The 143138-nt window shown below is 33.3% G+C and overlaps 14 protein-coding genes, 2 long non-coding RNA genes and 1 other non-coding gene across 21 annotated transcripts; 5 read left to right on the top strand and 12 right to left on the bottom strand.

Annotated features, from left to right (window-relative positions):
- The first annotated feature begins 227 nt into the window (after window positions 1-227).
- Window positions 228-10486, top strand: LOC25485683 (helicase-like transcription factor CHR28). 2 transcript variants are annotated; one of them, XM_024772711.2, is made up of 12 exons: window positions 228-333; window positions 2522-2727; window positions 2815-2983; window positions 3066-3604; window positions 4833-4904; window positions 5007-5084; window positions 5201-6107; window positions 6895-7025; window positions 7239-7460; window positions 8224-8811; window positions 9082-9291; window positions 9989-10093. In XM_024772711.2, exons 2-12 carry the CDS (start codon window positions 2626-2628, stop codon window positions 10091-10093), a joined length of 3123 nt encoding a protein of 1040 aa, XP_024628479.1. In that variant the 5' UTR covers window positions 228-333; window positions 2522-2625. The 2 variants fall into 2 exon arrangements, with proteins under 2 accessions (XP_024628479.1, XP_013470409.1); XM_013614955.3 differs by having other exon boundaries at window positions 268-541; window positions 9989-10486.
- A 1235-nt stretch (window positions 10487-11721) lies between these two features.
- On the bottom strand, window positions 11722-13607 carry LOC25485682 (protein ASPARTIC PROTEASE IN GUARD CELL 2). Its single transcript, XM_013614954.3, has one exon. It carries the CDS (start codon window positions 13411-13413, stop codon window positions 11953-11955), a length of 1461 nt encoding a protein of 486 aa, XP_013470408.1. The 5' UTR covers window positions 13414-13607; the 3' UTR covers window positions 11722-11952.
- Window positions 13608-27489: 13882 nt separating this feature from the next.
- On the bottom strand, window positions 27490-28556 carry LOC25485680 (probable glutathione S-transferase). Its single transcript, XM_013614952.3, has 2 exons — window positions 28222-28556; window positions 27490-28092 (listed from the first exon to the last, which is right to left on the bottom strand). Exons 1-2 carry the CDS (start codon window positions 28528-28530, stop codon window positions 27736-27738), a joined length of 666 nt encoding a protein of 221 aa, XP_013470406.1. The 5' UTR covers window positions 28531-28556; the 3' UTR covers window positions 27490-27735.
- A 1130-nt stretch (window positions 28557-29686) lies between these two features.
- Window positions 29687-32884, bottom strand: LOC25485679 (aluminum-activated malate transporter 12). Its single transcript, XM_013614951.3, has 6 exons — window positions 32467-32884; window positions 32241-32381; window positions 31830-32102; window positions 31590-31711; window positions 31358-31501; window positions 29687-30808 (listed from the first exon to the last, which is right to left on the bottom strand). The coding sequence occupies exons 1-6, from the start codon at window positions 32741-32743 to the stop codon at window positions 30152-30154; spliced, it is 1614 nt and encodes a 537-aa protein (XP_013470405.1). The 5' UTR covers window positions 32744-32884; the 3' UTR covers window positions 29687-30151.
- A 1458-nt stretch (window positions 32885-34342) lies between these two features.
- Window positions 34343-35512, bottom strand: LOC25485678 (F-box/kelch-repeat protein At3g23880). The gene has a single exon (XM_013614950.2). It carries the CDS (start codon window positions 35510-35512, stop codon window positions 34343-34345), a length of 1170 nt encoding a protein of 389 aa, XP_013470404.2.
- Window positions 35513-40184: 4672 nt separating this feature from the next.
- Window positions 40185-43352, bottom strand: LOC25485676 (aluminum-activated malate transporter 12). Its single transcript, XM_013614948.3, has 6 exons — window positions 42912-43352; window positions 42675-42815; window positions 41980-42252; window positions 41724-41842; window positions 41456-41599; window positions 40185-40997 (listed from the first exon to the last, which is right to left on the bottom strand). The coding sequence occupies exons 1-6, from the start codon at window positions 43183-43185 to the stop codon at window positions 40350-40352; spliced, it is 1599 nt and encodes a 532-aa protein (XP_013470402.1). The 5' UTR covers window positions 43186-43352; the 3' UTR covers window positions 40185-40349.
- A 3643-nt stretch (window positions 43353-46995) lies between these two features.
- On the bottom strand, window positions 46996-47642 carry LOC25485675 (uncharacterized). Its single transcript, XM_013614947.3, has one exon. The coding sequence runs from the start codon at window positions 47543-47545 to the stop codon at window positions 47099-47101; it is 447 nt and encodes a 148-aa protein (XP_013470401.1). The 5' UTR covers window positions 47546-47642; the 3' UTR covers window positions 46996-47098.
- A 219-nt stretch (window positions 47643-47861) lies between these two features.
- Window positions 47862-51053, top strand: LOC120577952 (uncharacterized). 2 transcript variants are annotated; one of them, XR_005643916.1, is made up of 3 exons: window positions 47862-48324; window positions 49313-49404; window positions 50205-51053. It is a non-coding gene; the product is annotated as an uncharacterized lncRNA (long non-coding RNA). The 2 variants fall into 2 exon arrangements; XR_005643915.1 differs by having other exon boundaries at window positions 49313-51053.
- A 16621-nt stretch (window positions 51054-67674) lies between these two features.
- Window positions 67675-69778, top strand: LOC25485670 (flotillin-like protein 1). Its single transcript, XM_024776666.2, has 3 exons — window positions 67675-68598; window positions 68955-69023; window positions 69269-69778. The coding sequence occupies exons 1-3, from the start codon at window positions 67738-67740 to the stop codon at window positions 69767-69769; spliced, it is 1431 nt and encodes a 476-aa protein (XP_024632434.1). The 5' UTR covers window positions 67675-67737; the 3' UTR covers window positions 69770-69778.
- Window positions 69779-70087: 309 nt separating this feature from the next.
- On the bottom strand, window positions 70088-73768 carry LOC25485669 (aluminum-activated malate transporter 14). The gene is made up of 6 exons (XM_013614941.3): window positions 72528-73768; window positions 72275-72415; window positions 71853-72125; window positions 71547-71668; window positions 71281-71424; window positions 70088-70975 (listed from the first exon to the last, which is right to left on the bottom strand). The coding sequence occupies exons 1-6, from the start codon at window positions 72811-72813 to the stop codon at window positions 70331-70333; spliced, it is 1611 nt and encodes a 536-aa protein (XP_013470395.1). The 5' UTR covers window positions 72814-73768; the 3' UTR covers window positions 70088-70330.
- A 187-nt stretch (window positions 73769-73955) lies between these two features.
- LOC25485668 (calumenin) lies at window positions 73956-81722 on the bottom strand. Its single transcript, XM_013614940.3, has 7 exons — window positions 81067-81722; window positions 80291-80393; window positions 80113-80178; window positions 78223-78396; window positions 78021-78117; window positions 74450-74586; window positions 73956-74355 (listed from the first exon to the last, which is right to left on the bottom strand). The coding sequence occupies exons 1-6, from the start codon at window positions 81608-81610 to the stop codon at window positions 74461-74463; spliced, it is 1110 nt and encodes a 369-aa protein (XP_013470394.1). The 5' UTR covers window positions 81611-81722; the 3' UTR covers window positions 73956-74355; window positions 74450-74460.
- Window positions 81723-84319: 2597 nt separating this feature from the next.
- Window positions 84320-113617, bottom strand: LOC11445782 (putative GEM-like protein 8). Of its 3 annotated transcripts, none has more exons than XM_039830066.1 (4): window positions 113435-113617; window positions 85593-85664; window positions 85159-85433; window positions 84320-85077 (listed from the first exon to the last, which is right to left on the bottom strand). In XM_039830066.1, exons 1-4 carry the CDS (start codon window positions 113538-113540, stop codon window positions 84868-84870), a joined length of 663 nt encoding a protein of 220 aa, XP_039686000.1. In that variant the 5' UTR covers window positions 113541-113617; the 3' UTR covers window positions 84320-84867. The 3 variants fall into 3 exon arrangements, 2 of the variants coding, with proteins under 2 accessions (XP_039686000.1, XP_024628447.1); XM_024772679.2 differs by lacking the exon at window positions 113435-113617 and adding an exon at window positions 85759-86014; XR_003007855.2 differs by lacking the exons at window positions 84320-85077; window positions 85159-85433; window positions 85593-85664 and adding exons at window positions 112291-112768; window positions 112851-113337 and having other exon boundaries at window positions 113435-113576.
- Window positions 88486-89965, bottom strand: LOC25485667 (putative GEM-like protein 8). Its single transcript, XM_013614938.3, has 4 exons — window positions 89640-89965; window positions 89479-89550; window positions 89112-89386; window positions 88486-89026 (listed from the first exon to the last, which is right to left on the bottom strand). The coding sequence occupies exons 1-4, from the start codon at window positions 89782-89784 to the stop codon at window positions 88841-88843; spliced, it is 678 nt and encodes a 225-aa protein (XP_013470392.1). The 5' UTR covers window positions 89785-89965; the 3' UTR covers window positions 88486-88840.
- On the bottom strand, window positions 98146-98262 carry LOC112418851 (U5 spliceosomal RNA). Its single transcript, XR_003008926.1, has one exon. It is a non-coding gene; the product is annotated as a U5 spliceosomal RNA (small nuclear RNA).
- A 6276-nt stretch (window positions 113618-119893) lies between the features above and the next one.
- Window positions 119894-121782, bottom strand: LOC25485664 (putative GEM-like protein 8). The gene is made up of 4 exons (XM_013614934.3): window positions 121306-121782; window positions 121145-121216; window positions 120705-120979; window positions 119894-120602 (listed from the first exon to the last, which is right to left on the bottom strand). Exons 1-4 carry the CDS (start codon window positions 121439-121441, stop codon window positions 120429-120431), a joined length of 657 nt encoding a protein of 218 aa, XP_013470388.1. The 5' UTR covers window positions 121442-121782; the 3' UTR covers window positions 119894-120428.
- A 1949-nt stretch (window positions 121783-123731) lies between these two features.
- Window positions 123732-127293, top strand: LOC120577951 (uncharacterized). The gene is made up of 2 exons (XR_005643914.1): window positions 123732-126534; window positions 126643-127293. It is a non-coding gene; the product is annotated as an uncharacterized lncRNA (long non-coding RNA).
- Window positions 127294-137750: 10457 nt separating this feature from the next.
- Window positions 137751-139127, top strand: LOC25485661 (putative GEM-like protein 8). Its single transcript, XM_013614929.3, has 4 exons — window positions 137751-138055; window positions 138151-138231; window positions 138421-138695; window positions 138811-139127. Exons 1-4 carry the CDS (start codon window positions 137920-137922, stop codon window positions 138988-138990), a joined length of 672 nt encoding a protein of 223 aa, XP_013470383.1. The 5' UTR covers window positions 137751-137919; the 3' UTR covers window positions 138991-139127.
- Window positions 139128-143138: the final 4011 nt, after the last annotated feature.

Below are 143138 nucleotides of genomic sequence, written 5' to 3'. Positions count from 1 at the left end.
ACCAATAAATACCAAAATTGTTTATTTTTTATGGACATCTAATCTAATATAAATCGAGAATTGGACTGTTATTTTTGACGAACCGTTACAATATTTGATATTTACTCAAATGGAAATATCAAATAATGGATTTTTATTGGAAGAAAGAGTTAGTACATATCCATAAATTCAAAATATAATATAATATTAAGAAAATAGAAATATTAATAAAAAAGTAATAAAAATAGAAGAAAAAGAAAAGTGGGCTGACTCAGTAGTAGTAAGTACGAGTCGTGCAACCTTAATTTTCTCTCATTTAATTTCGTGTTCTTCACAGCACAACACAGTTTTTAGGTATGTGAATTTCAAACAAACCTATCTGTGTCGTTTTGATTCTCTTTTACTCTTCCGTTACTGCGTTTTGAAGTAGAACCCTAGTCTCTCTCTCTTTCTCACCCTTCAATTTCCTCTCCAAAGATCAAACCTTTTTCACACATTTCGCCAATTCAAACCCTATTCACTCCGATTTCCTTGATTCCCGCCTCAATTTTTATGCTTTCAGGTTCAATTTCACTCTGATCTGCTTTGTTTGGTTTTTTGTTTGCAATTCTCATTTTCATTGTAATATCAATTTTCTTTAACATGCATTTTTAAACTGTTTAATGGGTCATGCAATTTTGCGCGGATTGATTGATTATGGTGGTATTGGGTTTGTATCTATGAGGTTTTTTTTTGGCTGCATTATTAGGTACCCTGATTTTAATATTGTTCAAGTTACTCTTTTTATGTGTGTTCTTCTCTTTACTTGGGGAAAGTTTACTAGGGTTTTCAATAGTTGTTTAAATATGTGGATTAAAAATGTAGTTGGTTGGATAAGGTTTTTGAGTAGATTGGGTTGTAAAGCTGCAGGTAGCATACACATTAGGAAAAGGGGAATGGGTGGCTCAAGCCTATCAGTCTACGACAAGTATGAATTTTTTTTATTTTTTTTGGCGTTAACCCTCTCCTTCCTTGGGGAAGGGGCTCCCTCGTAATTTGGAGTTTAGTAGAGTGGTTTGTAAAACCTGACCACTAATTTTTCCACCTAGGAATCGACTTCGGTTCTCCCGAACGATTCGTGCTTTGGTGGAGCTCATTAACCGCTTGAGCACAACAAGTATGATTTTAATAATGTTAGATAAGCTGTCATAGCAAAGGATTTGACTGTCTTTATTAATGCTTCATATACTGTGTTTGCAATGGACTGTTAATGATTTCTTTGGTGGATTTGTTTTGTACTAATATTCCATGAATCCGGGTTCTCCTGAACGATTCGTGCTTGGGTGTAGTTTTCTCATAATGTATTGTTAATTATTTTGCAATATAGTTTTTTTATGTAGAGAAGATTTAATCGTAGAAAAGATGGTAGATTCTTGTCATAAATGACTTGATTATGTGTGGAGAAGATCTGTAAAAACACCACAGATTTTTGTCAGATTCATGCAGATGACCCGACCTTGTTAAAAAAAGTCTTGGTTGTTGTTGTTCTCTTTTGGTCAGCAAAATCATCATTCTTTCCACATGGAAAAGAATTTCATAAGAGGAAATGTCTGACCCAGCACTTGACTAATTCTGAGGGTAGCAGTAAGGTAGTAAAAAAAATCGCGATTTACCTTGCAAAATTGGAGACTTTATGATTTATTTTTCCCTGAGCTATCCAATTCCAAACAAAATTGTTTCCCATGTTGAATTGGTAAAATTGCCGGGGTAAATCAAAATATTGGTGAAATCTTCAATTCGTTGGCATTTCAGTGTCTCAGATTTGCAACCAGTTTGCTGGCTAGGTTGCACGACAAACCCTATTCAGAATCTCTTCTTCTCTCTTTTGCTACCCTTGTGAGCAAGTTCTGTCTATTTAAGGTCTACCTTTTCTTCTCCCGTGTCGTGCAGAAGTCTGTGTGTGTGTGTGTGAGCGAGCGTGCATGCTCGTTTGTTTGTGATGGTGAAAAGGAGAGCAAAGGTGCTCATTTTTTGAGACGGTGAGCAGACGGGAGAAAGGGGAAGAGAGAGCGGGGTGACTAGGGTTTTAGAGAAATGAAAATCGGTCTGTTTGGGCCCAATTCAATTCAATGCTGCTTTTACTTCTTTTTAGCCGGTGGAGGCATTGGGCTGTATGGCCCAAACTCCTTGTACACAAATTAAAGAAATCTAGAAAGTATTGTTCCATGGGTAGGATTTATAATATTGCAATTCATGTTAGGATTTATATTCCATCCCCAATTCTGAGTAAAATTTCAATTATAATCACCTTAGGTTGCAACAACATTTTATTGGTATTTGTGTGCGTTATACTTCTTCCCTTCTATGTCCCTTTAACTTTATATTGGTTGTATTTCTATGGAAAAGGAATAATGAGATTGTTGACCAGATTTTTTAATGTCTAATGAATCCTTTTGGTGTATGTATTTGAGAATTGTGGCTTGGAGTGCTACAAGATAAAGGCCGCTTTCTTTTGATGCGCTTCAGGTTATACTCATGATTTTGATGTTTTTAATTTTTGCAGTGTAAATTTTCACCTTCAAAAAGGGGGAAAACAAAAGCATTTCCTCCATTTAGTAAATAGGTTGTTTGTTAAGGAAACTGGAATGCGGCTCAGCTTTCAAGCCAATGCTTGATAATGTGGACAACATTATCGACTCAACTTGGAGACTATGTGCTCTTGTAGGTGGTTGGGTTTCTGGTTTAATTTCAAAACCTTACACAAAAGTGGTGAGTGACACCATTTTCATTTAGTGAAGGTTTTTTTTTTTTTATTGTCATATGTAACAAGATGTTCATGATACTTTTTGACTACAGGTTGGCTCTGCATTTGATGGTTCTATTTCTAGGTTGGCCAACGAAAGGGAAAATCGTTATTTAGATTACATGGATCAGTGTATATATATTAGTTCGTCGGATGATGAGTTGGAGGAAATTGTAGATCCTAGGAGGATTCCCCCAATATGGGCATCTGAAAGGAATTCAGGTCGAAGATTTTTATCCAAGATATCCTGTAATGAAATTTCTTTATAAATCAGTAATCATCATATATGTTATGTTATGCGCAGATTCAAGAAGGGCAAAAAGTTCAAACGCGAGCTCGTCTAACGTTTTTAATCATTCACAAGTTAAGCCCAATAATCAACCTGGTCCGAGCAATGGAAGCACAAGTCAGCATCAGACAGTAAATTCCCGAATTTCTAATTCCAATGGTGCCGGTTATGAGAAAATGTCATCTCAACAAGCTTTCAACAGGACCCTTCCACCATCTTTTCAATCATCTGCCTCAAGGGCTCTTCCACCTTCGTCATTTGCACCCAATAACAGATTAAGTAACTCAAGCAGCAGTCAGCTGCATGATGCATACAAGAGTCGTCACCATGGAGTAGGACCTAGCTCATCCGGTGAGAAGGGCTTTTTTCGAGGCAATGATGGAGATCGTTTCATGAATCAGAATGGTGGGACCAGGGCTCTTCCTCCATCTTTGATGCTTGGAAAGGCTATAACTCCACCATTTGCTAGTTCTAGTGAGATGTACCGCTCTGGAGCAGGTGATGAAAGGGCTCCTGAAACTGATGAGAGACTAATTTATGAAGCAGCATTACAGGTATTTCATTATGTTTGTCATCGTATTTACAGGCTTAATTTCTTAGATTCTCAAAGTTGTATGAAAGAATATTCTGTTTGTTAGGTTTTAGTGGCAATCATTTAGTTGAAAGGATAACTTCATACCTCTTTTTTTGAGAGGAGGATAATTTAATCTCTTAATGAAAAACATTTCCTTAATTGTGAATCATATATGCAAAGCTTCTTTTGTTATATGTGAAATATTATTAAAGTTGACTCCTTTAGAAACCTGTGATAGTTGTTGGGTAGTTTTAAGATGTAGTGCATGTGGATATTTGGGTGAATTCATTCGCTTTTTGTTTCTTAGTTTTTGGTGTTCAATGTCTTTTTTCTTTCTTAGAAGGTTTTGAACTCCTTTTTTTTATTTTTTTTATTTTTATGATAAGCTTGATCTCCTTTACATGCTAGACATGGTACTCCTACACATGCCCATCAGTTATTAAAATTGTTTTTATCTGAGGGTGTTGAAACTATTTTTCAATCTCCGTCGCCATGTCAGAAAATATTATTTGTTTTAGCAGGGCTATCTAGCTTGTTCAGTACCTTCTAGCTGCTGCCAGTAGGTTCTCTATTAGTTACTTCAGTTAGTCGATTCTATTATAGTTAGTTCTAACTAACTGATTGTAATGTTGTTAGCTTGCTTACTTTATACATTTGTCCTCTATAAAGAGCACTGCCTCTATAAAGAGCACTGCCGTATCTTTTTATTATTATTATTATTATTATTAATATATTTTTTATTTATTTATATTGCATTAATGTCTGTGATACAGGACAGTAGAAACATATGACATTAATGTTTGTGAACATGTGATTTAGGGGAATTCTTGTTAATACTGAAACCATAAGGGAAACTTGGACATACTTCAAAAAGTACAAAAGCAACACAAATGGCACATAAATACCTCTAGGATTGAAAATACAAAACTAAATAATCATAACACCCATTTAAAATAGCAACCGTAGATGACAGTAATCTGCCAAGTGTATGGGATGATAATACAGCGAGTTAGCACCACAAAAAAACTTAATAAATGATTTTGAGATGATTTGATGTTTAATCTTATGCTTTATTGTTGTTTCTTCGACATCAATATGATTTGTGGAAGACGCTTCAAACATTAAATTCTCAGTTTATCATATGTTAATCTTTATTATCATGGAGAGTCATTGGGACACAATGTCAGTGGTGAATTTGGTTGTTGCAGGATATCAGTCAACCATTAAAAGAAGCTGATTTACCTGCTGGTATAATGTCTGTACCTCTAATGAGACATCAGGTATTGCGGCCTGTCTATCATAACTGCTCTTGTTATTTGTTGTTGTTATTATTATTATTATTATTATTATTTTGGATATTTTATTTGTTATCACCTTTCCAGAAAATTGCACTGGCTTGGATGCTTCAGAGGGAAAACAGGAGTTTGCATTGCTTGGGGGGGATTTTGGCTGATGATCAGGTTATTTTTGAATCATCATTTTTTTTTGGTCAAGTGAATCATCATTTTTTAATGACAAGCACTTGATATTTAACTGTGAGCATTTTTATCTCAACTTTATAACCTTGTTCAAACAGGGTCTTGGAAAGACAATTTCAACGATTGCTCTCATCCTAATGCAAAGGCAATCACAGATAAAATGGAAAACAGATGATCCACGCAACCATAAAGCTGAAGCCTTGAATTTGGATGATGATGATGAGAATGGTAGTATTGATGTGGAAAAGGAAAAGCTTAAAAATGATGAAGAATCCAATGATGCAAAACCTATTACTGAACCGAGTAGTTCAACACAGGCCCCAGGTAGGAAAAGGCCAGCTGCCGGTACACTGGTTGTCTGCCCTGCAAGTGTTCTTCGGCAGTGGGCCAGAGAGCTTGATGAGAAAGTTGGAGATGAAAAGCTTTCTGTTTTGATTTTTCATGGGGGCAGTAGGACAAAGGATCCTGTTGAACTTGCAAAATATGACGTGGTTCTCACAACATACTCTCTTGTGACTAACGAAGTTCCCAAACAACCTTTAGTCGAGGAGGATGATATTGATGAAAAAGACGGGGAAAAGTTTGGCTTATCCTCCGATTTTTCTGTCAATAAAAAGAGGAAAAAGCTATATAATGGAAGTAAGAAGGGTAAAAAAGGTAGGAAGGGATTAGACGGCTCTTCTTTCGATTGCGGTGGCGCTCTTGCAAAAGTAGGTTGGTTTAGGGTTATTCTAGATGAAGCTCAAACGATAAAGAATCATAGGACTCAGATGGCTAGAGCTTGCTCCAGCCTTAGGGCAAAAAGAAGGTGGTGCTTGTCTGGCACGCCTATTCAGAATACCATTGATGATTTATATAGTTACTTTAGGTTCCTGAAGTATGATCCTTATGCTGTGTATAAATCATTCTACAATACAATAAAAGTCCCAATATCCAGAAATTCTATTCAAGGTTACAAAAAACTTCAAGCAGTTTTGAGGGCCATAATGCTACGTCGTACAAAAGGTGATTTTTTTCTTCATAATCTGGCTGCTAAGTCTTGATTGGATAGATTCTATGAATTTATCATTTTCCTGGCTTGATTTAGGTTTTAAGTGTCATAGCAATATTTTTGCTGATCTCCTCTTTAGTTTAAGTTCATGACTTAGATAATTTTTCAGTGATTCTTTTTCTCATTTTCTTCTCTACCTTTGGTACCATCACAGTAGTACACGTTCATTCTTGTACAGGACAACCTCGTCCAGTTGTAATGATGTCAAGTCTTAAGTGAGTATGAAAAGCGAGTCATTGATGGTCCTGGAAAGAATTCTTGCCATGCAAGCCACCTTCCATTAGTTTGATAAGTTTAGCCGAGGGTTTTGTAGTGGTGTCGACACCAAGTATTATATTTGGTGTTAATTTCATGTCCTTTGTTCTTCCCTCCATGAAATTCCCATCAGAATGCTAGACATATTTATTTATTTTGTTACATTGTCGATTTATTAAATTTTCTGTTTTGACTAAATTTTCTTGTTTTTAAATGATGGAATTATTTCTTCTATTCAGTGAACTCATCCTTGATTTCTTTTTTAACGAGTCTGTGGCCATCATGTATAATGTAATCAATTTGGGATTGTTTTACCATAAAGAAATATAATATTGTTTCGTTAAGGGAGTGGACCGAACATTTTACTCATCAAGGTTTCTGGTTAGAGTGATCACAATTTTCTTTGAAGTTGGTGTCATATTTACTGTATGAGGGTGATTATTGGTCTATTCTGTTTTTTCATATCAATTTATTTTATTTGTCTAGGAACTTTGCTTGATGGCAAGCCTATAATCACTTTACCTCCTAAAACAATTAATCTGGAGAAGGTGGATTTCTCCTATGAGGAGCGGGCCTTCTACAAGAAGTTGGAAGCTGATTCACGTTCTCAATTTAAGGTTTATTTCCTGTTATATTGCTCATATTAACTTGGTTGGACATAATGTATTGATACTGTTTGTTTTTCCCTGTCAAAATTGGTGTCTAGAAATTCGTTTTGATATTGGGTCAAGGCAATCGCAAATTATATGACATCGTTGTTCAGCTGATATTTCTATGCTGATGGATATTACAAATATGTAGTTCTGAAATGAAATGCTTGTACTTTGCAGGCATATGCAGCTGCTGGCACAGTAAATCAAAACTACGCAAATATTCTTTTAATGCTTTTACGTCTCCGTCAGGCTTGTGATCACCCGCTTCTTGTTAAAGAATATAATTCTGATCCTGTTGGGAAAGATTCTGTTGAAATGGCAAAAAAGCTTCCAAAGGAGATGCTGATCAATCTGTTTAATAGTCTGGAAACAACTTCCGCTATATGCTGTGTCTGCAATGTGAGTTAATTTTGATATGATAATTTCGTTATTGGTTTCCTTTGTTGCAATTGTGCCTCCTAAAAACATCCGGTATAGATCCTTTTGATTGCATCTTACAAGTCTTACTCTTCCTATGGTACATGTTATGTTATTTGTCTAATGAATAATATTAGGAGGTACACTTCTCGACGGTTTGATATATGATTAAGTCTGTTAACAGATGTTTCTAAGCATATGTTTACTCTGATCATGTTTTAGGAGCGTCACACTATTAGTCTTTTTGGAACACTATAAATACACTTTGTTCACAAAATCAGACAAAGTTTAACACTTAAAACCTTCAGTGTAAGAAAATCATGTATTATGATGGAAACAAGTCAAAGTTAAGGAGTTCTAGTTGGTATGTTTTGGCAAAATAAAACCCATATCATCACAAAGTAGTTATAGAATATATTTTAGGGGGGATGCATTCCAAGGGTATTTTATGTAGCACAATCCAAAACTACCAGGTAGCAGGTGATGTGATTTAATAATTGTTGTTTGAAAAAGTAAGTTTATTCAAATGAAGATAAAGGATTTTCAAGGGGGGCTGATCATCTTAATTGAGACCCTGTTTTATCAATTTGTTGATTGATTACTGAACTTGTGTTTTTATTATAATTTTCTACTTGAATGTCTGGAATTTTATTTCTCTGCTAACCTGTTATTGCCAAGTGGTAAACAGTAGTAGCTATGCATTGTCATTAAGGGCTCTGGCTGATTTATACTATGGTTTCAACAGGATCCACCTGATGACTCTGTTATTTCGATGTGTGGCCATGTTTTCTGTTATCAATGCGTGTCAGAACATTTGACAAGTGATGATAATATGTGCCCTGCAGTTCATTGTAAAGAACAACTTGGGGAAGATCTTGTTTTCTCCAAAGCAACTTTGAGGAGTTGCCTCTGTGACGATCTTGGTGGTAGTAGTTCTAGCAACTCGAGTCTTGTTGATTATTCCCTAGTACAGAACAGTGAGTACAGCTCATCTAAAATCAAAGCTGTCCTTGAGGTTCTGCAGTCAAGTTGTAAATTGAAGACTCCTGGCTTACTGAATACCCCCGAAGGCAATAGAGATTCACTGCCTTCTGATGATTCCGATATTGAAGATTTTGATTCAGATGTCAAGGTTACAAAACACACAAGTAAATATTCAGAGTGCACATCTGGAGGACCACTAAAGGCTATAATTTTTTCTCAGTGGACTAGCATGTTGGACTTGGTCGAGACATCAATGGAGCAATCTGGCGTCAAATACAGGAGACTTGATGGTAGGATGACTCTTACTGCGAGGGACAGAGCTGTTAAGGATTTCAATACTGATCCTGAGGTTTGGCCATCCCCAATATTGTTAAAGCTGTAACTTCTTTTTGTTCAAATCTATAAATGACACCAAGAAATGTGATGTAAGAACCTGTTTGTTAGTAGCTGAAGTACACCGAGAAGTTAAATATGCTTATTTCATTACGTCAATAACCCTGAGTGCACTGCTAATCAGTATAATTAAACTAATACCAGAAATTGGATTATCTACTGTGATTCAAATGTGTAAACCTAGATTTTCTTTGTTGGCTGACTCACTTGATTTTTTTCTTTTCAGATTACTGTTATGCTGATGTCACTAAAAGCAGGAAACCTTGGTTTAAATATGGTTGCCGCATGTCATGTTATTCTTTTGGACCTTTGGTGGAATCCAACTACTGAAGATCAAGCTATCGATCGAGCTCATAGAATTGGACAGACTCGTCCTGTTACTGTGACACGGATCACCATAAAAGATACAGTTGAAGATAGAATATTGGCTCTACAGGTTTAATATCTATCAGTTTAGTTTTATTTCATGTGGCAATATGAGGTTATACTTTGTTGAAAAATTGAATTTAAAGTCCCCAGTAATTCGGCTTAGAAGCGAGTGGGGGGAATTGAGGTGATTTGTGAGTTTGGAATTGTTCTTTAGTTCATCTTTTATTTTTCCCTTTCTTTTTCTATCATTGCTGACGGGCCGGGGGGGAATCTTGGCGCAATGGGTTAGAGTTGTCGCCATGTGACTAGGATGGTCATGGGTTCAAGTCGTGGGATTGTTTGCCTACAGTAGATTGACAATACCATGTAACTTTCCGAGCTCTGTCATGAGGGGATTCTTTTCTTTTCCTTTTCTCATTATTGCTTTCCTTTTATATTTATAAACCAAAACTATATAAGTTGAAAGATGACTTTTTTTTGGCATTCTTTTCAAGGGTTTAGGAGATCAAGTCATGTTCTTCCATGGTCCAATGGGCATTGATCTCATAAAAATCCTTAGCCACTTTAATTGGCAGGGGTGCTTCCTCCAAACGATACAGGAAGAGTTGGCATATAAAGTGTTTTTTCTTGCTTTTATGGGTTTAGTGAGCTTTGCGATCTCTGGGAAACTTCTCATTTCAATGGATAGTAATAGTATACACTTATGTATGTGTTGAGTACTGATTGATTCTGATGTTATTTTTGTGTTGGCTTGTATCCGGCAGGAAGAAAAGAGAAAAATGGTGGCATCTGCATTTGGCGAAGACCATGCTGGCGGTTCTGGAACTCGGCTTACTGTTGATGATCTGAAATATCTTTTCATGGTTTAGATCCTTGTTACTATTGTATTTCAGATCAACATTGGTATGGATGATGGTAGCACTTCACATTTAGCTTTCGATGGCTCTGGAGTTATGAAGGTGTATGGCTATTTTTTGGTTGGCTGGTGAGGGTTGATTGATCCATGTAGTAATTTCTTTGTTTTGAAGCCCACAAGGACATTTTTGTCTTCCCAACTGCTAGGTAGCTTAAAGCTGTAAATATGCTAATCGAATTATATGGTTTAGGATGATATTACCTTGGTTTATGTACTTTCTTCTTTTACAGTGTACAAATTTTCTTTATTATATTCTCTGCATGGAAAGCAATGAGCCAATGATAGATTGTTAAGGTGTACCGTTTCAAATTATTGATCATAATGTGGAGCTGGTGAAATTTGGCGACTTCAATGAGTTCATATTTTAGAACAACAAACCCATAGGTTTCTATAAAACATTCTTCTATATGTGATTTAAATTGATTAATGGTTTTTAGTTTTTCTTGACTGAATGTAAATTTGAGATAAAATCCCTTCATTGTTGCAGACTGTGAACTAGAATTATATAAAACTCGGATATTAAACATTTGGTCTACGAAACAAGTGTTATAGGTTTATTTAGAAAACAACTTTGTCCACCCCCACATATCTTAAAAATTGCCACAAGTGTATTTTTGGATAGGACAAGAACCCTAATTTTGTTTGAAAGTTTACGTCTGGATGACATTTTTACTTTTTTTTTAAAAAAAAAACTTTTTGAATGCGTACTTTCAAAATGATTTTGGGGTGGAAAAAGTAGGTTCCTATGTTGACGATTTTCAAGCGCACATGCATGTTTTTGTTAAAGGTTAGTTTGTGTGCTACTATAATTTTGACAAAAACTACACTTTGCCAATCTAAATTTTTGTTAAAAAAAAATGCAAAGTATATCCTACATGACATTGTTTCTGATGAAAGCGTACCCACAAATGCATGATTTCTATCCTTACACCATTTTTCACCAACAAAAGTGTTCCTTTTTGGTGGGCCTATATAAAGTGCTTACAAAGCCATGGCAATAAAAAACAAAGTATCATTTTAACTGCTCAAATTACCACCATATATACTGAAATGCACATCAGCACATACATGTGAATGTGAACAGTGATTTTTCTTAATCTCACATCTCTCAAAAAGATGAAAAGCAAATGGTTGCACTCCAACGTGAGGTCCCAACCAACAAAGGCAGAGCATTGCCCCAAACAAAACAATGGTCTCACATGTTCATAATAGTGGTGGCTCCCTCCCTTTGCCTAATGATTCAATTTCTGCAGCAGCTTTCACACACGAGTAGAAAGTGAAGAGTGAAGGGAAGGGAGTGGAATCTGTTTATGTGAAAGAAAGAAAAAAGTAACAAAGAAAAGAAAAGGTTGAGGGCAATGTCCAGTCATCAGTACATAGAGAGACCAAATCATTTCTTTCTACCCTTCTTCATATTGAGTAAAAGGATCCTCCTCATCACTCTTTACAACATATAAAGATTACCCTTGTGCCCAACAGATCAAATAACCTTTTCCATGATTCTTTTGACCATGTTCAGTTGAGTGTCATCATTATATAAATATTTTCCTTTAGCTTAAGTACACACTTAGAATGCACCACTTTTGCACAAAAACTCAATAAAACTACTAGTTTCACATGATTTACTTTACATGTTCTTTTAGCAGCTAATCAAAAGAGGGATTATACTATTAATATTTCATGACCACATATGTGACTTGATTATTATTCCATTTATCCTATATAGTACGATTATTATGTTACATTACTAACACTGACAAAACTTAGAAGGTTGATAATATACACACGCTTACAGTAACTCACACACATAACTTAACATATATTGGGTCCAAATCCTATATATCCATTAGCTCCATCCACTGAAATTTCAATCCCTTCTTGCTGGATGTTTCCTATGATGGAAAGTCCTGAAGAAGAAGGAGCAAATGCAAAGCAAAAAGTTCCCACACTATCCACTGGAATTAAGAAGTTCCTAGCTGGAAGGGTCAATATAGGCCCACCCAAGAAATAAAATGATATGGTTGGAACCCGAACCGTCACAAACCCGTTTAAATCATAACATGTGTCAAATATGGATACTCCTGACGTTTTGGGTAAGTTTGTCGTCTGAGCAACAAATGCATCTCGAAATGCATTGTAAGCCGCTGCAGGCAACCTCGTCACGGCAGTGCCGGTGTCCATGACCACCCCTCCCTCACCCAATTCATTTAACCGGAAAATATCCTCTGATATAGGTACCCTCAACCCCCCAACTCCAAGACCCGAAAGCCCGATATAATAAAAACTCGGAGCCCGTGGATTATGAATCAGGGAAACCCATGAAGCACCCACTGGCACCGATTCACGTCCAAATTCTAGCGACCCAGACGATTCAGTGCCCCGACTCACTAAACAATAACTAAATGTACCACCCGTCTGACCACCCAATTGGCCCACAAAAGACATGGGCCCACTCCCAAGACCCAACAACCCAGCTGCTCCAACAAACATACCCTGATTCCTATGCCCACACCCGATAGCCACGTTTCGGATCACAGTTCCTCCCAATGTAATAGTCTCAAGGGCAAGTGTCCCTTTAGTATAAGACCCATCCCCATAAGAAACCTCATAACGGCACCTCCCTTCATGACACCCAGCATTCTCCACACGGCTACATACGGTGGAACCGCAAGACACACCAGCATAAGATGAAGAATCCTCCGGGTTAAAAACCGGGTCGGATTGGTGATAACATTGGGTACATGGTTGACACTGGACCCAAATAATGTCACTACCCGAATCAACAACCACGTATTGGTTTTTTGGTGGACTTCCAACTCCTATTCTTACGAAATACTCTCCACTTCCTTGCTCCATACCAGAAACCACACCCGACCCGAACTCCTCTGTTTCGTACCCGACGCCACCGGCGATTTGCCGCACAACGGCGGTGACCCTTTTGGAATCTCTCTCCATTCGTGCATTGAAACGGCTGAGATGATCACCGGAAATGTTAAAGGCAGAAATTTTATCTCTGTGAAGTAGCTTCAGTTTGTGTTTTCCTGATACTGCGTCTGATTTTTCACTCATGGACTCAGCGTTGGATTTTTTGTTTTCTTGGGGTTGTTTGGTTGTATGAAAAGGCTTCAAATTTAGCTTTGTTTCTGCAATGGTTTGTTTCACGTTGATGCGTTGGAAATGAGGGTATGAATGGTTATGTGAATGTGATGAGGTTGGAATGGAAGTTGAGGTAGTGAGAAAGAGCAATGATAGAAGAAACAAAACAAATACCATGGTTGGTTGTATTGGTGCAAAATTTAAGGATAGGAGACAAGTATAGGATATTGGTGTTTAAATGTTGTGCTTGAGAAGTATAGGTTTTATGTTGGGAACGTGTGTGTTGTGGAGGGTTTTATTTGGTTTGGTTTTGGGACTGTGTAGGGAGAAAAAGGTTCATACTGTGGAAACTGGAAATAATTGAATGTGGGGGAGTTTTTGTAGTTTGTAGTTTAGTATTTGGAATTGATTTTTATCCAAGTAGTATACGAGAGAGTGAGTGGAAAAGGGCGGTTTTAGCATGGGTAATGAAAAAATTTCTCCATCTTAGATTAATTTTGTCTTATCTATTATATTATTTGTACAACCAATTTTGCTATATTCCAATTCATACCCTGATTTAAAAACATGATCCATATTGTTTTTCTTATTCCTTTATGATTAATATTTTTTGTTACCCTCTCGTGTTTTTCTTATTGCCATTACAATCAAATTTTAATGTTACTAATAAGGGCCGACCTAAATGTTAAGAGGCCTAAAGCAAATTTTATAATTAGGTCTTTTGAAATTAAAAAAAAATGCTTATTAAAAGCATAATAAATCAAGTTCTTTTGAATTCAATATTTGAACTTAAGACCAAAAGGATTTGAGGTGTTAAAATTGACCAGGTAAGCTAGATAAATATTGATTATTAGTATGTCATATTATATATTTATAGCTAAATTGACTTATTTTCAAAACTTTTTTTAACCTAAAATTTTGAGGCCTAAAGCCCTTGCTTGGGTGGCTTGGCCCTTAGGCCGGCCTTGTTACTAATTAAAACTGAACTACAATTTTGTTAACGTAAATATATTTATTTTTTATAAATAAATTAAATAACAATAATTATTAGATACTAATCAACAAAAGTAAAGAGTCAGAGTTTGAACGCATTACAACAATTGATTTAACAATTTCAAAAAAGTTACTAGTGAATTATAAATTATAGACAACATGTGGGTATATAATAAACAAGTCGAGTTTTTTTTTTTTTTTTTATGAAAGTAAAAAAATAATATTTAAATTTGCTTTTGGAAAACAAATAACATAGTTTTTTTTTTAGAAATATAAATTGCATAGATTTTTATTCGTTCCAAATATATGAACATATAAAAGATAGGTGACTTGGTACAATTTAAAAAGAAATTACATTAATACTTTATTAGTAATATTCATCCAAATTTCAGGTAAAGTTTTAGAACTATCCTATCCATTGGTATTTGTTAATATTAAATCAAAAGCTCATATTAAATTGACCAAAGATGGGGAAAGATCACAATCTCCCCATGCTAAACGTCACAGTGGAAAAGCCCATGCATCTTTTTTGTGTGGAGTTATACCTGATAAGGGGTGGTGATTTCCAGCAAGATGGAAAGATAGTTGGTGGTGCATAAAATTTTGTTAAGAGATTTGATGAGGTAAATAAATCATGCTCTTAACTTTTGATTTTGTGTAGTGATAATTGTGTTGTGCTTATTTTGTCTTTTTCTACTTTCTATTTTTTTTACCTGTTGGCTACTTATAGATATAGAGTGTACAATTGAATTGCTCAATAGCCAAATTACTCATAATGTAATCAACTTATGACATGGTTTTACTTTTACAGTTTAAGAGAATTGGTGTCCTATAAATGGAGGGACCCGTTTGTGACTTTTATGGTCATGCCAATTTGATCTGGTTAATGGGAAGGAAGAGAAAGGAGGATTAGTGATACAGTTTTGTAGGGAATTGAAGATAATGGAGTATGACATTTGGTATTCCATTGTATTTGATTGTATACGGTATTATTAAAGTTGCAAGGAGTTTCCTAGTGTGATCAGAAAAGAAGAAACAATATGTAGAGTGGAATATACGCATTCACCAAATTAGAAAAACATTTAGACTAATGACCATTCTTTAATAAGTTTCTTTTCTTCCTATATGATCTCTGGGCATATTTCAAGAAATCAACTTGAATACGGACTGCATGTTTATATTGACCAAACTTACTATATAAAGTTCTTAAGGATTACAATTAGAAAACTCGTTAGCATTTCCATATATAAAATTGTATATCGTACAAAATTAGATCTTGTAAAAGATAATGTTATTCAATATATTGGTCGAGGAAAAACAGGTAAATTATAATCACATAACATTTAACAAATTATGAGTGTTGTGAAAAGACTCAAATATAAATGTTTTAAAATTTTGAACAAATTTGTTGGGTGAAACTTAGTTGTTTATTGCTCTTAGCCTATATGTATGTATGATATCACGATGAGTATGCCAGAATCACGGTGATCCACTATTATTTTGAAGAAGCTACAAATTGTAGCTTTTGAATAATCATGGTTGGCTGTCGTAATTCAAAGATAACTACCGTGATACCAAACATACGGTACACGTGATAATTCCATGATGTTTTAGGTTTCCTTTACGACCCAACAAGAGGAAAGGATGATTATTAGTTGTGGAAGCTGGCTTAACTTTTCCAATCAATGATTTTCATAAAGTAGGGAAATTAAAAAAATGATAATTCCATTTGAATGGATTGATTCATTTGTTGAGTACATATGAATTAATGCATGTATGAATTTTATATGGTTTCATGCAATACATACATACAAATCAGTGTTCTTCTTTTGATTTTAATAAAGAGGGAATTGGAAGGAACTTGATTATTTATTTATTGAGTAGGATATGCGCCAGCTTTGCAGGTTTTGGCTTCTGCCTAAAATAAAAGACTAAAGATGAATGAAATCTCCATCTTTCTCATCCTTTTTCACTATCACAAATCTCTTTCAGTGTATAATCCAATAGGGTACCTTGAATAGCGTGAAGCTTCAAAAGTGAAAAGACTTAGGAGTTTTTAATGAGAATATTATGGAATATTGTTATTATAATAATGTTAGCCTTTTTAATAGGAATCTTTAAATGGTGAAGGAGTCACCCACCAAATTGAGGTATTAAAAAGGTGATCTTCTTTAAATCAGTGTTTATTTATTTAGAAAATGCTACCTTCTCTCATCTAGCTACTACCTAATAATGCAATGTTTCTAAAATACCCCATTCTAAAATGGCTATCGTAATCTCTCTGTAGTAACAACAAATGATTGTGGCAAATATATATTTGGTGTGGTTAAAGCACGCACGCGTGATGTGTAGGGCAGTTGGGTAAAGGACAATATATTTACGTATGAGACACAAACAAAAGTATGGAAGGGTGCATAATGCATACACAAACATGTTTCTTTCTTCCACAATCATATTTCATATATAATATTATGCGCATGTTCATGTATTACATAAAAATTAGACTCTCGCAACATGACAAATCAAATCAAAGTTTGACTCTCGATCGAGAAAAATTGTAATTTCAATAATTGTTCAACAAAATGTACTGATTATCTTCAAGAAAAATATAGTATGTAGTGTGAGGCTTAGATGCACAAGAAAAATCATGGCCCGTACAATCCATGAGAGTTCAACATTGGAAGAATTAAAGTGTTTTTCAGTAGAATTATGGCCCGGACAGAATGATAAAAACGACAACACCATACTTCATAGCTTAATTTTTGTACTACAAACTTCTTGCTCATTCAACTTTTTTCTTATTCTCTAAAAAAAGAGGGAGTAGTTTTGATTTTTTACCAGAAAGAGAGGGAGTAGTTGATTCTGTATTTTTGAATTGATTTATCAAAGTCTAAACACATATTACACTTAATTTTAAGAAAATTCTTAGGTGGCTTGAGTTTTGATGGATAGCGGTTCTCATGTAGGAAAAAATTAATTCAAGAATTAAATTAACTTTAAAATAATTAAATCTAGAAAAGTGAAATGATATTAAATAATTGAATGTTGTATTCCATACAAAATGAAACTCTAGGTATTGAGGTATTCATCTAATTTTAATTTGACAGTTCAAATCAAGAGGATGATTCCTAACTATTGGTGATATGGATATGAATTGGTTCTCCAAATAATCCATAATTTGAGTGATTATTGTTATAAGAGGACATTAAGAATCTATTTATAACGCGGAAGCTGTTACATTTGCGTGTTTCTATTTATTTAAAGTACACCAAAATTCAATGATGTGCAAGTGCAATCAAAGCTCGTCTCTTCCTCATAGGGCATCGGAGATGGAGAAGAAATATGCGACTACCACAAATGAAAAGATACACGATGATATTGTCTTCTCGATTCTATCAAAACTACCTCTTCAATCTTTAAAGCGATTTGGATGTGTATGTAAATCATGGTCACTCTTATTCGAAAATCCTCGTTTCATGAACATGGTCGTGACTATTTTCTATCTAACAACAGTTCTTGTTATCACAATGCATCTCTCTTTTTCCGGCGAGAGATTTGAAAATAAAGCCAAATTAAATTTACCAAATCCATTCCAAGAAGAAACTGAAACTCGCTATCGTTTGCACCATTTCAATATTTTAAATTTAGGCGGTATTAATGACTTTATTTGTGTCAATTGTTAAAATTGATATAAGAGTTGCATTATGGAATCCAACTACAGATGAATTCAAGGTCATTCCTCACAGCTCCGCTAAGTTTCAACCGTTTGCTGCAAATGTTAGCGGTGATGTGATTAATTTTGACTCATTTGGTCATGATGGATTTGGATATGATCCGATTACATATGACTATAAGATGATTAGTCATGTCTTATCTACACCTCCACAGTTGTTTCCACACAGCGGTTATGTGCCATTAGGAGATACATCTTTGGAACCCTTTTGGGAGATATATAGCTTAAGAAGTAATTCTTGGAGAAAATTTGACATCGTTATGTCTACATCTTATGGGGTGACCGATAAAGCCAAAGTTTACATGAATGGAATGTGTCATTGGTGGTGTATTATATATCATTTGAACTCTAAAAATGAATCAAATTGGTGTCGTTTGACTTGAGCAATGAGGTATTCTTTACCACACCCATATCCTCAGACATAATTGATAGCTCTGATAAAGGATGCTTATACTTGGTGGTGTTAAATGAATCCATTGCCTTGATCTCATATCACGTACAAATGACTACTTTTAATATTTCAATTTTGGGTGAACTAAGTGTGAAGGAATCATGGATCAAACTTTTCCTTGTTGGGCCATTATCTTGCGTTGAACGTCCTTTTAGAATGGAAAATGGCAAAATATTCTTCACAAAAAAAGACGAAGAACTAGTTTGATTTGACTTAAGAACTCAAATGATCGAGAAGCTTGATATTGAAAGAAAAGTTCTTATTGTGAGATAGTAGTTTAGAAGGAAAACTTTCTTCCAATTGGCGGAATAAATAAGTAATTCCTTTTATTGTTTTTACCTAGAGTGAGTGATGAAGGTTACTAAGATATGACATTGCATACAAACTGATATGGTTTCAATATCAACTAGAATAATCTTTTGCCTTTACCAAAAAAAAATAAAGAACCTGTTTATATTCCTCTTAAAAAAAAAAATAAAAAATCCGTTTTTATTGATTCATTTGTTGTTGTCTATTGACATAAGCATTTGACATCTATATAAGCTATCTTCAACTTATTACCATAAACTCTCCAAAATAATCTATGGAAAAAACATATAATTATACGAAAAAAACTAATAAGCTCTCCAAACACACATGCAAATAACCTACTTATCTTTGTTTTTTTTCGAGGAAAAATAACCTACTTATCTTAATAGGATCTAAAAGAAATATATTATGATTTCGAGAATAAATCATCTTTCTCACTTATGTTTTTCATGTGTTTCAAATCGCACCCTTAAACTATTTTTTCATTCATTTTTCATAACATCAACTATTCGCACAAATTCAAGGGTTTATATTTCTCTGTTATTTAATATCAATAGTTTTCCTTAACAAAAAAATATCAATAGTTTCTTTCTCTCTATTGGCAGGGGATAAAATGAAATCTATATTTTTATATGTATCCTTGGACATCTATGGATTTATCAATTGTTAAAATAAATGAGCATTATTAACTTGGTGGAGGTGGGTATTTGTGGTATCCATATTCACATATCATCATCTGCTATGTTTATTAAAACACTATGTCTTGTATATCGTCAATCGGAAGACCCTATTTCATCTCTAAATAAATAGGGATATGGATAATTTTCTAGGCTATATTTTGTTTGGCAAATTCTATGGTACATCCAACATTTTGAGTGTACCGGTACATAAAACATTAAATTAATAATTAAATTGATTATTTTTTGAAGAAAAAATAATTATTTTCTATCATTGACAATTATAATAATAATTAAATCTTATTTACCAAAAGCGTCAATGAAATAAAATTTATTTTTTTGAATTTTTATTGCTCATAATGAAGAATATTGATTATTTTTTATGAGAAAATGTTAAAAATTTAATATAATTCATATAAACAATGAAATGATGTTTTTTCTCATGAGATGATGTTTTCTAAAATATAAATAATGACAAATAACAACTTATCTCATAAAATGATCATTAATTTATAAATTTATGAAGCAGAGTATCTGTACACCTCAATTTGTGAGGTGTACCGTAGAAACTCCCATTTTGTTTTATGATTCCTCTGATAGAGTTTGAGACCACAAAATTTTGAGTTAAAAAATTTAAAAAATTCAATTTAGTTATTTATAGTTATAAATGTTTCCATTTTAGCTAAGATGATAGTCTCATTTTCTCCTTGATCTAGTTTTAAACCTTAGAATCATGATAGTCTCTTTTCTTTTTTGGGAGCTAAACTTTTTGAAATACTTTGGTTGAAATTAAAACAAAAAGTTCATGATATTGAATGCAAAACAGGAAATGCATTGGCATATGACACGCCAAAGAATAAACGACGGAACCATTAGTCTTTAATGTAATCTGATAAAAGTCGTACAAATAAATTTCTAAAAGAATGTTTCCACTTAACTCAATCAATTAAAATGTTACGTATATAAATTTGGTGTTTTATGAGTAAAGAATGAATTATGAAGCACAATGAGTGTTAAAGTAGCATGATACGAAGGATAATCATACATTTCAATGCTTACTAATACGACAAGACTAACCATGAAATATATTAATGATATGAGTTTTGGAATTGAGCCATTATTACCACCTAAAAGTTGCACTAAGATTTTTAAGACAAATTAAACAAGAATAATTCCTCTCTTTTTGTGCCACCTTGGCAGTTGGCATACTTTATTTCTGAATGTAAGTGTGCGCATAACAATTGCCGTGGTCCGAAAATAATTTGAAACAGAGGTATTCTAATTGATATCATGAAGGTGAAAATTTGAAATTCAAAGAATTTTACTGTGTTGTGAAACAAAATTACAGAAAATTCAAAGCACAATATAATGATCAAATTAAGAGTCCATAACAATATTGATATTGAAAATGAGACGAGCATAATAATTAAGGAGAACCTCTACTTAAATCCTTCAAGCATCTTTTCTCCCACTTAAACACTAAATTAAAGTATATAAAAATCATAAATAGTTGCTAACATTTTATAAGTACTCTCTAAAAAGTATGAAAATTCGAAAGTCTATGTTGTGTACAGACAAGTCGCTAAGGTGCTTTCAAGTCACTAAATTGAAGGTTTAGTATTTACTACTGTGTGACACTAGTTTTTTTTTTTTGAATGGCAAATATATATTTTTTTTGACAAAAATAGAATGATATTCATTCATTCAAATTGAGAGATTACATCCTTCAACACCGCTAAAAACGTAAAGGATGAATCTGCGAACAAACTCACAGCATCCAAGTTAATAGCATATAACGACATAATGCCTACAAAAATATATGATAAAATTAAAGTCACCGGAATATCCATGGCCTCCGGATCTGCAACGTTGACGTTCAAATATTTGATTGAATAATCGATCTTTCAATAAGAATAAAATGAACACCGCAAGAAGACGGAAAAGCAAACAACGTCGCACAAGACGACGAACAACAAACCACCACACTTAGATGATGAAATCACAAAGAAAAAAGCTAGATCTATGTGAAAGTCACTTATTTAGATTGAAATAGAGAGAAAAAGATGAAGAGGGGTGATTTTAGGTCAAGAATTGACCCAAAACCACCCCCAATGAAGAAACGAGAAGAGAAAACCTAGAGAGAGAAAATTAGGGCCGACTTGTTGGAGAGGGAGAGGAAGAGTATACATGAATGGCAAATATATATATATAAAATAAAAGAAAACGTTTACACCAATATACAGAAAAGGAGGCACCAAGCGGCACCCCACAAAACACCACCAAAATATACACCTCCGGGCCCACATACGGAGCCAAAAACACACCGGAAAACCCCAAAAGGAGGCAACACCAAAAGAAACAGAATAACAGAGCACCAAAAGCCAAGAGCTAAGCACAACAACAAGATCATCGACACATGCAAGAAACAAAGAACAACAAGAAAACCCCGGAAGCCACACTAGGAAGGAAGGGGAGATACAACCCCACCCAACCCCGCAAGCAGCCCCAGGAACACCCACCATCACAAAACCCTACCGATTCAAACACAGGACGGGCTGCACCTCCCACTCATAGAGAGAACAGGAACTAGCAGGGCACTTAGTCAGGAACCACTTCCAAGCTAAGAGTTTAATTCTATCCACCACTGGCTCCTCACGGAGAACACCAACAACAAAGATAAGGTCATTTCGGGTCGTCCAAATGGTCCAGATAACAGCATGCCAAACAAGAAGCAAACCTAACCTAACTCTCGTCCCCCCACCTAAACCCGTAAAGGCCTGAAACTGCTGGACTAGCCCAAGAGGCATCACAAACTCCCAACCCAAACAGCGAGACACCTGATACCACACCGGGAAAAAAGAAGGGCAAGAAAGGAACAAATGCACCGAAGACTCAGACGGCCCATAACAGAAGATGCACCCCCTTCCCTCGATAGGAAGATGGACACTGCGCCTAATGAGGTTGCAACGCGACGGGATCCTATCAAGAAGAAGCTGCCAAGAGAAAACAATCACTTTAGACGGGGCCCAAGACTTCCAAACAGCAGAGACCGCCTGCAAAACCACCCCCTCTGGACTGCCCGCAGCTGGAAGAGCCTTTATAAGATGAGAGTAGGCCGACTTTACAGAATACCGACCATCGAGACTGATATTCCAAGACCACTCGTCGTCCTTCACAATCCTCGAACGCCTAGTCGCGACCACGAGGAGATCGGCAAGGAGATCCAATTCTCAGAAGAAGAGGGGTCTCCTCCAGGACAAGTCCCAAACCCATACCTCCCCCTCCCAGTGACCTAAATCCCCAACTTTACCATCCACCTAGAGAGAAAGATGATACAACCGACTAAACCTAACATTAAGAGTAGTCGGCCCACACCATGGATCATCCCAAGTGCTATATAAAGAGAATAGACTTTCAATATAAAATTGATAAAGCAAAAATATTCATAATTAACAAATGCTTTCTTATTTTTTTCACACACTTTATAATATTTAAGATATAAATCATTCATAAACCACTTTTTATTATACAATCCTAATGAACACAACCATAAATTTCAAAGGTGACAACAATACTAAAACCCAATTAATGATTTATTCCTCCAGCCTTTCTTTTTTTAAAATGCAACATAGTAATAAAATGGTCCTTTACCACAAAGTTCTTCAGTCTTTTGGGTACTTAAATCAAAATACACTAGTTGACCATCTATTTTTTGGAACAATATATCACAGTTCTTTCCTGCTCCAATAAGACGATCAATGTAGGAAAATGACCCAACAATAAAGAGTTTAGTCTATAATTCCTTCACGCCGAGTTCACCTAAAATTGATATGTGATAAGTAGTTTTATCTGATAAATACCATGATATCGTAACAATTGATCCATTAAACACCACCAAGTGTCTATTCACAAAACTATAAATAAAATTGGGATACATATCTGAAGGCATGTCTAAGGGTATGATTGTTGTTAAAAACAACTCATTGCTCAAGTTAAATGACACCAAGAAATGTTCATCATAATTTTCACTTTCAGACTATCAATGGCAAATTCCATCCATATATAATCGTTGATTTGAACTATCAATCAAACACACAGGCATATTAACATCAAGTATTCTCCAAGAGTTATATTTTTGGCTATAAATCTCCCATAAAGGTTCATAGGATATTTCATTACGTGACACATCTTTCCGTTGCACACCAAGATGCCGAAGAACATAACCATCTATTTGAGAAAAAAATGCACGCCTAATAATTTTAATATCCTCTCTAACATGGTCAAAACCAAACCCATGATAATAAAAACCAGTCTGACGATAAGGTGACATAGACTCAATGGGACTTTGAGGAATGACATTGAATTCATGGGTAGTTGGGTTCCACAATACAAGTCTTTTTCCTCGTTTAAGACAAATAACACCGTTAATAACATTTCAAGAGGAAAGTTTTTCCTATTGAAATGGATTTGGAACATCTAATTTGACTCCATTCTCATACCTCTCACCACATAGTGAATACAAAGAAAAGTCATCACGAGACCTCCACCTCGGTCTTTGATACAAGAGGAGAGATGCATCATTGGAGTATGAGTGAGGAATAGATATGAAATTAGTGCAGAAGTTGTTCATGAAATGAGGGTCTTCAAATAAGAGAGACCATGGTTTGTATGCACATCCAAATCGTTTCAAAGATTTTAACGGAAGTTTTGACAAAACAGAGAATGCAAGATGATTGGGTATGTGATTCCTAACCTTTTAACTTTCAGATATGCCCATCTTCAAACTATGAATCAAATGTCGTTCAAAATTAATCTGAGATAGTTGTGCGAAACAGACTGTTTTTAAACTATTTACATAATGTTAGGTTGAAACAAAATCAATTAAAATTTTTCTTAAACTATTGTGATTCAATTGACAGAAATTCATTTCATAACTTAGAACAGAGCCGACCCTAATTTTCTCTCTTTAGGTTTTCTCTTCCCGTTTCTTCATTGGGGGGTGGTTTTGGGTTAATTCTTGACCTGAAATCACCCCTCTTCATCTTTTTCTCTCTATTTCAATCTAAATAAGTGACTTTCACATAGATCTAGGTTTTTTTCTTTGTGATTTCATCATCTAAGTGTGGTGGTTTGTTGTTCGTCGTCTTGTGCGGCGTTGTTTGCTTTCTCGTCTTCTTGCGGTGTTCATTTTATTCTTATTGAAAGATCGATTATTCAATCAAAGATTTGGACGTCAACGTTGCAGATCTGGAGACCATGAATATTCCGATGACTTTAATTTTATCATATATTTTTGTAGGCATTATGCCGTTATATGTTATTAACTTGGATGCTGTGAGTTTGTTCGCAAATTCATCCTTTACGTTTTTAGCGGTGTTGAATGATGTAATCTCTCGATTTGAATGAATGAATATCATTTTATTTTTGTCAAAATAAAATAAAATTGTGAAGTATTGTATTTTTTGTAATCGAAAAAACTAGTAGTCCTCTTGTTTCTTTATTTTTTTGGTAAGCAAATAAGATAGTTCTTAAAAATTAGTACTTAACTAAGAAATGTTTGATTTTTTGTAATTGTAAAAACAAATTGAATAAAAGTAGTTTTTTTTTTGGTAAGCAATTAAGACAGTCCTTTTTTTTTTTTTGTTTTTTTTGTGAAGGAAAGTAACAATTAAGACAGTCCTTAAAAATCATACTTAATTGAGAAATATTATTATATATGTGCAGTATATTCAGATTTGATTGAGATAGTCTTTAAAAAATTACTTGAGAAGTAATTGTATTTTTTTTACAAAGAAATGCAAAAACAAATTTATAATATCTAAATTGTATAAAGAAAAAAAAGATTGTCAACCAAATTTGTATAAATAAATTTAAATTATAAAATTTTATTTAGATGACTTCTAGGGTGAGACTCAATCAAGTCCCTCTCACCGTTGTAGCATAAAAAAATTTATCTAAACTTTTCCAACCACAATCCTACTCCTATCTTTCCCAGCCGCATCCTGTCAAACTCAGTAAAAAATCTACGTAAGTTAAGACAATGTGATAAAAAATTGTTTGCAAACCCTTATTTATTTTAAGCCCCGATACCCAATAAATACGAAAGTATATATGTTCGATACGTATCCGACACCAATAAGTCTCGGGTACATATCAGAGAAGTATCTAATAATTAAATTTTTAAAAAAGTTCATCGATGCATTTGTGTAGGGATGGTAAAGCAAGTAGCCCGCCCGTTTAGACCCGCCCCGCTTAAGCCCGTCAAAAAAATGGATAAGATGGGCCGAATCAATTTAGATAGCCGAGTTCAAAATCCAACCCTACACCAGTGGTAGGTTGACGAACCGACCATCAAAAAAAAAAAAATCATTTTTAATAATTTTTTTGACAATTTTGTTGTTATAAAAAAAACTTATGACACAAATAAAAAATTGGCAGCAAATAAATTTGTGGTGTAAACAAACTTATGACACAAATTTTAGTTACGCTAGGCTGCTTCACCTTAAATTTACTCTCAACCATTGTAAACGTGTTCAATCCAATTACATATTTGTTACATAAAAAAAATAAAAAATAATTAAAAACATGAAAAAGAGGACCACAATACAATACAACACAATGTAACCCCCAATTCAAGAAGATATAAACTCCTATTTTGCTTGACTTTGATGTCACTACCCAACCAGTAGACAGTGGATATGACTTTCTTCTTGTGTTACGTTTAGTACAAACAACTTGCTAATTTGTATGTATCATGGGGAAAGAACCAAAGAAGGTTGAAAAGGGTAAGTACGAAGCCCAAAATAAATCAAATGATCCTCGATCAATTCATACCCATTCTCACAAATTTCCTGCATGTTTTGCTTTTATCTTCAAAGCGTTAAAATCTTAGCCCTACACTGCATAGAGAAAATAAAGAAATAGTTATGAGATAAGGCTAGTTTGAGGCGTAGTTTGAATATGGAGGTTCACACTACAGTTATCCAATCTTTGGTATGAAAGAGTGGACATTCATTTCAATGTCTTTTGGTCATATTTACCCTATACATAGATAGGAATAATCTTTCACAGATTAGAGGACTGAAAAAAAAAAAAAAAAAAAAACTGGAATCTGAAACAAAAAAATAGAGAGAAAAAGTTTGAAATTAATAAAAGATTGAGTGAATAATCAAAAGAGATAAGGAGATGTTAGTTTTAACTTTTAATTCAAGTTTGATAAGTTTTAATTCAAGTTTGTTTGGATCAAAACATGTTTAGTAGTTTGTTACAAGTTAGTTAGATGATCTAGCTAAGTTTGTTTAGATTACTTACTAAACAAGCAAAGTGAATAAGTCCTATATAAGGCATGTTGTAACTATTTTCACAATCTAATGAAAAAGACATAGTTTACAACAATTATTCTCTTCATTCTTCTCTCAATTCTCTCAAAATTTCATAAGAAACTCATAGCTTGCATTGCAAGCAATCTGGGATGTGCTATAAAAAAAATAGGAGAAATGATATTTGTACAACCATTGTGTGACAACTCTTCCATAACTCTCTTTCATACTCACATTATGTTTTTGTTCTCTCTCTTCCTTTTTCTCTCTCCATTGTTTTTGATCAATAGAAGTTGTCATGATAGTTGTAAAAAATGGTTGTTCAAATATCACTACCAAAAAAATAGTGAAATCAATATATAAAAGGTGATTTTTTTGTCGATATGATACTAAATACATTTTTTGTTCAATAATAAAAAGTCACGCTTTTGTCAATAAGAGACTTAAGATCCTAGCTCAACTAACAATACTGATTTTGTTAACCGAAATCTCCCCTTTATACAAAAAAATCACTAGAAAAAACATGGTATTAAAATAAATTCATGTTAAGTTATTACTAAGTAAAGCTAATTTGAGCGGAATCTAATTTATGTAGGAATATGTTCGAACTTAAGCCCATGAGGAGACCCAACCTGAAAGACTAGTCTAATAGGTGGGAGAACTTCATGACTTAAGTACCACATCAAACACTATGTTCTACTCTATGTGGGACTCCTAACAGAATACATTTTTTTTTAAGGAACGTAGGAATACATATTTCAAAACACGGTATTAACAATATAAACATAAACTTTTTTTTTTTTTTTTTTATAGATTCTCTCAATTTGAGATCCCAATCAAAACATTGTAGGAATCAAATCTCATACTCAACACGATGACATATTAAAAGCAACTTTGTAGCACACATCTTCCCAAATTAATCTATGTTTATGTAGAAACAAGACTTTTAATTATTTTTATTTTGAGAGGAACGTTTTTTTCTTAATCTCCCACACAACTTTTCTCACATTGATGAAATTATATAATATATTCTTGCTTGCGCCATTGAAGATGGAGCAACAGTTTCCCATAATCAGGAAGATTTTGTTTAATCAAAGGAACTTGTTTAAAATTTAGAATCCATGCATGCAACCTAGGAAATTTGTCTGCCTCGATCAATTTCATCCCAACAATTTCCTCCAACCCTTCTAACCAATGACTAAGGCATCCATATGTAATGTCCACCATTCCAATATTATTGCCTCCAAAAAACTTCTTCTCTCCTAGCCCTTGCTTGTCCATTATTTCGAGTGTTTCTTGTGCCTTTTCTATTGCACTAGCTCTTTCTTTTTCGTCTTTTGAAGGTCGGAGAAACAAATCAGTTATAGAAGCAATCTACAAAATAAATCAAACATTATCAATCAACTATAATCGTCAAATCATTAAAATAATTTGTATCGTCAAAACAACTATAATCTATGAAATAAACCTAAAAAGGCATAATAAAAGGGTAGATGAAATTACCGAATCTTCTCCAAATTTAATCCAAAATCGAGCTAAAGCTCTCTCATAGTTATCTTTTGGGAGCAATGGATTGTCTGGCCAAGTTTCTTCAATGTACTCAAGAATAACAAGAGACTCAGCTATGGCTTTGTCATGGTGAATGAGAACAGGAACTTTCTTGTAAACAGGATTGGATTGAAGGAGTAGTTGACTTTTAGTATGCCTATCTTGTTCAATATAATCATAGGTTATGCCTTTGAATTTTAGAGCCCATATAACTCTATGAACAAAAGGACTAGACCAAAATCCAAGTAGTTTCACATCTGCCATAGCTTGCTATATTTGTAATGAGAAGAAGTGCAAAATTGAACTTTATTTATAATGTCCAACGGTGATTCCTAAGCTATCCAAATTTCAATTCAATGTATTAAAATTGTACTACCTTGTTTTCTTTTATTTTTAAAAGTCTTGGAACTTTTGTTTTTGACCTCTTATACTTAGCCGCCTAGAATTTGATAAAAGATATGTTAGATGCCAAATTCCTTTTTTCTTTCTCATTGTCTTTAAATCAAGGTGGTTGGCACGATCGAATCAACCTCTGATTCATCTGAATGAAGCAATTTGATTGGATTCTCAATTTTACAAATTTGATTATGAGTTTAATAGAAAGTAGAAACATTACATCCAATTTTAATTCTCAAAATTCAGATTTTAAGAAGATAACTTGAGTCCACGAAGACTACAAAAATTCAATTTATGTAAACCACAGTCTACTTAAATTCAGTTTTTGCATGCGATATAAATTCAGTTTACGTAGAAAGAATATGTAAACTCTTACCTGAGTTTGGATACAATTGAAAATTTGTCATTTTTAGGGTATTTTGTTAATTTCGGAGTGTGACCTATTTTTTTAGGGTGTGAATAGAAATTGTCATAAATTTAGCGTAGTTCTTTTTTAGAGAGAACATATTTTATGAACTTATAAATATGATGTTCACACACATATATTGATAAGATCTTCTTTAACATCCTTAAAAAAAAGATCTTCTCTAACATAAACCAATAAACCAGCATTAGCTAGACAAAAATTAATTTAAACAATTCCTTCAATAATTTTTATTTTTTAAAAACTCCCTTGAAACCAATCTCTGATCTAGATTCTGTTTGTTGTAGTTTTTCAAATAAAAAAATCATTTTTGTTGAACAGACAATAAAGAAACAATAAATCAGAATACTTAAACAATCAAAATATTTTGAGTCTATTTGTTTTAGTTTTCTAACTGATATATGATATGAAGGGTTGGATCTATTTGATGATGGCTCATAGGCAGAGGAATAACATGCAATGATGGCTCTTTCTATTTTTTTTGGAAAAAATCATCAAGTATGTCATTGATCTAATGTTGTTGGAAGTGGAGGGAGTAAAGATAAGGCAGAGATGGCAGTTTTGCAGCTTCTGAAGAAATCAAACTTTTTTAAAAAATAATTGAGGAAGAGGAGATTTATTATTAATTAAAGCGACACTAACGGCCATTCTACAATCGTCTCCGAGGGGGGTATCAACTTTGTCCATTGAGGTTATGAGGTCAGATTCTTAGCCCTGAGCTGACACCTCACGGACCGAGCCACCGAGGAAATGAAACTTCAAGGCAATAAGCAAAATATTACATACCAGATAGTGAAGTAGTGTAGGCCTTACTCTTCCTTATACAAAAGGCTCAAAATAAGTAATGTGTGCACACCATTCAACTAAATCAATGCAAGCAAACTATATATATACATAACAAACCAAGGAACCTCACTTTGCAATTCAGGGATAATGAAGTATATTTGGTTTGTTAAATGCCTTAACATATACATATGAATGTGAGTATGCATGCTTACAAGTATAATCTGCTCGCGTGATGATGATAGACATCAAAGCCGAGGAAAAAAAGTTTTGCAGTAACATCTACTCTGCTCCTCCATAAGAAGGCAAGTCATTCACAGCTGTATTGATTTTTGGTTTTTCACAAGTAAGAACAATCTCATCATTATCATCATCTCTAAACTCTCTAAAGTGAGACATTTTTCCCAATTCTTCAACTTTATCCATAACATGATCTAGTTTTGCCACCATTTCCACAAGCAAAGAAGTGAAAGCAGCAAAAGGTAGTGCTTCTGAGAACTCAAGGCTAGTGATCATATTCATAGTCATAGTCTTGCTCAGTTGTGGCCTCAAAACCTTTTTCTGTCCTTGCCCTTCTTTTGTTAGTTCCCGGGAGTGCTCTTTGGATTTGGTTCCGACCGGGGAATAATAATCACTTTTAATACTTGACAATGAGATTCTCGTGTCTTCATCAATCTTGAAAAAGTTGGGCGTTCTGGGAGTTTTGGGGGTTATGGGGATTCGACTTTGATTATTTCTCGAGCCTAGTAAAAGCTGCGGTTGCGATTTTAATACATTGTCAAGGTCTTGTAAAGCTTCACTGAGATTGTTCGAGAGTGTTTCAAGGGAAAATTGACGCTTGTTTCTTATGCTGTTGGCCAAAACCCTAAGTACTTTTGATACTTCTTGTGCAAGTTTGATGCAAGAATCTTTGTATAGATCACGGATTGACCTTGGTGTCTTTATGAGCCATATGTTAAATACATAAATCAAAGCATCAGAAAGAGAGTTATATTTTATACTAGAGCTTACTCAAATAATTGAGAAGATAATAGCCAATTCAATAATGTAAAGTGTAAACTATTACATTTCATGTTTAGTTTGTACACAAAATGACATTGAACTTTATGATCCAGATCCTAGCTAAATCATAATCAATGATTACTATTTTAGATGCTAGTGATCCATGTGATATCAATAACATAACAGATTGACAGCTAATCTTGGAGCTCAATGATGAGATGAACCTTATAGATAGGTACAGAAGCATGTTAAAGCAATTGATTTTGTGAAAAAAACTAGTTAGTATAATAACCATATATAGTGGTAAGTTAATTTAATTTGTAAAAAAGGATCACTGATATAAGTTTGCATCATGAAACTCAATCTAAGATATGCTATTCTGTTACATCTAGTCCCTTTTCTAGTTACAGAACAGTTTCTTTTGGGCATCATATAAACACTACTCTTTTTTTAGTTAAATTATTTCCAAAATAGATGATTTAGTACCTGAATTTCAGACTGAAGACATCCATGTAGTGCGACAACAGTGTAACTAAAATGACGAAGAGAAGTTCCGACTTTTGCATATTGTTGCCATGGGATCCTATGGCAGCTTCTTGAGTATCTTGGCTCCCAATTAGCTTGCATTGCCTGTTCAATTCTATATGATAAGATCTTCTGTCACAGCACCAATTTCATGATATTCTTTTCTTCAACAAAAGGGAACTAACTAGCTTACAAGTGTTTCATCCTTAGCTTTAGAGTCTAAAACAGCTTCGTAGCACTTGTAAATAGGATCCTCGGATGAATCATCTTCATTTGCTTGTTTTTCAGAATCATAAAAATAGTCCACAACAGTAACTGCATCATTATTTTCACCATCAGTTATATAGATTGATACAATAGAACCATAAAAGCTTTTTTTTTATTTTTTTATCATTAATTATTAGTAATTTTCTTCATCAGTTCTGTATTTTACCTTCTATAGAGTTGGCTAAGCCTTCAAGCTTTGATATGGTGGATTTATGAAGGTCTTCACCTGACCAGTTTGGAAATACAAATAGGGTCATCACAAGACAAATAGCAACGCCGATGCATATGGTAGAGACGCGATCTTTTGCCAAGCTCAAGATATTATCTACGCGGTAACTTGATACAATCATCAAATTAAAGGTCAAGAGAAATATCATAACACCATAGTCATAATTCTTCTTTATATAAGGAATGAACCTTACATAAGTAGCAGAAGCTCCTACAAAACCAAAGGTGAAACAATGGTTAAGCAAAACACTAGGGAAGCTCCAGCCACAAGACAGAAAACTCAAAACTTGTTCGGAAAATGTCAACAAACAGATACTCCTCTTTTATGATTTAATAAATAAATGCTTACCTAAAACAAAAACTGCAGCACCAATGAATACTGCTCGAAAAATACGACCAGGTGCATCTGCAAGATACTCAATTAAAAATGCCAACAATCCCGCTGACAGCGTCCCTAATCCTCTATTAAGTCCTTTGCATAAGGTTCCTCCTGCAATCATAACCTATGAGGCTGTAATCTTAACACTTAATAATAATAATAATGTTAATGTTAATGAGAAATGAAAATTTCCTACCTACTGTAAACTCCATGACCACAACCACAGTCATGACAGCAACAACAGCATTTTTTCCTATCCCTTTGTACAATGGTTCCATTAGATACAACAATGAAACAAGTGTCAAAGCTAAACCAACTTTCAATGAATGAACCACTTTTCTTGGATCATCTTTGCCAACTTTCCAAATTGTCCTTTTCACTAAACCTGGAAATCTTTTCACTTTATCAGCAAAACTGTAAAATGATTTCCAATAGCTTGAGCTTTTCTTAGTATTGTTGGTTTCATGATCCATTGAAACTTTTATGCCTAAATCAAATTTTGAATGAGATAGTCATTAAAAGTTTCAGTTATGATAAAGGGTCTGTTACTTATATAGCTTAAATGCTTTGGACAAGAGAAGAGAATATTGAATTTTTTTCCCTTTGATGGTGATACTGCATTGGACAATATATTTATGAAGAGAAAGACAGGGTGGTAGCTTTCAGAAATGCTTAGAGTCAATGTTAAGTGGACAAAACCAACCTTATAAAATCTAGTTGTCATCATATTGGTGACCTGAACCTTATATTATAATATTATTAAAGTCTATAAAGTCAGTGACATTGTGCACCTTCTTATAGGTGATCCCATAATATATGTTGCACTCATTTTATTTCTTTATATTACTTAATTAAATTAAGTACACTAAAGTGGACTTTTTTTGTTATATACATCAGCGGTGATAAGATCTCAATCATGAATTTTCTAAATTATGTTAGCTTACAGTAACGTGGACGGTTACTAGCAGAGCAGCAGAAACATTGCTGAATTTATTATTTTTTTGGAATTACTACCACACACATGTCCACATGTTTATCCAATGAATTATTCTTTTTTTCAACGTGGAGGTTGACAGAAATTGATACTATCAAGCCAAAACAGATGATTGGCATGCCAAGTGATCGGATCATATATTAAATTAAAGTAAATCTCAAATTTAAATTCATGAACAAATAAGAATCTTATGATATTTGAGCTACTGAGATACCATTTTTAGGATTCTAACTGGTTTATTTTTTATTTTCTTAACACTGTTATTTAGAACTATGCCCTTCAAATCCATCTATTCCATTGTTAATGCCAAACCCAGTGCATGCTTGTTACAAAAAAAAAACCACTTTATGCCTTTTCTGAGACACTACTGTAATGTAATCAATTGGAGATTTTGTAGGCTCATATATTGATAGCTCTATCTAATTACAAGATGTACCAAACTATAACAGAAAGATACAATGGTCCTGCAATAGCAGGTATTGATACTAAAAAACAAGTTGTCATGGAAACGAAAACCGACATGAAATGAGTAGCAGACCAAAAACTCCACTAATTAACTTGTACAAGCATCTTTACAAAAATAGAGAAGGATGCAGATTGGCAAAGCAGCACAGCGACCAACAGAGGAAGAGTATCAGATTACAAAACCAAACAAAAGACCGACAGTAGGTTTGGCTCGGCTCTCTTATGATCTTATTGAAGAGAGAGGAGCTAAATTTAATAGTTTATCATATTTTGTAAAACTGGATGCAAATGTAATAAATCCTAATGAAACAATATATCGGCTGTATTCTTAAATTACTCACATCACATGTAAATGAGAAAACTAGTAAAAACTGCAAGATACAAACAATTAGTAGGAAATACCAGAAGAGGATATTTCGGAACCTAGAGAATTAATAACTGCAAGGTCTTCATTTTTTATACACCATAAATCAACAGTAACCTAAACAACTTATCAAGCTGCATATACCATACACCATAAATCAACAATAACTCGTAAAGTCATTGGTGGTAACCAGAACAAGCATAAAATAAATAACAAGATCATAAGTTCACATAGCACAACATCTACATCTTAATACTGAGAAAGAGGTGATATCAAAGTTTCAATGTAGACTTCTGGAAGGTAGACTTCTTTTACCAGATCATGGATATTGTTTTGAATTTCAGGAATCTTCAATGTATCATTAATGGAATCATAGACAGCCAACCTAAATTTCCCTCTCTTGAAAAAATATATCAGCATTAGGCCATCTTCAGATATATATAATACTTTGGTATAGATATAACAACCACAACCTCCCATTTGAGGAACACTTAACAATTTAGTCCAAGATTCTACATTTCCATATTCCTTCATGATCCAAACATCAGAAAACTTGTCACTATGAGAAAAAATGCACAAGCAATCCCTCAGCACCCCCAAGGCAATGCAAGTTCCAGGTTTGTAATTATAAAGAGGGTGAAAAAGCTCTTGACACAACTCATTCTCCAAATCAAGAGAAACAATGACCCTCGCAAAACTACGATCATGATATACCAACCAATTAACAGTGTCACTCAAAGATATTCCCGGATTTTGAACGAGGTAATAATGCTTTGGAAAGTCCTGAATCTTTCTCCAATAATCGGTACCCAAAGTATGAACATTAACCTGTTTATATCCGTCAGTGGTCTTTGAAAGAGAATAAATCTTATAGTTATTAGTGAAACGATCATAAACTAAGGTGAATGAGGATTGTAAATAATTTTGGTCTGGATTTATTAAAGGAGGCAATATCTTGAATTTTCTAATGGAAGGGTTACACAAAAGAGCAGAAGATGAATCAATCCTAACACAGAGCATGCCATCATAAGTTGAAACTCTCTCACCAAAGTTTAGATTCTTATTAAGAATGGGAGAGTAGTGGTTGATTTGGGTGAAACTAGTAGTGGAAGGGGGACTGAAAAAAGAGGAGATTGATGAATCAGATAGATGTAACAAACGTGAGGTGCGTAGAGAGCTTAGGAAGAGGTGGTGGCGGTCGAGGTTGGAGGTTGACAAGCGAAGGTGCTTCATAGTGAATTCGGAATCATGAGAGATAAGAGAATTCCATGACTTGCAGATGCAACGGAGTTGAAGGAGATTTTTCACGGGGAGCTGGCACAGAATTTCTGTCACGAGATCGAACGAAAGAAATGGAAGAGAATTGGTAGGAGGCGGTGGTGTTTGGGTTCCTCCTTGTTTGCAACAGGTCGTCGTCATATCAAATCCAGAACAACAACAAAAGGCGGCTGAGACTTTCACCATACTACTAATTCAAGCCTTTTTATAGTTTCCTTATTAATTTTTATTTTGAGGCCAATTCTTATTAATTTTCTTAGCATTTTTTTGTCTTTCTTGGACTTGGTTCGGGGTTAAAACCCCAACCATCACAAAAAAAAAAAATCAAGGATTTTTAGTCCCTATTATTAAAGAGTCTCAGATTGGACAAATGATGACATAAATTATGTTTATAAGTGAAGACCGAAGACACTCCCCTCCCCGTAGACTGAAATTTTGAGTTATCGGTGATTTAAAAATGTGTCATGTTGACAGGTGCTCCCATACACCGGTAAGGAAGTCAAATGAGGAAATTTTAGTCAAAAAAAGAACACTTTTTAAGCTTTTAATGCATTGTATACACAACTTAAAATTTCCATTTTTTGGCTAAAATTTTGTCTTTTGACTTCCTTAACTAGTGCTCGGGGTACCAGTTCGCATTTCCCTTTGAAAATCCATGATCAATCCGTCCCTTGTTGGTAAAGAGAAAACGTAGGCAAATAATGGATCTTGGTTTCACCTTACTTGCGCAAGCTTCCATGCCCTTTTAGTGTCTATCTTATCAATAGGCTTCCCACTTTTGTTCTTCTCAAGTTTTAGGTTTCATCACCTAACTCTTTCAAACAACTTCTGATAACAAATTTCTTCGAACATTTGGCTGTACATGCTTTCCTTTCTATGTCTCTACAACTATCACAAACTTGACTTTCACTCTCAGGACAGGAGTGCTTATTTCTAGGTGTGTGTACAACTCACAAAGGTAATAAGTGTCTTTCTCCCAATGACAGATTATACATATCCAAAGATGTCCTTTTTAATGAAACCAAATCTCCATATCTTTTATCTCAACTCTCACCGTGTGTTCCTCACTCTATCTCAATTTGGACAATCCAATATCGATCCAACAATCATGGATGTGCAAATTGTGCGAATGCGTCTGTTTGCATGCAATCCAATTCCAAGGAAGACCTAAGCCAGTCACAAATAAAAAAGATTGCATGGGATTTATTCAGTGAAAGACGTCATATATGGAGGTTATGACGAGACGGTAACAAATAACGAGTCAAAATTACAGATGTGTAGAGTGTTGCGAATTTGTAAATCAATCAACAAATGTAATGTCTTGCAAAAGAAGTGGATTATATAAGAATTTTTATGGTAGAGAATTACTAAAAGTATGGTGGGGAATTGATCAAAATGCTTCGTTTATTTATATATTGCAGTGTTTGGGACAATTATACAGCAAAATAGGAAAAAAAGCATAGCGGTATGCAAAAGTGCAAGTGACAGAGTATCAATTGGAGTCATATATTAAATTGAAGTAAATATTAAATTCAAATTCATGAACAAATAAGAATCTTATGATATTTGAGCTACTGAGATACCATTTTTAGGATTCTAACTGATTTATTTTTTGTTGTTTTTAATATTTTTATAACAGTGTTACAAGGAAACTAATCCCCATGGCACCAAAAGGTACAATTGTCCTGCAATAGCAGGTTACAAGGAAAAACTCATCCCACCATACTGTGATAAGTGTCCAGAGCCTAAGAAACTCATCCCCAAGGCATCAAAAACATTACCCTGTAGCAAAACTAATACCCCTAACTAGAAACAAATACAAAATCTATTATTGATTGATACTAAAAAACAAGCTGTCATGGAAACGAAAACAGTAGCAGACCAAAAACTCCACTAATTATGTTGTCCAAAAATAGACAAGGATGCAGATTGGCAAAGCACCACAGCAAGAGGAAGAGTATCAGATGACAAAACCAAACCAAAGACCGACAGTAGGCTTGGCTCGGCTCTCTTATGATCTTATTGAAGAGAGAGGAGCTAAATTTAATAGTTTATCATAAATTGTAAAACTGGATGCAAATGTAATAAATCCTAATGAAAAAATATATTGGCAAGGTAAAATTGTATTCTGAAATTAGTCACACATCACATGTAAATGAGACATAGGAAATACGAACTGGATATTTAGGAACCTAGAGAATTATTAATAACTGCAAGGTCTTAATTTTTTGTCACGTCCACCTTCAAATATTTTTCATATCTATCTGATATTGAATTAAGCTTGTTTGAAGTCAATGGCTGCATAACAACTGTTAATTGTGACTCAGGCAGTGCAGCAGATGCAGAATCCAACCAATGATATAGAAAAAGAAAATCGAGAACATTAGAGTTATATATTAAGAGAAATTTATAATCTAGAGTGGAAGATTTAAATGATTGTTAACTATATAAAATGTAATGCACGATGACAAAACTCTAACTAATAAGAAAATTGAAATAACGTAGCAGTTTCTCAAGCCGCATATTCCATACACCATAAATCAACAGTAACCCGTGAAGTCATTGGTAACCAGAACCAGCATAAAATAAATAACAAGATCATAAGTTCACATAGCACAACATCTACATCCTAATCCTGAGAAAAATGTGATATCAAACTTTCAAAGTAGATTTCTGGAAGGTAGGCTTCTGGTACGAGATCATGGATATTGTTTTGAATTGCAGGAATCTTCAAAGTATCATGGATGGAATCATAGACAGCCAAACTAAACTTCCCCATCTTGAAAAAATACGTCAGCACTTGGTCATCTTCAGATATATATAATGGTTTGGTATAGATATAACAACCACAGCCTCCCATTTGAGGAACACATAACAATTTAGTCCAAGATTCTACATTTCCATATTCTTTCATGATCCAAACATCAGAAAACTTCTCACTACTAGAAAAAGTGCACAAACAATCCCTCAACACCCCCAAGGTAATGCGATTTGCAGGTTCGTAGTCATAAAGAGGGTGAGAAAACTCTTGATACAACCCATTCTCCAAATCAAGAGAAACAATGACCCTCTCAAAAACTAGGATCATCATATACCAACCAATTAACCGTGTCGCACACAAATATTCCCGGTCTTTGAATGTAACAATCCCTTGGAAAGTCCTGGATCTTTCTCCAATAATCGGTACCCAAAGTATGAGCATTAACTTCTTTGTTTTGATTATTTCTTGAATAAAGAGCAATAACCTTATAATTATTGGTGAAACGATCATAAACTAAGGTGAATAAGGTTAGTCCATAATCTTATTAGGTTGCAACAACTTAACCCTAGAAATTTGGCTCCAAGATTGCAACATTAAATGCTAAATGAGATAACCCTAAAATTTTTTGGCTCTAAAGTGTTTGGGAATTTGAATTTCAAATTATTTTATTGGAACAAACCTACTGGCACTTACCAATATATGTTATTAATAACAATGATATTTTCCAAAGCAAGAATTTAACAGCAAAAAATTGACCCAACAAAAATTTGACCAAGCCCCTAAATCATATCACCACTCCCTCTTTTTCCTCACTCTCTCTCTCTCCCTCTCTCTCACATAACCAAGTGCGGTGTTGCCAAAGATCCCCAAACTCATCGACAGTGTCTCTCACTCCGACGCCGAAACTTCCGTTGTTGAGAATCGCAACTCGCCGGAAGGTCAATAACCTAAGGCTTTGAATCAATTCTTCTCCTTTTCATTCATTCCCATTTGACACTACTCTCTCTCAGAGGAATATTTGTAGTTGCTGTTAGATTGGTTTGGAAAGTTTTTTGGGGTCCCAAAAGTGTTTTTTATGCTGACTGTAGCAGTCCTGCTTTCTCTGTTTTTTAGGTTCTGTTATGGCTATTGGGTGGATGTGTTAGTGGTGAATTAATGCTTTTGTTTTATGTATCACTCTTTTTCTTTGGCATGATTTCTCTGCCATGAGTTACCATGTTATGCTTTATGTTTGATTTCATTTGTCTTTTGTATATCTTTAATTTTTTTGTTATTCTGAGTTTATAAGGGCATTTGCTTTGTGTTTTTGTGCATCTTATTTTGATACAAGGGCAAGAACTGAAGTTCTTTCGATTGAAATTTCTCAATATTTGCTCTTTTTTTTTCCTTCTTATTTTTTCGTGAATGATGCAAACTATCATATTATGTTTTTGTTTAGGGTGAAACTTCTATTTTTGGATCTTCTAACTAGAAAGTATTAATACTTATAAATTTGCTATTTTATTTATTTATATTTCACTTATGAGATTTTCTTCTTACTATAATTTTACCTTTGAATTAAAATAGGTGATTGTAGTTGCAGTTGTATAAGTATGTTCCACAATATGTATGGATGTTTCGATGTTAGCAGAACCGAGATTGATCAGAGACACTACGGGCATGGATGCAAACAAAGTCTTTCCTATTAGGTCCTATGAGCATGACAAGGAGAACAACATTAGTGAAAACATAGTTATGCAGTAGTGTTGCAAGAGTGCAGGTTCTGTCATGGAGTGGTCTTGCTGATGTAGTGAATATCACATATATGCAGAATTGCAGATTGTTATTATCTTGTGTAAAACATCTACATATTGGCGTATGTTTTCAATTTTGATTGAAGTTTTTGAAATAAATGAATATACAAAGCTATCCAATTTTCCGAAGGATAAGTCAAATGTTAAGATTCAAACAAATAAAGGTAGTTGTGTCAGAGTGTTCGTTTTCAGAACATTTAGTAGCTAGTTCTTCGGATCTTCAAAGTACTGGATAGATCCTATCAAGGAACGATAAATATGACTCAGCTCTCAGAACTCAAACTTCAGGACTCGGCAAAAATTACTTTCCCGTGTACAGTACATAATCTTCCCTATGCAGAATGCATAAAATAGGTAATGCAAAAAACGTTCAACTAAATTAATGTATTCATGTATAACTTCACTCGTGGGATGATAGGAACAATTATTCCGCTCCATAAGAAGGCAAGTCATTATTATCAACTATATTCATTTTTGGTCTGTCACAAGTGACAACAATATTCGCATTATTATCATCATCATCTCTAAACTCTTTAAAATGTGACATTCTCCCCAACTCTTCAACTTCATCCATAACATGATCTAGTTTTGCCACCATCTCCACTAGCAACGAAGTGAATGCAGCAAAGGGTAGTGCTTCTGAGAACTCAAGGCTAGTGATGATAATCTTACTAAGTTGTGGCCTCAACACCTTGTGTCTCTGTCCTTCTTTTGTTTGTTCTCGGGAATGCTCTTTGGATTTGCTTCCAACTGGGGAACAACAATCACTTTTAACACGTGATAGCAAGATTCTACTTTCTTCTTCAAGCTTGTAAGAGTTTGGAGTTCTGGGGGTTTTGGGGGTTCTGGGTGTTCGACTTCGACCATTGTTCGAGCCAAGTAAAAGTTGGGGTTGCGATTTTAACACACCGTCAAGATCTTGTAAAGCTTCATTAAGATTGTTTGAGAGTATTTGAAGGGAAAATTTATGCTTTTTCCTTATGCTGTTGGCCATTGCCCTTAGTACTTTTGATACTTCTTGTGCAAGTCTGATGCAGGAATCTTTGTATAGATCACGTATTGACCTTGGTGTCTTCATGAATCATAGGTTAAATAATATGCAAGTTAAAGGTACAGATCCAAGAATCAAATAAGAAACTCATTTTTAAACTAAAGGTTCAAATCAAAGTATTGTACAGTACAATTGCATTTCATGTTCAATTTCTAGACAAAAGGACCTTGAACATTATTCAGATGCTAGCTACATATCTCTTAATCAATGATTTCTATTTTAAGTAACAGTGTTCCATGTGCTATTAATAAGATCACAGGTAATCCAGGATCTAAATGATGAATCTTATTTGACAAGTGGAAGCAATTTTTTGTGAAAAAGATAGATAACATGAAAAGTTGTTTTAATTTGAATAAATTTTTTATTACAATTACCATTTGTATGATTAGGAATTAAATGAATTATATGAAAGAAATAAACAAATAAATGCAGCTATCGGGTTGCATCATGAAACTGGATTGAGATAGCTGTTTTAGTACCTGAATTTCAGACTGCAAACAACCATGTAGTGCTACAACGGTGTAACTAAAATGGCGAAGAGCAGCTCCTACTTTTGCATATTGCTGCCATGGGATCCTGTGGCAGCATCTTGAGTATCTTGGCTCCCAATTTGCTTGTATAGCCTGTTTATTTCGAAACTAGATCTTCTATCACAAAGTACCAATTTCTGATATACTTTCTTTTATAAAAAAATAGAAGGGGAATTTCTTATATACTTTACTTGACAAAAAAGGGACACTAGCTTACCAGTGTTTCATCCTTAGATTTAGAGTCTAAAACGGCCTCGTAGCACTTGTAAATGAGATCCTCAGATGAATCATCATTTGCTTGTTTTTCAGAATCATAAAAATATTCCATGACAGAAACTGCATCATTGTTTTCATATTCAATTATAAAGATGGAGGAAATTGAAATGCTCTTGAGCAGATATTAATTGTCATAAACTTAAGCAATTTTCTTTAAAGAAGTCATGATCTGCATTGTTTCTCAAAGTTCACCTTACCTTCTATGGATTTGGCTAATCCTTCAAGCTTTGATATGGTGGATTTATGGAGTTCTTCCCCTGACCAGTTTGGAAATACAAATAGGCTCATCACAAGACAAAGACCAACGCCTATGCATATGGTATAGATGCGATCTTTCCCAATGCTCCAGACATTATCAACGCGGTAACTTGATACAATTATCAAATTAAAGGTCAACAGAAATATCATAACACCATAATCGTAGTTTTTCTTTATATAAGGGATGAATCTGACATAGGTAGCTGCAGCTCCTGCCAATAGTGAAGCAATGGCTCAGAAAAACATTTGAGAAGCCCAAGTCACATGACATAATATTTTAATAAAATTGCTATTATAAGATAACGAAAACTACAAGCATTAGTTAACGCTACTCTTACTAATGAATCCATGTCATAGAGATTCGACGAAGTTTTATGTTGGATGTCGAGGCCTAACACAACCCTCTCCTTTTACCCAGGCTTGGGACTGGCCTTGGCAGGATTCTATTCCTACTAATGAATAATAGGGGATTTAATATCTTTGGTCGTTTCATGTTTAACGTACCAATTGAGCTTCTCTCACAATTTCAAAAAACAAATGTTTTATCTTTACCAAAAAAAAAACAAGTTTTTCATTATTGTGCAAAAAAAAAAAAATGCACTGTTATTAAACCAGGAGTCAATAATATGCTTACCTAAAATAAAAACTGCAGCACCGATGAAAATTGCATGAAAAATCTGGCCAGGAACATCTGCAAGATACCGAATAAAGAATGCCAATGATCCTGCTAACAAAGTTCCCAATCCTCTATTTAGTCCTTTGCATAAGGTTCCCCCTACAATCATAATCGATCCTTCGTTAATACCTATGAAGTTGTGATCTAAACACATAACAATAAGAATAACGTCACTTAGAAAGTAGCATAGCATACCTGCAGTGAACTCCATGACCACAACCACAGTCATGACAGCCCACATAGCATTTTCCCCTATCCCTTTGAACAATGGCTCCATTAGATACAACAAAGATACAAGTGTCAAAGCAAGACCAACTTTCAAAGAATGGACCACCCTTCTTGGATCATCTTTGCCAACATTCCAAATTGTCTTCCTCATTGAACCTGGAAATCTTTTCACTTTATAAACAAAACTGTAAAATGATTTCCAATGGCTTGAGCTTCTCATAGTATTGTTAGTTTCAGCCATTGAAACTTTAACAGCGAGCTAAATCAGATTTCTGAGTGATGTAGCCATTAAAAGTTCTATTTCTGACAGAAGGTATGTTACACAAAGTGACAAAAAAGAATATTAAAAACAGTAGAAATTGTTTTTATTTTAAGAATTTTCCAGTCACAAGAAATGCTTACATTAGAAAATAGCTGCTGTAAGCAGTCAGTGTACATATAAATGAGCTGTAGTACACATTATTTGAGAACACATGAAGATAGGTTGAAGAGAAAGACAGGTTGGCAGTATTCCGAGGTGCTTAGATACAATGTTAAGAGGAGAAAACAGACAAAATATCTATATGTTGATCCCACATTGCAGCACATATTTTATCTGTGACTGATCCCACAATACATGTTATTCCTTTTTAAAAGGGGTTATAATTATTTTGATCCCTGAACATGCAACGAGTGGTTAAAATAGTCCCTGAATGTATTAAAATTTTAAAATAGTTTGTGATTGTACACTTCTTTAGTCAAAATAGTCATTGACGTTGAAATATATTTAGCTACTGATATGACAATATTAACAGAACATTCTAATGTTAGAGACTAGTTCGACTAAATGTTAGAGACTATTTTGACTAAATAAATGCACAATCAGAGACCATTTTAATAGGTACTATGACTACTCATTACACATTCAGATATCAAAATAACTGTTACCTTTTAAAATGTCAACCTTTCTTTATTATTCTGCGGAGCTTAGATTATAATCATGATGATTTTTTTATGTTATAATAATGTGACCTGGTCTAATATTGTAAGCTTGAACTAACGTGAACTGCTACCACAAGACAGAGTACCGAATAGTTTTCTGGAATTTGAAATGTTTTGGATTTTGTAACCGAGAGCCGCCAGGTGCACCAAAAGGTATCACATCACAATAGTTTATAAACACTTGTTACCCTCAACTCACTAACCTATCTTTTAACTACTCCCTACGTCTCATAATAACTGAGTCATTTTTAATAGAGTAGTGATGTATATACAACTCTTTGGTACAACCTCTATGACAACTTTGATTTTCTCTTATTTGATTGGTCAAAAATAACAGAGAGAGAAAAAAAGGAAGAGAGAAAATAAGAAGATAATATGAGTATGAGATATAAAGTTGTCAAAAAGTTGTTAGAAAATGGTTGTACAAATATCAGTTATCTTTTCAATAAAAATGTGTCCCAAAATAAGTGAGACATTTCACTTTTCAATACATCATTAATTACTTTTTTTCCTTTATAACTCTAATTAATGCTACTTTTTTATCATTTCCAATTCAATATATTCCACTTTATATTTATGATAGTGGAGAATACACCAATATATTTAACAATAGCACTTAAAACTATTTTTCTATCTCCATCATTTATACATTTATCTTAATATGTATGATTTGAGCAAAATAGCTCGGTTAATCCGGGACGAATGGAGTAAAACACAATCATAAGGGAGACTCCCATAAGATTCAATGCGGAAAATATCTTGAAAATACGATGTATCGGATTTGAGGTCAAAATATTGGTAAAAACTATGCCACACAGAATAATGTTCCCTCTTGTCTTTGCAAATAAGTCTCTTTTCACTTTTAATTAGTGTGCCAAATGATATTTTCTAAATTGATCTCCTATATTATCGTTCCTTTATTTTGGGAGCCTTCGTTTAGATTGGGATTTGGGAATGGTTTCGTATCTTTTCATTTTCAGTCTGTTATTTTCCATGTTTTTCATACCATTTTGTATTGATTATGTTGTAACTCTTAAGTGTTTAGATGAGATAATTGAGAAATTTAAAAAAAAAATTAGATTTTTAGGCAATTCAAATGATTCATTAAATTGTCTTCATTTTCAAATATTCTTGTTTGGATGAAGTAATCAATTTGCAAATTCCAAAAATTTTGAGGGGTAAATTTGTAATTTCAAAAGTTCAGGGGTCGAATTAATTTTTTTTTTAAATTTATTGGGGGTCAAAATGCAAAATTTGAAAAATTATAAGAATGAAGAAATTTGAAATTCATAGCTTTTAGGTGTCATTTGAAATTCCATAAATTAACTTAAACAAAATACTTGATAAATTTCCATCATTCTTAATATTCTCCAAATTATCATCCAAACGATGGAATTCACCTAAAGTATTTGAATTTCTTTAAAACATTACATTACCTCAAAACATTCCTCCATCCAAACACACACACACCTAAATTTGTATGAGCAATTGGTAAATTTCTAAATTGCATAAATCAAGTGGATGTTAAAACAAACATTTAAGCTTGTTTGGGAGTTTGAAGGGGAGAGAAAAAAGGGCTTGAAAAAAGAAGAAGAAGAAAGAAGTGGAAACAATGGAGTTTTGGGAGGGGAGGGTTTTAAGGGACTTGGTTTTTTTCATGATATAAAATCCCACTGATTTTGGGGAATTAAAATATTGTATTGGATAAGAGTTTTGGGAGGTTTGAATAAATTTTTCAAATCCAATATATATTGTTATAATATTTGCAAAATTAAAAGTACATATTAGTATTTTTTTTTTAGTATTCACTAGAAAAACACTCTTTCATATATTGTTATAATACTTGTCAAAAAAAAAAAGTTTAAAAAATTTCTCTATTTTTCCCTCTAACCTCATAGCCTGTGTAATCCCTCCCCTCACTTCTACTAGTTATATTACTCTAATTAATCCATAAGAAAACAAGTTAATTAGAGACAGCTATTTTAGGTATCTCACAAGCCACAACAATCTAAACCTTATCTCTAAACTCTTTAAGCATGCCAATTTCCTCAAGTCATCCACTGGTGTGAAAGAAGCAAAAGGGTAGTGGTCTTTTCTAAAATCTGATGCAAAGAGTCTTTGTACGGAGCTAGAATTGAAACTGGTGCCTTAATTGATGAAAAGATGAGGGCAATGATAACATAACAACTGTTGTGAGTCAAACCAATGATATAGAAAACAAAGTTGAGAATAATAACAAAAAATTGTTATCTATATTGTAAGATTTGAAGGATTGATAACTATATAAAATGTAATGCGCAATGATGAAACCGTTGCTATCTGTCGTCATCATATCAAAATTCAATCGAAGAGTTTATTTAGGGTTATATGGTACATTGTGGTTGGTCAATGTCACATGATATTAACGCCACAATGTCATCCAAATGTTGTCACAATTTGAATAAGAACATGATAAACACCTAGCATCAACTAGGTTATGAGACCAATCTCATTTATCATATGTTATCCTAGAAAAAAAAAAAATGTTATCTGACAAAGTAACACAAAAAGTCACTTTCTCCCACCTTTGCCTCTTCATCTTCACTACAGTCACACAAGTCAAAGAGACGTTTAAACTAGTTCACAAGCACCCTTTATGCAGCAAGGATCACTTTAAAAAGAAGTACTCTCTCTACCAAGAAATAAGTATATTTTTTATTGCTCAAAAAAAAAAAGAGTATATTTTTTATATTATTGGTTTCAAAATTAGCATGCTTAGTCAAAAAAAGAAGAAGACGAACAAATTAAATCAACACTTATATTGAATGTATATATTACTACAGGGATACCGATTTTTTTTGGTAGTCTGTTTTCAATATACTTATAAATTACTCTTGAACAACTTTACTCTTCAAATCTATTATTATTTGTGATTCAACTGGTATGAATATATCTTTGTCCCTTTAACAAAAGCTAACTACAAATTTTAATCGATCTTCTTTGTCAAAAATAAATAAATAGTCAATCTCCCTTGAAAAGAAAAGTTTTTAATCAATGTTTTTCTAATCCAATATTTTCATAATTACATTTGCAAAGGAACCTGGTATCACAAAGGCATTGACAATTAACTTATTCTTTTTATCCACCACCACAAAATTAAGATAAAATAAGAAGCTTGGCCTCATCGAGCATGATCAAATTTGCTTTGCAACTTGGTCTATCTGTTGTGGCATAGACTCAAAGTTGAGTCTAGGGCATAATGTAACCATCCCACCAGCTAAAGGAATAACAGGGAGACTATCACAATTGCATATCTCAATCATGAATCCATCTGGGTCATGAAAAAACAACTGATCCACTTGAATTCCATTTTCCTCAACCATTGCACGTTTTAAACCAATTTTCATATCCTTCAAATATTTCTCTACTGCATCCATGCTTTCATCACACTGGAATGAGATATGCTTATCCTTTGTATTAATTTCATTCTTCCTTGGAATCTTTTCAGGGTCCTCTGCCAGCAGCAAATGAATTCCAATCCCGTGGCCAAATAGCCATGCCCCGCCAAAATCAAACGATCCAGGCCTTACGATGGAAATGAATTCAAGAACTTTTTCATAGAAGGCAACAGTTTCTTTCATTGATTTGCAGAGAAGGGGTGTAATATCCCGCGAAATTTTAAATGGACTAATGTATCAGTTGAACATGTCAGAACAAAAATAATTTCTGAAAGGTAAATTATTTATTGAGAAATGCGAAAATATTCGGTAAATATCTCACACTTTATCCCAACAAATTCCAGGAATTAAATGGTTACGGGTTAACAAATGGTAATTGTATCTTTTTTCTTGAAGGCATTTTGATAACTTGGGACTTGATATTTTTAAACAAGGGGCAAAATGGTAATCTTGCCACTCAAGATTATTTAAGTGGAAAATCCACAAGCTTCCACATTATTCTACTCACTTCTCTCTCTAGGTTAACAATTTTTCTCCTCCCTTTCTCTAGAATTCGCCCCTCACCCACCCAAAATCCTAACTTCATCAAATTCACAATTCATCATGGAATCATCATGGTACATGCTTTAATAGGTTCCTAGTAGAGTTTTAACCAAGAAACTAGTTTAATAATCACTTCTCCTCCCTCCAATTGCTCAACCGCCCCTCTTTCTCTCATTTTCCAAGTTCATAATCTTTCCTCCAATTCCATGGAAATCATCAAGTAAACTTGTTTTTGGAATACCCATGATGGATAGCTACTAGGTTGTGGGTGATTATGGTAATGACTTGTTTTGATGCTTGAGGAGCTTAGGAATCATCATTCAAGGTTAATTACGGAAGCCCTCATGGTTGAGCGTGAAGTTGGTTGAGGTTTGAAATGCAAAAGTGAGACGAGCCTATGTTATTTTAAAGGATTAAAGGTGAGTTCCTTTAGCTTAGAACCCACCTTTGGGGATCAATTATGATTATATTAGATTATTGAGATAACATGAATAATTAGATCCTCTTTATGATTACTTGCCGATTGTGCAAGCATGACTATCATGCCATATGAATGGTACATTTGAAACAGAATAAATATGAGATAGTAGAATGATTATTTCTGAATTAGGTATCCTTAATTGTTTATTCTAAAAATCTCATTTATGTTAATAAGTATGTTTATGCTAGTATAAATGTGGGAGACAAATTCTATCAACGCAATTGATGTATATAATCATACTAATGATTTGAAAGAAAATTGAAATGAGTAGAAAATTTGAAATGAGTAACATGCTCATAGAAAGAAAAAAATTGAGAAAATCTTCGTTTGTTATAATGAAGAGATAATGTAGCCTATGAGGTACGACTCATAATAACGAATGCGAAATCTCCGTTTGCTACAACGAAGAGATAATGTAGCTTATGAGGTACGGCTCATAGTAACGAATGCGAAATCTCCGTTTGCTACAGCGAAGAGATAATGTAGCCTATGAGGTACGACTCATAGTAACAAATGCGAAAACACTATTTGCTGCAACAAAAAGATAACGCAGCCTATGAGGTATGGCACATAGTAAAAAAAAAAAAAAAAAAAAAAGAAATAGTTACCGTTAGCCACAACGAAAAACTTTAAGACAAGAAATGTATAATTAATGACATGAATTTAAGTCAAAAATTATTATTATGATTATGAGAATGTGTATGAATAAGAATATGACATTATAATAGTATCATGATAGTATTCTAGGTAGCGATCCTAGTTATCCCCGATCGCACAATTATGTATGATAAAGACTATATAAACCCGAAATGGGTTGAGTTTAGAACATATGACGATCTTAGGGTCCCTGAGATTGCCTACACCTTAAGATAGGTGGAACTCACTGAGACATCATGTCTCACCCCAATTATTTTTATTTATTTAAGATATTCAGAGGTTACTAGACGACATAAAGGTTCGTGATGAAGAAGCAGTTGCCGGACTATATAAAATTCACGTCAGTGGTATTATTTCAAAGGTATAAGACGAGAATTTTATATTTTATTCTGCGGGAATTTTTATTATTGTAATTTTAATGTATCCAATACCAAGTTTAACACACACGCTAGATATCCTAGGTAATGTCTAGTAAGGGTGTTACAAGGGAGATATGATTCACCGATTTTAGATGCAAAGGGTTTCCTACAATGGTGTCCATTTTTGTAATCCTAACTAGACCGAAAACAAGACCAAGAAAGTTGAAAATGAAGTGAAAAAAAAATCAAGAGGAAAAGAAAGAGTGTAGAATAGAGAGGTAAAGAATCAAGAATAAATAGTAGAGAAGATTGCCAAGTCCAGTAACATCTACAAGCGAAACAGGTGTGATCCTCTATAAATAGATTTTTGTTGAGGATTGAGGATATGTTATGTTAAGTTATAGGTGGATGTTTCTCAAGGTTTTTGTTGGATACGTAAGATCCTATCATTTAGGTTCTGGTTAAATATTTGCTCAAAAAAGGTTCTGGTTAAATATAACAACTTTTAAGCTGTGATATATTTTGTTGGATACTTGGAGAAAATGTGGATAAGTGTCCGTCTTTCAGTTAGCATTTTCCTTTTTTTAACATCAATATTAATGATGTGGCATAATCATCATAGTTATAAAGATACATTTTCGTAAAAAAATAAAATAAAAAACTCAAACTCAATGGCGCACATCATTAATTAACGATACATCACATCAACAAAAATAATAATTAAAATTGAGCAGGGTGAAAAATATTGATTGTTGTTAAATAAGAGATCTATAGTTTATGATTCAACTCAACCTAATGGCAGGAATATTGTTGAATCATCTATTACGGCCCAAATATGGAAGGTAACCATACTTTGTCTGTTATTCTAGTCGATCGTTGGGAACATCCTCCATGGTGGCTTTGTTAAAATAAACATGAATGGTAGTTGTTTGAATAACACATCAATTATTGACTCTGGGTTGTCTCATAAGATGTTCCAAGGGTTGACGATGTTTGTGACATTTTGCTAGTGGAAATTCTGGGTATTCTAGTGTATGATACTGACTCCATGGATGAAGTGAAATTGATCATGGATATAGACACCACATATTCCATAGTTATGTATTGTGTTGGATCAAATTGGGAGAAGTTGTTTGATTGTGATTGAATTTTCTCATGTTTTTGCAAGGCAAACAACTGCAATAACTTATTTACTAGATTATGAATTATTTATACTAAATGCATTTAACCTTTCATATTAAATGCAATTAACCATTTATAAATCAAATCAAACATTATACTAATATTGGCAATGTAGGTCGGTCTAGACGGAATCTAACTCTTCAAAACTTTGTTTTTTTTTTTAATTTATTTATTAAATATTGTTATTAAATATTTTATTTTGAGTCAGAGTGCTAATTTTTCAAAATTGTTCTTAAATGTTAAGTTACACACTCTTATGCTGCGGAATTGTTGTTGGGAAATGGGAGAAAGTCCAATGATCATCACATTGAATTAGAGCAACCACACAAATGAATTTAATACAACATCTTCACAAGAATTCTTAAAGCATTAAACATACAGATTGATAAATAACCAAATTGTATAGGAATAAAAAGGTAAGTAAAACTAGCCATTAGACTAATTGACAAAAAAAAAAAAGGTAAGTAAAATAATCGAATTAAGGAAAAGAAATGATAAAGAAGGCGGAACATCACTTCGGTGTCTGATCTAATAGTTATGACATTTTTTCATAAACAAAATAACAAAATTACTATACACTTACAAACACAACGGTTATGGCGTTCAATATAATAATTTCAGTATTTTCTAGTTGAGCCAAGACTCTTTTTTTTTGGCAAAATTGAGCTGAGATTTCTAGAATTTGTAATAGAAAATTTATTCAATACATTTCAGACATTAAATGTGAGCACTTTTTTTTTTGTTTGAAAGGATTAAATGTGAGTACTTGTTTGTGTAGGTATTTAAATATTCTTTCGTCAAGTTGTGTGAGTGTAGTCCATTTCCCAAGATGAAATCTCCATTGCTATTTTTGTCTTTTTTAAATTATAAATTTTTGGGCCCTTAAATTATTTTTAGATCTTAAATTAGTACCCGAAGTTATTTTCCTTCCATTTTAGTCCTTTGATCTATAAATAATAGACACATTGATCTCTTAAATTTTATTTTCTGTTCCATTTGATCTCTTAAGTGACAAATGGTTATAATTTAAATTTAGGGTTAATTATGTTTAAGGTCCTTACAAATAAGCAAGCTTTCAACATTTGTCACTATTTAAATTTTATAAATTTTTTCATCCCCAATATTTTTTTTTCCGTTTGTAAGTTTGGTCCTTGCCGTCAAACTGTGCTGACTAGGCTAACAGAATGCTGACTCAGACATGCCACATGGACATTTCAAGTGACATGACTGTTATGTGGTAAATGACATCATATGTTTTTGATCCTTATAAAATTGGAACCTTTTAAGTTTAGTCCTTACTTAATTTTAATAGTGCTTTTAGTTCATATAAAAAAATTATGCACTCAGTTTTAGTCCCTGCTAAATCTAAATTTGTTTAATTATGCTTAAACTTTTAAGATTTTGAACAATTTTTTGCACAAGAGTTAAGAACATTACCAACACTTGTGCCTCAATATTTGTCTTATGAGTTGTTTCCTTTTGCCTAAAGGTACATGTGATGAGCTTGAAAGTTTTTTTTTTTTTGGAGAGCAGCTTGAAAAGTTAATATGTAATTTTTGGTGCAGTAGATGGAAAAGGAGAATACACTTGTATAATTGGGAGTCTCTCTTCATTGAAGCTCTTTTTAGCAAGCAAGCATTGATGTAGGCTTGTATCAAACCCTTACCCATTTTTGTGAAGCCAAATAGACAACAGTCTTGGCTACACCCGGTGGAGTATGTACGTACCATGCTATCTGGATTTTCAAGAAAGGTTTAGGAAGATAACAATATAAATGTTTAGGAAGACAATTATTACCTAATCAAAACCAATACAAAATATAATCATAGAGCCATATGCTACCTAGCAACACTGTTAGTCTGGTATAAGATTTGAAGATTAATAATACTCCTCCGTCTCAAATTATAAGGAATTAAATTCATTTTCTTTGTCGTAAATTATAAGTAAAAAAGACTAACTTTTATTATATTTAATTATATTTTTTCAAAAAATCATCTTTTCCAAAGAGAAATTAAATGCAATTTGCATTTACTATGTTTTCTCTTTCAATTTTCTCTATAACTAATAACCAATGAAAATTGATTTTATATCTTTCTATGAAACTTATTCCAAAGATAACACAAGAAGTCATACTACAAACTACAATATTTTAGTTTCTTAATAAGTGTGAAAATATTTTTTTGTTTATAATTTGAGACGGAGGGAGTATTTCTTAGTTGGATGAATCACATGTCGCCAAAAATAACCATAAAAGGTTTAATTAAGGACCAAATGTCATGTTTATTTTTGTGAGGATTAATAGTCACATTTTTATCTTGTAAGGGACTCAAAGAGGTCTCAATGTTTATTTTTGTGAGGATTAATAGTCACATTCTTAACACTTGTGCAAAAGATTGTTCAAAATCTTAAAAGTTTAAGTATAATTAAACAAATTTAGATTTAGTATGGACTAAAACTGAGTGCATAATTGTTTTATATGGACTAAAATCACTATTAAAATTAAGTAAGGACTAAACTTAAAATGTTTCAATTTTATAGGGACCAAAAACATATGATATCATTTACCACATGAGAGCCATGTCACTTGAAATGTCCATGTGGTATGTCTGAGTCAGCATTTTGTTAGCCTAGTCAACACAGTTTGACGGCAAGGATCAAACTTACAAACGGAAAAAAACATTGGGGATGAAAAATTTAATAAAATTTAAATAGGGACCAATGTTGGAAGCTCGCTTATTTATAGGGACTTTAAACATAATTAATCCTAAATTTAAATGATCAAAATGAATAAAAAAATTAATGGATTTAAGGAAAAAAAAATAGAATTTGAACTACTTAATCGTTAATATTATCTACAGATTTTTTTTTTTCTTGAAGAGGTGCTAAATCAAGTTATTTTTAATGGGCTAAAATAAGAGTTTACATCCAAATGTGTTTGTCGTGCTATATGGTCTCCCGTGCCATATAGCACCGCTCATTTATATTATTCCTAACGGCTTTGGAGTTCATGTTCTTATTTTTCCATTGTAAATAAATGTTGTTTGAATTAACAAAAAAATTGAGCTCAAGGGATTAATGAACTTTACAACGGAAGAATCATTCTGAAAAACCTAAGTGCGATTCTAAGGTGGAACAATTCTTGGTCAGATTATCCTTACCTCAAGGCTGAAATTCAGATTATTGGAGACCATTTTCAATGAAAATCACAGGGCTTTGAGTTTTAACATCTTTTTTGTCTTGAACCAACAATTCTTGATAAGACTTCAATTACGTTCTCTTTGAAAGTTTTGAGGGGAAGAAAGAGTTTGTAAAAAAAGAAAGGAAGAAGTGAAAAGAACGAAGAGCTATGTATGGGTGTGGAGGGCTTTGTGGGTTTAGTTTTCTTCAAAATACAAAATCCTCCTAATTTGAGGAACTAAAAAATTGTATGGAGGAAGTTTGGAAGATTCAGGGGTTATAAAGTTAAAAATGCATTAATCATAAGTACTGATTTATCATTCTCTACTAATCTCATCGCTCCTAAACCCTTCACTTTCGTTCCCTCCAAACTCCCAAAGAGAGCCTTAGTTTCTTCTAAAGTCAAGGCTATTGGTTTCTTCTAAAGTCTGATGCAAGAGTTTTGTATAAAGCAATAATTAAAACTGGTGCCTTAAATCTTAATTGATGAAAAGATGAAAGCATATATAAAACAAATTATGAAAATATAAGATTAAGATAATATTTTTATACAAACTCATCACTGCAAATATGCTAGCAAAAACAACGCTGACTTTTTTTTATTGATAATTATTACCAATCCTTCGTTGATATATGGGGGCAGTTATCAAAATGCTGTTACAGCTCCTGCTAACCAAAACTGAAGAAATGACCCACCTAAGTTTAATAATTGATCACAGGTTGTGATACTGTATGTAAAAGTGATCAATCCTATTGAAAAATATTCTCTTAAGGTAAAACTGTTTTGTAAAGTTAGTCACACATGTAAATGAGACAACCAATAAAATCTGCAAGGTACAGATTATTAATAGACAAAACTAGTAGAACAATAGTATCTCATAACCTAGAAACAAAAACCGCAAGGACGTCATTTTTTTGTCACATCAACATTAAAATATTCCATCTCTTTCTGATATTTTGAGTTAATTAGCTTTGTTAGAGGCCAGTGGTTTCATAGAAACTGTTAATTGTGAGTAAACACTGCAGCAGAAAGCAGAGAATTCAACCAATGTTATAGGAAATAATATTGAGAATAGTAGAGTAAATAATAAAAGAAATTTATAATCTATGGAGGAAGATTTGAATGATAGCTAACTATATAAAATGAAATTTCATGTTGACAAAAAAACAGACAACTCTAACTAACAAATCAATGAAAATTACATAGCAAATTTTGAGCCGAATATTTCATAGACCAACTCCAGCTCAAGTCACATAGTTTGATAAAATAAATAACAAAAATAGAAATTACTATTTAGAGTGTAGTTAAGTCTCAAGCTCAAGTCATCCTCTACCTCCTAACTTTTTGAAAAAGGTGATATCAAACTCTCAACGTATATTTTTGATATCAACCAATTATCGATATTTTGAATTTCAGGAATCTTAGAAGTATTATTTAGAGAATCATAGATAAGCAAACTCTTTTTTATCCCTGTCTTAAGAAGAAACTCCAAAATCAATTGGTCATCCTCCGAAATATATAATGCGTTGCAACGGTAATAAATACCATCTTCCATGTGAGGAATGCTGAACAATTTTGATAGGAACCCGAATCAAAGAGAAACATAATAAATAGTATTATAGATTGAATAGAAAATATTACTGAAGATTATCCCTCTGTAATTCCAGAGCAAAAGCTCCTCAGAGAAGAGACATCTCTCTCTCTGCCCAAAACCAATAAGGTTATTAATTAAATAATTATGAATTCCCCCACTGTTGTGGCCAAATGGCCTTATTTATACAAAGAAAGGGCATAAACTGCCTGTAACCGCTCCTAATCAATACAAATTATATATTAAAATAACTGACTATATATATTAAAATAACTGACTGCATCAGCAGTCACCCTATCAATGCCACCGGATACCTAACATCACCGACCTCTAGAAAAACAGCGTTGTCCTCAAGGCTGAGTTAAAGAAACTAACTTGAAAATTCTTTTTCCCCCAGGATCCCATTGTTGGAACCCTGACAAGCCCCCTTCAAACAACCAAGCCACATACAAAGTTTTATATTTGCAACTCCTTTCTTTCAAATTTAGAGGGAATGGCTCCGGCGGTGGTTGTGGGTAGACCCCACCCTCTTGCTCTCTTTTTCTAATTGTCATGTAAGATTTTCTTCTTGCTTTTCTTTCTTCATCTGTCCCTTTCTCGTTCAATACTCTTCCCCCAATTCTATTATCCTTGCGACTCTTCTTTGTTTCAAAGTTCTCCATTTCTGCATCAACAACCTTTTCCGATGAAGGTGAAATTTCATTGACGTACCTTCCTTCTCCATCGTTGATGATCTTCTCTAATACTGGTTCATCGTGTTTTTCTGTCATCTTCCACAGTTTTGGTTCTGATTCTTGATCATGATTTTGCACCATTTGTTTATCTGTTGGGTGCTCCATATGTGCTCCAAATTCTCTAATCATAGCCATAGAAAATGACTTCCAGTCAGCATCTGGGTTCTCTTGGCACCAAGAATAAAACCACAACAACGCTTCTTCATCCTCCATACTCATGAAAGCCCACTGCAACTTATCACATGAGTGAATTTCATTATCTGCAAAGAACATTTCAGCCCTTGTGATCCATCCAGCAGGATCCGCCCCAGTAAATTGTGATAATTTATACTTCAAAGTCCATATTCCATCCATCTCCGATAACACTGGTTTCCTTCTCGTATCCGGTAGGTCAGACCAATTGATAGGAACCCGAATCAAAGAGAAACAGAATAAATAGTATTATAAATTGAATAGAAAATATTACTGAAAATTATCCCTCTGTAATCCCAGAGCAAAAGCTCCTCAGAGATTGGTGAAATTATGTCTTGGCTTCACCTATCGTTACTACCTATCGTTTTCTTTTATAATAAAAAAGTATAGGTCTTTTTTTTTTTTTTTTAAGGAGTATAGGCCTTTTTTTTTTTTTTATTTTGTGACAAAAAATATAGGTATAGTTATTTTATTTCACTAGGTAGGTACCATTTGACCAGACTTTTTTTCGGTCTAAAAGCTACTTTAAAACAAAGTTAAAATAAAGCTCTTTAAGAAAAAGGTTAGAGCTGTTTGATTTCTTTATTTTTTTTTTAGTTCTAAAGTTATTTTTGAGTTAAAAGCTGTTTGGCAAAATATTGTACAAAACTTTGAATTTATTATTTTTTGGTGGTGTCTGGGGTTCGAACCCAGGACCTTGCATATATTTATGCATTGTCTATAAATAAAAAAACTTTGAATTCATTATGAATTAACATAATAAATAAAAAAATGTCTAAAATATTTTTTGAAGGGAAAAAATGTTTAAAATATAAAAGATATATTTTTACCAATACTATATTTACTCAATGACGTTTATTTTGTGTAACATGAATACAAATTTGTATCATCAAATAAACGACTTGTTAAATATTTGAATAGGATAAATAATTTAAGGAGGCTCAAATAATAACATAAATAATATCAAAGTAGTTTGGAAAATTAAAAACAATAATCATTTTTTTTAAAGACATAAATCATCACAAACTCAAATATTTCTACTCTCCATCAACACAACTCCTATTTGATTTCTAACTTTATTCATGTAGCCTCCATCTTGCACTCTTCCTGGATTATATGAACTGATTTCTTCATTTATATTGCTTTCTTCGTCACGCTCAATCATATCTATAATATGTATATGTGTGTGTATATAATGAGAATAATTGGTTTTTTCTTTTCCAATTATACTCTATAACAAATTTTGTTATAAGAATACCATATTTTTAGTGTTGGTCAAAAAGATAAGAATTTATATATATAATATTATATTTGTTACATTGCTGGTGTCATTGAAAAAATATGTTTAGTTTTTTTAATAAGAAAAAGATATGCATAGTTTGTTACAATACAAATGTGTAAATTATATATAAGTATAATTTTTTTAGGCAACTACACTTGTACTTTTAATTAAAATCAAAATTTTATAAAATTAATTATACGCATTACACAACACTAACAAAAATTATACGCATTAGCATAACAAAAAAAAAAAAAAACAGAAAGAGGAACATAAAATATTACTCTAAACACTAATGTGTGTGTGCATTTCCGTGGTTGAAGAAAGGGAATAAAAATATTCGGTGTCATTCATTGACAGCGTGAATACAAATATTTGCGTGGTTGTGATGATCAAAAGATATTGAAATTAATATATAAGTGATAAAAAGATAATAAAATTCCTTAAAAAAATAGATAATAAACTTAAATGGAACCTCATTAAAAAATTAAATGGACCGGTTAAAAAATAAATAAATAAATAAAATGGATGAAAAAAGCGTATTGAAAAAATAAAACAAAAGGTTGCCGGCGGGAGTTGAAGAGAGGTGCTTATGAAATAAATTGGGGAGAAATAGTTTTTTGAAGTAGCATTCAACAACTTTTGGTTAAAGCTCATTCCATTCAATTTTATGCATTCTAAAAAAAGTACTCTTTTTCGAAGGTACTTTATTGATATTGTGTTTGGCCTAACTTCTCCTTAAAAACGTAGAAAAGCTGAAAAAAAGTCGGGGCAAACGGTACCTTAGTTTTTTTAGCAAAAATAATGGTTACTTTTGTTAGTCTTGTTTCACTTTTTTATAATTTTTTTTTTTTTTACAAATAATTTTATTTACTCTAGAGACTAAATTACCCAGCTTTATTTGTAGTTCCCCTAACTTTTAATGAGTCTCTTTTTTATTTCCTGGACGAATACTTGAGTGGGCGGTGTTCCTCTTTGTTACAGTTTTCGACGTTTATTTGAGTTATCAGAAAATCGATATCTGTTACTATGTATATATGTTAGGTTGAGGGCAAAGACACTTGGAAGTGGTGGCGGACAAATGACGATGGGTTTTAGATCCTGTTAAAGGCATCTCAGCCAACAGTGCTTATCACTTCTTAATCGTTGTTGACACGCCTGTTAACTCATTGCATTCCGGTAGTATTAATTTGACATAGACAAGTTACATTGAAAGTTTCATTATTTTTTTGGCAGCTTCTTCGCAATCGTCTTTCAAGAAAGGACAATTTAATCAGTCGCGACATCATTGAACTAGATCAAAATCGTTGTGCCAGCTAGTCTAGTATGGATGAATCGGTTGAACACCCGTTTGTGTTGTAATCATTTCGCTAGTCTTTGGGCTCTTATTCAGAATTGTATTGGTATTTCCTCACTTGATTCTTCGTACATTTCGGATCATGTTTGCAATTATGAGTAAACATGTAAAGCATGTAAAGCATACAATTCCTGTCTCTCCTGAGTAAATATTTGAAGGACCATTGTTTAAAGAAATTTATTAGAAGGATTAAAAACGAAACTTGATATATTAAAATTTATAATGATCAAAAATTTATTTAACCTTACTTTATATAAAAACAATATGACTTGTCCATAACAAATTGTTCAAAGTTAATAGCAACAACCCTTAAAGAAAAAGTTTATAAAAAAGAAAATAGTTCAAACTTGATGTTTATCCCAGAAGCTTACTCAAGATTCTAAACGTAAAACATTATCTCAGTTGTGCAATAATATTACTAACTCTAATTAATTAAATTTATTCACACTTGACAACAAAAAAATTATTCTCTTATCCAAGCTTCTGATTTACACTTATGCTTGAAGAAACCTAAACTTCCAAATTACTCTCCCAACATATGCATTTTCTACACACACAAACACAACTTTCTTCGATGGATGATAAAATAAACACTTACATCTTAATCATAATGGATTCCACTGGTTTCCCCTAATCCATAAGAAGGCAATCAGTGAGAGCTATTTTTGGTATATCACACGTCACAACATTCTCAACCCTATCTATAAACTCTTTAAAGCATGGAAGTGAAAGAAGCCAGAGGTAAAAACATGATACCGATCGAAGTGAAAATTCAAGGCTATTGGTTTCATCTAAAGTTTGATGCAAGAGTTTTTGCATAGATTAAGAACAGGAACTGGTGCCTTAAATCTTAATTGTTGAAAAGATGAAGGCATATATCAACAAATTATGAAAATATAAGTATGACATAAGAAAGAAAATATTTTTATACCAGCTCATCATTGCAAAGATGCTAGCAAAAATAATTAACTGATACTATATGCCACCACCTATGGATATGGTAAATTGACACAATTATCAAATTAAAAGCACCATAATTATAATTCTTCTTTATATGGGGGCAGAACCTCACATAAGTTGTTACAGCTCCTGCCTGCCAAAACTGAAGAAACCACCCACCTAAGTTTAATAATTTATCGCAGGTTGCAAAAACGTATGCAAAAGTGATCAATCCTATTGAAAATTGTTCTGGTAAGGTAAAACTGTTTTGCAAAGTTAGTCGCACACATAAATGAGACAGCCAATAAAATCTGCAAGGTACAGACTAATTAATAGACAACAGTAATAGAACAATAATATCTCATTGCCTAGAAACAAAAACTGCAAGGAATTCATTTTGTCACATCAACATTAAAATATTCCATCTCTATCTGATATTTAGTTAATTAATTAGCTTTGTTTGAGGTCAATGGTTTCATAGAAACTGTTTATTGTGAGTAAATACTGCAGCAGAAAGCAGAATTCAACCAATGTTATAGAAGGAAAAAAAAATAGAGACTAGTAGAGTCAATAATAAGAGAAATTTATAATCTATGTAGGAAGATTTGAATGATTGTTAATTATATAATATAAATGACATGATTTGAGCTGAATATTCCATCGACCAATAATTGCCAACAACCTATGAAATCTCCAGCTCGAGTTACATAGTTCGATAAAAACAAATAACAAGATTAGAAATAATATATAGAGTGCAGTTTTGTCTCAAGCTCAAGTCACATAGAACATCATCTACCTCCTAACTTTTAACAAAAGGTGACATCAAACTCTCAACGTAGATGTTTGATGTCATCCAATTATTGATATTTTGAATTTCAGAAATCTTAGAAGTATTATTTTTAGAATCATAGATAAGCAAACTCTTTCGTCTCCCCTTCTTCAGATGAAACTCCAAAATCAGTTGGTCATCCTTCGAAATATATAATGCTTTGCTATCATAATAAATACCATCTTCCATATGAGGAATGCTCAACAATTTAGTCCAAGATTGTTCATTTCCATATTCTTTCATTATCCAAATATCGGAAAACTTGTGTCTATGAGAATGATAAAGAATGCACAAACAATCCCTCAACACCCCCAAGGTATTGAAAATATTGAATTGCATATCATGAGGAGAACAGAGGGTTTGATACGACTCCTTTTCTAAATCGAGAGAAACAATGACCTTTGTTGCCCTAGAACGATCATACACCAACCAATTAACAGTGTCACTCACAAATGTTCCTGGTCGTCTATGGATTTTATTGTATGGGAGGTCCTGGATCTTTCTCCAATAATCGGTACCTAGGGCATGAATGTTAACTTCATTTTTGTTATTACTGTCAAAAATAACAGCAATAATCTTATAATTATGAGTGAAACGATCATACACTAAGTTAAAGATTGGCGACCCGGGAGTTTTGAAAGGAGGCATTATCTTATATTTTCTGATGGAAGGGTTACACAAAAGAGCTAAAGAGTGGCTGACCTTAAAACAGAGCATGCCGTCACATGTAGTAACTTTATTAGAATATGCTGAAATAATCGGAGGGTACGAGAGCTGCATGGCATGTTTAGTTGATACAGAATTGAAAACAGAAGACATAGGGAAATCAAGTGGACCCGACAAGTTACCAATAAAATTGAGGTGGTGGCGGTGGAGGTTGGAGGTTGACAACTGAAGGTGCTTCCTGGTGAAATTGGAATCTTCAGAGATAAGAGAGTTCCATGACTTGCAGACACAACGGAGTTGAAGGAGAAATTTCACTGGGAGCCGGCACAGGATTACTACCACGAGATCAAACGGAAGATGCAGCGGCAGGTGAAGAGAATTGCTGGGAGGCAGCAGTGGAGTTAGGGTTTTCTCTGTCATATCAAACTCCAAAAGGCGGCTGAGATTAATGAAATTATGTTTGTTTCACACATATTTTTCTTTTATAGTTACCAAAAGGTGTTTTAGTTTTTTTAGCTAGAGGTCTAGGTTTTTTTTTTTTACTAAACTATTATTTTTATACCAATCTAGCATCTCTGCGCTCAACTAAACATCGAGTCTATAAAAGGTTTTTTTTTTTTTTTTTGTGTTCGGGGTTCGAACCTCGGACCTTGCATTGCACTGTCCATACCAACTGAGCTAAGCTCACGAGGACCTATAAAAAGTTTAGTTTTGTTACTCTTTTGCTTCAACTTTTTACTTTTATATTTTTTTATAAATAATTTTATTTATTTTAGAAGGCTAAATTATACAAATTTATTTTTAGTCCTTTCAAATTTTAAAAAGATAGTCTATAGTTATCAAATTGGTTTTTAGTCTTTGTATCCAGTTTTTAGTCCATCTATATTAAAAAAAATATATATAATTTTAGTTCCTATTTAAAGACTTAAAACATTTAGTTTTGTATTTTGAAGAAATAGGGTTCCGCTTGGTTCGTGTTGTTGGAGAGGAAGCTTCTGAGTATTCATTTTGATTCATTGTTGAAATTTCACTAGGATTCAGTCAAACTCTCCGGACAAAATCACACACATTTCTTCCTACAACTTCCCACAGTTTCTGATAATCCGGCAGGAAAACCATCAAGCCCTGGAGCCTTGCACAAATTTATATGAGCATCCAACTTACTCCTCAATGTCGCCTCCAATATAGGATAAGTGAAAGCAGACAAAATCCACTCCATATGATTTATCTCAAGGGAAAATAATAAATCCTTGTAAAAATTATTTACCATATCATGAAGCTCATCAACATTGTCTATCCAATTACCATTACCATCCCTAAGCATAAAAATATTATTTTTCCTTCTCCGATTAAAAGTTTTAAGATGATAATATACCTCGTATTGCGATCTCCATCAACAAATGACTTAGCTTGAGATCTTTGGAACCACATAAGCTCTTCTTTCTTCAAAATATCGCTTAGTTATCCTTGAAATTTTCTTTCCAGCTTTCTCAAACCTCCCATATTACGACCGTTTTGGAAACTCCCTTGAATACAATCCAATCTAGCCATAATCTCTTTTTTCTTCAACTTTATTTGATCAAAACTACTAAACCCCCACCTCTTGACTTCTTCGTGCACTCTTTTTTCTTCGCTGGTCCTTAGATTCATGTTAAGTGGAGAAAAAGGATAAAATATCTATATTTGATCCCACATTGCACCAGCTTTTTATTGGCGCCTGATACCACAATAATGTGATCTTCTTTTTTTGTTTGTTATTATGCGGTTTAGATAAGAATCATGATTTTTTAATATTATAATAATGTGAACTGATCTATTAGCCCAATTATGTGAACTTGAACTAACATGAACTTGTACTAGCAGAAGACAATGCTTCTTTTTTAAGGGGAAGCACAAGACAGTGCTGAGTAGATTATTAATTTGTTGGAATTTTGATTGTTTTGGATTGTATGCGATCGCAGACATATTTTAAGTGTTATAATTCTTGGGCACAGTAACGCAGTAGTTTATAAATACTCAAGTGGTTGGATAACTTAATTGGCTTGAGCTAATAGTTAAGATGTTCGAGGTCAATATCGGTTCAGACCCATAAAATCATTGCTTTGGTGAAAGAATCATTATAAGGAATGCTCATCAATTTAATCCAAGATTGGTCATTTCCATATTCTTTCATTATCCAAACATCGAAAAAGTTGTGACCATGAGGATGAGATAGAATACAGACAATCACTCACCACCCCCAAGGTATTGATACCTTTAAATTGCATATCATGAACATGATTCCAAAGCGTTTGATACGACTCCTTCTGTAAATCAAAAGAAACAATGACCTCTGTAGCACTATGAGGATCATTCATCAACCAATTAACAGTGTCACTCACAAATATTCCTGGTCGACTAAGCTTGTCATCGTATGGGAGGTCCTGGATCTTTGTCCAATAATCAGTACCTAGAGTATGAATGTTTTTTTTGAACAAAGCCTAGAGTATGAATGTTAACTTCAACTTCAGTTTTGTTATTACGGTTGAGAATAAGAGCAATAATCTTATAATTATGAGTGAAACGATCATACACTAAGGTAAAGGTTGGTATATAATTTTTCTCTGGAGTTGTCAAAGGAGGCAATATCTTAAATTTTCTGATGGAAGGGTTGCACAAGAGAGCTAAAGAGTAATTAACCCTAAAACATAGCATGCCATCACAAGTCGTAACACAATCAAATTTCCATGCATCAATCGGAGGGCACCAAAGCTGTGTTGCAGGCGTGCTTAACATGGTGCTGAAAATAGACGAGATAGGGTAATCAAGTAGAAGTAACTAGTGCGAGGAGTACTTACTCAGTATATTGAGGTGGTGGCGGTTGTGGTCGTAGGTTGAGAAGTGAAGGTGTTTCCTGGCAAAATTGGAATCCTCAGGGATAAGAGAATTCCATGACTTTGCAGACACAACGGAGTTGAATGAGGTGTTTCACGGGGAGCAGGCACAGTATTTCTGTCACGAGATTGATTGGAAGGGGCGGTATGTGAAAAGAATTGGTGGGAGGCAGCGGTGCTAGGGTTCCAGTTGAGATCGTCATATATCAAACTCCAGAAGATGGCTGAGATCGGTGAAATTATTTTTTGTTACTTTTGCCTCACCTATTTTTCGTTCATAATAAAAATATAGGTCTTGACATACTCAAGAAATCGGAAGATTGATGTAAAAAAATAAACGAAAATACAGGTCTAGATTTTTCACTAAAGATTCAGTTTTTTTTTTTAATAAACTTTTTATTTTTTTGTGGGAATGAGATATCTTACTTGTAAGTGCACGGACTAATAATTGAGATGGGAAGGTTTAGTTTTGTTACTCTTTTGTTTCAAATTTTTATACTTTTTAAAATTTTAAAAGGATTATTCTATAGTTATCAAATTTGTTTTTAGTCCTTGTATCCAATTTTTAGGCCATCTAAACTAAAAATAAATAAAAATTGTAGCTCTAGGCCAAATGTCTAGACTGAAATTTAAACCCTAACACCTCCTTCATTTATATGAGTTTTTTTTTTTTTTTTTTTGGTTATTACAAGGCTAAACAGAAAAGGCAAAAAGAGAAAAGGGGAAAAACAAAAAGCACAATATCTATTCTCTAGAAAAAAGAAAGGGGAAAAACATAAAGCACAAAAACTAGTCTCTAGAAAAGTAAGTATTTTAGGAGGCTCAGAAGATCTTTTGGTTGAGAGACATGAAGGAGGAGGTCTCTTCCCGAAGAAGATCCAAGTGTAGCCATAAAATCTGCACATTGGTTCCTCTTTCAAATGGTCTGGAAAATTGTGGCATTACTTTACTTGATTAAATCCTTGATGTCTTGAATGAAAACAACATACACATGGAACATCATTATAGGACCTTTAATGAGGTTGATACACCGTGAAGAATCATATCAGTAACAAAATAACTCTATGATATCCATCTCTTTGGTCAACATCAAGTCTTTGTAAATAGTGAATAACTCAGTCTGACGAATGTCAGCGAAATGTTGAATATAGGCAGAAAAACTTGATAAATATAAAAACATGCATTATTTCTTAGGACACTGCCAGGCAGTTATCGTAAAGGATGATGATGAATTGATTGTTATTATTTCATTTGATAAATCTATCAGTTGGTGTGTCATTCGTTGTTGAAGGGAAGCAAACTGCTAATTTTTCAACCATACTCTAAATGTTGGAGGAAATACGGTTGATGGACCAATTTTTATTGTTCAAACACATAAGATTTCGGTGGCACCAAACCCACCAAATAGTAGCAGCAAAGATGGAAGAATATGAACCAATGGTGCCAACCTTGAGCCAGTCATGCTCGTTCATGTTGGAGAAGAAGACAGGGTGGTTAAAACATACATGATTTCAAATGCTTTTTAAAAAATTACAGTCTCACACACTATGAAGAAAGGTTTCCTCTTGGAGACCGCAACGCACACAAATAATTTTATTAAGTTGCATATTAGTATGGACTAATAAAATATTTAAGCCAAAATATATATCATTAGATATTCTTTTTCTTTTTTGTGAGCAAGAGTGTTAATTCAAATGTTATCCTTACGGCTAAACAGTAAGCATACACTCTCTTGTGCAATTGTTATTTGGACACGAGGAGAGACCGATTATCATCACAATAGGTTTTTATATTGAAGCCACATCCTAGAGAAACTACACAAGTAAAATTAACACAACATTTTCACTCAAAACTTTAAAACAATGGATATACAGATCCTCTTGCTTAATGGTTCGATATCCACTTTTTGACACGCAACAATTGTGTCCTAGTAATTGTTCATAGGATTCCTCAAAAACATTGGCAATAACTTTGACAATGTTGGGGAAACTTGAATTATCAACCACTTCATCTGGTTCAAAATAAATGTCACTTTAGCAGCAAAAAAAAAATTGTTTTAAAATAAGTGTCATTTACTATTTTCATATTAATTCTTTTTTCCCAATGTGTCCCTCTGATAATTACCATGTATAAGTTTGCATTGATGATGGTGAGAAATAAACTAAGGAGAGTGTATTGAATTAAGATTTGAAGGGATTTTAAAAGACTTTTTAATAATAAAAAAATCTTGTGGTATTCAATCAAGACTTTTATAAAACATAAATAAATCTCATGATATTGAATCAAGACAATCAAGATTTTTTATTCAAGGCAATCAATTCCCATGGCATCAATTGAGATTTATAGTAACTTATAAAATGTCTATTGGTATTAAAAAAATCTTGAGATTTTAATGGATTCTATTGTAGAGTGGATTTTGTGAGACTTTTTAGTTAAAAATACACATGAAATGCTCATTCAACAATCTCACAAAAAACCTTGAGACTTTTTGAGACATTCATAACTTTTGTTTCATCCTTGTCTCTTGCCCTCAGAGTCATAGCCTCTACTCTCCTTCAACGTAATTATTCCAATTTCACACCGTACACTTTTAATTTTTTATATTATTGCTTCTCATTGTTGATGTGCTCGTTCCAGTTAAGAAGGTTGTTGTCCACGTTACATACTGATGCTTGTATTTCAAAATTGCAGATTCATGTGTAAATTTTTTTAAAGTCAATTTGTTTTCTAATTTATTAATTATTTGAATTTGTAATGACAATGTTATGTTATTTTGTTGTTAACCAACAATTTTTTCGTTTTTTTTTTTTTGGGAACAATTATTATTATTATTTGGTTATTTTGAGCAACTTATTATTATTATTATTATCGGTCAATTCTATATTACAATTTCATTCACTCTAATATTGAATTTTTCTTAAGAATCATACAATCCTTTCAAATCTTAAAATCTCATACAATCCTTTGAAATCTTAAAAGTAAAAGTTATAAATTCTGATTTGAAAATCTTGATTGTAAAAAGTCTTTTAAAATGCCACAAAATCAATACAATCACACAAAGTCTTTTAAAATCTTTAAGATTTTTTTTGCCAAAACAATCTTTCAAACTCTCAATCCAATACAACCCCTAATAGTAAATAAGGTTAGTTTAGTAGAATTGTAACCAATTTTGCCAACCATGCACTTTAACGTATACTAATCTTATCATTTTGATATGGTTGACTAATCTTATTGCCAAAATTAAAAATATAAAAGAAATTCGGTTCCGAAAATAAATAAAAAAAGATCCAATAATATTTTTCCTTGAAGGGTAGTTACGTATAACGGTTAAGCCCGAATATTCATGCTGTTTTTTCTCAACTAACTGATGCTATTTTCCTCCCAGTTTCGCATAACAAACTTTCTCTATATATAAACATAAACCTTAAGCCATAAGAAAGAACACACTCACTTTCAGAAGTGTTTTATTTCAATTTTCTTTACTAGGTTTTCAATAATCAAATCAAAATCCAACAATGTACAGGGTAGCAAAAGCATCCGAGTACCTGGTGTTAACCGGAGCCGGAATCGAAGACATCAAACTTGCAAAGAAATCATGGATTTTCCCTGGTCAATCTTCCACTGTCTTCGACCTCTCACCGGTGAACTACACCTTCGAAGTTCAAGCCATGAGTGCCGAAAAACTGCCTTTCGTTCTTCCTGCGGTCTTCACAATTGGTCCTCGTGTTGACGATCACGAAAGCCTCCTCAAATACGCTAAACTGATTTCCCCTCATGATAAACTCTCGAACCACGTCAAGGAACTCGTTCAAGGAATCATTGAAGGTGAGACACGTGTCCTCGCTGCTTCGATGACCATGGAAGAGGTTTTCAAAGGAACAAAAGAGTTTAAACAAGAAGTATTCGAGAAAGTTCAACTCGAGTTGAATCAATTCGGATTATTGATTTACAATGCGAATGTTAAGCAATTGGTGGACGTGCCTGGGCATGAATATTTCTCATATTTAGGGCAAAAGACGCAAATGGAAGCAGCGAATCAAGCTAGGGTTGATGTGGCAGAAGCTGAGATGAAAGGTGAAGTTGGTTCGAAATCTAGGGAAGGACAAACACTGCAGAATGCAGCAAAAATTGACGCAGAGACGAAAGTTATTGCGATGCAGAGGGCTGGAGAGAGTAACAAGGAGGGATTTAGAGTTAGGACTGAAGTGAAGGTTTTTGAGAATCAAAGAGAGGCTGAGGCTAACTCTGAGTTGGCGATGAAGAAAGCGGCTTGGACTAAGGCTGCTCAAGTGGCTCAAGTTGAGGCTGCTAAATCTGTGGTTCTAAGGGAAGCTGAGTTGCAAGGTGAGGTTGAGAAGATGAATGCTTTGAAAAATGTAATAGAGAAGTGTTCAAAGACATATATATATATATATATATATAGTGCATTTCAACGTTCACCTGCTAATATCAATTGCATCTGCCAGGCTTTTTTCACACTCCAACGTGAAAATACAGCTGCCATGTTTCCTTTACCTGCAAAAAGCTGTTGCATTCTGTACCATGTGTTTACCTAGGAAATATTTCCTCGCTAACCACCTCTATTTCCTCGCTAACACACATGCTGACAGCTTTGCAGTGGTCAAACGGTCAAAGAAGCTTACCTAGGAAATTTTCCTCGGTATGCAATGTCGCTAGCGAGGAAACTGAATTCCTCGGTATAATTCCTAGCTAAGTTCAATGTTTCTTGTAGTGTACTGAGAAGCTTAAAGCTGATTTACTTAGCAAAGCTAGTGTTCAATATGAAACCAAGGTTAGTTTAGTCCATGCAAATATAACTCCTTTCATTTATTTATTATTATTATTCAAATTGTTTTACTAGCAACAAGATTAATACTTCAATATCTTCTGGTAGAAAATAAATAATTCACTGTAGTTAAAGTTTTTTCGCATACATGAATGTAATGAGACTTATTTTTTAATATGTTATATGGACTATGGATGAATGATTTTCAATGTTTATTTTTTAAGTACTGGTTGAAATTCTGAATGGTTTATGTACAAGAGGCTAACTGGGAATTATACAAGAAACAAAAAGAAGCAGAAGCAATTCTGTACGAGAAGAAGGCAGAGGCAGAAGCACAGAAAGCATTGGCAGATGCAACATTTTATGCGTGCAAGCAAGCAGCTGAAGCAGATCTATACGCAAAGAAAAAAGAGGCAGAGGGGATTGTGACACTTGGAAATGCTCAAGGAGCGTATGTAAGTACACTTCTCAATGCACTTGGAAACGACTACACAGCTCTAAGGGATTACTTGATGATAAATGGTGGCATGTTTCAAGAGATGGCTAAGATTAATGCTGAGGCAGTACGTGGACTTGAACCTAAGATTAGTATTTGGACTAATGGAGGGGACAATGGAGGCGGAATAGCCGAAGGTTCTATGGGTATGAAAGAGGTTGCTGGTGTCTACAAGATGCTGCCACCTCTGTTCAAGACTGTCCATGAGCAAACAGGCATGTTGCCTCCTGCTTGGATGGGAACCTTATCCGACAAAAGCTCTTAATTAGGAGGATGCAAGAAGTATTAGGTTTATAGTAGTACCTTTTATTTTGGTAATTCAGCAGTAGTACTTTGATTCACTAGTTTTTTTCATGCTTGGTATTTTATAAATGGATATTTTTTATGATATGATTTAACTTGCCATAAGTATGCTAATTTTTCATGCTTCGTACAAAAGTAATGTCAATTTGGTCACTGAGACTGTGGTATGGTTGCTAAGTTATCATTTTGATATTGTTGACTAATCTTATTGCCAAAATTATTGTTTAGTGTTGATTGCTTGCAACTTGTTGCGACTATTGTTACATTTTATTCCATTGATGTTTCAAAATTAACAAATAAAGGTAGTTGTTGTGTCAGAGTTTTCATGTTCAGAATATTTACTAGCTAGTTCTTTGGATCCCTTTAGCATTGGATAATTAGGACTCAGATCTCAAAACTAAGACTTAAGGGCTATAATGTACGCAAAAATTACTTGCCGGGATACAGTACATGCCTTATTCTGCCCTATGTAGAAGGCATAAAATATAACTTTGCTAATGGGATGATAGACATCTAGCAACAATTATTCTGCTCCATAAGAAGGCAAGTCATTATCAACTATATTCATTTTCGGTCTCTCACAAGTGACAACAATATTCTCATCATCATCACCATCTCTGAACTCTCTAAAGTGTGACATTCTTCCCAATTCTTCAACTTTATCCATAACATGATCTAGTTTTGCCACCATCTCCACTAGCATAGAAGTGAAAGCAGCAAAGGGCAGTGCTTCTGAGAACTCAAGGCTAGTGATGATAATTTTACTAAGTTGTGGCCTCAAAACCTTCTTCTGTCGTTGTCCTTCTTTTATTTGTTCTCGGGAGTGCTCTTTAGATTTACTTCCAACTGGGGAACAACAATCACTTTTAATACTTGATAATGAGAGTCTTGTTTCTTCTTCAAGCCTGTTGTCATTATGTGCAGTTGCCTTAGTTGATATTTTGGGGGTTCGACTTCGACTATTCCTTGAGCCTAGTAAAAGTTGTGGTTGCGATTTCAATGCATTGTCAAGGTCTTGTAAAACTTCATTGAGATTGTTTGAGAGTATTTGAAGGGAAAACTGGTGTTTTTTCCTTATGCTGTTGGCCATTACCCTTAGCACTTTTGATACTTCTTGTGCAAGTCTGATGCAAGAATCTTTGTATAGATCACGGATTGACCTTGGTGTCTTCAACAACCATGGGTTAAATAATACATAAGTTAAAGGTGCAAATTCAAACTTCAAATAAGAGAGTTATATTTTATACCAAAGGTTATTCCGATAATTATGAAGATGCTAGCCAATAGAATAATGTAGACTATTGCATTTCATGTTTAATTTACAGACAAAATGACCTTGAACATCATTATAATCCTGCATATAGATCTTAATCAATGATTTCTATATTAAGTTATAGTCATCCATGTACTATCAATACATGACCGATAATCTAGGATCACAATGATGAACCTTATCGATAGCTGATTTAGTACCTGAATTTCTGACTGCAAACATCCATGTAGTGCTACAACAGTGTAACTAAAATGGCGAAGAGAAGCTCCTACTTTTGCATATTGCTGCCATGGGATTCTCTGGCAGCATTTTGAGTATCTTGGCTCCCAACTTGCTTGCAATGCCTGTTTAATTCAACACTGTAAGATCTTCTGTTACAAAAACAAATTCCTGATATACTTTTTTTATAAAAAATAAAGGGAAATTCCTAGTATACTTTACTTGACAAAAAAGGGCACAGACTTACCAGTGTTTCATCCCTAGCTTTAGAATCTAAAACGGCCTCATAGCACTTGTAAATGGGATCCTCTGATGAATCATCTTCATTTGCTTGTTTTTTAGAATCAGAAAAATATTCCACAACAGTAGCTGCATCATTATTTTCACCATCAATTATATAGATTGAGACAATAGAACTATAGTAACTTTTTTCATCTTTATTTTTTTATTGGTATCAACTTTTTTCATCTTTAATTTACAAATACTCTTCAGCAGTTCTTGTTTCACAAACATAAGCAATATTCTTTAATGAAGTGGTGACCTGGCTTTTTACCTTCTACAGAGTTGGCTAAGCCTTCAAGTTTTGATATGGTGGATTTATGAAGGTCTTCCCCTGACCAATTCGGAAATACAAATAGACTCATAACAAGACAAAGACCAACGCCGATGCATATAGTTGAGATGCGATCTTTTGCCATCTTCAAGACATTATCAACACGGTAACTCGATACAATTATCAAATTAAAGGTCAAGAGAAATACCATAACACCATAGTCATAATTCTTCTTGATATAGGGAATGAATCTGACAAATGTAGCTGCAGCTCCTGCAAACAAACAGTGAAACAATGGCCAAGAAAAATATTTAGGAAGCTCCAGCCACAAATTAAGCTTCTCTTAAAATGTCAACAAACAAATGTAAGTACTACTACTAAAGCAAGAGTCAATTTTCTTTCATGATATAATAAAGACTTACCTAAAAGAAAAACCGCAGCACCAATGAAAATTGCTCGAAAAATCTGATCAGGGTTATCTGCAAGATACTCAATAAAAAATGCCAACAATCCTGCTAACGAAGTTCCCAATCCTCTGTTTAGTCCTTTGCTTAAAGTCCCTCCTGCAATCATAACTGATCCTTAATACCTATGAGATTGTGATATAAACACATAACAATAACAAAATGATAATAATGATGATGATGTCATTGAGAATGAGAATAGCCTGTCTACCTACAGTGAACTCCATGACCACAACCACAGTCATGACAGCCCACATAGCATTTGATCCTATCCCTTTGAACAAAGGTTCCATTAGATACAGCAAAGATACTAGTGCTAAAGCAAGACCAACTTTCAGAGAATGGAGTATCCTTCTTGGATCATCTTTGCCAACTTTCCAAATTTCCCTCCTCACCAAACCTGGAAATCTTTTCACTTTATCAGCTAAACTGTAAATGAATTTCCAATGGCTTGAGCATGTCTTAGTACTGTTGGTTTCAGTCATTGAAACTTTCATGCCTAAAGTGAGGTAGTCATTAAAAGATCCAGTTATTATAGAGGGCACGTTAGCCTTACACAAGGTGACAAGAAGGAATATTAAAAACAGTAGGGACAGTTTTTTTATGTTTTTCCCTTGATAGTGGATACTAGATTGTATAATATTTTTAGAACAGATTAAGATAGTTCCATGATATCTAGCTGTTTGGCCATTGCAATAACGATATGTTTATGAAGAAAAAAACTGTGATTATTGTTATTGTAAAGTAGATAAAAGGCACAAAATGTATATGTTTATGCTGGCTGCACTGCAGCCCTTTTTTATTGGTGACTGATCCAACAATACATGTTGTCGCTCATGTTACTGCTTTTATGTTTATGGTTAAATAACGTCTACCATTTTTATTATTTAAATCTACGGTGCTTAGGTTACGATCATGATTACTTTTTAAAAATATAATAGCATGACCTGATCTATTGTTGCCCCCATTATGTTGTAAAGTTAAACTAATGTGGACGCCTACTAGCACAACAGAGTGCTGAATTCATTAATTTGCTGGGATGGGAATGGGTTTGAATTTGTATGGGAGCATATTTTAAGTTATAATCGTAGTACAACAAAAAGTCCCACATTCCACCCTCATCAATTTATTCAGTTGTCTTTTAACTAAAAACAAGACCATAAGAGCAGCTCACTCAAGAATCAAAGCAGGCAGTATCTTAGAAAGAAAGTGTCTCAAACATGAATCCGGAACATTGATGCTATAAGGAACGGCATACGCCACAAACATATTTCATCTTGTCCTTGCAAACATATGAAGCTTTTTTCTTTTAATCAGTACCCTTTAAATTTTCTTATTTGATCTCCAACATTTTCAAAAATGACTATCTTTAGTTCTGTAATCTGACAGTGACTAAAATAAATATTAATATAATGACTAAATATGAACTCAATTAAAAAAGTAAGGCTTTGAGATATCAAATCAATAAAGCCTTCGAACTCCTTGCGACTCATGTATCCTGCAATCCGATGATCACAGATATACTTAGAGGAGTTTTACTCAACTTTATCAAGCAGAATGCATAACTGATGGGCATCTTATAAACTTTTTATGGGGTACATCCTTCTCATAAACGCTTAGTAAGCAAAATGAGTGCGAATTGGGTTCAAAAATAAATCTTTTAGTCCATCTAGGAACATGACGGTCAAATTGGTCAATATAGTTATATGGTACATGTGTTATCCATCGAGAACTGAGTGTAACACTTAATTAATGACGGCTCATCCAGTGTGATTTGAAAATCTGTATATATCATTCTAATTTTACAATGAAGTTAAGATCCTATTACCCTCCAGATGATCTAGGTGTGACTCCATGACAAGCCATGGTGGATCCTATCAGCAACAGATAATATGAATGGAAAGAAGCAACCAATGTTGCCATTCCCAAAAACCCCACCAGGATTGAGACTAGCAACCTAATAAAGGCAAAACATCAAAACTCTGCCATCTCATAACCTTCAAATTTGGACTCCTTGTCACTGAAATTGTTTCAATATTCTGCAATCGATGATCATTAAAAACATTATAATGGAAATCTTCACTAAATGTAGATTAAGATTTGAGATAGATGCGGAAAGTTAATAGTCCTCACCTAACATGAATTTATCGGAACTCATCATGGTAATCATTATATTCATCTTCATCATCGTTGAAAATAGCACTATAAAATACATATGGATTCTCGATCATCTCAGGCAAAGTGAGCCGCCCATCTTTGTTAACGTCTGCCTGTTATAAAAGTATACGATGGTTACTGATGAAATTAATGCATATAATGCAATTCAATAGATGCTGGCGTGCTTTTTGAACTATCAGAGTTTAATGAGATGTATGTTACACAACAGTTGTTGAAGGGCATGTTGAGGCCATAGTCAGGAAACTTAGTTCAATGCATCTAGTTAAAAACGCCCAACATGTAAATTAAGCACGACAATGTAAACCCTCCAAAAGCATAAATACAGATCAATCTACAATATTTCGTAATTCATATCAGAAATACACCCTAAGATATTATAAAAGGAAACATTGGTTAATAGTGCATTGTTAAACAAAAGATATGTACTTCCCTGCTTTCCCACCAAAGGAGTATTTACTTCCTCTCTCATGAACCAGTATATCATATTCACAAAAACAAGTTCTCTAGGCAGCTGGGAATGGAGATGAATCTAGCTATAGTGATCTATGCGCTCGTCATATCAGAAATAACATTATTATTCTACCATAAGAAACTATCATAAACATATGTGCAGTGTGCATATTTCTACAACTAAACCATAATTGGAGAAGAATAAATGGATGATAAAATCGATTTACAAGGTCCCGCAAGAAGCTATAACAATTAAAAGGAGCAATTCATCTTAAAAATAGTTGCAGACAAAACACACCAAATATTCTCATTCTGAAAGAATGGGAACTCATCACCGACGATTCATATTTTGAAGAGATCGAAGGGAAAGTAGGATTATCAATTGCAAGCTAAGATCCTACTTTTCTTAAAAAATTAAAAAAAAAATTAAAAAAACTAAAAAGTAGCAACCAGTATGGTATCAGCAATAAATATCACAAAGTGCAGCTGGTATTACCAATCTTCATGGTTGTAGGCAGAAGCGTTACTTTCTAACAAAAACATATAACATTGTTGTTTCTGATATGTTGGCTAACAAAAACATCTAGTGACAGAACTCTTAGCCCTTCTAATTCCATTGAGGATCCAGTAGTGGAAATGACCCAAGGGAGGCTCGCCATATGATGATATGGCAGGTTTATTCTGAAGAAAGAGAGCTGAGGCAACGGGTCAGAAGATGAACTAGTTACCGACGTATTCCAAGTAATTCTGTTAGAGAATGGGATTATAAGGTGGGAAGTAGGGTGAAGTGGTGGGGTCATTCATGCATTTGCTATTGAGTTGGTAATAAGAGAATATCTCTGGTAGGAAACTTAGGCTCTGGTTTTCCTTTCATTGCTGCTGTAGAGCTTTTGAGCTCCTTCTTGTCATTCAATAAACTCAGTTATATTAATTTTATGTGAGTTCTATCATCTATCAATAGTTTTTAAGAACTTTTGTCTCAAGGTGAATATACTATGGCATAGTAAGTGTGATTGACACTGTCTATTACTAGAGTACACAGTAGAAGAATCCTTCATAGTAGAGAATCAACAATTCACACTCATATAGTGAGAGAATTGAGTCGGAAAGGGTATTCTAACTGTAACCACCTGCTTTAGACGGTGGAAGGGTCGTGAGAAAAAGAAGAAAAAAATTATAGTAAGGAGGCTAAAAGGGAAAAAGAGGGGTAAAGAGTTCACAACAAATGATTGAAAATGGGACTGGATGGGAGGTACAGGTCACATGAATAACCTGTTCTACATTTTTTTTCTTTTTGTTTTGAGTGTTTCAATAAGCTTTCTGATTCCTGGGGACGGGGAGTGAGGGAGATTCTGTGTTAGAATAAATCTGTTTCTTTACTCAGGATTTAATCCAATATTTATTACAATCAAATACCAGGGTTTGTTTGGAACGCATTAGGTCCATTAATAGTATGGGAGAAAGAAATCTGAAACTTTACACAAAAAGGAGGAGTTGTCCTTCAAGGATAATCCCTTTCACATTGGATTTATGGATTTGCTCAAAAATGCTAACAACTCAGAAACATCGGTCATCCCTTTCATCAACCTATTCATTTATCTAATTAATGCCTTCAGAAACTTCTCAAGCTCAAGAGTTTCTGGAACCTGACCCCCATAATTTCCCATTAGAGATCCTGATAAGTTTCAAAAAACCATTTTGATGGCAGCAGCTAAGCAATAATCTATGTTGTTGCCTGCCCGTTCTGATCTGTACCCCACATAAGAGAATGGCTGATGCACTCGATATTCCTTGACTTCACCAAGTGAAAAAATGAGTTTAGTTTGAAAATTTTCCAATTTACATCACCTCCGCGAATCAAATTATTGAGATTAATTTGGGCCTGGCCCAATAGGTTAGAATCATGTTCCTCTTTCTTCTTTTCCTAAGCCAGGCCATCTTGCTAGCAAGATGAACCTTTGGTGCATCTCCAGTGGTATCAACCCATTACCTACCTCATGTGAGCATGAATTCGGAAACTCCAGTGGTTGCATTGTGGGGGCGCAACCAGACTCCATATAATCCACAACTTTTAGATGTTTCCGCATGAACCGCTGTTCCCCTTCATCCTAAATCTTAATTTCCACTACAATTCCCTCAGCCTCAAACATCTCTACCACTTGGTCATTCTGGAATTGATTTCATCCCTGTATATAGTTCTTGCATCTATGAATGCTTGTCAGGATTACTTTTTCTGCCCAAGTAAACCATTCCAATGATTTGGTCCCGAGACTCCCAACACAGGTAGATAGATCCACCTTTCTTTCCCAAGAACAGGCCTCTCCCCTGTCATAACCCTTGTTCCTTTCAATGATTTCGAAGATCTGCTAGGTCGAATGGGGTTAAGCCTCCCCCAATACGGTTCCCTAATCCTAATTTTTCTAAAATATAATAACCTGGTTTTCCCTAACATTCATCTATTTATTTATCTAATGTACCGGCTCTAACTAACCATTGTAATTTGTAACTATCAGCAGTAATTATTTTGGTTGTCTTCCCTTTATCCTTCCAAGAAAATACCCACCTGTCCTAACACAGCCACTCATTCAATTACTTGCTCAAAAAGGGACTTACAAAGTTACTTGCACACTTTCACACGACTTAATTAGCTAAAACTTTTGATCTGTTTTTATTTTGGCTTCTGAAATATAATTATGGTTAAGTTGTTTTGTACATTTCTAATTTGAAATAGTTACACCGACCATTATACTGAGAGTTATAAGGTGGATGGTCATCGGTTCAACTTCCCCCACTAACATAACACACTAACAACTACCATCTGGTTTTCAGATAACATCAAGCAGTGAACATCCTTTATATTATACATTTCAGTTACTTCTAATTATGATTCTGAATCTTGCAATTTGATGTGATGCGATGCAATTTATAGCTAAAAATTAGCTCCATGCTTCACCGTTTGAATTGTGATTTGATAACTATAGACCTATGGGCATTCCTGTATTCATATGACTTTACATGAAAAAAATAACACCTTTGACAACAAGAGTGTAAATTATTGTATGGTGAAATCCAATACCTGTGAAATGATATATTCTGATTGTTGCTTTGCATAATAATGCTCGGACGGATGGAGTTTCCCAATTATAGGCAGTAGTTCAATATCCGATAACAACCTGTACAGAAAGAGATGAAAATCCAAAAGTGAATGATAGCATACGATAAGGAAACTACCATAATGTTTCAAAGAAAGTACATTAATGATGAAAAAAGGAAAATACCCATCACCATCTTGGTCAAGCTGAGCAAACAATTTTCTAGCTGGAGCATCCAATGAATTATCAGAATGATGGGAGTCATTGTGACTTTCTTCGTCATAGTTTCTTACCAAATCAAAGAGCCCATGGAAAAATTCTTTGAAGTTGACCTTCCCATCTCTGTCTGAGTCTCTTTCTCTATAAAGAAATAAAGGGATGCATGAGCATGAGTACCCCAAGGCAGCGATAGAAATAAGATAATTGTATATACTGAAAATCTCTCATTCACTTCAGTAAAAAAATTAACAAATATAAAATATAAATATTTCCCATATTTCTAATATTGGGCACAATTACCTACAAAATTTATTTAAATATTACAGTTTCTCCTAGAAGAGGCCCCTGACTGCAAGGCAAAATTCAAAAAACAACCATGGATCTATCACTTACAACCCATCGGTTTGAATAGCCCAACAGATGATTTAAACATTCAACTTTTTTTTTTAAGCTAAATTAGCCCACCCAAATTGGCACCGGAGAGAATCGAACCTGAGACCTTGAGGAGGAGCACACTCTCAGATCTCAAGTCAATACCATCAGGCCAACCCAAGTGGGTTTTAGGTGACCGCAAAATATCCAGTCTTCAGAGCAAAGGTTTACAATCTTAGTGAGATTAAAAATGACCCCGAGCATTACTAAGGATATATTAGACTATGGATATATATATTAGTACCTTATACAACAAATTACATTGCATATTTCAGAAGCATACGCTCATATATCCCTCATCTTTACCAGCACCTAGTTAATGGATGTTTCTTTATTTAGACTAGAAAGCAAGAAAAAGATAAATAAAAGTTATTTAAACATCATCGTCGTCATCTATATATTGATGATCCCCTTATAAGCTAAATACCTAAGCCAGATGTGTGTGTTTGGAACCAAGGTATACGACTGTATTGTTCTTCATGACACATGCCAAACATCTGATCCCACAGATTGCAAGTATCTTGTGTGAATCTAAGAAGTCTAAGTTAAAAGTTTTACCAACTTATTTGTAATAGTGGGGTACAAGAGTTCCCACCTTCATGGGAAACTGGCAGTTATGTCGTTCACAGCAACGTTTTATGCCCAAGAATAAATTTTCTAACTTTGTAACATACGTGGAAATCCATATTTTTTGAAAATCCGCATTGCTGGGAATAATTTTCACAGTCATGAAATAAGCACCCCAATAAAGAAGGGCAAACCCTCAGTTTGGCAGCAACGTATCTGTGATTAGGGAAGATTTTACCCCATTTCTTTGTAATACATATGACATTACTAACAACTATATTGTCAATTAGTAGCTATTTGGGAATAGTAAGGATGGGGCAGTATATAAATAACAGGTGGGATTGAGAGGGAGATCATCTTGTCGTACTGAGAGATGATTGGGGCCCTTGGGCATAAAGAAATTCAATTTAGGGAGATTTCAACCCCACATTTTTTGTAATGCATATCAGGTTGCTAACAGCTTTTCTATTTAAGATTGTGAATACAGCTAGAGGTCCTAGTTTTATGATAAAAGTCCAAACTTGTTCATCAGCTGCGTGTGTAGAAGGCCAAATGTGAAATGTAATTCATTATCAGGAGAATGAATTGGTTTCTGGTCAGTAAGTAACATGACATCTCAAAGTCGCTCTCTGGTCAGTAAGTTACTGTATATAATATGCCTTTATATTCATACATATATTTGTTAAATAAATTGTCAAAAGATACAAATTATATACTTAAAAATTGATTAAACTAATAAATGTACTATACAGGGGACTACAAACATGTTAGGGTAAAAACTTTCCAAACAGAAATAACTTATTCTTTAAGAAACCAATATTGAGCTGTGACAGTTTCTATGAGAAATGAGTTACCAACCTGATTTCCTCCTTGCACAACCATTGTTGAAGCTTTGTGCTGTTGCTATCAGCTGGGTGCAGAAAGCTAAAACAAAAGAGAATACAGATAATTGTTAGCTCAAATTGAAAAACATCATAAACTAAATATGCAAGTGTAAACAACAAGGCTTCGAAACAAAAATAGCAGAAAAACTCACTCATTGAACTCAGTTAAGTTAAGAACACCATCTCCATCTGCATCAGATGCATTAAAATGCTCTTCTTTCCACCAACCCATATCATAGCCAAAAGATTCTTTATCTGAAAAATTCAAGACAAATTAAAACACTCAATACACAATGCACCACAGAGACAGTAATCACTATAAAAACAAAAGTGAAAATCAAAAGTTCACTGTAACGACAATTGTGGCATACTGACAAGAACAACAAAAACCAAGCCTTATCCCACTTAGTGGGGTCGTATATATATATTAAATTACGGCATAATATTCTATCATAAACCATATTTCGATCTAACTCATTAACATCTAGATCTTTCTTAAAAGTTTCTCTTATGGTTTTTTAGGTCTATGTCTGCCTCTAGTGATCTGATCTACTTTTCTTACTACAAAATCTACAATTTTTCTCTCTACATGCCCAAATCACATAAGCCTAGTTTCCACCATCTTTTCTACTATAGTTGTTACCCCAACTCTCTCTCTAAAGTAGTCATTTCTAATCTTATCGTGTCTAATCTTACCACACAACATCATCTCCGCTACACTTATTTTATTCTCATGTTGATTCTTCATCCACAGCTCAATACTTGAGATGTCTGATGTCAAACACTACTCGGATATATACGGTTAAATTTAGTAATTACTTGTAAATTATTACTATAAGGTTAGTGTTTGATATGAAACAAAGAACAGATCTAGAATTAGAAAGTAAGTAAAAAAAAAAAAAAAAAAAAAAAAAAAAAAGAAGGTTACCAGCAGATTTAACCCAACTAGGAGGATCATACTCGGAGAAAGAAACAAAACCATCATGATTCTTATCATGAAGTTCCATTTCTCTTTGAGAACGATGAAGAACCTCTCTATGAGCTTGTTGAAGATTCCACATAGTTAACTCATGAAGATCAACAAATTGATCAGCAGGGTCGACATCAATTTTGGGAAAAAGAAGAAGAAGTCTAGATGTAACATTGAACTTATCTTCATCATTGATGAAGTCTTCAGCGTTCATGAAGTCTTCCCACTCGGGTTGGGATTCGTGAGGAGGAGCGTGTTGGATGTGTTGTTGTTCCCATTGTTTGTCTTCGCGGTGGCGTTCGAGCTCAGCAACGAGTGGGTCGAAGGGGACGGGTTGGTGAGAAGAATGGGAACGGGATGGAGAGAGTGTGAAGTTGGAACGGAGTTTGAGGCGGCGATGACGGTGGGAAGAGTGGTGATTGTTGAAGGGAGAGTGTGAAGAGAGGAAAAAGAGAACAATTAGGGCTAAGATCGTGTATATCAATACCGACCCTAAACCCATTGCATTTCCAGATTCAAAGAAAATAATAATAGATTAGATAGATCTCTCTCTAGTATAGTTGTGTAATTTCCTTTCAATTCAACTCACATTCAATCATATTCAGAGAGATCTCTTGCATCTATAGTCCTATTTATTTTATTATTTTAATAATCTTCTTTTTTAACTCGCGTTTTCTCTAGTTAGTATATTTTAGTTTTTTTTTATTTTTTTTCAAAAGAGGAAAAAATAAGAAGAAGAAAAAAATAATTGGAAAAACCTAAATAAGAGTCGACAAACCCAACATTCATGTCCTCGTCAGCTTAATTCAGTTGGGTATGAAAAATGCATAAAAATATGCAAGGTTCAGGGTTCAAATCCCGACCACCACAAAAAAAAAAAAACAACGTTCATAACATCTATTAAGTATGTGTTTGGAATAGTAACACACGTCTAGGAAAAAGCCGGAATTTCTAGCTTCATAAAGTCACGGTAAAAGTGACATGGGAAGCGTGAACCATGCATGATAAAAAAAAAAAGTGATGCCAAACACTGCCTAAGAGAAATTATTAAAACAACATATTATTAAAATAACGGGAATTAAGATGGTGGATATTTGTATTAAATATGTTCGTAATTACTATTGTTTTTACAATTTTATCCTTTAAGAGAGAGGAATGATTTATGTTTTCAACATGTTATTGATTGCTGATTGAAGAAAAAGATGTATAGTAAATAGGAGCATGTATGTAAAGAAATAATTAATGTAGCTGAAAATGGAAAATAAGTCTTACAAAAAAAATTCTCAAAATGTCTTATAATTAAGGACGGAGGTAGTAAAAAACAACTTATAGGATATGCAAAAGCGGAATGTTAGAACCACACATTTTAACATACATTTTCCAACACACTCTTTTATTAGTTAAAATTCACATGGTCCCACCCAATCATATGGCTCCCTGTAAATTTAATGGATCTCATGTAAATTTTAATCAATCAAAGATGTGTTGAAAAATATATAATAAAATATGTATTGTTAGCATTTCTATACGTAAAAACAATTTAACTTTAAAACTGCACCTTAAGAATCTAAAAAAAATAAAATGAAAAATTGCACCATGAAAGTAAGTTAAAGAAAAAAAGTAAAGCAAATGTTAATGGGTGCCATACGACACTTTTAAGTTTTAAGTAAGTTAAAAAAATTGGCTAAGTATTTTTGGTCCCTTAACTATTTAGGTAGTATCGCTTTTGTTCCTGAATTAAAAATTGATTTATTTTGGTCCCTTAATTTCTCTCTGTTACACATTTTGGTCCTTCTTGTTAGTTTTAATTCAAAAATGTTAGATTTTCTTCATCCTCTTCTCCTCTTTTTCATCTTCATATCATCTCCATCAACCTTCAACAACAAGAATCCCAGAAAAAATTTCAAAAGAAAATGAAAAAAACCTAATGTTTTTGAATTAAAACTAACGGAAATGACCAAAATGTGTAACGGAGAAAAGTTAAGGGACCAAAATAAATCGAATTTTAATTAAAGGACCAAAGTGATACTACCTAAATAGTTAAGAGACTAAAAATGCAATTTTGCCTTAAAAAATTGGTTCTACCTCTATCCCTAATTATAAGACTCTATTAAATTCCTCTAAAAAAAAAAAAAGATCCTATTAAAAAAATTAAGGTTAATGGTGTTTTACCTCCCTGTAATATAGGTCATTTTTTGTTTTCCCCCCTGTAAAATATTTTTTTTGATTTACCCCCTGTAAAATATTATTTTTTTGGAATACCCCCTAATAGGTCATAAAAAAACGAAAATATTCTGCAACAAAAAAAATAAAGTCGTTTTTATGACCTATTAGGGGGGTATTCCAAAAAAATAAAATATTTTACAGGGGGTAAATCAAAAAAAATATTTTACAGGGGGAAAAACCAAAAATAACCTATATTACAGGGGGTAAAACACCATTAACCCAAAAAATTATATGAATTAAGAAAGTTAGTTGTAAATTAAATTTGCTTGTTATTATTATTATTTTTATAATTTTAACATTTAATAGATAGAGTGTTAGTTAATGTTTTCAAAATAGTGTATCAATTGTTGATTGAAGGAAAAAATATAAAATAAATAAGTGTATGTTTGTAAAGAAATTATTAATGCCGTTGAAAATACCAAATGTGTTTTATAAGAGGTACAAGCAAAGGTTTAGCGACATATATTTAACCGAAAAAGATAAAAAAAAAACAAAATTGAGACATATGTACTGTATTTAGGTTTTGAAGTAAAAAATTTAACTTCTTAATTCTTAATTTGAAATTTCTGTCAAAAAAAAAAAAATTCTTAATTTGAAATTGTGGACATTCTTTAAATAATTAAGTCAATATTTTATTAGTATTTATTTATTTATTTTATTGAAATTAGTTCGTGCCGGAGAAATTAAAATAAAAAAGTCTAATAAATAGTTGAACTCTAGCCGTTGGACTATCTAACAAAAAGCAGAAATAAGTTGCAATCATCGTTCTTCACGCATGGAATGTCTCTTTCAATTTCCATTACATATCACCATCGTCAGCGTTCTAATTTGTAAGCATGCATTCCTCTTTTATTTAACTTGGTTTAGTATCCTTTCTGTATGCTAAAGAATCTCGACGAATCAAATGTTTTGTGCTAAACGTAGAAACACGATTAAATTAATAGTTCATTCACAATTATTATACCCACACTGTCTTGCCTCTGCATTGTTTGAAAGTAGTCACATATTATATATGGTCTCTGGAGAGTGATAAATGGAAAAATTGTATCTTTTTCCTCTTGCACCATGACTATCCTATCCTATATAGACAAATTTTATAAAAAAAAATTGAACGGTTTTAATACCATTTCAAAGTTCTTGAAAGCATGCACATAATAAGCCGCAAGTAACAGCCTGAAACTAAAACTTCTAATAGTTTTTTCTATCTTTCTATTTACATTGCTTTCCATCTTCTTTTCTACCATAACAATAATCTCCCTTCATTCACCTCAAAATAGACCTCTCTGTTGATGAATGAATACTTTCTGCCGATACGGTCCCTATACTAACAGTCATGGCATGGGGTTTTGTTAAAGAGCACGCGCCGAATGATCTCTTGCATCAATAACTTTATCAACAATATGTTGACAGCAAAATTTGCATCTGATACGATATGAATGAACCATGTGCATCTATTTTCAACGGTCAATCTCAGGTCAAATAACAACTGTAATTTCGTTGCATGTTGTATGTTATATCTTAAATTCTTTGTTATTATGCACTAATAGTGGACTTGTTATATTCATCTACTCTTGATTGAGAAATTGCCTGCTCGAGATATTTGAAAGTTTTCTGATATTTTAGAACACCCATAAGCCAGAAATCAAAACCGTCTTCTGTAACTATCTTTATGTACTTTTGTGTTGGCTTCTCAACATTTTGACTTTGATTCACACACTTGATATTCTTCAGTGGAATGGCCACCTGCACATAACAAATATTGGATTAGGGAAACTGAGATGTAAGAAGAGTTTTGTTTATGTACTTATTTAGTTCAGGACATACCTTATATCGGATCCTACGCATTTGACCTTTCTGATTGAAGACTTTTATTGATCTCTCACTGCAGAAGGCAACCTTTTCATTGGAGATGAAGAGCAGACCAGCTAGAGGACCAGATGTGGTGGATAGATAACACTGTGAAACTTTTGATAGCCTCTCTCCTTCTGTCACACTAAAATATTGCGTAAACACTTTCTCCACTCCACCCATTTGAAGAATTTGAGCCCCTAAGCTCAAAGTTCTCTTTATTGTTTTAGATATGTTTGCTCCAACTCTCACTGAAATTTTTCAGAGTTATGCAAATAGAATTAGATATGCGCAACTCAACTAGCAAGAGGAGTAAAGCTGATATAGATACTACACAGAAATGGAAAATGGTTTTCGTATATTATACCATATATCTAGGAAACACATCTAAGTCTTACAAGGGTACTCACCGTGTTCTTGGACTCTTTGTGAGAGACTATCAGCCTTCCTAGCAAGTCTTTTCTTGTTCGAATTTGTTAAACCTGAAACAATAAAGCACTCTATGTTGGTAAAACCATCAATACTTAGCGAAATTTGATATTCATGATTCATCTGTCAAGGAAAAGAAAGTCTTACTTTTGCTTTGATGCTTGGATGGATATTGGCATTGATGAGAGGCAGAACCAAGTAAGTATCTGTTAATCGAATTTTGAAACTGATGATATATGATTGGAGTTCCAACAACTAGCTCATGATTAATTGAGGTCAGCATGTTGAATGATTAATAAGGTTTGTGTTTTGTTGAAAAGACTAGCAATAGGTGAAGAGGGAATGGTTTGAGCTATTAGAGGAAGCTTAGCTTGCTTGGTTTGATCAGTCCCTATGTATTCTAAGGATGTAGTATTTAAAGGGATTAAAAGTAGGAAGTGAATCTTAGCCCTTTTGTGGGATGACTCAACCATGATCTTGGTTGATGTAATAAAGACACTACCCACATGGCAAGTTGAAGTTCTTTTATTCAAGATAACATTTTGACATCATGGACTGTTTGGTTGCTTTCAGAAAAAGATGGTAAAGAAAGATATAAGTTAGCTTTTTCATAAGTTTTTAAAAGAAATCCTTGAATAGGTTTGTTTTTAGAGGCTTAAAGAAAGGTTAATTTATATATCTTCATGAACAAGATTCCATAGTCATAGTGTATAATTGTATATGGCATGTTGTCGGCCAACCCTTTGGAGAAATGCACCATTTTGGAAAGTAGGCATTATTAGGATGCACCATTTTGATGAAATACTTTTTTCAGAATCCATCAGCATATATAGCTTTATGAGTCGGCATTTAAACTTTTGTGATGTTAGAATTCTCTAAATTCTCTTTGGGGTAAGGTATGTACTATTGCAATCAACAGATTGCCCTACTTTCATATTTACCATCTCCAACATATATGACTGAAATTCTAGTGATTTTCATTACTTATTATTATTAATAAATTTATTTTGCTTATTTTAGTTAGTTACAATAATAATAAGCAAGGCTATTCTAAAATGAGAAACTCATCAATTCACTTTATAGAGTAAAGTGAGTAATATCAACCGTTGATAAACAAATAAATGATTGTCATTACGTGCAAATGCATAACAAATCATGGTTATAATATTCACTGTCCAGTATTTATGTCTTTACTCATCTTCAACGATTCAAATTCATTGCAGAATCCCAAAATAGGCAAAATCCTAGTAAAATCACATCAAAGTTGCACAAAATTGCAGGGTTTTATGGGATTTTGAAGTATGGAGTTAATTATAATTATAATGGTAAGCAAACAAATGGGCTGTTCTGTCCTTTTTCCACATACTCAGAAAAATCTGGATGATAAAATACTAATGTTGCACATCTTAATTAATCAATGGTAGAATTAGCATTAGGTCTCTATTTGGAATGACGTGGATGCACATGGAAATTATGTGGTGATAATTTCAGTTATCTCAATTTCTTTCAAATGAACGAGACAGAGTCAGTTATTATTCCAAATTAAAGTAACTGACAAATATCTAGTTATATGCAGCACGTTCCCTATTGGCATTAGGGAACACCAATAGCAAGTAACCGCGTGTGTTTGGTCTACTATACTCTGCCTTTTGAACCATTAACTACCACTTTTGATTTTGTTCAACTATATACCTGGATTGAAAAATCTCAGCAACATTTTTTACTGCCTTGAACTTTCAAAAATTTGACATCCTCATTCACCTTCCTTTACTTTTTCAGCTTTTCTTATCATTATGCTCATTGACTCTATATGTTATGTATAAGTAGGATGTAGTATATGGAATATACTTACGTCACAACTATTTACTTTTTCTTACCTTATATCTGTACAAGGCAATTGGCATCACAAATGCTTGCTCAGATGCCAGCTCAAAAAGCTTTGATGATCCATGTCATTGTTTTGTAAGATTAGCATAAGTTAGCAGGAACTACTACACAATTCACTTTTCAGCTTTGTCTAATACCATATAACTTTTTATCAAATCTATGCAGAATTTATTAAAAATCGACTAAATTTCAAGTACGATTAAAAATGATTATTACTGAATTAGCTTGACTAACCATTATTAATTAATTAAATTTACAAGTTGTAGCAGTGAGATAGTTATTTTGACTATCAAAATTTAAAATTGGTGAATGATATGATCCTGTTTTGTAACCAAGTACAAGGCCTGAACATGACTTGCACCATTTTTTCTTGTAGGGGTTGATTTGGTGGAGACATCTGATTCATTAAGGATATAATTTCGTAAGATCTTTGTTCATGTTCATTCATGCCACTAAAAAAGTAAGAATCCTTCAGGTTTCTTAATGCAAAAGAACTGGCTGTAGGGGAAGGGAGAAATTTAGAAGTGTTAAAGATTCCGCAAAAGAAATAATCGACACAAATTCTGTAATGGGAAGAAGGTAATGCTGCGAACATTCATAAAGATTAGGGATGAAAGTTAACTTTGTGGGGTACATGATGATAAGTGTTTTATTTAGAGTATCATAATTCGTAGTGACTTCTAATGCCTGCATGTAAACCATTAGTAATGTAAGGATTAGGGATCTCTGTTTATTTTAATTAACTTTGTTAGTAGCTTGATTCTCTGCTAAGGAATCTTCTTGAGTCTGAAAAGGAGGAAAATGTTTTGGGCTGGGTTTAAACACCATTATTGATGTAATGCATGCCAATTATTTAAACTAACTGATTGGAAAAGATTCACATTTGAATATTAAATATTTGAATGGTCTGAATACAATTTGAAATTTTCTAAGAACTTTCATGTACTAAATTTGCTTTAGTCTTTCTATTTACTTTTCTTTCCATCCTTTTTCAACCATAACAATAATCTCCCTTCATTAAATTTATAATTCAGTCCTATGGATGAATGGATACCTTCTAAAAGAATGGTCTTGTTGTCATTAACAGCCACTGCTTGGGGTTACAAAGCACATGCCAAATGATCTCTTGCATTAACAACTTTATCAACAATATGTTGACAGCCAAGTTTACATCCGAGCTAATATCAATGAAACCAAAACTATGATGAGGTGTTTTGTTCACGAAGTCCCTCGTTTCAAAGCATATCTTCAATTACATCTGTCATATCATTGCTTGTTGTATGTCATCTCTAGTAAGTTATATCTTAAATTCTTTATGTTATGCTCTAAGAGTGGACTTGTTCTATTCATCTAAGCATGCTTGAGAAATTGCCTGCTCGATATATTTGAAAGTTTTCTGATATTTTAGGACACCCATAAGCCAGAAATCAAAATTGTCCATTGTGACTATGTTTATGTACTTTTGTGTTGGCTTCTCAACATTTTGACTCTGCCTCACACACTTGATCTTCTTCAGTGGAATGGCAACCTGAACATAACAAATCTTGGGTTAGGAAAACTGAGATATATGAAGAGTTATATTTATGTATTTATTTATATAGTTCACGACTTACCTTATAGCGGATCCTACGCATTTGACCTTTCTGATTGAAGACTTTTATTGTTCTCTCACTGCAGAAGGCCACCTTTTCATTGGAGATGAAGAGGAGACCAGATAGAGGACCGGATGTGGTGGAAAGATAACACTGCGAAACTTTTGATAGCCTCTCTCCTTCTCTCACACTAAAATACTGCCTAAACATTTTCTCCACTCCACCCATTTGAAGAATTTGAGCCCCTAAGTTCAACGTCCTCTTTATTGTTTTAGATATGTTTGCTCCCGATCTCACTGAAATTTTTCAGAGTTATATAAAGAGAATTAGATACAAAAGGAAAATGGTTTTCATAAGAAACCCAACCAAGTCTTACTAGGGTACTCACCATGTTCTTGAACTCTTTGTGAGAGACTATCGGCCTTCCTGCTGCGCTTTTCTTGGTTAGAATTTGCTCTACCTGAAACATTGAAGAACATTATATTAGTAAAACCACCAATACATGATTAGATGAAATTAGATTCTTCTAATAGGAAAATAAAGTTTTACTTTTGTTTTGTTGTTTGGTTGAAAGTTGACATTGATGAGTGGCAGAATCAAGTAAGTATCTGTTAACTGATTTTTGAAATTGGTCATATGTTGCTGAGATGATTGTGGTTCCAATAACTATGTCATGAAGAAGTGAAGTCTTCATATTGAATTGATATATAAGATTTGTGTTTGGTAGAAAGGCCTAGCAGTAGCAAGGTGAAGAGGAATGGTTTGAGCTATTAGAGGAAGCTAGCTATGCTTGTTTGGTTTGATCAGTCCCTTTGTATTCTAAGTATGTAGTATTTAAAGGAATGAAAAGTAAGAAGTGAATCATGACCCTTTTGTGGGATGACTCCACCATGATCTTGGTTGATGTAATAAAGGTAATAATGGCATTTCAAATTGAAGGACTTTTATTGAAGATAATATTTTGACATCATGGATTGTTTGGTTGCTTTTAGAAAAAGATGGTAAAGAAAACTATAAGTTAACTTTTTCAAAAGTTAGAAAAGAAATCCTTGAATGGCTTTGTTTTTAGAGGCTTAGAGAAAAGTTAATTTATATTACTTCAGGAGCAAGATTCCATAGTTTATGTGACATGTCGGCCAAACCTTTGGAGAAGTGTACTGTTTTGGAAAATTGGTATAAAGAAAAATTAAACCAAAAAAAGGTAAAGAATGAAATACAATTTTGAGGATGCTTAAGCAGATCTTTTATGGGCTGGCATTTTAACTTTCTGATAATAGACTTGTCTAAATTCTTTTTATTTTTTATTTTTTATTTTTTATTTTTTTTGAGGGATACTTGGATCTAAAATTCTGGTGCAATAAGGTATGTATGTAAAAAACTAAAATAATGGCCAAGTTTATCCAATGTGACGGGCTCATATCTAAATATGTATTATTACATTCTTCTGTTTATCCTATGTAACATATATATTTGACTGAAATGCTAGTTATTTCATTAAAAAAAAATTTATTTTGTTTACTTTGGTGAGTTACAATAATAATAGGATGATATTTGATCAATTAAACTAGGTTTTGTTAACTGAGGCCAGCTAGGACTACTCATTTAAGGTACTGCATCTTGAAATGGTCCAAGTGATACATATATATATATATATATATATATATATATATATATATATATATATATATATATATATATATATATATATATGTCCTGTCTGAGGATTGAATTGTACAAATGGTATATGATAAGTGCCTTAGAGTATCACATCACAAGTGGTAACTTCTTATACCTGATTGTGACTTCTTTTTCTTACTACCAACCAGGTCAATTATTTGAATATCTTTTTTATTAAGACACCCTTCGTTCCTTATCCCTTACCTTACCATATCATAGCCCTGTCAGCATACTCACTTTATTACTTTGACCTAACCTTACTATACTAATATGATCCACAATGGAGCACTCCATTTAGGTGCTTAAACGGGCACCGACTGTACACATCATTCATTTTATAATTAATATTGAATAAGCACTCAATATCTCCAACTCAGCACCTCAAAATAATTATGAATTGGATCCCAGCACTATCTCTATATCATTAAATTTTAACAATAATTTATATACACATTATTAATTATAAAATTCTAAAATATTGAAGTAATTTAATTATAAATTATAAAAAAAAACAAACATTTTTTATTTTTATTAATAATTCAAGAAACTATTATTTGATATTATATAATTTAACTATTATTTGCAACTATTATATAATTTATTTTTTAATATTAAAATAATTCAATATTTGAATATAGAGAAAAAATAGAATTAATTGCACATGTGAGACTCATAAGTAATAGGAGAGAAAGGGTGCCTATAAAAGCACTCATTTTTAGAGCAAAGTTATTATGCATAAGTCATTTCCTTATGCACCCTGCATAAACACTTCACAACCATCAGACTTGATCGCGCTCTCACATTCTGATCGCACACACGCAGAAGCTCATCGTAGCTCCGACGGCGACGTGATTCTCACCCTTGCTCACTGCACCGACGTGATTTATCCGACCAGGTTCACGACATTACTTATTTGTCGTTCTTCTCTCACACTGCATTACTTCCACCGATTTTGTCTCATCTCGGTTTTCACGAGCTTGCAACCGCCGCTCCGTCGCTCTCCGACGCTGCAACCACCACTTCCCCTGCTTGGACCGGTCCTTTCACTATTTTCGCTCCCTCTGATACTTCGCTTCACACTTGCTTTTCTTGCTGTGTTCCGAATCTCCTCCGTGAACACATCGTTCCAGATATATTCACCATCAAATACCTCCGGCGACTTGCTTTTGGCACCAAGATCGAGACTCTCAGTCCCGGCCGTTGCGTAATCGTCACTTCCGATTCGATTCATCCGAACAACACTTCCGGTTTCGTAACTTCACGTTTCGTAACTTTCACGTGAAATTCTTTTTCCGGCGGTTCTGTTTCCAATTTCACCGGCGAAGCTCTTTGTACCTTTATAGAGTATTGATTTTCGGCGGTTCTGTTTTCAGTTGCACCATGCTCGATCAAAGAAAATCATTAAGTACATCTAATGGTTTTGGAGTACAACTCACAAAAGCCATTTCCACAGCAAAATGGTTTTGGAGTCCAACTCACAGAAACCATTTCCACTGCAAAATGGTTAATGGGCTAGGATTTATGCAGGGTGCATAAGGATTCATTATGCATGATAACCGTTATTGATGTCAAAATGGGGGTGCCTATTTAACATGGTGCTAATTAGGGGAAGGACCCCCCATTGTAGATGATCTAATTTTCCCAATGATATATATTTTTTTAATTTCTTAAGCTTTGTGTATGCATAATAAATATTGTAATTTTTTTTTAAGAGGCTAAAATGGAATATATTAACAAAATAAAGTGTTCTTTCTAGCACAAGGTGTACCAAGAAAGAACACAAAGGTCAATACAAAAGTACAGAGACCGAACCGAAATAACAAAAAATAGAGCAAAGAAAGAAAAACAGCTAACTCATGCCCAACATTGCAAGTGGGTTCAGCCACCAACCATGGTAATTGAAAGGACAATCAACAGTTTTTGCCTTCAACCACCTATAGGAAAGCAACTTAATTTTGTCCACTAACAGCAATATCGAGCACTCTTTATCATTGAAAATCCTGTTATTTCTTTCTTTCCATATTTCCCACACTATAGCAAACCAAATGAGATATAAAATAGATTATTGCACCTTAGAACCACCACCACCATAAGGGAACTGAATAAAGTGATCCTTTGAAACATATGGTAAAATAGACGAAATTCCAAGCCAACAATAAATATGGTACCAAACCGCCCCAAAAACAGAGCAATGAAGAAATAAGTGATTAAGAGTTTCCACAGATCCACACCGACCAACACATAAACAAGAATCATTATTAGTTAAAATGCCACGATGGGATAAATTATTCTTCGTAGGCAGCCTATCACGAAGTAGACGCCAAGTAAAAATAACAACTTTCATGGGAACATCCTTATGCCAAAGAACCTGTGCTTCAGCCGTAGTAACGTCAATATATTGAGTTGTCAATAAGTTATACACACTACGTACGGAATAAACATTTGATTTTTCCAACTTCCAGAGCCATATGTCCTCCCTGTGCACATGCAAATTCATAGACTGAAGGATAGAAATAAGTTCCCCCACCTGCTCCTCCTCCCAAGCAAACAATCTCCGCCTCTCCACGCCTCACCTTCCCCATCCCAACCTAAATGATGCATGTCAGACACAGTCGACCGCTGATTCACCGACAACTCAAACAATCTTCTAAACATGTCCCTTAACGCCACGCCACCAATCCACACATCTGACCAAAAATAGGTATGTCTACCATCCCCCACAGAACGACTAACATGGGCATTAAACCAATCTTCCCCCCACAAGGTAGCCATAACACGCCACCACTCTGACACATCTCGCTCTCCATCCAACAAACGCCCCCTTCCACCCCATACCTCGTCGCCAACCCCTAAACCATAAATTCTCCCTATCAACCAACAACCGCCAACACCACTTCCCCAATAAGGCACTATTAAACTCCCTAAAACTCCTTACCCCCAAACCACCAACCTCCTTTCTATTACAAACATATTTCTAGTCAACCTAAGAGATTTTCCTCACTCCCCCAAAAAAAAAAAACAATTTAAAATAAATTCAATAGAGGAAACGATACCTGAAGGAGCCTTGAAGAAGGAAAGGATAAATATTGTAATTATCAAAATGTTATAATTACATTTACATATTTTAATTGTTAATGTGTAATTTTAATTTTAGACAAGCAATTTCTGAGATATTTTGTTAGGCTAGGTTTTTTTTAACTCTAGGTACTTTATTAATGTTGTACCTTTTTTTTTTTGAGGGAATTAATGTTGTACCTCTAAGACATGTTAATTAATTACGTATAACGAATAGCAAGCAAATGGGTTGTTCTCTTTTCACTTATTTTTTCTAAATATATTACACAATTAAAACTCATAAGAATCTGGATGATAAAATCTTAATATGTCAAAGGTAGGACTAAAAATGCAAGGCTCGTGTTCACGCAGGTCAATTTGGAATATGATGTGGATACACATGGAAATGATGTGGTGATTCCCCTTTTCAAGAACATATGCACCATCTTTAATTTTTAGTTCATTCAATTTTTTCAAATTAAATTGAGTTAGTTATTATTTCCAAAAATTAAACTACAAAAAGCATTCCATATTTGAGGGAACAGTCGGCCACATCAGTCACACGTGTTTGTTTGGTCTACTGTACCTTTTGAGCCATTAATTAATCACCACTTGTATGCTTGCTTATATATGTTTGATTTTGTTTACTAACTATTTACCAGCCATAATAAGACCCTATTAAGAAATCTCATAAGCATTTTTTTTTACTGCAGTAAACTTTCACAAATTTGACATCTTCATTCACCTTCATTTACTTTTTGGTGTGTTCTATATGGCTCTAACTCTATGTCATGTGCATATATATGATTTCGTATTAGTATATAGAGTATATATGTCACAACTTCTATTTAGTATTTAATGATGTATCGTGACTAATGAAAGTTGACTCAGCTCGCAAGGAGTTGACTTACCCGCAAGGTTGTGGATCCAACTCTCGCTTTCTGCGAATGACCTCTTTAATGGATCATTTGTAAGTATCTTTGTAAATGTTCTTCGAACCTTGAGGCATGTCCTAACCCTCGTGAGCCCCTTGAAACCCAACTCAACTAACCTTTTCAATACATATAAAAAAAATATGCATCCGTGCACATCGAGTGTCACTGTTTTATAAGATTGACAACTCAATTGTTAAAACAAAATTAGGCTCAATTGCTTATTATGCAAAAGTTATCAGGAACCACAGCAGAAATCGCTTTTCACTTTTCTATACCATCTAACTCTTTGAATCAAATCTACGTAGAATTTATTTAAAATTGATGAGATTTCAATTACGATTAGAATTAATTATAAAAAGGATGTAAGAGAACATGTATTTGATGAAAAAGTTGAGTACACTCATTTTAATACAATTATATTCATGAAAAGTAAAAGGCCTGAAGTTATGTGTCGTCAGATTTTCTTGTAGGGGGTGATTTAGTGGAGACTATTACGAGCACACGAAATGAAGAACATACTTCAAACTAGTTAAACTTTAGTTCATAGCTAAGTTGATGGTTGTTAATTAGTTAGTGCCAGCTCTCATTGATATATTAGAACTTAGAGAAGGTAGATACTTGTGCTGTAAGCATTAATCATGCTTTATGTTAGATATAGCTATGATTATGGTGCAACTCATCACTTGTATCAATGATTCATTATCAAACAGATTATTCATAATAGGGACATTTGATTCATTTAGGATATAACCTTGTGTCTGTTCTCTCTTCTCTGTCATGCATGCATGCTTCTAGAAAGCAAGAATCCTACTGGTTTCTTAATGTAAAAGGAAATTTAACTAAAATGATGGCCAAGTTTATCCTATGTGACTGAAATGCTAGTCATTTCATTAAATATCATTATTTTGTTTATTTTAGTAGTAGTTAGTTACAATCATAATATGATGTGATTATATTTGATAAATTTAAACTTAAGTTTTGTTAACTGAAGCCACCGTAAGTCTAGTCTTGTCTTCGGAATCAATTGGGCAATTTCATGACCGGAAAAAGTTTCATTTAAATTTCATAGGTGAGTGGGAATGATTTGTCAATCTCCTTTTTCCACGGACCTTGAAACATGTCCAAGACTCTTTCCATTGCAATGTTAATATGCTGATGATGGTTAATGCACATAATTATAATTATCAAATGCAATAAATTCAGTGATATGTAAGTTGGTGTAATTTATGTTCGAGATATATGGCTCCTTTTATACTCACTCCGTTCCAAGTTACAATAAAAATGAAGCATTAATCTACGATATAAAACACATTAATGTTATTTTTTCATTATATCTTTAACTAATTATTATTATTGTTTTTTTTTTAATTCAATTTTTTATTTTCTTTTTCTCATACCATTTATTAAGGATAATTTTGTAAAATAATTCATAATATCTACAAAACTAATTATATTTCTTAATACATGTCAAATGTTTAAAATGTCTTCTAATTTGGGACGAAGGGAGCAGATATAACTTGTTCTTGGCCATCCCTTTGGAGATCATATCTTAGATGATCTATTTTGGAAAATGGGGGTTATTAAGAATTTTTATACGATGTAGTTTTATACAATGTTAAATACATCGTCAACTTTTAAATATTCAAATAACACAGCTCTTCATTTGAATACGCTTCTTAGTCCTTTGAATCTATAATTAAAAAAAAAATGCATCTTAGCCAAACTTGTCTATTAAAAAAAAGTATTTTGTCAGGTGTCAATTAAGTAAATTTTTATTTTTTAAGTTCATTCAATCCATAATGTATGTGGTCTATAATATATATACCTGATACATTATTGACTAAATGAACTTAGAAGATAATTAAGACCGGAGAGAGTATTATTTAGCGTGAAACTAACTTTGAGAAGAAAATTAATATATCCTTCCCTCAAAAAAGAAGATTAATAGTCATTGATGGAATTATTAAAAAGAGAAATTAATTTTGTTTTTATGGGAAAGATATGTATTGAAGGCAAAAATGGCCTCTTGGCGTATCGTAATTTAATCTTAGGTAACATCCTTTATTTTTTCTCTTGTAAAAAATCCTCTATAATTTCTTTTCATGAACGAACTTCAAACTTTATATCATCTTTATATGGGAAAATTATAACAACCTCCCCTCAGTTCTATCTAAATACAACTAACCTCTCCTCTATTTTTCTAAACATCAAAAACCTCCCCTTATTTGTTTCCACTTTCATAATACATGCTCAAATCTGAAGCACTTTGTTGCAAGAATTTCTCTTCCTGATCATATGTAGTCACTCATCTTTTTGTTTGCTTCGTCGTGTTTGCTTTCTACGTCGGTCTCGTTGTGTATCAAGAGGGACTTATGTCTCTAGACTGTACAGGAAAATTACTCCAATCCATCCCTATCTCATCCCTTTAATTCTCACGAAGCTCCAATTAGCATGTATTGCTAGAAAGAAATGTTGCAACTACTATAATAAATCATGGAAAAATTTGTGATTGTCATAGCAGAAAGCCAAATTAATCACTCAAACTGCAGCCTAAGTCCAAATAATATCTATTCACTTAATTCGACTTCAACTCTTGTGTTTAAAAATCTTAGTTTAAAGAAATTTTGTCCAGTTGTGGAGAGAGAATGAAAAACAAGGGCTAAGTTATGAGTGGATCTGGACTGGAGAAGTATTTCGACAGCCAAATTATGAATGACATGCTTTTGGTTGGTTTATAGCAGCAGCATTCTGGAAATTGAAATTTTGCTTTTACAAAAATGTTAAGTCTTTTGTTTTGTTTTTTAACAGAGAAACTAACAGTGTTAATGAAGAAGGGATGTCTTTGTCTATTTAATAAGAACTTAGGGGAGGTTAGTATATATTTTAAAACTAGAGGGGGTGTTTGTGCCATTTAAAGAGATCTCATGGAGGTAAGTGTAATTTTCCCTTTTTATATATAATATAATTTTGTAAAAAAAAAAATCATTATTATATCTATTAAAATCTTCATATCAATGAGGTAGGTAAATTTTGTCTAAAAATTGTTTCCACTAAGAATTGAATTCGAGTTCTTTAGAATGAATTTATTCTTTTTTTGTTAGCATTATATAGTACACTATTTTTTTTTTTTTGGTTTGTATTTTTTTTAATAATACATGTTAGTATATTTTTTTTAGGCTATCATATGTTGGTATATTTTACATCAACCACACTTATTACTTTACATTTTATGATTGTAATTTTTGATATCCAAAAATCGATTTATATTAGACCACGTTAAATTGTATTGAGTTCTACCTAAGACGAATCAAGATTCCTACTTCCTTGAGTGATGGAAACAATTTGTCTAACCACACCAACAATTCCATGAATTTTTTTTTTTAAAGCAGAGCCCTCCAAAAAGATGACTCTTCCAAAAACTAGCATATGCCGCAAAATGTGACGTTGATACGCTATTCTTTAGTAAAAGGCGAAACAATAGTTTGCTATGTCATCATCACACGGTTCCGTTAACAATCCCATGATTGAATTGAATTATTAGACATTAATAAATTGAATCCATTGTTACCCAAAAAAAAAATTAATTATTGAGTCCATGAAAACAAAATATCGAATACCTCCAATTGCAAATCGGGAAAGAATCCACCTCCATTTAAATTTGATTGAAAAGTTTAATTTTTTGTACGCAAAAATAGGTCTTAATTTTCTTTCCTTTTTTGACACATTAATTTTCTTTATATAGTAAAATATTCACCGGAGAAATTGCATAATTCATAATTGGAGGAATTTAGCAACAGGTGTGGGAGGCAAGAAAAAAAGGTTAGTTTGTCTTTCCTTTCCTTCTTATTTTCTTATTTAGTGGTTTTTATACTTTTGGTTTTGTGTTTATTTTGTTCAAGGGGTAAGGGATGGAATCATATATGTTATTTAGTGGTTCATCTTTAGTTTTGTTTCTCTTTTCCCAAAAGCTTCTATAACAGTTTTTGATGATTCCTGATTAGGTCGATAGGGTATGCATTTGATTTGTATTTTGAAAAATTATTTTTAGTTTTAAAAGAATTAAGACTAAAAGACTTGTTTGATTAATAAAACTGTTTTACAAGGTTTAATATAAGATTGTTCAGTAGTTCCATTATATTTTTATTTTAAAGGATTATAAAACTTTTTTCAAAGATTTAATTAAAATCATCACGATGATAAAAATATATTTATTTTGAAGGATTATAAAACTTTTTTCAAAGGTTCAATTAAAATCAACACGATGATTAAAAAAAAATCTTCATGGTTTTGGATTAAATCTAAAGTCTTTGATTTTCTTTTGATCTTATGAATGGAGCGCTCAACCTCTTTGTTTGAGCCTCAATATTTCTGAGGCTATCTAGTTTAGGATACATAAGTTCTTATATGGTGTGTACTCGTATAATTTTAGGGGTACTCCCTTCTATCAAGTAGTAAAGATTCACTTTTTAGATTTATTGAAAAATCGAAAAGTGATTTTTTATTTATTTTAATGATCGATGTAGATATTTATAAAAACTAAAAGTAAAATTTCTTACTCAAGATTTCAATATATTTCTCTCTGCTTTTGTAGATTAGGACATAATATTAAGATTATACTCAATATTTTTCTCCGATTTTGTAGATTACGACATATTATTAAAATTGTACTTAATATTTATATCCGGTTTGTTTAAAAAAAAAAAAAGACTCCGGTTTTGTGGAATAAGACATATTATTAAAAGGTATTTTCATATGGTAAAAAATCTCCGGTTCGAAGATTTGAATCGATCAAAGGTATTTTCATATGCAATCAAATTATTTAATCGGTGATTATAATAATTTAAAAGAATCATTTAAAAGAAAGATTTAAAAAGGGAAAGATTTGTTGCTTCATCAATTTGATTATAAACTTTTTCTCAGCTGTTGCATTTCTGAATTATTCCTTCAATATTCATTGGCATTGAAATTTGTGACTTTTTCATGTATATATCACTATTAAATATTAAATATAATAAATAAAAGAAACATTATTTCCCCTCAAAAAAAGAAACATTATTTATGTATTTACGTTTTTTGGTTAATTGAATTTATTAATTTTGTGGCAAGTACTACGGGGCCAACATAATCTAGGAGCTATTTCACGTTATTTTGCATTTTGTTAGTTCTTTAAAGTGATTTTATATTATATTCTGTTATTTCAATGCGTTACCGTGCATCTTAGATGTTGACAAACCCTAATTTATTATAAGCAAAATGTTAATTAGTGGTGAATTAGGATGTTAGAGAATGAAGACTTTGTTAGTCGTAAAGATCGAATACCTACTTTTTATATTTTTGTTTAAAGCATCCTTACATGCATGCTAAGTTACTATTTTCTTGCTTCCATTTGATTTTGACTACGTTCACTTTTTTGGGTAATTATCTTCATATAATTGCAAATTTTTATTTAGCTTTTCATTAAAATTATATTATTTGCTAGATATACTATACTGTGTTTTTTGACCAAGTATACTGTACTATGGTGGTATAATTGCATGACTGTATTTTTTATTCGTAGGAAATGGGTCGTGGAAGAATATCTATGGAACTCATTCAAAAGGAGAAATCACGGAAGTCAACATTTCAAAAGAGAAAGGATGGATTAATGAAAAAAGTGAATGAATTTTCCATTCTTTGTGATGTTGATGTTTGTGTAGTTCTCTATGCTCCCAATTTTGTAGGTCGAGGATTTGCTGAACCTGAAACATGGCCTAAGGACAAAAGAGCGGTAGAAAGAATCCTTCAAAAGTACTATAACACAACAAGTGATAGGCGTCCTAAGATCTATGATGTTCAAGAGTATTTTAAGGAAAGAATTAGAAAACTTGAATTCGAGATTACCAAAGTGCGTAAAGAGAAGTTAAAGATGATGTATCCAACTTGGAATGAATCTTTCAATTCTCTTGGAGCGGAACAATTGATATTATTTGCAAGCAAACTGGAAGCTAAGCTTGATGCTTGTAATCAAAAGAAGCATATGCTAAAAGAAGATCTTAAGGGAAAAACAATAGCTCATGAATCACACAAGGTAGATAAACTTATCAGTACTCCTTCCTTGACCCCAAATCCAAGTTACTACTTCAATCTCATGCAAAATTCCATGTCTCAAGCACAAACTTATCCTCCAATGATGAATATTAGTGATAAAAACCCCTTAGGGTTTTGGCCACTTCAATCGGGACAAAGCTCTCAACCTTCTTCTTTGATTTCCAATATACAAAGCTCGCACCGGGTGGAGTCTGAGGAGGGTAGATATGTGCAATCTTACCCCTACAAGCATATTGATGTTAATGGGGCTAATTGGTCCAATCAGGTTAATGCTAATGTTACCTACAATGGGGGTTATCAGGACCGATGCTTCGGGCTTCCCAAAATCAATATGGAAAGGAAGGATGGAGCTGAAAAGGATTACAATGGAAATGCAATGACAATGCAATCATATCCTATTACTATGCACACTCTTCCTTTTCAGAATCTCTCAAACCTACCACATGGATTTCAACTTAATGGATTCAATGCTAAGGATATTCTGCAAGCTCATATGTTCATGAATGGAAGGAAGTAGTGCATAACACTTTATACTTTCAGGCTAGATTCTTAGTATAAGATTGTTGAACTTTGTTATCTTTTTTCTAGCCTTTATTTTCAGTCGTTTTATGGATTTTTGAATTTACAAGAATTTCTTTTCTTGGTTTTTAAGTCGAACAAATAGCTTGGCGCTTATTATATATTTCTGGGTTAAAAATTGAATGTTCTGTTATTATTACTTACAAATCTTCTTTATTGCTATTTGTTTAATTATCATTGCTCTAAATTTGACATCTCATTGTTACATTACATGTATGTATGTAAGTTGCTAATATAGATGAAGGTTCAAAATTATCAAGCTCATATCTCAAGCTCATGACCATTAACTAATTCCTTACCATTTGAACCAACGACATATTGGTAGTCATTATCTCCTTAAATCCTAGAATAATAACTTAGTTATGATAAACTTGAAAATACAAATAGGTTTATGCATTTTATTCGTAACGACGAGTAATTTGGACCTTTACCCTACCTAATTTCAATAGTATTCGTTCGGGATATAGACTGGCATGAGGATGTTGTTGAATGCAGAGAGACGATTTGTTCAAGGGATTGGTACAGTATTTGGTGAGCAAGAGGGCCTCCGAAAGTATATAATTTAATTTGGTGAATATGTCGAAGTTGTTTACCGTCGATGGTAAGGTTTCAGGAGAGGCAGGTGCCCTGTCTTGTTCACTGTAGATGTGTGTTGATCATGAAGAAAATGATTGGCATATTTTTTTTTCAATGCTCATCAAATGTTGATTGTTGGCATACTGCAGGATTAATTTCCATTTGTCACTCCCGGGTTCAACGATTTAATTCTGTGGGAGCAGTATTGATGGATGTTTGTGCGTGCGAAACAGAAGACGTTGTCAGTCGTGTTTTCAGGTTGGTCTGGGGGATATGGTTGAATTGTAATGATACATATGGAATCAAAAGAAGGTATTTTCGATTTAGTACAGACCATGCGGGAAGAGTGGAAGGGCAGTTCAGAACTATGCAGAGAATGGAAATCGACCAGAGCTATATCCTTAACTGGGAAGGAACTTTCGTGAAGGCTTTGTCAGGATGGAATCATGGAAATTGACCGAAGATTCTAGTTCAAGAAGGCGAGCCTTTCGCACTCTTAAATGCAAATTGTTGGGTGCAAGATACGGGATTGTCAAGTGCTATATTTTTATCTGATTCCCCAAAATCTGGTGGAAAGTATACATATTGGAAGCTGACCTTCTATAGTGGATCCTCTATGTTAAGTTATTTAAACTAAATAATTGAAAAAGATTCATATTTGAAAAATTATAGACAAATTTGATTGAAGAGTTGGATGGTCTGAATACAATTTGAAAGTTCCTTAAAACTTGCAGTTAATAAATACACCAAGTAATTGAACTTAAACTTAAACCTGCACCTAATAGTTTTCTTCATTCTCTCTATTAACATATTTTCTTCCATCTTGGTTTCTACTATAACAACAATATCCCTTCATCTAACAATGCACAAGCCAAATGATTTCTTGCATCTACTACTTTATCAACAATATGTTGAAAGCCATGTCTGCATCCGTGCCGATATGAATGAAATGAATCATGTGCATCTGTTTATAATTGATCAATCTTTTGTGGAAAGACTAAATCCCGCAAGATGGTTTGTGCTTCAAGAAATCATTGCCGTCCATGGAGTCCTTTTTTTTTTTAAGACAAAACCCAATAAAAAATTTCTATTACAGCTGTTATTTTTCACAACTTTTTTTCTTGTTTATCATATTTTTCTCTCACAATAAAAAATCATTCCAACAAAACTCTTATCATCTTCTTGAAACAAAATAAAAAATCCACAAATTCTGAACTCATAAATCATTCTTCAACCAACTTTTTGTTTTTTTGAGTTAAGGATCGAGACATCAAACCTTCTCTCCAAAGTTCCTGGCCCCATGAATCATGTACGAGGAAGATGATGGCTACATATGTGAGGGGGGAGAGGAGAATGAGTTTAAGGAATGAGAAGGTTTGAGATTTGAGACAAATTAATTTTATGATGGTAGGGTTTGAAATAAGAAAAGGGGGGAGAGAGAAGTTTTGAGGTCTAGATCATCACCCATAAAATATTGTTTGTCCGAAAAAAATGGTTAATTAGTTTTGAATTTTCGAAAGGAGAAAACTTAGGTACAATTCCTTAAATGCTTTTCGTATGGTTCTTAACTAAAAACACATTTTTTAGATATAACATACTTTGAGAAAATTATGGAATTGAGGAAATCATGGTGAATTTAGTTAAAAACCATACGAAAATCACCTAAGGAATTGTACCTAAGTTTTCTCCTTTTTAAAATTTTGTTTTAGTTTTTTTTTTTTGATAGTGTAATTTTGTTTTAGTTTAATGCAGATGATAAGAGTTTGATTGGGGTGTGATTTTCTTTTTCTAGGTTTATTAGAATTTTAATTTTTAACAGGTAAGATAAATATTTAATAAATTGAGTTGGATATCGAAGACATGCTTTATTCGTAAAACGATAAGTATTAGACGAGATAGATAAGTATATGATAAAACAAAACTCTGAGAGAGATTGAGTGATGATATTTTTTATTCTATGCTGGTTAATAAAAATGATATTTTGTTGTTTTTGATACTTTGTATTATGGACAAAAAGTTGTATCTTGATTTAGTAAAGAAAAAAGTTATTCAATCCCTTGTTTTAGGTGTAAAAAAATTATATACCTAAAATAGAGATCAAAATAAAAATTCCTTTACCTCATTGGTTTTTTTATTTTTTACAAAATCTATATTGCATGGATAAAAACATAATTTAGTGTTTTTATAATTAAAAACTCATTTGGTCCCACACAATATTTTATTCTATATTGCATGGATAAAAACATAATTTAGTGTTTTTGTAATTAAAAACTCATTTGGTCCCACACTATTTTTATCTCACAATAAAAATACCTAATTTAGTCACGTGCAAGTTAAATTGGTGCATGTCAGTAATTATATCCCCCTACTATAGGGGTGGGCATCGGGCGGGTTCGGGCGGGTTCGGGCCCAAGAGCTCGACCCAAGCCAACCCGCGGGTGAAGAAATGTGACCCTTTTCTGCCTAATTTTCAGATTCGGTTTTTACGGGTTGGGTTCGTACGGGTCACGGGTGAGCGGGTCGGGTAACACGGTTCTTAACAGAATAGAAAAATGGTGTGCATGAGCTTAAGAAAATTCTCCAGATTTGTGCAAGTGTGTAACAATGGCAGCACATACCATACTGTAAAAATGAAAAATAAGATTAAGGAAGAAAGAGAAAGAAAGTCACATGTCTTTGATGAGTTAAACAATTGTATTCAATTATAATAAATAATAATAATAATGTTACTGAATAGTGATAAAGGTAAGTCTAGAAAGATGCAGCAATAGGCTATTGAGTAGTCTGATTGATGTACACGAGGCGTCAGATGCACTCATAACACACAATATTTAACTGTATGTCTTGTAATTCGGGCGGGTTCGGACACCGAGGGGTCCAATTTTCCCACCCGGGCCCGCCCGTCTTAACCCATTCTAGCCTGAAATTTGTTCTGTTGGACCCGCAGACCCGTATAGAACCGCCCGTTTTTCTCTTTTTGGACTCGGGTTGGGCGGATTTCCTCGGGCTGCGGGTATTTGTCCAGCCCTACCCTACTATAGTTTATTCTTGGGTGTGAATATGAAAAGCTTGATGAGTGATCTTTGGAAATTGTTATTTTATTAGTCCTATTATAACACATCATCTTGAAGTAACTTACTCATTTTTAATTTTAATGGTGAACCCTAAAGAACTTTTATTGGATCCCGCAACTTTACCTCACATATTAATTAATATTTTATTCCTATTTAATTATAACACAACTTAATATATTAATTTGAGTATTGTTAATTAATATTTGTATAAAAATATTTAAAAATAAAATTAAACTTAATAGGTAAAGAAATTTTCAATTATAAAAAATAGTAAAATAAATTAATATATGCTACATGTTTACACTGCTCTTAATTGGTACGTAACATATATTATTTGGCAAATTCTATGGTACATCCAATATATTTGAGTGTACCGGTACACCCATTCTTTAAATTAATAGTTAAATGAGTTGTTTTTTGAAGAAAAATATTATTTTTTTATCATTTATAATTATAATAACTAAATCTGATTCATCAAAAGTGTCAACGAAATAAAATTATTATTTTTTTAATTTTTATCACTCATAATTGAGAACATTTATTATTATTTTTTACGATAATATGTAAAAAAAAGTTACTATGATTCTTATAAACATTAAATGATGTTTTTTCTTATGAAATGTTGTTCTATAAAATATAAATATTGATAAATAGTTATTTACTACATAAAAAATGATCATTAATTTATAAAATTAAGATGCAAGAGTACCGATACACCTCATCTTATGAGTGTACCGTAGAAGTTCCCATATTTTAAGGGAAAATGATTGGTAGACCACTCATATTTCCATACCACTCATACACCCCACATATTCTAGAGGAGAGAGATGCATGAAAGAGAAGAGAGACAAAGTGTTTGTGGGGTCTAGAGCACGTGTCACATGTTTATGTGAAGGTTTAAGTGTGTATGCCACCTATGGATGTACATGTATCACCACTCTTATTAAGTAAGTTCAAGGCAAAAAAGAAAACAAAATAATAGGTAGCATTAATATTAGTTTTTTAATCAAAGTAACCCATGTGCATTGTTGCTTCAGAAGGGAACGATTATTCCATGCTGGCGGACTCCAATGGTCATACTTGCAAAATAACCAACTTTTTACAACTCCATGCTGGCGGACATCCTTGAAATAACTCCGTTGGAGTTGCTCTTTACTTCTAACAGATTAGAGAGAGAAAGAGTATAACTGTCGAGAGAGAGAGAAAGAGAAAGAGTATAACTGTCAAGAGTGAGAGAGAGAATACAACAGTCTCATCATATTCTTTGGAAACAAAGTAGAAAGTGAAAAGTGAACAACAAAATGAACCCTGGTCCCTGTACCATATACATCCATGGTTACTGATTCTACGCTTTTACCTAATGGATATGGCACTAATTTTGAGATGAGCGCTGAGACGGTGGCATTCACTGTTACTTTAACTTCTGAGTTTTTTGCTGTTCAACAATGGATAGAGCACACTTTAGAGAGGGTGTCCAACGAGCTTGGTGAGGATGAAAGAGCTAGCGATGCTGGGCATCGCGGTGCAGCTGAATGCGGACTCAAATGCAGCGGCCACTTTGCAAGTTTGTTGCGGAAACAATGTTTTAATGATTCAACTTGCTCTTATGGAAAGTGTTCCTACAGCGTTGCGTACATTGTTAAACACCGACTTGTGTGAATTTGTTTGTCTCGATAGACCTGAATAAATTGCAGCGAGTCTTATGGAATCTCGCCATGGTTTGGAACTTAGATCTAGAATCACTTACCTCCGCGACTACTTCACGCCGGAACATCGCCATGATACGGTTCCAGTTATTATGGATAGACACTTGAATGTTCAAGGTTATGTTTTAGTTAACCAGCAGCCACAGGTTTGGGATGGCGTTAACCTCACTTATGAACAAATCACGATGGCAACGGCTAGACCTTTCGTGGTTTCTGTTATTGCTGGCAACGTGATTCAGGTAACAAGTTTTTGCTTATGCATGGTTCTTGTTTTATGGTTTTTGTGTTCTTGATATGTTCTTGTTTTTGTGTGCATTTTCAATTTACTCTGTTATGGTTTTTGCTCTTATTATGCATGGTTCTTGTTTCATTTTAACCTACAAAACAGAAACTTTACAATATGTATCCCTACACATTTACTTCCACAACTAGAAGGTGTGTTTTACTAGGGAAGGCAATGGTGATGTCTGCGTTTTAGATTCTGGTTTTTTTGTGCTAGTTATTGTTCCTCTGTGTCCACATGTAGGTAGGTGTGTTTATGTTAGTGGTGTGTATCAGTTCCTTATTTTTATTATCAAAATAAAAATACCAAATAAAATTTAATCAAAAAATAGAAAACATATAAATTAACGTTAATCAAATATACGCATAATTAATTTGTTTATGTCCTTTCTTCAGGCTCATGCTGATGCTATTGCAGCTCAAGGTCAAGCTATAGCTTATGGAGCTCTAGGTAGGGCAGCTCATGCTGCTTGATTTGAGGTTGCAAGTGTAGAGGAACTATAACATTTTACTCAAGCAACTCAAGTGAACATTTACTCCAAGGTTTCGAGCTCATGTGGACGTTGGCATTTTATTTTCTATGGATAAGTTCTGTTCTGGAAAACCTTGTTGTTTGTTTGTGTCTCTTATTTGCTTCTTCAGTTACTTCTTGAACGCGTTTGTGCTCGAGAGACGCACGTTTATATGCGTCAAAACTATTTTGGTTGATTTTTAGCTACTACTTGAACACGTTTGTGCTTTATTTTGATAACTCGAAACCAAGCATATGGATGTAATTAGTTCCTTACTCTCTCTATTTTCATTGTTCATTTTAGTTTGTTGATAAATCAATTGTCGTTATTTGGTTGATTTCGTTACTACCTAAACGTGTTTGTGCTCCAGAGACGCACGTGTATATGCGTGAATGATTTTATGTGATGCTATTTAGGAATTATTTATCCAGCTCAATATTCAGGTAGTTATTTTTTGAAGGGTACGTAGTTATGTGTTACTACTATTGAGGACTTCGCTAATGTCTTTTGTGAGTTGAGACATGTAACATTCAGATTTTTCATCTAGTATATACTATATATTAATACTTATATATTTATTACTTTTAACCTTATAAACTACAAATTAATTTTATCATCTTATGATATTAATTAAGCGAGGGATGATATTTCTATGTCTTCAATATTCTATTCTACTTATTTATAATGTATAAAAATGTTTATCCAAAAATATATATCTTAATAGGTAATTCTTGATACTTTAATTGGTTGTCGAGAGTTGATTTATCTCTCTCTGTATATGATGTCTTGTTTTATTTATTTTAATCACATTAGTTGAAAAATATGTGCCACTAGATATTACTAGCTAGTATTTTTATTAGAGTATCCTTAAAAAAAATTATTTATTAAAGTAATATATAATAAGATTAGCAAGAAAGTTAGTGACATAGAAATAAACATACGTTTCTTCCCAATCCCATTTTCCACTATGTTCCATATTTTTAGGAAATAAGTTAGTGACAGTGTTATTATAATAATAACCGGTTCCTATTCTTTTTCACCCACAACCATTCTATACTTTGAAAACAAAATAGAACATACTTAGAGAGAGGGAAAAATGACGGAAAAGGGAGTCCGAAAGAAGAAGGAGAGATCAAACATTCACTCTAGAAAGACAAGTAAGAATCCCATTATTATTCCTTAATCCATTTTATTATTAGTGAAGAATCAAAATTATCCCTCATATTTTTCGTAGTTCTAAAAGTATGTTCACAATTTAAAATAAAATTATGTTCGACGGTTCTCTAATTTTCTTATGGAATCTGAAATTTTATAAACATGTCATACACTTATATAATTTTAATAAATGTGTAGAATTGACTTCTTGTAACCTTGATTAAGTTAAATATGTTTTATTGAAAGAGTAAGTCAAGATATTAGTTTAAAAGAAAACTTGGCCTGAACCTTTGAAAATAAAAGGACCTGTTTGACATTTTTGTTGTTACAAAGTTGAGTAATATTTTCAGAAAGCAATAAACTAGAATTAGAGTACAATCTTTTGTTCATTTTTAATAAATGGTCTACCTTGGTTTACATCGTAAAGGCTAACACATGATTCTAAATCTAAACTCTTGTACAGTGGAAATTGGGTGACAATAGTTCACAACTTTATAGGCTATTTGGGGTCATTTGAGAATTAGAGGTTCCTTATAGGAAAAATAAATAAATCTTTTGAAACAGCCAAAATAATGTTTGTGATTTAAGGGTCTTGATCATAATGTAAGTATTGAGATTTATTTATTAGTTAATTTTAATTATAGTGTGTGGAAGTGAATCTTTGAGAAAAAACATAAAATTTAGCGAATTTCGTTCATTTTCTTTTGCTGGCAGCAACATACATTGATTTCTCAAAAGACTATCATCTTGTAGACATCATTGGAATATGAAGTTTAAATGTTGAGTGAAATACTTTGTGTTAGTGAAATACTTTGTGTTAAGAACCCTCCGCCAAACCCCCAATACTTGCATAGGAATAATGATGGTTAGTAGTTACTCTAAGTTAGTGTTTATTTAATTGTGAAGGTATAGAGATAGTGGAACAAAGACGGTTGTATGAGAACTGTAAGAGCTACTATTGCAAAGGTAAAGGCATCACTCCACGTGCTTCTGTACGTATATGTGTGAATATATTTATGTTATAATGATTATTATAGTGTTGTTGTTTTGAAGTAAATGCTATATATTGGTCATGTGATAAAAATTTGATTTGTTCAATTCATAATCTATGGTGCGATATTTGAAGCAAAATACTAATGATAATGATGATCTGTGGTTGTGAACAATATAAAACACATGATGATAGACCCAACAATTCTAGCTAACAAATAAATTAAAGTAACATAGCAATTTCACAAGCTGTAAATTTCGTAGCCCATAAAATAACAATAATCTACTAAGATGCATGAATAAAAATAATCAATCATAAAAATAACATATAGAGGTTGCAGCTACAACTCTATTTAACAAAAAAATGAAAATAACCATGAAGTCAGTAGTAACCAAAACAAGGATAAAATAAATATAAATACTATAAAAATGAACACATAGGTAGCAGCTCATGTCACTTGGCACAACACCTACTACGTCCTAATACTATGACAAAGGTGATATCAAACTCTCAACATAAATGTTTGGTTCCATCCAACCGCTGATATTTTGAATTTCCAAAGTCTTAAAAGTATAATTTCTTGGATCATAAACAACCAAACCATATTCTCGTATCTTCATAAACTGCAACAACACTTGGTCATCTTCTGAAATATATAGTATCTTGGTATAGGCACCTCTAAAACAAGGATATCCACCCATTTTAGGAACACTTAATAATTTATTCCAAGATTGTTCATTTCCATATTCCTTCATAATCCAAACATCATAAAACTTAGAAGGATGGGAAAGGATGGACAAACAACCCCTCAACTCTCCCAAGACCCTCTTTGGGCTGAATAGATTGTCATGGAGAGGCTGTAAAAGAGTTCGACATGAATCCTTCTCCAAATGAAAAGAAACAATGAGCCATAAATAACTACAAGTATCATAAGCCAACCAATTAACAGTGTCACAGACAAATATTCCTGGCTCAAACAAGATACATTGAGATGGGATGTTTTGGATCCTTTTCCAATTATAGGTACCCAAAGTATGAACGTTAACTTCTTGGTAACCGGGGCACTTGGAAAGAGCAATAATCTTATGATTATCAGTGAAACGATCATAAACTAAAGTATAAAATGTTTTTAAATTTGTTCTGGTTTCCAATTCCAAAGGAGGCAGTATCTTTGATTTTCCAATAGAAGGGTTACATAAAACAGCAAAAGACTCATTAATACCAAAACAGAAGATGCCGTGACACGTAGAAGGTCTCCCACAATAATTGTATCCTATATTATTTGGAAAAGGGGGATACCTTATTGGCGTGACTCTAGGAGTGGACACAAATTCTTCTCTGCTGAAAATAGTAGACAATGGTAAATCAGATAAAACGAACTCATGTGAGATCCGCGTAGGGGTTAGGGTGAGGTGGTGGCGATCGTGGTTAGAGGTTGACAAGCGAAAGTGTTTTTTAGCGAATTTAGAATCATGGGAGATAAGAGAATTCCATGACTTACAGACACGGCGGAGTTTAATGAGATGTTTCACGGGGAGCAGACACAGGATTTCTGCAACCAGATCGAACGGAAGAGTTGGCAGAGGCGGCGCGTGAAGTGGATTGCCGTGAGTTGAGGAGGAAGAAGAAGAAGAAGAAGAAGCGCAGTAGTTCGTCATATAGAGAGACTCACTACTGAGATTCACAATAGTACTACTACTAACCTTTTTTATAATGTTATTTAGGTTAACAATGAGTTTACTATTCACAAAACTATCCTTATAGTGTCACTTTTCTTTTGAATAATATTTTTAGTTTAAATTTAAAACAAAATTAATTTATACTTGATTTGTTAAGATTGATTTAAGAATTGTATTAGATTTGCTTTAAAATTGAAATTAGTGCTTGATCAAATTTGATTTGATTCAATTTTAAAATTAGGAATAAATTCAATTATTTGATTAAGTAAAGAATAATAATTATAAATAAAAAGGTTTAAACGAAGGGTAAATTGTTGAGAAAAAAGCAACACTAAAATGTGGTGTATATACGTATATATAATAAGTATAATTTAAAGAAAAATTCTATGGTACACCCAATAATTTGAGTGTATTGGTACACCAAATCCTTAAATTAATAGTTAAATGAGTTATTTTTTGTAGGAAAAAATTATTTTCTATCACCTATGATTATAATAACTAAATCTTATTCACCAAAGGCGCTATAACTACCGAACCCCCGAGCGTGGACCACAACACAATTCACTTTACTGCTTTTTCTAGTACCAACTAACAAACTAACCTTCTCATAACACAACCTTGGTGGAACTGCCTCAAGTGATTCTTGAGGTCCATGATGGAGGCCTAGTGGTAATCTCACCCACTCTTGTTTAAGGATTAGGGATTTTATTTATGCTTCTTTTAACTAGGTTAGTAACTTCAACAGAGAAAACCATAGAAAGGTAGAAAGATGGTGTTAGAATTGTTAAATTGACAAAGTTAAGAGACTAATTCCCAATTATTTTACCTATGGTATTCATATATGGATCCTCTATGTTAAGTTATCTAAACTAAATAATTAAAAAAGATTCACATTTGAAAAATTATAGACAAATTTCATTGAAGATTTGGATGGTCTGAATACAATATGAAAGTTCCTTAAAACTTGAAGTTAATAAATCCACTAAGTAATTGAACTTAAACTAATAGTTTTCTTCATTCTTTCTATTTACATTTCCCTCCATCTTGGTTTCTACAATAAAAACAAATCTCCCTTCATCCACAACTTTATCAACAATATGTTGACAGCCATCTGCATCCAAGCTGATATGAATGAAATGAATCATGTGGTATCTTAATGTTTCAAGCCTCAACTATCTATGTTATTATGCTCTAATGGTGAACTTGTGAAATTGCCTGCTCGAGATATTTGAAAGTTTTCTGATATTTTAAGACACCCATAAGCCAGAAATCGAAGTTATCCACTGTAACTATATTTATGTACTTCTGCGTTGGCTTCTCAACATTTTGACTTTGCCTCACACACTTGACCTTCTTCAGCGGAATTGCGACCTATACATAAAAAAATCTCGAATGAGGGAAACTGAGATATATGAAGAGGTTTCTTTATGTATTTATATAGTTCACGGCTTACCTTATAGCGGATCCTACACATTTGACCTTTCTGATTATAGACTTTTATTGATCTGTCACTGCAAAAGGCAACCTTTTCATTGGAGATGAAGAGGAGGCCAGCTAGAGGGCCAGATGTGGTGGAAAGATAACAGTGAGAAACTTTCAACACTCTCTCACACTAAAATAGTGCATAAAAAATTTATCCACTCCACCCACTTAAAGAATTTTAGCCCCTAAGCTCAACTTCCTCCTTATTGTTTCAGAAATGTTTGCTCCCAGTCTTAATGAAATTTCAGAATTATATAAAATAGGATTAGAAATGAAATGATCAATCCATACTAAGATGAGTTAAGCTGATATAGATACTATGCAGACAAAAGGTATCAATTGGAAACACGCACGTTTGAGTCTTACAAGGGTACTCACTCACCATGTTCTTGGACTTTTTGTGAGAGACTATCAGCCTTCCTAGCTAGCAAGCCTTTTCTTGTTTGAATTTGTTAAACCTGAAACAATAAAGCACTCTATATTGGTAAAACATTCAATACCTAGCGAAATTAGATGTTCATGATTCGTCTGTCGTCAAGGAAAAGAAAGTCTTACTTTTGCTTTGATGTTTGGATGGATATTGACATTGATGAGAGGCAGAATCAAGTATGTATCTGTTTATCGAACTTTGAAACTGATCATGAATAAATGAGGTATTCATATTGAACGGTTAATAATATTTGTGTTTTGTTGTAAGATATAGGAATGAAAAGTAGGAAGTGAATCTTGATACTATTGTGTGATGACTCAACCATCATCTTATCTTGGTTGAAGAACTTTTATTTAAGATAATATTTTGACATCATGGATTGTTTGGTTGCTTTTAGAAAAAGATGGTAAAGAAAGAAAGATATAATTAAGTTAACTTTTTCAAAAGTTTTAAAGGATGAAATAATTGTGAGGATGCATCAACAGAGCTTTATGAGTTTGCATTTTAACTTTATGATGCTACACTTATCTAAATTCTGTTGCAGTAAGGTAGGTATATACAAGTAATTAATATGATGTCCAAGTTTATTCCGTGTAACTACTTATGGACCATCATTTTCATTTTTTCTAACATATATATGACTAAAATGTTAATGTCGAACATTGCAACACACATTGTCAATAATGTCGTTTGATTTTGTTTGACTGTTTACCAGCCATAAGATCCTATTGGAACCTTTATCATACATTAAATTTGGGGACATGTTTAGACTGCCTTAAACATTCACAAATTTGACATCCTCATTCACCTTCATTTACTTTTTTTCTTCTTATTTTAAGTGCTCAATGACTCTATCTCTATGTTATGCATAAGTAGGATTTAGTATATGGATTATACGTCACAACCTCTTTGCATTGTGCTGTAAGATTCACTGCTACCAATTGTTAAAAAAGTTTTTAATTAGGCTCTAAGTATAGTGTACCATCTTACTCTTACAATCAAAACAATCTATATAGAATTTAACAAAATTTGAGTAACTTTCAAGTACGAATATAATTTTAAATTAGCTTGACTATCCATAATAGCGTAACTTTCAAGTACGTTGTATTAATGAGATTAATATTTGAACTTAACCATCATCAATTTTTTCTTCTTCTTAGGGTTGATTTGGTTGAGACACTTGATTCATGGGTGGCATTTAGGGTGGGTAGAGGGATACTTTTCCACCATGACAAAGTACCATTTATAACCATTGATATATTATTATTTTAAATGAATGGTTTAGATTCAGTTAATTTTTTTACCAGCAACCTATTGGCAATCTTGTTATAATAGTACCTGTGACCCCACAAGTAATATTTTTTTTATTAATTCAATTTGAGCTCAATTTAGGCTTTTATGTTTTGATTTTGGGCTTCAATTTTTCTTCTAAGAATGAGCCACGAAAATTATAAATAAAATCAAATATCGCTTTTCAAAAAAATGTTGGCACCAAAAGTTTTTTAAAATACTCCCCATTTAATTTCCAACCATTAAATTACAATTTTTTACTTTTGTTACTTTTTACTGCATTTTAGTTTTGGAAATCACAATTTTTTTGAAAATGTCATTATTAAAACCCATATTTTAATGTTTCTTCCATAAAAAATATTTGACAAGATTTTTTCAATTTTGAATGTTTCTTCCATAAAAAAAAAAAAAACAAGATTTTTTCTATAATTATTAAAACCTATATTTTAATGTTTGTAAAAAATATAAAAAAATAATTTAGAAGAAGATGAACTTCATGAACACCATGGATGAACTCCTATGAAAGCATGGATATTAAAAATCCAAAAAAAGAAAAAAAAAAGGATTCAACTCAAAATTATAAACGATTAATTTGGGAAAAGGATACATTAAATGAAAAAGAAATAACACCAAACATTTTGTTTAATGTATCCAGAAAACACTAGAGAGAAAAAAAAGGATTCAACACAAAATAGCACCAAAAACAACAAAATGGATGCCTTAATAACTAAAGCTGAAAATAAGCACCAAACACAATTTTCTTATTTCATTTCATCTCCAATACAATGTTGTTGGATTAAGCCATAAATTGAAAAGTGGATACCAAAGGGAAAATCAAAGAGCAAAAACCAAGATAAATTATACTCATTCAAAATCTTATTCTCTTTCTATCACATTAACAACATATCATATGCATATACAATACTACTCTCTTCTACGTCAATCTGTCTCAAAGTGATTACACGTTTGGGATGTTTAAGAAACATTTTTCATAAAATTATACATGTAGATTGTGTGTGCCTTTAGAATCAAGTAGGATTTGTGTACTTACATAAAACGTCACGCAAACACCGGCAGTATAATTCGATGGTAACTTGATCTTTGCGCTAAAAAGTCCGTATTTGTACCTATTAGAGGTATTGAAACCGGACCCTATAATATATTCATCATAAAAAAATCCGTCGATTCAAAAACAATATCAGAAAATATAAAAATTTTATGTTATGAAAAATAAAATAAAAGTTTAAAATTTACCAGTGTTTTTATTGAGGGAGATTTGGACAGAGTTACCATCGAATGATGGAACAACGTTGCCAAAGACATGAGAAAAACCATCATTGTATGGTATAGTGGCTAACTCATCGAAAGCTCCATTGACATTGTAACTCAAGAGAATAAGAAACAGAGAAAAAGAGAGCACAAAATTATTATGATCCATACTTGTTTTCTTTTCTTCTTTCTTCTTCACTCTTTCTTAGGAGTAGTATATATATATATATATATATATATATATATATATATATATATATATATATATAATTTTATTTTATTTTTATCAATAGGAGTAGTATATATAGAGCAAGGATTATTATATTAAAAAAAATAAAAAATCTGGTTCATTTCTTCTAATAGAAAAAAAGGTGTACACGTTTATTTAAAAAGGTATATTATTTAATTGCCCATAAAAATATTCCATATCTTATTCAATATCTTAATTTGGCGATCAATGTATTTTTATTTTTTATTTTTTATCAAAGCAATGAAAATAAATTGCAATCAATGTATTCATTGCATTATTAGACCATCCACAACTGAGCACTTCATATTGGATGCTTAAGTGGGTCCCTTATATCCACATCATCAATTTTACGGTAATACTTGATAAGCATCAATTTTCTCCAACCCAACACCTCAAAAGAAATTATTAACTAGGCCGCATAAATAACTCTATACCATTACATTTTTAACGAAATTTATTCATTTTACTAAGATTTATTAAATGTGACCCATGAAAATTGAAGAGAGAGGGTGTTTCCATAGCCACCATCCTCCATAAGCATCCATATGTTATACTTCATAATAGGGTTGCCTATTTAATGTGGTGCTAAATAGGTGAAACACCCACCATTATGGATGGTCTTAAAACTACTAATCATGATAGCTTCAAAACCGACTCCATATTAATTTTGTTCACAATCTTTGCCTTAGTTTAAGTATGTACACTTAAACTCAGTTTACATGACCTACTTAAACTGAGTTTACATGACCTACTTAAACTAAGTTTACATGATCTACTTAAACTGAGTTTAACTATGTACACTTAAACTTACTTTACATGACCTACTTAAAATAAGTTTACATGTACATACTTAAACTGAGATTACGTAGAATCATTGAACAAGGTTGAACTTTTAAATGTACACTTAAACTTGGTTTACATGATCTACTTAAACTGAGTTTAAGTATGTACACTTAAACTCAGTTTACATGACCTACTGAAACTAAGTTTATATGACCTACTTAAACTGAAGAGGGATTTTAGGGTGTAACCAAGAAAAAAGGAAGATGCTTTTTAAAAATTAAATTTTATGGAAGGGTAATTTTGTCATTTTGGGATGCAACCAGGATTAAACAGGGTGTAATTAGAAAAACTCTAAAAAAAATTGTAAAAAAAAAAACTTCTGATAAAAAAAGTGCCCTTGTAATTACACGTTATGGTTGAACAATAAAAATAAGTCGAAACATCTTTCAAATACTATGAAACTTTGCAGATACTTTTTATGTATTTTTATAGATGATTTCTGAACAATGTCTAAAATTCAATTTCAAGGTCGAGATTTATGTTGTTTTGGTTTTAAGTTTTTTGCATTTCAAAAATTCATAATTAATTTGTCCATAGTCGAAAAATTCAAATTTATTTTGTGTAAATCCACATTTTGACGTCATATATGCCTAGAAAAAGTCATGAATTCGCGTATCTTACAAGATAAAAAATAATAAAAATCTCAAATTGGAGGGTTAGAATTTGTATTTTTTATTTTACATGGTCTTTTTTTAAACTTCACGTATTTATACAATCAATTTTAACAATTAACCCATTTTTTTAGTGGGCTGTGTCTACTACCTTTGTCCCAAAATATATCATTATTTGATCGAATCATGAGAATTAAAAAAATTGGTAATAGTATTAATTTTATTTTTTTTACAATTACATCATTTAAGAAAGGAGAGAGTTAGTTTATGTTTTCACCCAAAATATTTATTTTTGAGAAATTGATGTCAAATAAATAAGGATATGTTGGTAAAAAATAATTAAGTAGTTTTAAATAACAAAAAGCTTTTGAAAAAAGAGATGAAAAATTTCTCAAAAGGTTTTTTTTCCGGGACAAATGGGCCTTGTAATCAGGGTGATGTGGTGTAAAATTAAATCAAATTAAAGTGTAATGTTTTCTTCAATCTAATAATTTTTTTATATGGAAATATTCAAACGATTTGTAATTAAATAATTTCAATTATATGTGTATAGACATTATTTAATTAAAATTTGTAATTTTGAATATCAGAATATGTAGATATGCTAAATTAAATTACGTGTTCAATTTACAATAATATTTAGAGATTAGTTTTTGCACTTTGCGCGTAGTGGATACTACGACTAAGGAATTCTTTGATCAGGTTTTTAAAGCATTGTTGGTAGGAGTTGACAAGATTGCAGGAGAAAAGCTAACTGGCGGCTTGTCAGGACCAAGTGCTACTAGAGTGGTTGTGATCGGCACAATTAGAGACAAAGCAGCAGAAGAGTCTTGAGAAGCAATCACATTCATATATGAGTCCCTTAGCCTGGCTTGAAGATTAAGAGTTGCAATTGGGGGAGTAACAATCTCCCAATATCAACAACCTGCTCCAAAGTGGGACAATTAATTTTATATGCCTACAAGAAACCAAGTGGATTTAAGTTGGAGGGTGAGAAGGTGAAATACTTAGGTAGTTTGGGATTTAAGTTTTGATACACTTACAAAATTAGATTGATAAACGTGATATATATTCTTGTTGATAAGGAGTTGAGAAATATATTGTTGATGTAAAAAGGATAGGAGATCGAATCATAATCTTAAAATTTAAAGTGGAACAAGTCACCATTAATGTTATTAGTGCTTGCACACCTCAAGCAGGGTTAGAAGACCTTAAAGTAACGTTTTGGGAGGATTTTGAAGGTTTAATTCAGAATATACCATTAGGAGAAAATATCTTTCTATGAGGGGATCTAAATAGGCATATAGGGAATGGTTCAAGTATTTTTGCGTACGTGTATGAGGGATATGGCTTTAGGGAGATAAATAGTAATATAGAGAGTAAATACATTCTAGATTTTTCATCTGTTTTTGATCATACTATAACTAATACGTGATTTAGGAGAAAAAAAGAGAGCATTTTATCCCATACAAAAGTGGTGTGACACATTCTCAAATATAATTCTTTCTTAGTAGAAAACCAGACATCAAGATTTTATTGGAATGTATAGTTATATCTAAAGAGCGCTTGACTATCCAACATAAAGTATTAGTTATAGATGTAAGAGTTGAGAGGAGAGAGAAGAGAATAAGCACACGGTGCGACTGCAAGGATCAAGTGATGGCAAGGGGAAACAGAGGTCTTTATCAACGCAAGATTTTAGAGGGGGGTTTCGAGAAGCTAGTGAAAATGATATGTGGGACAAGATTACATGTGAGATTAGACAAGTAGCACAAAAGACAATAGTTGAATCAATAGGTTTTGGATATAGGGGTAAAGAATCTTAATTAATACTGGTGCAAAATTTTATCAGATAGTGGTAAGACTAACAATGTTGTATGGATGGAACATAGTGTTGGAGGGTGAAGAACCAACACGTGAATAAAATAAAAGCAGCGCAGATGAGGATGTGACATTGGACTTTGTGATAAGACTAGATGAGATAAAATTAGAAATTAATGACCATATTAGAATGAGAGTTGGGGAAGCTTTCACATGACCAATCGGTATCACCACCATTGTACGCATGCATGCATCCCTCTTTTGTTTATCTTTGTATTGTATCTTATGATTAATGATTAATTTAAGGAGGCAAATGTTTTTGGTTAGGTTTAAAACCAGAAAAAAGGTACAAATATGGTGTTAGAATTGTTAGATTGACTAAGTTAAGCCACAATTTCAAAATTACTTTACCTATTGTATGCCCCATTTTGTTGCAACACATGATGAGAGTATCCAATCCAATTATTTATGTAATCTATGTTAATATTTAAACCAACTAATTGAAAAAGATTTAAATGAATAATTATAAACAGATTATATTGAAGATTTGAATGGTCGGAATACAATTCAAAAGTTACTGAACACTTGCACGTAGTAAACCCGTTAAGTAATTGAACTTGAAACTTCATTCTTTCTATTTACTTCTCCTTCCATCTTGTTTTCTACCATAAAAATAACCTCCTTTCATGCAACAAAGCACGCGTCAAATGATCTCGTTTATCCACAACTTTATCAACAATATGTTGACAGGCATTTCTGCATTCGAGCCGATATATATGAATGAAATGAATCATGTGCATCTGTCATAATTGGTCAATCTTGTGTGGAAAGGTAAAATTCAGCATGTTTTGTGCTTGAGGATGATCAATACTGTCGATGAAGTCCTTCTTATCAAAGACAGTGCCCAATATCTGCAACTATAATATTTATCATCTCATTTAAGTTCAGTCTTATAATGTTTGTCCTCGCAACATGAAGCTTCATTCCAGTCCAACTATTTATATTATGCACATATGGTGGACTTTTGATATTCATCTAAGCTTGAGAAATTGCTTTCTCGAGATAGTTGAATGTTTTATGATAATTAAAGACACCCATAAACCAGAAATCAAAATTGTCCACTGTGACGATGTTTATGTACTTTTGTGTTGGCTTCTCAACATTTTGACTTTGATTCACACACTTGATGTTCTTTAGTGGAATGGTAACCTGTACATGAGACATATACATACCATTAAGAATTTTAAAAAATCTTGATTTAGAGAAACCGAGAGATATGAATAGGTTTGTGTATATTAATCTGGGACTTACCTTATAGCGGATCCTACGCATTTGACCTTTCTGATTAAAGACTTTTATTGATCTGTCACTGCAAAAGGCAACCTTCTCATTGGAGATGAAGAGGAGACCGGCTAGAGGGCCAGATGTGGTGGATAGATAACACTGCGAAATTTTCAACAGGCTCTCGTCCTCACTCACACTAAAATACCGCATAAACACTTTCTCCACTCCACCCACTTGAAGAATTTGAGCCCCTAAGCTCAATTTTCTCTTAATTGTTTCAGAAATGTTTGCTCTAAGTCTTACTGAAATTTAAGAATTATATATAATAGGATTAGAAACGATCGAGTAAATGACTATACGAGGAGTTCATAAACTGATATAGATATTGCAGACAAAAGGCATGGACTTCATAAACTATATATGCAATAACAATTGGAAACACATCTCAGTCTTACAAGGGTACTCACCATGTTCTTGGACTTTTTGTGAGAGACTATCAGCCTTTCTAGCAAGCCTTTTCTTGTTCGAATTTGTTAAACCTGAAACAATAAAAAGCACTCTATATTGGTAAAACCATCAATACAGATCGATTTTCATGATTCGTCTGTAAAGGAAATGAAAGTCTTACTTTTGCTTTGATGTTTGGATGGATATTGACATTGATGAGAGGTAGAATCAAGTAAGTATCTGTTAACGGAATTTTGGAACTGATCAAATATGATTGGAGTTCCAGAAACTAGCTCATGAAGAAGTGAGATCTGCATGTTGAATGATGATTACTAAGGTTTGTGTTTTGTTGAAAAGACTAGCACTAGCACTAGGTGAAGAGAGAATGGTTTGAGTTTGAGCTATTAGAGGAAGCTTAGCTTGCTTGGTTTGATCAGTCCATTTGTATTCTAAGTATGTAGTATTTAAAGGGATTAAAAGTAGGATGTGAATCTTGATATACATACTATTGTGATATGACTGGACCGTGATGTTGGTTGATGTAATAAAGACCCTACCCACTTGGCAACTGAATTGAAGGGATTTTATTCAAAATAATTTTTGACATCATGGATTGTTTGGTTGCTTTTAGAAAAAGATGGTAAAGAAAGATATAAGTTAGCTTTTTCAAAAGTTTCAAAAAAAAATCCTTGAATGGGTTTGTTTTTAGAGGCTTAGAGAAAGGTTAATTTATATTTCTTCAGAAGCAAGATTCCATGGTGTATGTGACATGTCGGCCAACCCTTTGGAGAACTGTCCTGTTTTGGAAAATTGCTTTAAGGAAATTAAACCAAAAAAGTAAATGTATACCAAATCAAAATATGTAATTGTGTGAGGATGCATCAGCAGAGCTTTATGAGTTGGCATATTAACTTTGTGATGCTACACTTGTCTAAATTCTCTTGCAGTAAGTAATATGATGGCCAAGTTTGTTCTGTGTGACCATATTTATACCATAGATACGTATAACTGCAATTAAAAAGATTGCTGGACCATCATTTCCACTTTATTTACCAACTGGATAGTCTACCCTACTAATATGCTTGCATGTGTAAATTGAGATGGGACTAGAAAGAGATTATGTGTGTAAAATAAAATTGAGTATTTAAGTAATGTCTTATATACAAAGAAATAAAATTGGTGTATATTGTGATATCTATATATCGGTCGTTAAAGAGATCCGCCACTAGATCCAAGCATTGATACTTTAGTATTCTAATTTAACTAGTGAATTGATTTCATGGTAAATTTTAGGATGGATCACTTTGATAAGCAGTTCATCGAAGAATGAAATTTAAAAATCGTTTGAAACTTCAACGGTGATAAGAAGTTGCCTTCTAGTAGTAGGAATTCATAATTTTTCTCGTCCTCAAGGAAGATACATTGACTTGGTCGATACTAGTTCGAAAAAAAAGAAGAAAACGACTCAAAACCTAACTAATATTTTTTTCTTCTTCTAGTTTTTGTGTAAAGCAACATCAGCATTGTCTCAATTATATCAACAATGAAGACCGTTTCTACTTCTAAGAAGAGTTCATCATTGCTAAAGTTTTTAATAATATTTAGGTACTGCTCCATCGTAGACCATGTAACAAGTAACAATGGAGATATTGGTTTGTGATTTGCGAGTATGCTCCTCTACAATGTTTTATGTTCGATTCTCTCGTGCTAATTTAGATGTATTACTTTAGCTTCCTCAGAAAGAAAAAAAGTTTGTCAACAACACTGTAGAACTATGTTCCTTAATTTTCAAAGTCACCCAAGTATTTTTCGAATTACTCAATTGATGCAAGTGATCTACTATGTTCCTTGAATTGTGGCTTTGTAACGACTAGACAATTTCATCATGCATTGTTGTAATGGACATGCTGAAAAGGGTAGATGATATAAGTACCTTAGAGTATCATCGTTAACTTCTTATACCTGTAACACCACTATATTGGGGCCTAAATTTTATCTGATCATTCCTTCCTTTATTTTATTTTTTGGGTCAAATTTTTTAATATCATTCAGTCCAAATTTCAAATCAACCCAACATGTTTGGTAATGTGGATGATGTGGGAATGATTTGGCAATATTCCAAATTTCACCAAACCTTAAAATCCCTTCAAAGACTCTTTGCATTGCAGCACACAGTGTTAATCTAGCTGGCATGAGACATTTTCCATTTTCTAAACTTAGCAAAATTCCATATTCCATGGTCATATATTATTCTTTTTAATATTAAGTTTACCATTCCTTCCTTATCCATTAACCATATCATAGCCCTGTCAGCAAACTCACTTTATATATTTTTTTTTTGAGAGATAAAATAAAATTGTTGCACATTTTAAATTGAATAAAGAATAAATAAATTTGGCAATGGTAGGATTTAGAGATGCAAGACTCATCTTTGAATGACGTGGATGCACATGGAAATGATGTGGTGATTCCCCTTTTCAGAAACATGTGTCCCATCTCTTAATTTTTTGCTATATATTTCCTTTTCCACAAACCATTGATTGATATATGTCTTCCCCTATACTTCGTCTACCACATGACATCCTCAAATATTTATTGTTTCTTTTTTTCATTTACCAATTTCAGGTGCCATGGCATGGCCCTGTCTGTATTCTTTTTCTTTAACCCTTAACAACTACTTTATTATACAAACTGTTTTTTTACAATACTTTATTATATAGTCTAGTTAGTAAGCCACAAAAGTAAGTAAATAAATAAAGTTGAAACAAGACATGTTTTGTCATCATGCACGTGACATTGTCCAATTTCAAAAGGGTGACTTTTTCCAAGTATCAAAAAATTGTCCTGATAAATGCATCAACATATATTCTATATAAATAAATCAATTGAAGTCCAAACCACCCATGTGCCAAGTTTATAACATACCAATGGGAGACTTTAAACATAAAAAGTTGCCTTAAACAAATACTCATATCTTGTAGGATCAAACACTATAATCCCATTTAGCCTTCATGATGATCCCTTGCTGACTCATCCCACAAAAAGTCAACAGTGACATTGTTTCCTCTTTAAGTCTTTTAGATTACAAGGACTCATCAACCAAAAAAATTACAAGAGCTCCTCAATACTTTTCACAAGTTAGTAGCCCTCAAAGATTCTAACTTCAGATACACAAGGAAGAAGACATCATTCCTTCATGAGCTACTTAATGGAATTTCTATCACCTCAACTCATTCAGATAATTAAACATGATCGAACAAACAAAGTTGTTCCCTGAAGTTTAAAACCCAATATACAGATAATTAAACATGGCTAAAAAATTTGTTAAAATCTGCAAGGACATTTCAATATCAGATGAAAGAAACTAATTTGACTATTATTCATTTAATAAAAAATACAGAGTTCCGTTTGGTCTCATCTGTTACTTACTTTTCTATTAACCATGTTAAGTGTTGAATGATAAGGACAAAGGTGACTACTAATATGTAATGGTGCTTATTTTAGTTAGCATATGTGTCTGCTGTATAAAGTTATCAAATTTACTTATAATCTAGCTCTAAGAACACCTCTATAAACCTAGTGGGGTAGGAGCATTCTGCCGGATATCCTTTTGGATTGACTAAGAAGTCTTATTTACTGTGAGCCGCACCGTGTTTTAACCGAAAAACCTTCTTGAGCAATTCATGTATTCCTGTTTTTATGACCTGATATTTTTTTCTTTGATTTACATTTCAAATAGTTCTGTGGATTTTAATCAATATGCGTTGATCTTAACACAGTCAATAAGACTCGTGATTCAAGCAATCCGATCCTTCAATCCACTAATGAATGATAATTCAACTATAAAAACAAAAACTTTCAGTTAAGCCACAAATGATCATAATCTATTGAATCTTAATGTTCGTCATGGCAACATGGAGATTCCAGCTGAGGACTTGTGACAATATTCATCTAAACTTGAGAAATCGCCTTTTCGATATATTTGAAAGTTTTCTGATATTTGAAGACACCCAAAAACTTGTGATTATAATTATGTCCTTTTGTGTTGGCTTCTCAACATTTTGACTTTGATTGCTTGGTTTGGTTGCTTTTAGAAAAAGATGTCAAAGAAAGATTCAAGTCAGGTTTCTTTTTAAACAAATCCTTTAATGGGTTTGTTTTTAGAGGCTAGGAGAAAGGTTGATTTATATCTCTATTGGTGCAAAGTTTCATGGTGTATTGGCTTGCTATCCCCCAAGTATAAGGAAATTATACCAGAAAAAGTAAAGAATGAAATACTTTTGAACTACGCATGCTTTTGTAACTGGAGATGAATCACCAGAGCTTTATGATCTGGAATTCTAACTTTATGATATGGTAAGTTCTCTAAATTATCTTGTGATAGGGTAATAAAGAAAAAGGTAAAATGGTTTCCATGTTTGACCAACTGATATCTGAGATTCCATAACTTCTTAAACTTTTGGTAGGCAACATACACCACTGACATGTGAATATGCAATATGCAACAAATAAAAGAAAATATGGTGTAGAAAATTTGACCATTCATTTAAAGTTTCAAATTATCACAACATGCGGGGGCATGGGGATGATGTGGTAATGATTTGGCAAGTGCCAAGAGTCGGCATCAAAGACCTTACACAAACACCAGATACAATACCTAATAATTTAACAAAATAAAAATGATCGAATAGAACCACATATATCGGTGTCATGCTTGTGTCGAACAACAATATGTATCCAACTCTAAACATGCCTTCAATCTAAAGTGTCCGTGCTACATAGGTCAGTCGTCAATGCACAAAGTCAATAGCTGGCCTCAGGCCAGATTTTAATTTCTGATCCATTTCTAGCTTCTGCCAAACACAATTTCACGTTCAATAACTGTATCCTTATTACCATAGCCCTGTCAGAAAGCTAACTTTATGATACATAACTTGTATGCATGGCCTCCCTCTAAAAACATGGTCCATTTGGAAAATACAATAGTCAATGTAGAATGATGTGGATGCACATGGAAATGATTTTGTGATTCCCTTCTCCAAGAACATGGGTGCTCCATCTCTTAAGATACAATGTTTGTGGTCCTCCCAATTTCTTCAAATGAAGGCCATTCCAAATTAAACAACATTAAAGTGATGATATCTAATCCAATCCAAACAGAAAGTGGCCACATCAGTAGCATGTGTGCTTGTCTATTCTATTCTTCCTTTGACCCATTAACTACAATTTGTATTTAGCTATATGTTGATTTTGTACTTCAATTAATTACTATCCATAAAATTCTGAAATCTCTCTTAGAACTTTCACACACATCAGAACTTTGGGCTTGAGAACCTCAGGAAATTTTCATTGCAGTGAAAATCAAGTTGAGCAGTGTGTTGATTGCCAACAGTGACAGCCATATGGGAATGTAAGTGCTCTATGACTATGTTATGATAAGTATCTATAGTATAATTATATACGTCACCATATCTCTTTACTTTTTCCCTCTATACTTTTTTTCTAATACATGAAAAAGTTAAGAGAGGTGTAGCATCAGAAAGGCTTAATTCCAGCTCACAAAGGTGTAATGACTCCCTTTTATTAGTGTCAACCAAAGTATGTTTTGTCATAAACATTCAATCTTCAAACTCTTCATTTTCAAAATCTTCAAACGACGGGGAGAAGCTGTTGAAAGCATCTCAGTGTTACCTATCAACCACATCAGGTCTTATAGCTGGCCTCCTCTTCATTTCCACTCACAAAATTGCTTTCTGTAGTGACAAATCCATCAAAATTTCTTCCTCGAATGGAGAATTGATTAGAGTTCACTATAAGGTCTCTATTCCACTTGAAAAGATACAACAAGTCAACCAAAGTCAAAATATGATGAAACCGTCAGAAAAATACATAGAAATAGTCACTGTGGATGGTTTCGACTTCTGGTTTATGGGTTTCTTCAATTACAAGAAAGCTTTAAGATATCTCCAGCAGGCTATCTCTCAAGCTCAAAGGGAAAAGGTGAAGATGTTAAATGAAATTGGTAATATCTTTGCTTCATCAATTATGCTTTGAAGTTGCAGAGAATCCAAAAGTGTACAAATATTTTACATTATTATGTTAATACAAAAAGCTAGCTGTTTCATAAACTTTTGATACCATGATCTAACAAAAAAAGTTGTTCCCTGAAGTTTAAAACTCAAACTGCACAAAATAAAACATGGATCACATTTGTGTTAAAATCTGCAATGATATTCAATTTCAGATGACAGAAACATGTGACTGTTGTTCATTTAATCAAATATATGGACCTCCCTTGGTGATTTGGTGTTATCTGTTATAAACCATGTTAGGCGTTGAATGATATAGACAAAGGGTAACTAAGTTACTCCCAATCTGTTATGGTGATTATTGTTGTGAATTCCGTACAAAACCACACCAATACGAAATATGATGTGTGGAGCAAAGGAAAGTAGTAACCACTAATTAAGTGAGTGCAAGCAATAATCAACAATAACAACACCTAGATCTAATCTAGGAAACAAAGTGAAAAGCACAAACCACAAGCACAAGATAAAAGGAGAGGGAAGAGGAAAACAAAGACACCAAAGATTGTTCACCCAGTTCGGTCCAAACTTGTCCTACTCTGGAGGAGAGATTGAACTCTCCAATCCACTATCAATGAGTTCTTACAAAAGAGATACAAAAGGGGTTACAAGAAATTAGCTTTGACAAGTTCACAAAGGTACAACCCTAATTTCTACCCTTTTCTCCCAATCAAACCAAGAACAAGACACTCAATGATTTACACTCACCAAGGTGTTTACAATGTTTCCAACCCAAGAGAAGCTCTAATCAAAGACCCTAAACCCTAGAGTTACTCCCTTTGATTTCCCAAGTTTCTCACTCTTCCAACTCCCTTCAAAATCTGCACAAGAACACTTAAATACTAGCCTTCCACTGATAAAATCGTGTCACGATTGGTACGTACGTCACAAGGTATGACCAGTCCTTATCATGGAAACTTAACGAGCAAGTTTGCAAATCGTGTCACGATTCCTCAAGATCGTGTCACGATTTGGCACCCTGCAAACCAGCTCACGGCATCACGAAATCGTGTCACGATGTCAAATTCGTGTCACGATTTCTCTGTTCTTCCAGACCACAAATTTAAAGCCAAATCTCAACAATTATGTTTTAGCTTATCTTTTTTTTTTTTTTTTGAGAGAATGTTAGTTAGCTTATCTGTTTCTGCTGTATCAAGTTATTAGCTAATTATTTGTTATCTAGATCTAACAGGTAGTTTATGAGAACGCCTCTTTATATCTACCAATCCATGAATGAATGAAAATTCTGCTTTCATAACATTAAGATTGCACTTTCCTTCCTCCCCCTCAAAACATATTAGAAAACATTTTAATCCCTCTTCCGAGAGAAGTTTGAATTCCCTTAATAATTTTTTTATTTCTAATAATAATCTAACATACTTCAAAGAAAAATAGTATCGCGAGTCTATTTTAATATAATCAAAATTTGAATGCATATTTTTCGCTATTTTTATGCATAATTTCATTAACATATAGTTTTAAACCCTAGTATAAATTATGAAACAAAACAAAATTAAATTAAAATATGTGAAAATTTACTAAAGTCGATAAAGTATGGTTATTCAAAATTAAATATTATACTCTAAATTATAAAATTAATAACAAAATATTAAAATTTAATTATCATTTACATTTAAATCATAAAGAAATGAATTTATTTATTTTAATGGTGGTTCAAAATTAGTATATATCATAAAAATGAATATTAATTATTAAGGGAGTAGGTTGTGATTCAAGCATCTCATATGAGATAGGAGTACAAATTTTACTTTTCAAATAAGGGGAGTATATATATTTTAACATAAGAGACGAAGAGAGTGTAATTAAAACTTCTCTTAATCAAGGGAGCGTAATTTACTCAAATCTTATTGAATTGAATGATAAGCGGTTGTAAGTATTTATATGAGAACCTCAAACCTCACTTGTGAAATTTACTTGTTTATCTAGACTAACAATATGTATGACACATGCATCATAAACTTTCCGGTTTTAATTTGTATCAAAAAATTTATATAAAATATCGTTTGTAATCAACCTGCAAAATTTCTATAAAACATCGTTGATAATATGCACTCGGTAGCGCAATAAGAAGAACGGAAAGACGGGCACGTGCCCGTCTTTTTGCTGGTGTGTGTGTGTGTATATATATATATATAGAGAGAGAGAGAGAGAGATAAACTGAAAGCCAACCCTAACATCACTGCATCCTTCACTTCACGACTCTGCTTCTTCTTCTCAGTCACTGATGGAAGGAACAAGCCAAACCGGAGCCCTAACACCACCGCCTCTTCCGTTTGATCTCGTGACAGAAATTCTGTGCCGGCTCCGTGAAACATCTCCTTCAACTCTGTTGCGTCTGCAAGTCATGGAATTCTCTTATCTGTCATGATTCTGAATTCACCAAGAAGCACCTTCGCTTCCCAACTTCCAACCATGACCGCCACCACGTCATCCTAAGCGCTAGGTACTCCGCACGGAAGTTCTGTATATCTGATTCCTCAATCTCCTCTATTTTCAGTTCCGCCGCATCCTTTCCTAGTTTTAAGCAGCTCATTCACCCTCTCATTCTTAATCTTACGGATAATGGATCCTATGGCAGGAGAGTTTCAGCTTGTGACGGAATGCTCTGTGTTGAGATAGATCCATATTCTGCGCTTTTATGTAACCCTTCCATTAGGAAATTCAAGATATTGCCTCTCATAAATCCAGCCCAAAATTATTTTCAAACCTTGTTCACCCTAGTCTATCATCTTTTCACTAATAATTATAACATTATTGCCCTTTGTTCGGAAAGAATCACAAAACAGAAATTAATGTTCTACTTTGGGTACCGATTATTGGAGAAAGATCCAGGACTTTCCAAAGCATTATCTCCTCGCTCAAGCAAAGGGAATATTTGTGAGTGACACTGTTAATTGGTTGTTATTTAGTGATCATGGTTTTTGGTGGGTTATTGTTTCTCTTGGTTTGGAGAATGAGTTGTATCAAGAGCTTTCTCACCCTCATTATGATTACCAACCTGGAAATGGCATAATTAGGGTGTTGAGGGATTGTTTGTGCATTTTTTTCTAATAGTGACAGCTTTTCTTATTTTTGGATCATGAAGGAATATGGAAATGGACAATCTTGGACTAAATTGTTAAGTGTTCCTCAAATAGGAGATCGTGGTTTTTATTCCTTAACCAAGGCATTATATATATCTGAAGATGACCAAGTGCTGATGTATATTCTGAAGATGGGGAAATTTAGTTTGGTTGTCTATGGTTCCATAAATGATACTTTTAAGATTCCTAAAATTCAAAACAACATTCATGATCCGTTGATACCATTATTCTGCATTCTGGAAGTCTACGTTGAGAGTTTGATATCACCTTTTTTTCAATATTAGGATGTAGATGCTGTGCTATGTGATCTTGTTATTTAATACATGCTTTTTCTGGTTTCCAATGACTTTACGGGTTATTGTTAGTTAGAGTTGTTGATTTTGTCCTCGTGCATTGCATTTTTATATAATTAAGAATCCTTCAAATCTTCTATACTATATTATAAATTTCTTTTATTATTCTCAATTTTACTTGCATTCTGCTGCAGTGTTTGACTCACAATTAACAGCTACTATATGCTATCACTGGGTTCAAACAAGCTTTATTCAATTTCAGAGATGAAATATTTAATGGTGGATTTGACAAAAAATGAAGTCACTACAACTATTTATTAATTCTAGGTTCTCAGATATCCTGTTCTGGTACTTAGTTGTCTTCTAATGTTCTTAATTTCTAGTTTTAATCGGTTGTCTCATTTACATGTGATTTGTAACTAATTTACAAAAGTGTTGTCTTACCAAAACATTTTGCATCCAGTTTTACAAGATCTGGAATTGATTACATTACAGTTGTACCTTAGAAATGGAATGGATTAGATGGATTTGGTGGGCATAGTTCTAATTTAATTAACAACAATTATGAACTAGTTCAGAATTGTTTTCATCCTAGTTTGGAGAATTCTATCAAAGATGTTGCTAAAATGGTTAGATTTTTTCTCCTAATTAGGAAGTTATATGCTAATGATTACAGAACATTGTGAATATTTGTGCATTCGTTTACTTTTGCGCAATGGTAGAAACCAGAAGATCTTAGTGAGATTTTCATGGTTATGTGTGTTTCTTCCATTTGGCCTTAGATATATATATATATGCCAAATGAACCAATGTTTGACATTCAAAATTGGGATTGAGAACCAGAATTTCGATGTTGTTTAAAATTTTGTTATAGCGCTAGCTGGGTGATGTGATATCACTTAGTATCTAGGATCTACCGCATTCGCTTCTTCTATAATTTTATATGATATGATAAAAATCCATAATTGAGTTTCAAACATCCAACAGTTTTCTCCACTCTCTTTATTTACTTTTGCTTCCATCATTTCTCCTACCATAACCACAACGACCCTTCATAAAACTCAAAATAACCTATTCCTCAATAAATGAAGACCTTATGTGAATTTGGTGCATCACATTTCCAGCCAGCGATTGGATGAAGAGTTTCATGGATCTCTCACTGCAGAAGGCAACCTTTTCAGTGGAGTGGAAAAGGAGGATCCGGACCAGATGTGGTGGACAGATAACAGTGTGAAACTTTCAACAGCCTCTCCCATTCTCTCACCACATAAACATTTTCTCCACTTCACCCACTTCAAGAATTCGAGCCCCCTGTACTTAACTTCCTCTTTATTGTTTCTGATATGTTTTCTCCCACTCTCACTGAAATTTTTAAGTTGTATATATTGGAATAAGATATACTGATATAATGCTGCAGACATTGAAGAAATTATAAAATTTCTTAAACTGTCAGAACCTTTTGGTGAAAACTCAAGTTGATTCTTTTATATATTGTCCCATATCACTTGGATATGAAAATATATTTAAACGTTACAAAGATACTTACCATGTTCTTGTGCTCCTTGTGATGGACTATTGGCCTTCCTTCCATGGTTGTTTGAATTTTTGGTAGAATTAGCTCTACCTGGAACATTGAAGCACTTTATATCAGTAAAATCATCAACACTTGATGAAATCAGATGTCCTCAGCCTATTGCTAAATAATATAATCAGATGTCTTTTAAAATTGATTATGTTATTTAATCAGGATAAACAACATTATTTGAATAAAGTAGCTAAGCGCAAGGCAAAACATGAGAAACTTAAGAAAAAAAGGTACTATGTTTATCCTAAATTTAATTGATTGTGTTATTGAACTCAATTTCTAATAATATTTCTTATGGCTTAATACATACTTTGGTCCCTCAACTTATTTTTGAATTTCATTTTGGTCCCTTAACTTTAAACCGTCTCAATTTGGTCCCATAACTTTACCACCGTTTACCTAAGTGGTCCCTTCTGTTAAAAAAACTAACCGAAGGGACCACTTAGGTAAACGGAGATAAAGTTATGGGACCAAATTGAGACGGTTTAAAGTTAAGGGATCAAAATGAAATTCAAAAATAAGTTGATGGACCAAAGCAATTTAATATCTATACCTATAAGTTTAATCTAAATCAAAATAATTTCAATTAAAAACAAAGTTTAACATTAATAATAATAATAATAATAATAATAATAATAATAAAATCTATATAACAAGAATCTAAATTATTGAGTAGAATAATTATTGATCAGACTTTCCTAACTATTAATCGAACTTCAAATTACCAATACTTCTTTCTTCCAAAATCGGATGGTATATTATACTATGACACTTTTTTTTCTAATGAGTCAAATGTAATAAAAAAAAATTATTGGAAGGTATATTAACTTATTTTTGAATTTCATTTTGGTCCCTTAACTTTAAACCGTATCAATTTGGTCCCATAACTATACCTCTGTTTACCTAAGCGGTCCTTTCTGTTAGTTTTTTTAACAGAAGGGACCACTTAGATAAACGGAGGTAAAGTTATGGGACCAAATTGAGACGGTTTAAAGTTAAGGGACCAAAATGAAATTCAAAAATAAGTTAAGGGACCAAAGCATGTATTAAGCCTATTTCTTATTGTATGAATTATCTTTGCTTATTCTTTTGGTGTGTTTGATCGAATAGGTTGACCCCAGAATTGGTGGAATGCTTCACAGTTTGAATAATGGTAATTATTAAATTTCCTTGTTCTTTTAGATAAAAGATTTGGTGTTAAATTTCCTATTGTGTTCAAATTCTAATAACATAACTAGAGTCTCGAGTAGCTGAAGTTTGGTAATTAATCTATATTTCAGGCCTATTACTCGTGAGATTGAACCTATGTTTTGTCATGCTAGAACCTATTTTGCTGCTTGATTTTGATCTCTAAAAGCTTCATCGTGACATTGTGAAGTATGGATTAACTTCGGAGTTGTTTCTGGTATATATTCAAAATTGTCTTCTCAATCCATTCAACATAGTTATTTAGATATTACTAGCTTACATGTATGATATCAGTTTTGTACAACCAACTTTTGATTTGGAATGTTAGTATAACAGTTGGATGCTGCCCTTTTGATTTAGAGTGTTAGTAATAGCTTGTTGAATCTTTAGATACTGCATCAGTTCTTACTCTTGGTTATGTATAATTGTTGCTTAATTTATGTTCCCAGCTCACCTAATGACATGTGACTATCTTATAGTTTATATGTGACAACTACTTAAGCATCCATTATATTATTTATTTTGGCAGGATAAAAAGTTGAATACTGTAAAAGGATGCGAGAAGATTTGAAGAAGAAAGACAAGGAAAATAAATTTGTAGAGTGTCAACAACTTGGAGCAAAAAGAATCAAGCAGAAAATAAAATGGAAGGTTGATAATATGGTTGGATGAATAAGAACAATGCAATGGGATATTTGTAATCGTTTTAGTATGTTATTCAAATTGTGTTGCATAGTTCTAATTGTGTTGCATAATTCATTTTCATTATGCAAGAATAAGAATAGTGAAGGGGGAAATTTTAGAGTATGTAATTCAAACTTGTATCTAATATTGGTTAATTGAAATATGAATGAAGTCTAAGCAAAGACAATTTGGTAGATTCAAAAAAATTTAGTCTAGACAATTTTGTGACACTTCACAACTTCTCAAAAATCATAAATGTAACACTTTTTTATTGTTACTGGTGATACAAAAAGTGTTACAATAATGTAACATTTGCAACACTTTTTAATTGTTACAGATAATACTATAAAATGTAACTAAAACTCTTTAGTAATACGAGCTTTACCTAATAATTGTTCGAGTGTTGCTAAATTTAATTACTAACATTTTTCTTGATTTAGTTACAATTTTCAAATGTTACTAAATGTCATTATTGTAAAATATATTATGGCTCCTTAGCTAACAAGGTCATTACATAGTAAGCAGAGAAAGAAATTGATTTTCAACGTTTACTTTATATAATTTATGTTATTTCATATACTTCCAATAGATATATTTTTTATAATTTGTTTTTATGCATGTTTGAATCAATTCGTATTTCTCAATAGATATATTTTTTATAATTTGTTTTTATGCATGTTTGAATCAATTCTTATTCCTCAATAGATATATTTTTTATAATTTGTTTTTATGCATGTTTGAATCAATTCTTATTCCTCAATTTACCAAACAAAAGGTGTCACCTAATCAACACGGGTTATGTGCTGACACGGTTGAGTTTATATAGTTGACCAACTGGAGAAGAGAAATAAAACTAAACTAAATAAAATCTTTTTTTCGAAATTTTAGAATAATTGAACGAAAATATTTAGATCTCTATAACAATATCTAAAGGAAATACATGATTTTTTTACCTTAGTCTACGATCGTTTCACTAATAATTATTACCTTAGAAAATTTAAATACTGCCTCCTTTAACAAATCCTGAGAAGAAATATTCATCAACTTTTACCTTAGTCTACGATCGTTTCACTAATAATTACAAGATTATTGCTATTTCTTCATGCAATAACCACAACAAAGTAGTTAACGTTCATACTTTGGGTACCGATTATTGGAGAAGGATCCAGGACTTCCCAAATCATTACCCCGTTCCAAGACCTGGAATATTTGTGAGTGACGCTGCTAATTGGTTGGCACATGATCGGCGTAGTAATGCAAGTATCATAGTATCTCTTGATTTGGAGAAGGAGTTGTCTCAAGAGCTTTTGCACCCTCTTTGTGATAACCAACAAGAAAATTACATTATCTTGGGGGTGTTGAGGGATTGTTTGTGCATTTTTTCTCAAAGTGACAAGTTTTTTGATGTTTGGATCATGAAGGAATATGGAAATGGACAATCTTGGACTAAATTGTTAAGTGTTCCTCAAATGGGAGATCATTATATCTATACCAAACCATTATATATTTCTGAGGATGACCAAGTGCTGATGTATTTTGTGAAGAGGGGAAAATTTAGTTTGGCTTTCTATGATTCCATAAATGATACTTTTAAGATTCCTGAAGCCCAAAACAACATTCATGATCTGATGATACCTGAAGTTTGCATTCCAGAAGTCCACTTTGAGAGTTTGATATCACCTTTATCTCAGTATTAGGATTTAGATGTTGTGCAATGTGAACTTATGGTCTTGTTATTTGATTTATGCTTTTTCTGGTTACCAATGACATTACGGGTTATTGTTAATTTATGATGTGAGAAATATGAGGCTTGAGAAATTGCTATGTTATTTTCATTTATTTGTTAGTTAGAGTTGTTGATTTTGTCATCATGCATTACATTTTTATATGTTTAACAATCCTTCAAATCTTCCATCATAGATTATAAATTTCATTTAATATTCTCAATTTTATTAACAATCCTTCAATTTTGTTTTCTACATCATTGGTTGGATTCTGCATTCTGCTGCAGTGTTTGACTCACAATTATGTTATCGTTGGCCTCAAACAAGCTTTATTCAATTTCAAAGATGAAATATTTAAAGGTGGATATGACAAAAAATGAAGTCATTGCAAGTATTAATTCTAGGTTCCAAGATATCCTATTCTGGTTTAGTTTTGACACTTGTTTCCTTGTTGTATCTTATGGAGCCATTGTTCAAAGTGATGGGAAAGAATGTTGTGGTTGCTGTCATGACTGTGGTTGTTGTCATGGAGTTTACTGTAGGTAAGCAATTCTCTTTGACATATTACTATCATGTTTTTAGATCACAGCCTCATTGGCTTTGTAGCGCTATAAGTTGGTAATGATTTGGCAATCTTCTTTTTCATGAAAGCTTGAAAGATGTGCAAAATCCAAGAGTCGGCATCGAAGCACTTGCACAAACACTACAATACCGGTAATAATTAAGAAAATAAAAATGATTGAATAGAACCACATATATATCGGTCGGTGTCTTGCTTGTGTTCAACAACAGTATGTATCCGATTCTGGGCACGGCTTCAATTTAATGTATCGGTGCTACATAGGTCAGCCGTCAACACACAATGTCAATAGCCAGCCTTAGGCCAACTGCCAGATTTTAGTTTCTGACCCATTTCTAGTTTCTGCCAAACACAATTTCACGTTCCATAACCTCTATACTTACCATAGCCCTGTTATACAGTTCACTGTATGATATGATATATACTTTGTCTTGTAGAACAAGAAATGCAAGGCCTCCCTTTGAAAACAAGGTCCATTTGGAAAATACAAATTTAGGGAACATAAAAGCGTTTATATCAGAATTACTGACTTGAGAAATCTCATGAAATTTTCATTGCAGTAAATAGTATAATTATACCTCACCATATCTCTTTACTTTTTGTTACCTTATCAAAAGAGGTGTTAAAGGTTAACCAAAAAAAGAAAAAGAGAAGTTAAAGAAGGGTGATATCACAAAGATAAGAATGGCTCCTAGCTCAAATAACTTTGATAAGCATTACTTCCCAATTGTTAAAAAAGGTTATAAGGCTCAATTGCTTATTATGTAAGAGTTTAATTTTCCACGTGGGGGCATGGGGATGATGTGGGAGTGATTTGGCTAATTCCTTTTACACAACATGATGTCCATAATCAGCCTCATATATTGAATATTTTCTCTTTTTCATTTACCAATTTCATGTTCCATGGCCCTCTTTTTTATTTTTTATGGTTCTGATCTTCATGGAGGAAGAATTTTTTTTTTTCTTATTGGAGTGTTGTTAATCTAATTTGCCTAACCACTATGAAGTACTAAATTCACAAATTTGATGAAGGGATTTCTTATCTTTTACATATGCAGCTATGGAACATAAAATTAGAATATATTCATGTAAGCAAATGAACTTTTTCCCTCTATACTTTTTTATCTAATACATGAAAAAGTTAAGAGAGGTGTAGCATCACAAAGGCTTAATTCCAGCTCACAATGCTTTAATTACTCCCTTTTATCAGTGTATTAAATAAAATAAAGTGTCAACCAAAGTATGTTTTGTCATAAACATATGGCATTGTCCAATCAAACCAACCTATTATTAATTGTTTCCTCCATTTTCTACAGCTATTGTGTTTATCATTAAAAAACTTCTTTTCTGTAGACAACTAAACATGCAATCTTCAACTTTTGAATTGCTTTTATTCATTTAGTCTTCATGATGATCCCAGGCTGACTCATCCTACAAAAGGTCAACAGTCACATTGTTTCCTTCTAACCATATATATACCCCTTTAGGATACAAGGATTCATCCACCAAATCCTCAAAATCAAGAACAAAAATACAAAATAAAAAACTAAAATGAATACTTCATTTCTTCATGAGCTACTTAATGGAATCTCTATTAGCTCAAGTTATCCGGCTGGGAAATCCTCAAGGAGATACTTGCCTGATTCTACTGGAAAATACTGCAAGTCTATCACAAAATCAAATAAGGGTAGGACACATCTACATTACTAAATCTATATTTCATCAAATACTTCTTTTAAATTTAAATTAGTTTATTGATCATGGTCATTTTTCTATTTTCAGGTAAATTAAATTCAGTTCTGACTAAGATGAACATGTTTGGAAGAAAAGATGATGGTTTTGCACATGGTATCCGAGAGCATGGTATGTAATCTTGGAAGACCTATCTTCAATTTTTCACTTTTGCTTAGTTTCAAGGCATGGAACAAGCACTTTGTAATGGTACTTGATGAAAATGCAAATATCTTGTAATAGCTTCCAAAACTACTAAGCTTAGATTAATTCCAAAAATAGTTGTACCTGATAGCTTGAAACTGTTATTTTACCCTGCAGTGAGACTTGGACCAAAGATAACAGATACAGTAAAAGGGAAATTGAGGTTGGGAGCCAGAATTCTTCAGGTTGGCGGAGTAGAAAAAGTGTTTATGGAACTTTTTAGTGTTAAAGATGGAGAGAAGCTGTTGAAAGCATCACAGTGTTACTTATCAACAACATCAGGTCCTATAGCAGGCCTCCTCTTCATTTCCACTCACAAAGTTGCTTTTTGTAGTGAGAAATCCATCAAGATCTCTTCACCAAAAGGAGAATTGAGTAGAGTTCGCTATAAGGTGATTTTTTTGCTTAAATGTGCATGTTAATGCTCTCTATCACTTTTATTTTCTCAACACTTAATTTGATTACTATTTCAGCCAGCATGTAACCTTAATTTTTGGACTATTTCAGGTATCTATTCCACATGAAAAGATTCAGCATGTCAACCAAAGTCAAAATGTGAAGAAACCTTCAGAAAAATACATAGAAATAGTCACCGTAGATGGTTTCGACTTCTGGTTTATGGGTTTCTTTAATTATCGGAAAGCTTTAAGATATCTCCAGCAGGCTATCCTTCAGAAAAGCACATAGAAATAATCACTCTAGAAGTGAAATATACTTGTTAACCCCTTCTGCTTCATCAATTATTCTTTGAAGTTGCAGAGGTTCCTATAGTGTACAAATATTTTATATCATTTTGTTAATATGAAAAGCTATATGTTTCTTAACTTTTCGTTCCAGTACTTTACAGACAAATTTGTTCCCTGAAGTTTAAAACTCAATCTACACAAAATTAAACATGGGGAAAATTTAAGTTAAAATCCACAAAGACGTTTGATATCAAACAAAAGAAAATCAAACATATAGAGCTCCACTTGATCTCATCTGTTACATTTCTAGGTACCATTTTAAGCTCTTCATCAATTATATGGCGTTAATTCTAGTTAACTTTTCTTTTTCTCCTTTATTAAGTTATCAGTTAATTGTAATTTAGCTCTAACAGTAGATATATAAGAGTACCTTTGTATCTCTGTCAATCCATGGATGAATGATAATTCAGCTTTTGTTGTGAATTCGATGAAAATCACACCAATAATAACTTATGTGTGGAGCAAGGGATAATCAAGCAACCAAAACAAAGTGTATGAAACAATTGAATACAAGCCAAAAGTAGGAAAAAAAAACAACGGCGAGAAGAACACAAAGAAGAGAAGAACACAAAAGAATTTGTTGACCCAGTTCGGTCCAAATTGACCTAGTCTGGGGGAGAGAGCAGCCCTCCAATCCACTATATGGTGAGTATCGTTACAAAGAGAAATCAATGGGTTACAAGAATAAGTCTCCCGCCTAATTCTACCCAAAGTCTCAGCCTCTTCCCGTAACCAAGAGACTCAATCTAATAGTGTTTCACAAGGTGAATCAACCCTCAAAACCTAGTGTTTGTTCCGAAGAGACAAACTCTATACAAGCCCTAATTTTGTTGTTACCTTTCTAAACTCTTGTTTCAGCCCCCTCTATCTCCAAGTTTGCTCTGATACAAGGTCTATATTTATAGTAAAAGTTTCGCTTAAAATTTGGAACAAATCTGCACCCAAAAATACGTTTATGTTATTCGCCGCCAGCGCACCATCGTGCCACGATGCGGCCCCATCGTGCCACGATTTTTCCAGTGCCTTGCCTCAAAAAACTGAAACCTCCATCGTGCCACGTTGCCCAACCATCGTGCCACGATTCTGCAGAAACCTGATTTTAAGTTAACTCTCACAATTCTCCACCTTGACTTCAAATCAGTGATGATGCCAATCATCAACCTCCTTGCTGCTCTTTCCCTTGCTTCCCACTACTCCAAGTATCTCCACAAGTTTACACCTCATAACCCCTTCAGCCCTCAGAATGTCTTCCGCCTTCTCGAAGGTCCTTGTAGTCCAACTACGCTAGAAATTTCAGGTAGTTCTACAAGACTATACCATAACCTCTTCAATACGAGACATCTCCCACTTTCCTTGAAGATCTACTTGTACCCAATCACCATTGGCTTTTAGAGTAATCCATAAGTATACACCTCAACCCCTTCAGCCATCGGAATGTCTTCCGCCTTCTCGAAGGTCCTTGTAGTCCAACTACGCTAGGAATTTCAGGTAGTTCTACAAGCATTCACCATAACATCTTCAACGCAGAACATCTCCCGCTTCCTTGAAGATCACCTTGCATCCAATCACCCTTGGCATTCTTTTAGAGTAATCTCGCAAGCCGTGCTATACATTCTTCAACTTCATGAAGAAATCCCTTGCTCATCATAGAGCATAGCACCCAAGGTCCTTCATAGTCGTACCATTACCGGTGTGTTCAACTCCACCTCACGCTGAGCGTACTCTACCTCAACTAGCAAATGCGTACATCCCACTATGTCTTCAACCTTGAAACTCCACGTCAACAGGTAGATCATGAGTATTCTTACCACCGCCTCTCCAGGCTGATGTTGAGTGTTTAACGTCTCTCCAGACGACCACCGCTCCACTAGGCATCAATCCCAAGGTGAGACACATCACCTTCTTCATCCTCCAAACAACACCACACCATCAGAGCACCCGCATCCTCATAACCCTCTGAGACAATTTGTGCGGAGTTACCATTAATCTTCGGACAATCCTTCTTGAAGTGACCCATCTTGTGACAGTTAAAGCATTCAAACCTTGACTTGTTACCACTCTTTCTCCGGTTACCTCTACCTCCACCATTCCCTCTTGAGACACTTAGGCCTTCACCGTGTTCATGAGTCAAGTCCTTGGACTTGGTCAACTCCTTGGTTCTCAAAGCCGCTTGAACTTCTTTCAAGGTAACAGTGCCTTCCTTGCCATAGAGCATGGTATCTTTGAAGGATTCAAAAGATTTCGGTAGAGCACACAACAAGAGTATAGCTTTATCCTCATCCTCAAGTTGCACCTCAATATTCTCCAAGTCATCAAGGATTTTGTTGAACTCCGTAAGTTTCTCCATGATGGCCTTTGACTCTACCATCCTGAATGAGTAGAGTTGTTGCTTTAGGAATTGTCGATGAGCCAAAGACTTTGTCGTATACAAAGATTCCAATTTTGCCCACATCGATGTCGCGGTTGCTTCCTTTGCTACTTCTCTCAAAATTTTATCCCCGAGGCACAAGACAATGGCACTCCTGGCCTTGTCCACCATCTCGGTCTTCTCCGCTTGTGACATGGTGACCGGTAACGAACCTTCACCTTTCAAAGCTTTCTCACACTTTTGCTGTATTAACACCGCTTCCATCTTTATCTTCCATAACCCAAAATCGTTATCTCTGGTAAACTTCTCAATATCCCACTTTGAACCCATGGTACTTAATTATCCTTTGACCCTTGCCCCACGGTGGGCGCCAATTGTTGTGAATTCGATGAAAATCACACCAATAACAACTTGATGTGTGGAGCAAGGGATAATCAAGCAACCAAAACAAAGTGTATGGAACAATTGAATACAAGCCAAAAGTAGGGAAAAAAACAACGGCGAGAAGAACACAAAGAAGAGAAGAACACAAAAGAATTTGTTGACCTAGTTCGGTCCAAATTGACCTAGTCTGGGGGAGAGAGCAGCCCTCCAATCCACTATATGGTGAGTATCGTTACAAAGAGAAATCGATAGGTTACAAGAATAAGTCTCCCGCCTAATTCTACCCAAAGTCTCAGCCTCTTCCCGTAACCAAGAGACTCAATCCTAATAGTGTTTCCCAAGGTGAATCAACCCTCAAAACCTAGTGTTTGTTCCGAAGAGACAAACTCTATACAAACCCTAGTTTTGTTGTTGCCTTTCTAAACCCTTGTTTCAGCCCCCTCTATCTCCAAGTTTGCTCTGATACAAGGTCTATATTTATAGTAAAAGTTTCGCTTAAAATTTGGAACAAATCTGCACCCAAAAATACGTTTCTGTTATTCGCCGCCAGCGCACTATCGTGCCACGATGCGACCCCATCGTGCCACGATTTTTCCAGTGCCTTGCCTCAAAAAACTGAAACCTCCATCGTACCACGTTGCCCAACCATCGTGCCACGATTCTGCAGAAACTTGATTTTAAGTTAACTCTCACAGCTTTCATAAGAATTAAGCTAGCCTCATTCACAACTAGATGTAACCTGCATTGCAGTGAAAGACTGGAAAGGAAAGGTGTAGGCCTGTGTAATCTATGCATTCACGCGCAACATCGTCGTTGTATGGTTACACACATCTTAGTCTTAAGACATTACAACTCCTTGAAAGTGGCTTTCCAACTTCATTTTTAAGCATATGATGTATCAAATAATTCAGAGTAACCTTGTTTTATTTAATAAATATAGTGGATTCTTTGTGATGTATAAGGAGTATGATGTAGGATTAGGAATGATTTGGTATTCAAATTTTCCTCAAACTAAAAAGTTTGTCTTACCTTACTACCCCCACCACATGATATTCATAGCCTACCAAAAATATTACTCTCTCCGTCCCATAATAACTCATAGGCATTTTCAATAAAAAAATGTCCTAAAATAAGTGAGTCATTTCATTTTTCAATATATCATTAATTATTTTTTTCCCTTTATAACTCTAATTAATATTACTTTCATCACTCCCAATTCAATATATTCCACTTTGCATTTATGATAATGGAGAATAAACCAATACTTAACAAGAACACTTAAAATCAGTTTTCTCTCTCCTTCATTTATACATTTATCTTAATATATGTGATTTGAG

This window comes from Medicago truncatula, chromosome 1 (assembly GCF_003473485.1).
Source record: "Medicago truncatula cultivar Jemalong A17 chromosome 1, MtrunA17r5.0-ANR, whole genome shotgun sequence".
NCBI classification, from domain to species: Eukaryota; Viridiplantae; Streptophyta; class Magnoliopsida; order Fabales; family Fabaceae; genus Medicago; species Medicago truncatula.
Note: the sequence above shows the minus strand (reverse complement) of the source record. Positions and strands in the feature narration are given on the sequence as shown.

Bases quoted from the DNA above. Each gene is read 5' to 3' on its own strand.
- LOC25485669 (XM_013614941.3), bottom strand. From the start codon at position 72,813: ATGAAAGTTTCAATGACTGAAACCAACAGTACTAAGACATGCTCAAGC. The intron at 72,416-72,527 runs GTAGACAGGCTA...TTATGATTGCAG, and splicing joins GGTCATGGAGTTCACTGTAG to GAGGGACTTTAAGCAAAGGA. The intron at 71,669-71,852 runs GTAAAAAGCCAG...ATAATGATGCAG, and splicing joins CTTAGCCAACTCTGTAGAAG to CTACTGTTGTGGAATATTTT.
- LOC25485683 (XM_013614955.3), top strand. From the start codon at position 2,626: ATGCTTGATAATGTGGACAACATTATCGACTCAACTTGGAGACTATGT. The intron at 2,984-3,065 runs GTCGAAGATTTT...TGTTATGCGCAG, and splicing joins GGCATCTGAAAGGAATTCAG to ATTCAAGAAGGGCAAAAAGT. The intron at 4,905-5,006 runs GTATTGCGGCCT...TCACCTTTCCAG, and splicing joins TACCTCTAATGAGACATCAG to AAAATTGCACTGGCTTGGAT.
- LOC25485675 (XM_013614947.3), bottom strand. From the start codon at position 47,545: ATGAAAGAAACTGTTGCCTTCTATGAAAAAGTTCTTGAATTCATTTCC.
- LOC25485678 (XM_013614950.2), bottom strand. From the start codon at position 35,512: ATGACGACGACCTGTTGCAAACAAGGAGGAACCCAAACACCACCGCCT.
- LOC25485668 (XM_013614940.3), bottom strand. From the start codon at position 81,610: ATGGGTTTAGGGTCGGTATTGATATACACGATCTTAGCCCTAATTGTT. The intron at 78,118-78,222 runs GTATTTTCCTTT...CTTTCTGTACAG, and splicing joins CTTGACCAAGATGGTGATGG to GTTGTTATCGGATATTGAAC. The intron at 74,587-78,020 runs GTATTGGATTTC...CTTTTATAACAG, and splicing joins CAGAATATATCATTTCACAG to GCAGACGTTAACAAAGATGG.
- LOC25485670 (XM_024776666.2), top strand. From the start codon at position 67,738: ATGTACAGGGTAGCAAAAGCATCCGAGTACCTGGTGTTAACCGGAGCC. The intron at 68,599-68,954 runs GTAATAGAGAAG...TGTTTCTTGTAG, and splicing joins AGATGAATGCTTTGAAAAAT to TGTACTGAGAAGCTTAAAGC. The intron at 69,024-69,268 runs GTCCATGCAAAT...TATGTACAAGAG, and splicing joins ATGAAACCAAGGTTAGTTTA to GCTAACTGGGAATTATACAA.
- LOC25485664 (XM_013614934.3), bottom strand. From the start codon at position 121,441: ATGCAGATCTCACTTCTTCATGAGCTAGTTTCTGGAACTCCAATCATA. The intron at 121,217-121,305 runs GTAAGACTTTCA...TTATTGTTTCAG, and splicing joins ATCCAAACATCAAAGCAAAA to GTTTAACAAATTCGAACAAG. The intron at 120,980-121,144 runs GTGAGTACCCTT...CTTAAATTTCAG, and splicing joins ACAAAAAGTCCAAGAACATG to TAAGACTTAGAGCAAACATT.
- LOC25485680 (XM_013614952.3), bottom strand. From the start codon at position 28,530: ATGGCAGATGTGAAACTACTTGGATTTTGGTCTAGTCCTTTTGTTCAT. The intron at 28,093-28,221 runs GTAATTTCATCT...TTTATTTTGTAG, and splicing joins TTAAATTTGGAGAAGATTCG to ATTGCTTCTATAACTGATTT.
- LOC25485667 (XM_013614938.3), bottom strand. From the start codon at position 89,784: ATGAAGACTTCACTTCTTCATGACATAGTTATTGGAACCACAATCATC. The intron at 89,551-89,639 runs GTAAAACTTTAT...TCAATGTTTCAG, and splicing joins AACCAAACAACAAAACAAAA to GTAGAGCAAATTCTAACCAA. The intron at 89,387-89,478 runs GTGAGTACCCTA...GAAAAATTTCAG, and splicing joins ACAAAGAGTTCAAGAACATG to TGAGATCGGGAGCAAACATA.
- LOC25485676 (XM_013614948.3), bottom strand. From the start codon at position 43,185: ATGGCTGAAACTAACAATACTATGAGAAGCTCAAGCCATTGGAAATCA. The intron at 42,253-42,674 runs GTAAGCATATTA...CACTATTGGCAG, and splicing joins TGCTGCAGTTTTTATTTTAG to GAGCTGCAGCTACCTATGTC. The intron at 41,600-41,723 runs GTAAGCTAGTGT...CGAAATAAACAG, and splicing joins AATCTAAGGATGAAACACTG to GCTATACAAGCAAATTGGGA.
- LOC25485679 (XM_013614951.3), bottom strand. From the start codon at position 32,743: ATGGATCATGAAACCAACAATACTAAGAAAAGCTCAAGCTATTGGAAA. The intron at 32,103-32,240 runs GTAAGCATTTAT...TTGGTTTTGTAG, and splicing joins TGCTGCAGTTTTTGTTTTAG to GAGCTTCTGCTACTTATGTA. The intron at 31,712-31,829 runs GTAAAATACAGA...ATAATGATGCAG, and splicing joins CTTAGCCAACTCTATAGAAG to TTACTGTTGTGGACTATTTT.
- LOC25485661 (XM_013614929.3), top strand. From the start codon at position 137,920: ATGAATACTTCATTTCTTCATGAGCTACTTAATGGAATCTCTATTAGC. The intron at 138,056-138,150 runs GTAGGACACATC...TTCTATTTTCAG, and splicing joins TATCACAAAATCAAATAAGG to GTAAATTAAATTCAGTTCTG. The intron at 138,232-138,420 runs GTATGTAATCTT...TTTACCCTGCAG, and splicing joins ACATGGTATCCGAGAGCATG to TGAGACTTGGACCAAAGATA.
- LOC11445782 (XM_024772679.2), bottom strand. From the start codon at position 85,894: ATGCTGACCTCAATTAATCATGAGCTAGTTGTTGGAACTCCAATCATA. The intron at 85,665-85,758 runs GTAAGACTTTCT...TTATTGTTTCAG, and splicing joins ATCCAAGCATCAAAGCAAAA to GTTTAACAAATTCGAACAAG. The intron at 85,078-85,158 runs GTATGTCCTGAA...TGTTATGTGCAG, and splicing joins TGCGTAGGATCCGATATAAG to GTGGCCATTCCACTGAAGAA.
- LOC25485682 (XM_013614954.3), bottom strand. From the start codon at position 13,413: ATGGTATTTGTTTTGTTTCTTCTATCATTGCTCTTTCTCACTACCTCA.